At 39.8% G+C, this 144,179-nt stretch overlaps 1 protein-coding gene across 2 annotated transcripts; it reads right to left on the reverse strand.

Annotated features, from left to right (window-relative positions):
• Positions 1–12,076: 12,076 nt before the first annotated feature.
• Positions 12,077–121,500, reverse strand: LOC114657963 (transient receptor potential cation channel subfamily V member 6-like). Of its 2 annotated transcripts, XM_028809954.2 has the most exons (16): positions 121,392–121,498; positions 109,820–109,973; positions 88,921–89,018; positions 88,720–88,842; positions 88,331–88,471; positions 69,844–69,942; positions 62,967–63,142; positions 61,771–61,917; positions 59,624–59,836; positions 36,703–36,789; positions 36,432–36,508; positions 25,441–25,606; positions 23,047–23,113; positions 22,668–22,936; positions 12,856–12,962; positions 12,085–12,759 (listed from the first exon to the last, which is right to left on the reverse strand). In XM_028809954.2, coding segments are annotated over exons 1-16 (2,190 nt in total). In that variant the 5' UTR covers positions 121,393–121,498; the 3' UTR covers positions 12,085–12,494. The 2 variants fall into 2 exon arrangements, with proteins under 2 accessions (XP_051788048.1, XP_028665787.1); XM_051932088.1 differs by lacking the exon at positions 69,844–69,942 and having other exon boundaries at positions 12,077–12,759; positions 121,392–121,500.
• Between the last annotated feature and the right edge of the window lie 22,679 nt (positions 121,501–144,179).

Raw genomic sequence — 144,179 nt, forward strand, 5'->3', positions numbered from 1 at the left:
CTACATTGCTACAGAATGATTACAATCAAGTGAATCATATTTGTAAACGATATGCAATTAATTTTGGGACATTTGATAAAACCCTTATCATAGATATGAGTGTAAAAAAGAAAAGCAGACTACAGAAACAGAACTACTGCTTTGATGCTTATGTGCCGCCAGTTTACAAAACCGAGCAGAAAAATGTGTACGTAAGGGGGGACCCTGTCATGAAAATGTGCATGGCTTTACATCAAGTTTAGCTTTTATACATCTCGAAGTGAGCACGAAATGGGCGTACGCAACATTTTTGTGTGTATACACCATTTATACATGAGGCCCCAGGTGCGAGATAAGACCAGTACAGGAGAAGAGCTCTCTATTTTCTCTTTCCATAGATCTGTACCTGGATTTGTACTTATAAAATATTTTAGATGCAGAACCTATGGCTTAGTTCTTTTATTGCTACTCTTGTATGTGCTTTCACTCACTTGTAGTTTGTAAATTGTTCTGCATTAAAATATTAGCTGCTACAAATAATGAAACATATGCACAGATCTGTCTCTTAAAAAATCTACTTCAGACTACGTTACCCAAAAGAGTTAACTGACAAAATGCATACTCAGCAAATTGTAAATTGCTGGAATGTGCACTTACTGATAGTCTAAAGATTGTGCGTGATTAGTCCTTGTTCACACGCAGAAAAGTTATCCTTGCACTGCACCATTAAGTTGACATTGAGAGTCTCATGTTAGCTATTTTATGCAGACAGTCATGCATAAACAGCATGAGACTGCTTTATGTTGAAATTCATTTTAATTCTCAGGTACAAGTGACTGAACAAGGCATATTGTTATCTTAATTTCAATCAGATCACAGATGTTGCATTTGCCTTGTTTTTGATTTCAGAAAGATGAAAAACCGTTGAACTACAGTACATACTACTGAGAAACATTCTTCAACATAAAAGTAAATAATGATAAAGGCATGAAAGTGGCAGGATATTATTATTATTAGAACTGCAGCAGATTTTAGAAAACGTTATGGTCTAACTTAAACAAAAAATAATTGCTGTCACCACATGAACATTTTTGCTGTTGAAGTAGTTACATAAATATCCAATGTTAGGGAGCATTCAGTGTATCATTTGCCTACCCCAAATAATGCCAAGGATATTTGCTTTTATTTGAACTAATCAACAACATGGAGAGATAAACTCAAGGAGTGTGTAAAGCCCACCTGAAGTGAAACTGGCTTTTAAACTCAACAGTGGGTTTAGTTTCAGACTGAGAAACACTCTCTTGAGGTTTTGGGGTCTTTCCCCAAAAGCTCACTTAGAATGCTCTAAGTTAGTGGTCCTTAAGTTCAGCCCATGGGGGAAGCACTGAGGCTACAGGTTTTCATCCCAACCAAGTTTTTATTCTGTTAATTTTATTCTTACATCAATTAAGAAAGTTATTCCCTTTTTCTGTTTTTTTTTTTCTCTATTAATCAGAAAATTACAAGCTAGATAGGCTTCATTTTGACTTAAAGGGGTAAGAGTTTATGTTTGCAAGAATTAATTCCTGTTGCTTTTTAATACTTTATTCTATTGAATATCCTGATCATCCATGCCATTTTTTACTAATATTTACACAAGTGGGTAACAGTGAAATAGGTGCACTTTAGCGTTCATTATTGTTTATATTGATGCTTGCTCTGCTCATCATTGTCAGTATTCAGATACAATTATGAGTGCAAACTCCACTGAAAAATGCCAACTAAAAAGAAATTGACTATAAAGAGTTTAGGTAAAAAACAGTCAAACTTGAGAAGCCACTGCTGTAGATATTCTTAGAACCATAAGTCTTGGTTCCTAGTTAAATGGCCAGGCACTACTTTTAGCTGTCCGATGGTCTTCCGGCTGTAACATGGAGTGGGAGTTCAAATATTTACCTCTGTACCACCATACTGACTTGGGAGATTTCTTCCATTATTCTGCCAATCCAAATTTTTCATCTTGATTCTTTCTTTAGAGGAAGCAATTGCTTTTAGGATATTCTGCCAACAAATAAGTTATACCACTGGTTGTATCCTTCATCCTGCACCTTCATAACTACTTGTATTGTCAGTTCTAGTGCACAAGTCCCACTGTTTCTTACAGCCCTGCTGGGCCCTGCCCCCTACACTGTACCATCTTGTCATGTTTTTACTTCTTTTCACATGAAAGGTTTAATTGTCTTCTACAACTAGTTAATTTAATAGCTTTCTTTGTGACCAGCGCAAAAGTGATAACTGTGATAAACTAATTCAAATACAGCACATACTTAACATACTGCTTCCCTGTCACACAGCTAAAGACAATAATTGTGCAATGAAAGTGGTGCAGTGGTTAGTTTGAGTGGTGCTAAAAGCCTTATGAATCCAACTTGTATTCCATGCTCTCATTCACTGTGGGAAATTTACCCGAGTGGGATCTGTGATAAACTGGCAGGCAGTCCAGGGCTAGTTTCTGCCTGGCACCCTATGCTGCTGGTCTAGTTTATATCCTTCAATTCTAAATATAATTTAGTAGGTTTGAAAATTGAATTGTGAAGACATAGATGTACTCATCATGTACCTGGTGACTTCTGCACTTCAGCACTAAAGTCAGGAGTTTTTGTTACATAAGTTATGTGCAATTACACAATTCTGCACACTGAAACAGGTCTGTAATGTAAAACGAGTTAAAGCTGTGACCCTGGGCAGTCCTTCAATTTTAGCACATTTGAAGAATTATGCCGTCTTTTCATCATACTTCTATAGTACTATTTATTTGTTTTTTAAATTTTGTTAAATTCTTTACTGTCACAATTCCTGGTTATACTTTTGTCACAACTTTTTTTTTTTGTGTTTATTTCAGTACCAGCTTAGACTCAGGCCAGATTGGTGTGTTTTAACATATATACTGTATATATATTTTTCTTTTTCAAATATATTTTAAAAAGCTTTACAGATCATATGAATTTAATGTTTTTTTCCACTTCATACTCGTCTAATAAGTTTCAAAACATGGTGCATTGAGAGGTAAAAGATATATTTTCCACTAATTACAATTACTTGTTATCGAGTCTTTGTCCATGAGGCGCCAAGTTTGTAATTAAAGTTTCATTTCAATCACATATTTTGACTTCTTTTTTCTGCACTCAATGTTTAATTTTAGAGGGATTTTAATGTATTTCCTTAATTATAGCTTAAGGTTGGATTTTTTTTTTTTACCTTTGTAAATGCCATAAAGAACAATATTTTATTCAGCCGGGAGGCCATAATGGAAGGACAATACAAATGGAGGAATACCCAAGGTAGAATGATGTCTAATTCTAATGCCGATCAGAAACAAAGACTAATGGATGGCTGGGTGAGTTTGTCTATCAAAGACAATTAATCCCCGAGTAGAATAATACCCTCGCAGTAATACCCTGGCATGGTCCCAGATTAGACACCAGCAGGGTTGAGTGACACCTGTAGTTTCGAAGAGTAGCCCTATTGGGGTCCCTGGATGGCGCAAGAGGGTGCTGCTAGCAGAAGATCTCCTGGTCTTTGTGACCCAGAAGTGCTTCCGCTGTGCAATGTTATGACACCAGAAGTACTGCTGGGTCCAATATAAATGAAGCTGCCTCACCTTGATAAGGAAGTCAGAATCAGGAGGCAGTGGGTGACACTTAACAGGAGGAGCAGAAGGTGAGAAAGAGTATTCACCTGTTTTGTAATTGTGATTTTGATGATTGCACACACTTGGTTAGGTATTTCGGTGTAATAAAATCCTTTATTTGAACCCGGGACTGTGCTGGGTGATATTGTATTTGAGGTTTGGGGCTCAGTGGTACCTCCTTGTAGTTATAACTTGTATTTCTTCAAATTGACCTTACCCACTTCCTACCTGTCACCACTGAACAGCACAAAGTCTATTTTTCCTGTCATGTAAAACCCACATGCTGTTTTCAAACTAACTTATAGCCAATTACCGTCTTTTTCTGAAAATAAGACATCCCCCGAAAATAAGCCCTATCGAGATTTTCTGAACTTTTTGTAATATAAGCCCTCCCCCGAAAATAAGCCCTAGTTAAAATAATGTGAAAAAAAGAATTCGTTAAAAAATGCTGTTGATTTATTAAGTATGTTTAGCTTCCCTAATACTCATATTTCAGAGAAATGTTTGAAATAAAATATTCCGAGAAATTCATTGTTTACCTCTACAGTTCGTTTCAAATTAATTCTTGGAATTTATCTTAAAAATACAACACAAGGCAGCATGAATACATAAATATTGTGTCCGCTCTGCTCTGCTGTGTTGTACTGCGTCGCGCGTATCGCAGAGTATGGTCGAATGAGGTGGGGAGGGGGTGGAGGGGGGCATGCATATGCGGAATGCGACGGAACGCGTCGTTGGCGCACACTATAAATAATTGTTCGTTAAGGCAGCAGTCTACATTGAGCGACAGTGCAGATACAACGTTTGTTCATTTCAGTCTTGTAAGTCTGATTATTTCCTCATACGTAATTTTATTTTTTATAAAGTGAATAATTTTTAACCGCAGTTAAAATGAGTACAAAACGAAAGAGCTATTCCGTCGAGTACAAAAAGGGAATTGTGGAAGACTCCAGGGGTGTAAATCTTGATTTATGACGATGTTCCAGAAGAAGATGACATGACTGTAATTGAATAAATTTTAATTTCTGTATTCTGTGTAAAATAAATAAATATTAAATAAAAATATATAAATATACTTTTATTTTTGTCCTCCCCCGAAAATAAGCCCTAGTGCGTATTTTGGACCAAAAAAGAAAGTAAGACAGTGTCTTATTTTCGGAAAAAGACGGTATATGATGTATAGCATGCAAATGACTGTCATTCTTATGACTGTTGCCCAATCTAACATTCTCATGAGCCTATCCTGGCAGTACAGAGCTCAAGGCAGGAAACAGATCTAGACAGTGTGTCACTCCATCACTGGTTACACTCATGCACATACCCACCCTCACAATGATCCAATATGGAATTGTGTCTTTGGATTTGAGGTAGGAAAATCCTTACAGACATAGGAAGAACATGCAGAAACCCCTTGGTTGTGACTGTGTGAGGAGTTCTAACCCAGCACATTGTATCTGTGGGACAACAGTGCTATCCACTTTGCCACCATACCACCCACTATAAAACGATATCTGCTAAAAAATATTTAGTATTGGGAATTAAATTCTGCCCTAGAGATCATTACTATTAAATACACTATAACCATTAACAAAGTGCATTCTTATCAGAATTGTATATTGGAATTAATTTGCGACATTCATCGTACATAGTTGCTATGTTTTTCTCAGTGTTGGCTCTTGGTATCACTTTATCTCCTCAAAGTTTTAAAATGAAACAGAATGTTGACAATTGAATGACCAATGGCTGACACAGCTTCAAACCATCATAAATAACATCAAGTAGTGTAGTATATTTTAGGATGACCAGGAGGGACCTGATCTGCCAGTTAACATTGGTAAGCTAAGTTTTGATATTGAATGTTCTAAAAAAATTGTGATTTCCATGCATTTATTTTTCTGTTAATAAAATATTGGAAGTTCAAAGTTTAATTGTGTCTGGGACTATGACGTTAAACTGCATACAGCCCTGTAAGTTGTCCTCCAATTTGCAGGGAAGTTGGGAGTTGGTGGCAGGATTGGCACTTCAGCCACTGTAAAAAATTCAAACAGCTCCAAAACGGCAGACAGGATTCCTTTCTGCTCTCCGCAGGAGTAGCTCTGCTGCAGCCACCCATAGGAAGACTTCTCACATTATGATGGGGATGGGGGAAAATCCCTTGGGAGCCTCATTCCCTGAAGAGTGAAAACTGCCAGAGAGCCAATGAGGCCAGGCCTGTTGGGGATCTGAACTAGTGTGGTGTTGAGGCGTTACCCACTGCACGGCAGCATTCAGGTCCCAAATTGAGGCAGCCGATCAGGGTAGGGGCTTGGGATGTCATGTCTCTCCTGCATGATGTAGATCTCCTGTAGGTCTAGGACTGGACAGATCTCTGTAGGCGGGTACATCTTTTATTGGTCTGGTTGCTGTGATGGCTGTCATACTCAGGGAATAGTTGTTGCTGTCGTGGACCGGCTCCTTCTGATGGTGTCCCATGTCACTCCTTTCTACTGGAGTATTATGAGACTTAGATCAACATTCTCTCTGAGTGCCTTGTCTGTTGTCTCAGTGTATGCTTTAACTGCGGTGAATGATGTCTTGGTGAGGGATATATTTTATTTGCATCTTCGCTCAGTAGTTGATGGGTGCCCGCGAGGTAGCACTCCTCTGGTCATGGGTGACTTAATGTGACCACTGGCACTAACATTGCTGGCTATAAGGATAGTGTCAGTCCCCATGGGTCTGGCAACCATATTGAAAGTGGCTCAGAGTTCCTTGACTTTGCAAAAGGTCAGGGGCTGCAGATTGCTGGATCCTGGCTCGAGTGCCCTGAGCCTTAACATTGGACTTGATACTTCAATACTGGTGTTGCAGTGGTGGTGCAGTGAAGGTGAATAATCACATCCTCGTGGGTAGATGCTGAAGGCTCCTACAAAACTACAGGGTCTACAGAAGTGCCCCGTTTGTGAATTCTGACCATAGACTTGTTTTTGCTACTCTGGAGATCCAGCTTGGGTCCAGTAGGCTACTGTCTACTAGGAGAATGAGGCTGGACCTGGCCAGACTCCAAGATTAGACTGTTTCTAATGAGTTTGCACACAGTTTGTGTGAGAAACTTGCAGACTTGGGAGCGACTCCCAATCCTAATGTGATGTGGGAGACCTTCCGTGACAAGAACTTGAAGGTTGCCAAGGGTTCTGTTGGTGTTCCCAGAAGGAGGTGTTTCATCTTGCAGGGCACCTTGGGTATCATCGAGAGGAGTCGCAGCACATGGCTTGATGGCAACTCCAGTCTGTACTGGGAATTGAAAAGAACAGCTGTGAGGTCTCTATGGGCAGATAAGGAGGTGTTTGTTAGAGGAATCTGTGAGCAAGTGACATACCATCTATAGTCTAATGACCCACTTCCTGCTTACAGAGGAATCAAAGTGTTACCACATCTGAATCTGTTCCTCTTCGAGTCGCAGTCAGGGTGGGTGATGGAATGGTCCCTACAGATGAAACTGCAGTTGTGACCTGCTGGGCTAGCTAATTTGAGCAGCAGTTTAAAGCCAATCCTCTGGCTAGGACGTTGGACATCTCTGGGTGTACAGATCTTGAGGCTGATGCTCCAATTAGCTGTGAACCACCCAATCTCACTGAGATTGCACAGATTGTGATCCAGCTGAGGGTAGGGAAGGCTGCAGGGATGTGTGATATCTGGGGTGAACTCCTCCAGGCTGGTTGTAAGGCTGTCTTCCTGGCATTGAAGGCATTTTTTGTTTCCATGTGGGAGATGGGCGTCATCCCAACTGACTGCAAAATGGGCGTATCATCCCAGTGTGGAAAGGGAAGGATGATCACCTGGATTGCAGCAACTACCGAGGATAGTACTGCTCTCGGAGCCAGGTAAGGTCTTTTTAGGGACATTCTCAATAGGATCCATGATCACTAGCTCACCTACCAGCGACCAGAGCAGTCTGGTTTTACACATAAGAAGTCTACCATTGACCTCATCCTGGCACTGAGGGTTCTCATCGAGCACAAACATGAATTTCAGCAGTGTCTCTTTGCAGCTTTCGTCAATTTTCATAAAGTGTTAGACTCAGTTGATCGAGCTGCCCTGTGGGACATCCTGAGACTTTGTGGGATCACACAAAGTTGCTGGATGTCATGGTCAACCTGTACACTGGTGTTGTTAGCGCTATGCAGATTGAAGGTAGAACCTCTGTATTTTTCCCATTTCATTCTGGGTGTGTTCCTGTTCCTGTTCTGTTCAATTCTTGCATTGACTTGGTGTTGGGCAGGGTCGTGGGGTCCACCAGTTGTGGGGCATCTGTTGGTGAAAAAAGATTCACTAATCTTGACTTTGCTGACAACACTGTGATCTTCACAGAGTCAATGGAGGCTCTGATCAGGACTCTCGAGATATAGTGCCTTTCATATCTATCTATCTGGTCATTCCACATGTTCTCATGGTCCTCAGTGTCAGTGCACAACTTGATCTATCCAGTACCTGACCCATAGGACAAATCCAGGCTAAAATGTATTACAAACTTTCCACCATGCTGTCCAATCTGATGCCAGATTTCCATTTCTAATGTGATCCAGAACTTCAGTCCATGAAGTCCACATTCCACTTATTCTACTCAAATCTTGCCCTAGAGATATGGAAAGGAAAAGATGCACCTGCCACCCAAATTTCATACTACACCTATCTCTAAATTAGCCAATACACTGGCAGCTTGCCCAGTTCCCCATTTTACCAAAACCACACTATAATGTCCACACCCCGACCTCTGTAATCCTCCAATAACGTGCACGTCTGTCTGTTCTATAACACATCCATAGCATAAATCCAATCCAAATCTTATTCTGCCTCTGCTAATAGAAAGCCTAGTCCAATGCCATTTCCACTGTATTACATAAATCCACATCACACAATCACTAGTCCTCTGATTTTTCTCAAGTCTTACATTCCAGTTTATCATTTACCACACTCACAGCCATTCCCACCCTAATTTTATTCTACACTTGCTGACAGTCTGCCCAGTCTTATGCAAGTTTTCCAGGCTTACCTGACCACGGCACAAATTTACCTTGTAAGATCCATAGACACCCACACATCTTAAAACATAACTCGCTTCCCAACCTGTCTTGTACTACACCCACAGGACAAGTCCAACCTAAATCTTATTCTGCCTTAATGAGCAGGATACCTATATTTTCTTGAACACAAATTTTGCCATCCTTTCCGGGCTGAACATTTCTGTTATTTTCTGATTAAGTCGAATAATTTCACTAAGCCTGCCAAAGCAATTTAGCCTCATGCTATTGTATAGATTGGTGTTTCCCAACCTTTTTAATTTGGTGGCACACTTTTTTTTAACTAAAAACATCCCAAGACACACCACTATTTTACTAACCACAAACACATTATATCTCATACACTTGCTCAACTGTCTGAAGGGTAGGAAATAAGAAAGCAGCTCCAAGATCAGTATTTGCAGACACAACACTTAGTGACCAATTTGCTAGCATCTCCCAGCTTCTTCGTCCCATTGCCCGCCCCTCTCTGTCTCAGAGGCAACTTGTATGCCCACTATCCACTTGTCCTGAGGGACTCGCTGGTGACCACACACCCAGGCAGAAGGACTCTAGTATCATGGAGATGCATCTGCAATATAGCGATTACAGACCTGCTTTTATGCCAGCTTCTCCTGGTAGTCCTGTCCTCCTCATACAGCTGCACTACAGTATTATTTTCATGGTACACCTGGGTAGCTCTGAAGGCGCACCACTGTGCAACAGCACACTGGTTGAAAAATGCTGGTCTATATGAACAATGGCTACTTTAATGCCGCTTGAATTTTTCAGAAAGATGTTTTACATCTCATTCCCCCATCATTGTCCACAACACTTCAGCACTGACACTTTGAATCCAGTTAGCCAACTCAGTTTTTCATAACAAGAGCTGAAAGAAATTCTTGTGTAATTTGTCCTTGCTCACTTGCCTGCTGCTGAATTCTTAAGTCAAGTAAATTAGGTCCAAGCTCCTTTATCTTCTTTTTTCTTCAAGTGAATGATTTATGAAGGTGTTTTTCATTAAACAAATAACAACATTTTATTTGATTTCTGAAGTTCCACTTGATGTTACGATCTCCCTACAGTCGTGCTCACTTATCTGTATGTTATGCTAATGGCGGGTGTGAACTGTGAACCATAAATGTGAACATGAAATAGTTCATCAATGATTGTCCAATCACATTAGATTACAAAACCTAAAACAATTCTAATTTGCTGCCAATAAATGTGGCAGTGACTGAGACTCGCAGAGCTGCTTCCCCAGAAGAATATGAAAACAACCAATTAAAGCCCAGCCTCAGGTCATCTGCTTGCCAAAAGATCAATGACTTACATACATGCTCATTTGGCCAGCATCCTTCACTCTGGAAATATAGGTATTCACACAGAAATTAAACAAATTAAACAAAGTCAGAAAGGTTTTTTAATGAATGTTGACAATGTTGCGCTGACACCAGGCACTTTGTGCAAATAAACACATTTATTTCATGATTATTTCACATTACCTAATTAATTTAAGTTTGTAAAATATTTGGAGGGGGAACAGCACCCCAGTGCCCCACATTACAAACCACCACTGAATATAAGACTATCAAATGTAATTTCCAGATGAATGTTTTTCGGCTTAGTTTTTATTTATTTATTTATTTATTTATTTATTTATTTATTTATGTAAAGAAGACCTGTTAATAATTAATATCTAATCACATCTCTGTGCTCTGTAAAAATAAGATTGTGCAAAGTCCTAATTGATGAGTTTAGAAAAATGAAACAGTTGCCCTGTTTCTGTGACACAATTTGATAAATTCTAAAGTAAACTAACACAAATATAAATAGTATAATTTTCTTTTGGTATATTAAAAGTAAAAATAACAAAATAATTTCAGTTAAAACAGAAGTCTGGGTACAGATGTGAACTAACAATTCCAATGTGAGTGTGCCCTAAAATGGACTGGGTACACCAGGCAGGGTATTCATTTTTTCATTGTGCCCAGTGTTGAACAAACTAATCAGGTTCAATCAGAGATGGTCAAGAATGCTCCCTGATTAATAAATTGGATTGAATTAGCCTCTAAGTAATTGCTTAGAACAAAAAAACAAAAAAAAAAAACAAAAGCTTGGTCTATACTGGACTGAGTTTGTTACTGGCTTTTAGTAGTATTTTGCTGAACAATATTCCTTATTATTGGTCGTATTAATCAACTATTTTTATCTAAATAACAATAAATAAATTTACCTAAATGGGAGACTTAAGTTTTCAAATTGAGAAAGCAATGCATATGTTCAGTTACAGATTTCTGTTCCTGATTAATTCTGCACCTATTCTCATAACTATTAAATGTACAGTATTATTTTCACGGTCACAGCTTTCATTACTGTTTGCAGTTTTAGCATTCAGAATGTAATGATTTCTTGTGTTATAAATTATGCAGAATCCCTTCAATTACTTTTGCTTTGAAAGAAGAATCTTTATTAAAAGACTGTTTTGTAGCGGTCCTGTGCCTCTCGGATTCATACAGTCGGTTGAGGATTGCAGGAACGCACCCAGCCTTAGCCCGACCCACACACACTCAAAACAAAAGTGTGAACTATATTAAGTGGAAAATCAAACATAAACATCGGCGATACACAATAATCAATACTGGCAATAAACACTCATGACAATTTCCTTACCACAGTTCTAAACGGAACGTTCAGAAACGGATGAAATAATATGGAGTAAAGATGATGATTGCGATCCCGGGAACAGCTTCCATAATAAATGAATTAAACAGTCCAACCGGCAGTCATGAGCAGCAAGGGGTGAAATTTGTGGGAGCGCTCTCTCCTAAGACACATAACGACTAATCCACCTTTATTCACATGACAGGTAGGCATGAGACAGTGCATTCAGCCTTGCGAAAGACCATCTAGGGTATAAATGACTTTACAGTGGTTACATTGGATGGGACACATGGAATACACAGAAACACCTAACTCCCTTGCTGCTTCGCCAGCCTCTTTTCAAGTTTCCCACTGGTCCTTCTTGTCCCTAGCATCCTCTGTGCCCGTTTCAGACATTCAATGACGGCAATACCCTTCAGAGCTGCTGGGAAATGGAGTCCTTCCTGTGGTAGCTACTTTTCACGTGTGATTTGTAGTTATTTGTAAACTGATTCACATTAGCATTAATCTCCTTAATTTACATTACAATACATTACAATAATAATAAATCCTGTAGCAGTGATATTATTTATAAATGCCATAACATTCTCTGTTTTAAGACATCATTTATGGTAAGGACAGGAGTAGGTAAATTGCAATCAAATGATGAAATAATTTAATTTAATAATTTAATTACAATCCCAAAATTTAAAGCATGGGTGGACAACAGCTACAGTAAATTGCATGCAGGTTGATGGGTTGAAAAGTAAGTGAAAAAATGTAATTATGAACAAAAAGGTAAGCTTGTGAGGAATTTATTTTTGTGATTTTTAACATAAAGAAAGGTTTAACATACCAATAATTTTCTGCACTGTCTAACACTGTCTAAAAAGAGCAAAATATATTTTATGAAGTACCACTTTGCACAGTTTATGATACAGCCCCGTTCTGAACACTAAAAACAGAGTAGATAAACATAAAATGTCTACATTTTAAAGGACATACAGTATTTAATTTAGAAATATGTTTTCTATGATTAAGTTAATTTCACTACCAACATTGCCAGATTTCATCATTTATACACACATTGTATATATTTTGTCACAATTTCATTTGCATAAAATGCTGAGAGCTCATATATAATTTAAGAGATGATTGTAATTTTATACATCACATTCATTCACCACTTCATTGTTTTCTAAATACACAGGAACTTGGGAGTCTTTGCAGATGATTTTCAAGCTTTTTGAAGAATTCATGCACTGATCCTCAGATTCTGCATTAAATGAACTTCGATTCATAGGCGGCTTTGTCGTTTCCATCTCTTCTATGCAACTCTTGTCTGAGTCAGGTTCAATAATTTCATCATTAAAGGCTTGAACGTGATGGTGCAGTTTCTTTGTTGCATACATTTTTGATTTTTCAACTCTGTATGGAAATCAAAAAGCAGTAAACAATTACAAAGATATCAGTAAGAACACAGATAAGTTAATAACAAAAGCATAAATGTTCTTTTATTCCTACCTTAGATACCACTTGCTCTCTAATCCATATTGTTTTCCACAGATCCCAAACCTTGTCCACATCCATCGAGGCAGCCGCCGTTCCAGCATTAGTATAGTTGCTACTACCTATGAAAAATATTAAAGTTACTTCAGATTGGATCAGCTAACTTCACATCTATTTATTTAAGGGTGACTAACTGGCTAGCAATGCTGTCTGTCAGTTCTAACCTTTTGGGTTCAAATCCTAGAATGTCTGGGTGAAGTTTTGACATTTTTCATGTGTCTATTAAGGTTTTCCACAGCTACTTTGATTTCCTCACAAATCCCAAATTAATGTAGTTAGGCTTATTGGTGATTTTAGATTCGCGCTGTATAGCTAAGTGTACTCTATGACAGCATGGTTGGTTTCTGCCATACCTCTATAATAATTTATTAGAGTAGATGGTTTCAAAAAATAAACCAATTTAATTATTTCCCTAATTCTATTGTAAACATAGAACATTCATAGTATAGTTTTAGTCATTTATACTCCTGGATGATAATAAACCCCAGTTCTTTTATGAAAACTGACAACACTTGTTTGGTAATAATCTTATTGAGCTATGAAATGGTCAAAATAATATGCATTTAACAGAAATATTACAACAAATAGACATGCTAGAATGAAGAATATGTAGTCTAAAGAATAATTCATAGCCACAAATCTGAATATAAATATATTAAGTACGTTTAAAAAGCATTTTCATAAGGAATGAAAAAATATTACCTAATTACTGTAGCTAGAAACATAATAACCACCTCTAATGAAAGTGATATTATAAATAAAACAAAAAAAATTACACAAACCTGGTAACCACATTAATGAACAATAACAGCACTAATAAATTTGATTTCTTTTCCGTTTTGTTTCATTGTGGTTTCTTATGCTTTTTCCAATTTTCTTTTTGATTAACTGACATACCGTAGTTGACCTACTGTAATTAAATATTTCAAAACCATTTTAATGACATAAGTGTTCATTGTGATTCCCAAGGCCTTTTAGTGAATTTTGGGAGACTATCATTGAAAATATATAATTTTTTTTAAATAGAGAAAATATAAATAGTAGATGACCATCTGTTCAGAAATTAAGGGATCAGAATAGATACTATTATACAGACGAAAAATGAGCAAAATGTATTGAATAGTAGCAGATTATATGGTGCCAAATAATGTTACTTTAAAAAGCAACCACTTCATTGTGGTAGAGGGTGGAAATCAAGGACCACTTCTATTTAGTTTGATGTTGCAGGTTTTGAGTTTTGAAGAAATAAATATTAAACATTATGGTTTATTTTTTAGATTTTATACTGTATATCAGTCTTTCTCAAAGTGGGCGATAACGCCCCCTTGTGGGCGCTGGAGGCCTACAGGGGGGCGTTAAAGGGCCCAGAGAAAATTGGGGGTGTTGAAGTAGTTTAGGGGGGCGATGGCTGATTTGTGTTGTTTTTCTAATATTTTAAAATTTAAACTAAAATCAAAACCTACCTACTATACTACATCGATTATTTCGTTCTTATTCCTGTCCTGTTTGATTGTATAAATAATTTATCATGGCTTTCGTAGGTAGCCCATGAGCAATCAAGTTTTAACAAGTTTTTATTAAACAACGCAATTTGTGCAATCCTGTATCAAGCGGCCGGATCATCGATACTTGTTCTAACTGATTCCGGTCGTTAATAAAATATAAAAATAAAAAATAAAAAATATAGAAAATAAAAAATATCGAATTAAAAAATGTCGAAATTTTCGTATAAATAAAAAATTAATCTTAGCCCTAGCCTTAACCCCTAAACCAATTTTTTATTTATACTAAAATTTCAACATTTTTTAATTCGATACTTTTTATTTTCTATATTTTTTATTTTCAATAAAAATGACGGTTACCGTTCTAACTTGCTCAGTACGAATTCCGTCGAATGAGGTAAATGAGTTTGTGCATGTTTGTCTTATTCCTGTCGGTGCGTGCTGTATTTTAATCCTATATAAGAGCGCGTAAAATACTTTTATTTTCATTAGCGTTTTCGCGCGCAATCATTACAAAGTTTGTTAAACTTGATACTTTACTCACATATTTGTAAAGACAAAACCATGTCGGAAGCAAAAAAGAAGAGACAGCAATATAGTGCGGAATATATTAAATACGGATTTGTTGAAAATCCCACAAATCCATCTTCGCCTATGTGCCTTCTTTGTCAAAAAACATTTTTGAATGAAGCGATGAAGCCTTCTAGGCTACAAGATCATTTGAATAAAATGCATCCAGATAAGAAAGAAAAAAATGTGGCCTATTTTCAAGACCTGGAAAAGAAGTACATAGCTCAGCCAACTGTATCAAAACTTTTTTCAGCGGCTTCTAAGCAAGACGATGACGGACTTCAAGCCTCATACAATATCTCTTTGTTAATTGGTCAAACAGGCAAACCACACACTATTGGAGAAGAGTTAATTTTACCGGCAATAAAAGAAGTAATAACTACTGTGCTCTATAAGCCAGTGGCAGATATTATTCGAAAAATTCCTTTGAGCAATAGTTCTGTGCAAAGACGAATTGATGAAATGGCTGAAAATATTGAAGACTCATTGTGCAATCATCTGAAGACTAGTCAATGCTCAGTTCAGTTGGATGAGTCCACTTTACCAACTAATGAAGCACTATTGTTGTCATACGTGAGGTTTATTAAAGATGAGAAAATATGTCAAGAACTATTATTTGGTAGAAATTTAGAGACAGATACAACCGGACAAACCATATTTAATACATTGGAAAAGTTTTGTGATGAGAAAGAAATTCCCTTGAAGAATATTGCATCAGCTGCTACGGATGGCGCTCTGGCTATGACGAGGCGTCACAAAGGCTTCATAGCGTACTTAAAAAATAAAATTCCAGATGTGCTCGCTGTTCATTGCATCATTCATCGACAACATTTGGTTGCAAGAAATTTGAGTGAACGGCTATTTCAATCACTGCAACATGTCATCAAAGCAGTCAATAAAATCCGAAACAGCTCTTTAAATGACAGATTATTTAATCAGTTTTGTGTTGTTGATGATGAAGATTTCAACCGATTGCTGTTTTACACAGAAGTGCGTTGGTTATCAAGAGGTACTTGTCTGAGTCGATTTTATAATCTGTTTGACTCTGTGATAGAGTTCTTGGAAAACAAAGACACAGAATTGTGCAACAACCTCATCACATCAAAGAATGATATTGCGTACTTGACAGACCTGTATAAATTGTTTAATGATATCAATCTCCAACTTCAAGGTGACGACTTGAACTTGATTAAAACAAAAAATATCGTTGCTGCTTTCGTAGCCAAACTGCTCTTACACAAAAAAAACATTGGCAGACGTGAGTTTCACAATTTCCCTAATTTATCAGCAGTACCCTTCATCAACAACGACTTGCTTGTTTACTGCCAACATTTGGAGAACCTCCACAGTGATTTCAAAGAACGGTTCCAGGACATTTTAAAATTGGAAATACCGGAGTTGGTGTTGGATCCTTTTTCAAATGTCAACACAGCAGGATCATCCCAGCTTGAGGAAGAACTTATAGAACTGACAATGAACGAGGAAATGAAAATCAAATTCAAAAATGGCTACCCAGAATTTTGGCTACAAAAGCCAATCCCACAATTGTACCCTGGATTGTGGTTGATTGTTCAACGATTTTTGGTAGCATTCCCATCGTCATATTTGTGTGAAAGTGGATTTAGTGCTGTGGCAATGTTGCTAACTAAAAAGAGGAATCGTTTGCATGTTACCGAACGCGGTGACGTATGGCTGTTTTTGAGTAAATTCGAACCTGATATTAACAAACTTGTTAAAAATCATCAGATTCATCCTTCACATTAGATAAGTTTTAAAATTTTAATTGAAATGTTTGTTTTAATTTGAATAAAAGTCTTTTTAAATATTATAAAGTTGTGTTTTTATTGCTCCCGTTAGTTAGAAAGTCTCATTTAAAATGTAAGTTTGAACTCAGAAACAGGATAAGACACATATGACACGCTATAATTAAAGTAATGATTGCATTTGTGATTTTTAAGATGTGGTAAAGTTAAAAATTTTGGGGGGCGCTAGAAAATAATTGATTCTCAAAGTGGGCGGTAGACAAAATAAGTTTGAAAACCTTTGCTGTATATTGTCACAGATAACTGCGGTCATTACCTGGCCGGGATGCCTGGAGGGACCGGAAAGGGACATTAACAGCTTCCGGGGCACAAGGGGGCACGGGAAAGGGACAAAGAGGATTTGACCTATTGGGAACCGTGGCCACCGCCAGGGGGCGCTTTAAGCCTCAGGAGACCCGGATGTGATTACTTCCGCCACACTTGGCAAGATGGCGGAGGGATCGGCCAGGGACGCCCGGAGTGTTTCCGGTTCAAAGGGCAGCACTTCTGCCACACCAGGAAGTGCTGCTGGATGGACGTCATCAGCCACCTGGAGCACTTCCGGGCAGGAATAAAAGGGGATGCCTCCTTACAGTCAGTGAGCCAGAGTCGGGAGTGGGAGTAGGACAAAGCTCCCTGGAGGAGGATAGAGGCGGCAAAGGACTGAGATATTGGGGGTGATTATTGCTTTGTGCTTTTGTGTAGTGGTGGAAGTGTTTATTAATGGCTAATAAACGTGTGTCTTTTATAAAGAAGTGGTTTCCGACTGGTGGTGTCAGGGAAAGTCTCACAATATGAAGAGGTAGAGGGCGGCACAGTGGCGCAGTGGGTAGCGCTGCTGCCTCGCAGTTGGGAGACCTGGGGACCTGGGTTCACTTCCCGGGTCCTCCCTGCGTGGAGTTTGCATGTTCTCCCTGTGTCTGCGTGGGTTTCCTCCAGGCGCTCCGGTTTCCTCTCACAGTTCAAAGACATGCAGGTTAGGTGGATTGGCGATTCTAAATTGGCCCTAGTGTGTGCTTGGTGTGTGGGTGTGTTTGTGTGTGTCCTGCGGTGGGTTGGCACCCTGCCCGGGATTGGTTCCTGCCTTGTGCCCTGTGTTGGCTGGGATTGGCTCTAGCAGACCCCCGTGACCCTGTGTTCGGATTCAGCGGGTTGGAAAATGGATGGATGGATGAAGAGGTAGAACATCTCTGAACAGCTAAAAGCAATGTTTATAAAATATTAAATGAATTGGTGATTCCGAAGTGAGAGATACTAACATAATCAAAAAGGCCAAGATAAAAAAACACACTGGTGCTGCATAACATTTACCTTGGGTGCTCAAAGAAAGCTAGTGATTTCAAATATAAGTACTTATAATGTGTTTTACAGTAAAGCATATTAAAGAAATAATTATGGATTGGAAGCTAACAAACATTGTCCTGTTACATCAAAGAAGCGAGTTACCAGGCCGACTCTGGTAACTATAGTCCAGATGCCTTAATATAATTGTGGCAAAATTAATAGAAGGAACTATTACAGATAGCATGAACAACAAATAAGAGTTTTTATGAAAAGTCAATATGGATTTAGAAAGAAGAAATCATGTTTATCAAATATATTAGGAAGCAACAAAAGCATTCTGTCATTGTGGTGTCTGTGATATGAAATACTCCGTGTTGGCGTTGAATTTCAATAAGGTACTTACATCTGTAGTGTAGGACATGCTATACAAAATGTATAGATCAGGGTGAAAGGGAGCAGCGAAAAGGACTACATGAAGAGGTGTAAAGTAGATACATAAATTTTCATCATTGACTCCTACCCATAAAAACAGGAAAAACAGAGCTTGCCTTATCTAACTAGCATTATGACAGCTGAACTAAAATTCTGGTAAACAGCTGCAGATGACAATGAGGTTGGACTTTCCAGAACTGCAGAGGTCTTGACAGCTTACTTTGTGATTGGACTTACTGTATCTGAAAACAGAACATCATCACCAATTCTGAGAACCATATGCAGGCATGCACAGCATCAAGCACTAAGAAATTAATCACCAACTGTGACTGTACAACTGCAGAATGATCACATGAGGGATGTAAGTATTCACATTTCATCAAAAATAATAGGCAAGCATCTAGGAACATGAATATCATAGGCAGGAACCCAAGACTCCTTAGGACCATAATCCTTCCAATTCCTCTAATACGTGAATTTGATAATGTCTGTACTTCAAATTCAGATTCCTCATCCACCATAATGGGAGATGAGGAATTCGATTGAGGGATCCAAATACAGGATGCCAATAAATTCAGATTGAACACTTGAAAGGAACAATGTACTTCTGAAGTATGAGACTATAAGTTAATGGACTTGCTAGTCTTATGATTTTGAATGGCCTTCTATATTGTGGGTACCATGTTTGAAATTGTATATCTAATGTCAATTTGTTTGTGCATAGCCACACACCCTGACTTATTGTACAGTGGTGCTACTTGTCACGTCGGTCCACAAAATCCTTGTATTTAGCATTGGCTATGATTAGGCAGGCACAGACCCTGGACCAGATTTGCTTCAAGTAATTACTTGTATTATTAGAGCCTAATACTGGGGAAGACATTGGAGAAACTGACAAAATAGATGGTTTATAACCATATATGCACCAAAAGAGGAAGATTCCACTACAGCTAGACTTTTGAATATTAGTAACTCTGCCCATAGCAAATAATTGTGTCCATTCAACTAAAAGTCAGAAACATGGCAGCAAAGATATATTTGCAATTAACTGTTGATCCTCTAAATAAACTTCAAGTTAATTGTCTTGCATACGTACAGTGGTGCTGTAAGGATTTCAGTATAAAGTTAACCTAAAATGTAAACAGATCTTTAACTAAACCAATAAAAAGGGATAAAGAAAACAATATAAAATAAATAGGACACAAAATGTTATGTTATTTATTGATCAGAGCTATCTAACATTTAATGTGTTTGTTAGAAGAAAATAAGTGAACCAATCAGTTAAGTTAAGTTCAATTAAAGGGATAATTAGAATAACAAATTTCAATTATTGAGATGGGAATCAGCCCTGAGTTTGTATGGACCAACCTTACTAACCAAGCATAAACCTGAGTCTTTACTGCCAGAGCCTGGTCTTGACCACAGAGGTGTTTGATTGCATGCCATGACTTCAGCAAAGAAAGTTTCGGGGAACTCAGAAAAAGAGTTGTTGATACTCATCAGGCTGTAACAGTAACTAAAGAATATTGGCTTCATCAAACTAGAGTCAATCAGATAGTATACAATTGGTGAACACTTAATGTTCTGCTGGCCTCACTTGTCTTGTCTAATGGCAATGTTCCCATCCATGCAAACATTAAACAAGACGAGTGTGCATGGGGGGATAGCATGAAGAAAGCCATTACTCTACAATAGGAACACTGCTGCCCATTTACATTTTGTTACATGCCTCCTGCCCAAGGAGATTACTACAAGAATGTTCTGTTGATGGAGAAGTCAAACATTATTTTTTTTGGCATTTGACAAAAAACGAATACTACATTTCAACATAAAAACCTCATGCCAACAATGTAATACGGTGATGGCAGTATCGTGGTTTTGGCGTGTTTTGCTATGAATGGTTTGGGACAGCTTGACATCACTGATGGAACTATGAATTGTAGATTGTACCAGGAAATTAAATGGGAGGGAGTCAAGGTATCTGTTTACGTACTGGACCTTGATAGAAAGTGGGTCTTGCAGTGAGACAATAACCCTAAAAATGCAAGTTATTCTACCACAGAATAGTGTGATGGATGGCCGGGGCCCATGCTTGGCTGGGACGCCCCTTCACCACATCTGCCAGGGGGACAAGGGTGGGAAGCCCAGTATCTCCCCCTGGACGCTAAATGGCAGCCTCCCTGGGTTGCAGTGGTGCCTCGGACTCCCCCAGGGATTCATGGGGGTTGGAGTTCTGTGCATCTCTGTGGGGTTCTGCAGGTGCCGCCAGGGGGTGCTGCAACAGGAGCTGCTGGCCCCTTTTGGACACTGGTTTTGCCTTACCTGGAAGTGCAGCCGGATGTCGGCAATCAACCACCTGGAGCACTACAGGGTACCCAATAAAAGGGAGCCAGAGACCACCACTCAGCGGCCAGAGTCGGGTGGAGGTGGACAAAGCTTGCTGAGGAGGAGTGGTAGTGGAAGAGAGGAAAGAAAAAGAGTACTGGTGTGATTTAGTGTGCTTGGGACTGTGTATTGCCTGAGGGATACGGGGAAGATGTGCACCCACAGGAGAAGGAAATGAATAATTCATTTTATTTTACCCGTGCCTCCATGTCAATCTGTGTCGGGTCAGGCGCTATATAGCGTTTTCTTACAATAGTTAAAGAAGGAGACAGCATTTTTAAAATGGCTAAATCAAACACAGACCTTAATCCAACAAAAATATTATGGCAGAATCTGAAGTGAGGGGCTCCTGCAAATAAAGCCCACCAGTATCATTGAGGTAAAGCAGTTCAGTAGGGAAGTTAATGGAATGGGCTAAACCTCCTCCAAGCCAATATGTGGGACTGATCAATAGTTGCCGTAAACATTCAATTCAGTCATTGCTGCTCAATTAGGTCTCGCCACTTACTGAAAGCATAGATTAACATACTTTTTCCAGCAAAGACATTTAATGATGCATTACTTTGAACTATAAATTAATGAAAAAGTATAATTTTTGTACTACTTATTGATTTTATAATCAATAAGTAGTACAAAAAGTTGGTTAGGTATGTTAAAATATTGTCTTCACAAAATGAGCCATATATACATGGGATAAGTTACCAAGTATTGGTATTTTGGGGACCCTTAAATATTAATTTGATTATATATTGCAAACATTTGATGCAGAGGGTTTAAAGTTCCAAGGTTTTTTTTAATGATGTTATATGTGTAGTATATCCATTTAAAATTCAGATTAACCTTCCAATTGTTGCTGTCTGTGTGCATCACACATTCCTGGGTCATATACAAAATAATAAGTATTAATAAAAGAATTCTTCACTAAAATTTTCTTCACTAAAATTTTCAAAATGAAAACGACAAAAAAAAATCACAGGATTCAAAAAAGTGGCAAAAATTGCTCAGATCAGGTGTTATGAATAATGGACTGTTGGTTTGGTCACTTTTTACTCTAGATCAGGGGTGTCCAACTCTTGTCCTAGTGGGCCACAGTGGCTGCAGGTTTTCATTCTAACCCTTTTCCCAATCAGCAAGTAGTTTTCACTGCTAATTAACTCCTTTTCCTTTCATTTTAATAGCCCGGTTTTTAATGATTCCGTCCTTTGAAATAATTAGTTACTTTATTAAATGGAAGCCAAACAGAAATGCTATGTGAAACAAGCCAACAGATGAACTGGAACGTCAACCTCCAGCCAATTTCACTCCAACCAGTTTCTTAATGAGAAGCCAATTCTTGCTGTTAATTAAAGCCATTACTGAATATCATGACTTGTTGCTGCTCTCATTCTGCCACAGCAGACTGTTGATTTTCTGTTTTTTCTAAGACCACTGTCAAGATGTTTTGGTGAACTGAGCAGACCAACATGACATTTCTTTATTTTCAGGTTAGCTTGTCATGTGGCGGCTTGTTTTATGTCTCATTATTGTTTGGCTGCTTATTGTGTCATTTTCACTAATGGTACACACTCAGTAATTATTTGAATTTAACAAATTGTCAGCTCACCCAGATACACTTGCAAGTGAAAAATGTGCATCCAGCTAATAATTAACCTTCAAGTAAGTTTAATGAAATATATTTAAAACAAGGTATTATTTCTGTCAAAATATTAGATATTTTTTAACTGCTGGCAAAATGATTGCTAAACTAAAAAGCAATATATTTATTTGTTGTCAGGGAATTTGGATAACTCACTTGGCCTCTCCAAATCTCATCTCTCTCCTCTGCCACCCTTGTCTGGGTGTCCCCTAGCATGGCAATTAGCAGATTCATGATGAGGAGGAAACCGAAGATGGTTAAAGCTGCATGGAGAACCTTCACTATGTTTGGAGTCCACACTGAATAATTTAGTGGAATATCCAGAAGTCCTAGAGACAACTCAAATTGTACAAAGAAAGTTGTAGGAAAGTCACCAAATTGTGGATCAGCAGAGGGATCCTGAGTCATGTAAGCCATCCATAGAGCTAAGGGAAAATAAAGGAAATAAATGTAAATATGAATATAAATGTACACTATAAATCCTTATATGAACAAATAAAAATAAAATAAAGCCAAAATTATTACTCTTACTAACCTGCAGTGAAGCCAATTACAGTAAAGGTCATCAGCCAAATAAATCTCAACATATCACTAAACATAATCTGCCAGAAACAAAAGAACATAAATTAAATAATAAAAGAAAACTTGCAGTTTTTGTACTTAGCAAATGATAATGTTTACTGTTTGACAATGTTGTTTTTAACTGCAGTTTGTAAAACTCAAGGACTGTGTTTCTGATGCAGATGTGAGCAACACCGGAGCATCTCAAGGAACAGTCCTGTCTCCTTTTCACTTAACTCTGTACACCTCTGACTATAAATATAATAGCAGGTAATGTCAATTGCAGAAATTCTCAGATGATTTTTCACTTATGGAGTATATTGATAAAGGGGCATCAGACAGAGTACAGGAGTAAAGTGAAAAACTTTGTGCAAAGAGAATCATTTGCATATTAACATCAGCAAAACCAAGGAACTAGTTATTGACTTTTGACGTGCCAGAGAGTCTCTGTGTTCAGTAACTATTCAGGAAGTAAAGGCAGAGGTGGTGCTCTCCTACAAGTACTTGGAGGTCCACATTAATAACAAGCTGGACTGGTCTCAGAACACAGAGGAACTTTATAAGAAATAAGAGACTGCTTTCCTTTAATGTGGGATAATAATAATAATTCTTTGCATTTATATAGCGCTTTTCTCACTATTCAAAGCGCTCAGCAATTGAAGGTTAAGGGCCTTGTTCAAGGGCCCAAGAGAGCAGAGTCCCTTTTTGGCATTTACGGGATTCGAACCGGCAACCTTCCGATTGTCAGTGCAGATCCCTATCTATCTATCTGTGTGTTTATTTATTTGAAGAGGAACAAAGGGAACTGCTTGCACAGTAGATGGAGTCAGATTATTGATTTGTCAGGAAAATAGTCAGCAGAATTTCAAAATAAAGTATATTGACAGTTTTACAAACCGTTTTTTTTTCCCAATAGCATGCCTGAATGTCCACTCCACACAAATACATTTATAAAGAGTCTATATTTCATCATTGGCTGATCCTTTCTTAGTGTGTGATAGATTTATATATTCCTTGGCCCATTAGGGAAAATTCTTTGCTCTCAATTTTTCTCTTAAGCTGTTTAGAACTATTCTAACACTGGCAGACAATATTTGAAAAGTATAGGTTGACTTGTATAATGAAAGTTTATTAGATTTCACATAAAAAAATCGTAGAAAGTAGGGTAACACAGTAGCATAGTGGTAGTGCCTCTACCTCGGGGCAAAGAGACCAGGGTTTGAGCCCTTGCTTTTCCCTGCATGGAGTTTGCATATTTCTTTGCATAGAGTTTCCCCGTGTCTTTGTGAATTTCCTCTGGGTGCTGTGGTTTCCTCCCACTGTCCAAAGACATGCATGTTATGTGGATTGATGATACTAAATTGGCCCTTGTGTGTGGTTGGGGTGTGTATGTGTGTTTGCCCTGGTATGGACTGGTGCTCTGCCCAGGGTTTGTTCCTGCCTTATACACTATGCTGCCTGGGATAGGCTCCAGCACCCCCTGCGACCTTGTTCAGGACACAGGGAGTTAGAAAATGACAGACTTACTGATTTATAGAAAGTCCTTAAAACTCAGTTTTATTTAGAGTACATTAATGTAGGAAATATGTTTTCTGGTATTTTATACGACCTCACAACCCTGAAATAGATTAAACTGGTTTAACAATTTTATGTTACTTTAAGTGAAGAGTAAATGAATATATGTTGACAAAGATGCAAAAAATGTTACCTTAAAAATGTGCAAACTTTGTTAGAAGTGTTATAAAAATAAATAATGTGAATAATGGTGAACTATGGAAGAGTAGAGGTGAGGAAAATGGAAATTCAGATTATGGTAAAAATTTGAAGAAAGACAACTTGAACAAAGAGAAAAAGGTTGAGTTATAAATATAATGACAGCTTAAACAGTTTGTGCTTGATCAGTATTATAGAATATTTAATATTTTTATTGCATAATGTCATACTTGTCTAGTTTTTCAAGTATTGCACTGTATGTAAGTACAAATTATCGCTTGTCATTTTTGTATTTAATGGGATTATTATATGTTGTAGTCGCTAGTATATCTCCCACACAGATCCTAAGAACCTGATTTCAATATTGGCATGGAATTTGCATTATCTTGCCATACCTACAAAGGTTTTTTCTACCACATGTGTGGTGTGGCGAAAGCACTAAAGTGATCTGTGCGTGCTTGTGTAAGTAAGGACTCCAGTGGACTGATGTTATATCCAGGATTAGTTCCTGACTTACACTCTGTGTTGTGAGGAGAGCCCCAGTTTCCTTGTGATTATGTAATGGACTGAAATTGTTTACAAATTAGATGACTGTTTACATCAATACATCAACTGAGACATGCCTAAATGCAATAATCTGGAGAAATAAACTTACCTTGTGGACCATTACAACATATGGGCCTAGCATTTCAAATCCACGAGCAAAAAAGAGTACGTTACACCAGCCAAGCACCAGTGCATATGCCATAATTTCCATTTCTCCTTTTGAGTTTGTAATCCGCAGCATAAATAGGATCAGTAATAGACAAGAATATGTTATACTGCAGAATAAAAGAGATCAAATGAAGAAATATAAATACAAATAATAAGTGTGGTATGACTTTTTAAAATGTTGCTTAAGAGTTAATACCTGAAATGTTTTGTGATTCTGAATTATCCAGAAATAATTTAACCAACACATTCCCAGATTGAAGCAGGAATTGATTTTGAAATGCAACTAAGTTAATGTCAGAAATCACTTTCTTTTCTTTTTCATCCATCTCATTATTATAAATCAGGCTACTCTTGCTCAACAGATAGACATTCATCCATCCATTTTCTGACCCACTTCTGAAGATCAAACAAAATTTTTACAGCGCTGTGCAATGTACACTGAAGATAACATTTGAAATTTATCCATATAGGTAGTTAAAAAATATTTGATGCAGTGATAATTATTTGCACTACTCAATCTTAATATATTTAATATTAATCACTATGTCAAAACTTTATGAAAATATAAGAAAATGCACAGGCTGAGACAGTAGAGTTACTGCCTTACAGATGCAGTGTCTTGGGTTTGAATGCTGTGTGCATGGTTCATATGGAGTTTGTACGTTATGTCTTGTCTCTGTATACATTTTCTTCTATTCTTCTCTAGTTTTCCTGACAAGAAATGGCAGTCAGATTAACTCTAAATTGCTGCACTGTGTGTGCATGAGTGTCCTGTGATGAAATGATGCCTTGTCCTGACAATTTGTTCATAGCATTGTATGTCAGCTCTCAGTGAAGATCGCTATACAAAAATAAGTTGTGTTGTATTGTATTGTATTGTCCATGGCTACAGCAATTAGCTCCAGTCCCCAGCAGCCCTGAGTTGGGTAAAAAATGTTGCATTAGCGTCATGCTCTTCAGCTAGCACTTCATAATAAAGAGTATTTGCAGTTAGTGTACAGTGTGCACAACTTTTTCATCTTAATAAATACAGTTACTAAATGTTTTGGATAAGAGAACTAAAAGAGAGAAAGTTTTTTTTGCCGTATTCCTCCATTGTCTTCTATAATTTATTGGTTAGTTTGCTAGTTGCAATGCCCTCCAAAAAAAGATGTGAAATTGGTGATAAAACTAAAATTTAAATCAAAAAGCCTCTTAAAAGGAAGACGCGGTATAAATCTAATTAGTCAGTAAATTTTGTAAGTTGGAATGTTGAAGGCCTCAATTATGAACTTAAGATAAAAAAAATTCTCTCCCATCCTTAACACCAGAATCCCTGAATCCTACAAAAATACTTAAATTCCTTCACACTTCTCCATCAGCGTCTTTTGTTTTGCAAATGTGTTGATCAGCATAAGCAGCAAGCAGCCTGCTAGCACATCCCTCCCACCAATGAAACTGAGAGAAAGAGAGAGAGGTTAGGAGCAGATGCTGATACGGTGCATTGCCGCACCCACCACATGATGAATCAACTCAAGTTGAAAAATTCTCAGCGCTCAAGTCTCTTTATCTGGCAGTGAGATACCTGGAGATATGTGGGGTAAATAATATATCTTTATTTGGAATACATACATTTAATGTGTGTTCCGTATCTGCAATGATCTGTGTAAGTGTAGGATGGCAGGAACTGCTGAAACTTGGAAAGTCTTTGCCCTGAGTTGTAACTCAAAACACAGTTCTCAACAAAATGTTGCCAGATGTCTAAAATCGCAGCAAATCTGTCATTTTTCACATGTTTTACAGGGGTGTCTTTGTTGTCAAAGCGCAAATGCTGCATGTAGTCTGATAGCGGTCATGGGGCATCATATCTTTGATTGCCAGTACAACAAATAGTTCTGAGCAGGCATCAGCCACAGCACCAACTTTGGTCATTGCTACGCTTGTGAAAAGAATGAAGATAAATGCCATCAACTCAGAGAGGGAGAGGCAAGTTTGTTGTATCACATGAAAAAACAAGTGCTAACTTTTACAAGTAGCCAAGATTTGCGCTGAGTGTTACAGACTCAAATCAAATGTATGGTTTTATTATATTATAGTAATAATAATAGCTCACTACTCAAAACACGGAGCGCTCGGTTTCAAACCCAGTACCTTTGGTTTATAATGCAGCAGTTCTTACCTCTGCACCATTCAAGAATACATATCAACTTCCTGTCAATTGACATTTGAGCTTGGATTTTTAACTCATTGCCAGCAATATGTAAATCGAATGTTTTTTTTTTTTTTTTGTCTTTGGTTATATTCTTGAATAAAAGCATGTGTTTATTTGATATTTGAACTAAAGTCTTCACACATTATACACTTCACGTCATTATTCGTACAAGATGGAAAAAGTTTCTGCTTTAGATATGTGTTCAGCTGTTCCTATAATCCTACATTTACACAGATCTTTGTAGACATGGAACACACATGAAATTTATGTACTCCAAATACTGATATATTATTTACCCAATACAACTCCAGTCACCTCACTGCCAGATAAAGAGACCTGAGCTCTGAAAATTCTGTGACAGACTCAGCTCTGAGGGCAAGGGAATGGGATAGCAGGCTGCTTGCTGCTTGTGCTGATTGACACATTTGCAAAACAAAAGACGCAGATGGAGAGGTGCAAAGGAATTTAAGGTGGCCTGGGATTATGAGTTTTTTCATAGGCTTCAGGAATTCTAGTGTTAAAGGCTAAGATAGTATTTTTATAGGAGGCCCACTTTAATAAGTCAGGATTTAATTCACAACCCGATTATATTTTAGCACAACAAATATATAAACAGGATGTCAACCCAGGATTAACCATTAAACATAATCTGTACATGCTTAGGGCAACAAGAGAAAGGGGGCATCACAGATTGTTTTTCCCTAGCAATCATGCCCTTATCTCTTTAACTGCCCCACTCTACTTTTTTTTGTAATTGTCCTTATATATCATGTTTTACTTTATCTGCATTGTTAAAAAAATGTCTTCTTTGACAAAGTGAGTGACATTGAAAAGTTTGGTTTGAAGTTGTTGTTAGGTATCAAATTTGTTTCTGTCTTGAGGCGTAACAATTTTGCTATTATCGATTATAAACATAGCTGGTTTAATGTGGCTAGCTTTTATCTCATCATTTAATTTGTTTAATTGACCCTTAAGATCTGCATTATTTTCTTTACTGATTTTTCAAAAAGCAAGGTAAATTTTAATCTCTTACTTAACCTTCAGCAATTACCAAGTCTTAATCTCTTGATAGTTATGCAATGAAAGAGCCAAAGGGACTCCATTGGTGGATTTATCTTAGGGCATTGATTTGCCTTAATCTGTCTTTGAATGTGACTGTAAAGATTAAGAATGCAACTGGAAATAAAATTCAGGACCACAAAGAATTGACTCGCACATTTAAGGAAAGCTATAAATTCTTATATTCCTTACATCGTAAAGAAGGTGACATTTAATCCAAGGACATTTTTGATATAAATAAACTTATACCTTAGCTTGAAAACCTCTGTGTAGAAGAGCTTAATAAACCTCTGAGGCTTCCTGAAATTTAAGATGCCATTATCTCATTGCATAGTGGAAAGGTGCAGGTCCAAATGGGTATCCAGTGGAATTTTATACAAACTTTTTAACACAGTTATTTCAATCATTACTACCAGAATTTATTGAAGCTACAGAAAAATAAATTCCAACAAAAACATTATGCCTGTTTTCTCAAAGTAATTTAAACACTTGCTGATTGTGCATCACAGGGAGCAATTCTACTTATGAATAATGATGTTAAGATTCTGGTGAAATTTTTAACTAGAAGAATTGTAGAAGTGCTTTTCTCAGTAATATGTTAGGATTAGTGATGTACAAAACAGCAGAATTTCTTTGTGTGAAAAGTTGCATAAAATTGCCCCCTAACATTGGTTTCACGTGTGATTTTGCTTTTGCAACTTGTAAAACTCATTAAAAAGGAGATTTTGGGGTTATTTATTTATTTATTTATTTATTTATTTATTTATTTGTGGTGGAAAGTAAGAAAATATTGCTCCATAGGGGTTATTCTTGAACCAAAACTGCTGCCTCTTTGCTTGGTCACCCGACATCATCATCCTGATGACCAATGACTTCTTCCATGGAGGTTTATATGTTCTCATCTATACTGCTAATGTGCATATCATTCAGTTCCACATCACACCACTCACTTATGGTGAAAGGCAACACCAGATGTATTCACTTTACCCAACTTTGTATGCTAGTTCAAATTAAGGTCCTCCCAGAGACTTGCCAGCAGGGATATCCCCAGGCCAATACATTTTAGCAGTGGCAAAATATTTTGCAGTTAAGTTTTCTATAGATATACCCTCTTTCCATGCCCTGCACTGCAATAAACAGTAACAAGCTTTTGCACATGGAGAAAAAGGTTGCAGAAGAGATAAAAATATATGTGCCAATGCTATAAATTTTGCTTGTGAAAAAACACAATTTGCTTTGCACTTTTTGTCTGAAGCAAAACTAATTTTTACTGTGAATTTAATTTTGTGTAGATCATTATGCTCATCACTAATTTAGATCAACCCAGATTTATTAAATAAAGATATTTAGTATCCAATGTTCATCACATGTTTAATATAATATATTCACCTACTGAATCTGAATCTCCAGGGGTTTTACTATCTTTGGATTCAGAAAAAGCCTTTGCTCTGTTTACCATATTGCGCGAATTTGGGTTTGGTCAGGACAGTTTAAATACCAGGGAATAATTGCAATTACAAGGAAGAATGAAGATTTATTTCAACATCACTTTAGTAGTAGTATGGAAAATATGAAACAGTGTGTTAAAAGATGGTTCTCACTTCATATTCCATTAGGTAGGAGAATCACAAATATTACAATGAAGATCCTTCCAAAGTTACTACACCTCTTTCAGATCAGTGTTTTGTATTATATATCAACAAACTGGTCTTTAAGAAATTAAATTCAGTTGTAACATTGTTTATTTGGAACATAAAACAGCTGTGAATTAAACAACAACAGTACAGGGAGGTAAAACAGAAGGCTGCACAACACTATTTAACTTTAGGTTTTATTAATAGGCTGCAAATATTGATACAATAAAATATTGGAAATCAGCAGAAGTTCACAAGTCTAAACCTGCTTGGTCTGCAGCTGAAATTAAATCTTGTTCTAAATCCTCATTGCATGCTCTGCTCTGTGTTCTTGTCAACAATAATTATCATCAATTTACCAGCAACTCAGTTTTTCACAATTTACTAAAGATATGGAACTAATGTAGGACACATTTTAATGAGAGAAAGCACCTATTTGTTGGTTCTATACACCTCACCTATTTCAGTCATCTTTAACCTACATAGAATTCAACACTGGTGTCAATAGGTAGACTTTTATTTTCCCAGAGAAAATTTGTGTGCAGTAACGAAGTACAACACATAGGCCACTGTTAAAAAGATACAAGAAACAACTGAAAACCAATGTTATCACAAGTACCCATGCTGAAGATTAGTACAAAGGAGAAGAATTACCTATAATAGTACATAAAATAATAATATAGAATTCAGCTGAATCCTTACAAAGTAACAGAAATCAAAATGCTTATAGCTCTGGAAATAAAAGAGTTTGCAAATATGTTGCTGTTATCGCAGGTGGCTGGGGGGCGACCTGGCCGGGACGCCCCGGAGGACTGGAAGAGGGCTTACGCCTTCCCCAGAATACGTGGGGGTGACCGCCCTGGCGGTTATGGGGACCACGGGTACAGAGCTTGGAAGCTCATCCCTGTAGGGGCCTGTGTCACCGCCAGGTTGACTCCCCAATGCCTTGGGAGCCCTGGACCTCAGTACTTCCACCACACCCGGAAGTGCTGGGGGGAGGAGGATCAGGGACACCCGGAGTGCTTCCAGGTATGCAGCCGGCACTTCCGCCACACTGGGGAGTGCCAGTGGAAGATTTCCGGGAAGCACCTGGAGCACATCATGGTGATTATAAAATGGGCCACTTCCCTTCATTCAGGACTGGAGTCGGGTGGAAGCAGGACGAGGTCTGGGAGGAGGCAAGTAGGTGAACTGAAGAAGTAAGGCATTGTGTGTTGTTGGCCAGGACTTTTGGGGACTTGGGGACTTGGGGACTTGTGAGCACTAACTGTAAATATGGACTATGTAAATGAACGTGTGTGGGGTGATTTAAACGTGTCTGCCTGTCTGTGTCCGGGTCATGTTCTACACTGTTTACCTTTGAAGTCTAAATCTTCAGTCTGATGGCAGCAGCTGAAATTTCTGATAAAGAGGATGACTATTGTCTGACAGAATTCAAGTCCAGTTTCTTTCTAATCTATTTATGATACAGCTCAGTGATAGAGGTCTATTGCAAACCAATAATTTTACAAATTTTTACTGGGTATATTCTTAATGCTGAGGTTGCCAGACCAACATATAAAGCAAAAGTAACAACAGATTTAATAAAAGATTGATTAAAAAGTGTCATTATGATTTTGACCATTTTAAATTGTGTTTCCTAAGAAAGGAAACCTTCCTACAAATTTGTTCTGTGTTAAGATCATAATTTAGCCTGTTATCAGTGACTGTCCCCAGATATTTTATTGATAATGTTGAGAGGCTGGTAGGAGCGAAGCACCTAAACTCTATAGCCATACCCTTTATCTTAGAGATATTTAGATGTGAAAAGGAAAAATCATATCATTGAACAAACTCATCAACTATAGATCCATGGCTGTCCTCCTTCTCTTGTGGAAGACTCACAATAAAAGAGCATTTACAAATTTCAGAATATGTCTGTCTTTGTGTGAACTCTTGCAGTCATTTGTATATAAGATGAACAAAAGAGGAGATAGAGAGCTACCTTGAGGTGTTCCCATGGATGAGTTAAGGAGCAGAAGGAAAACCATTAACACTCACTCTTTGTTTTGTCTGTTAGTTGCAAAGTCAGAATTCACAATACTAAGTTCGGGTCCAAACAAAACTTATTAGTCTGTCAACTAAAATGTGAGTATTAAAAGCTATCTTGTCTGTTTGTTTGGTCCTTTCAAGTGCTCATACAGTAAATTCAGAAGTAATGTTATGGCATCTTCAACCTGCCCTCTTTGCTCTGTAAGCAGATTGGCAAGGGTCCAGAAAGACCTGGGTTTAGCTAAATTGTTTTATCTAAATTAACTTTTCAAACAATTATATGACATGGAAACTTAAGGTCACCAGTCTGAAGTCATTTCATGTTTTGAGATGTGTAGTGTATTCGATTGGAGTAACATTTACATTTTTTTAGAGTCTGAGAACCTGCTGTAAATTCACTGACATCTTAGATATAGAGTGGAACATTGGAGAGGGTTGCTCTGCAAAAGAGTGAAGCAGACATCCTTATACGTATGCAATCTGGATCCAAGATTTTTTTTCCATTTTACTTTATAGAAAGACCTTTCTGACATTATTCTGGTCAAAGTAGGTGCTCACTTCTACCTCCAATCCTGATTCTATTCTTTTTCTGACTAATTTCTGAAGCAAAATTCTTGGTCTCAAATCTTAATTAATTATTGATTTTTTGAGCCAACTGATAGTCACAATTAACCTCTATCAATTCAACATGATTATTGCATTTAGTGTGAATGTCAGCCATCATTTTCATGCTATTCCACAATAAACCCAAGGTATCAGTCCACAGTTCGTTCTCAATTTTGTGCTTATATTTTAGCTTTGCTTGCTTTATTTCATGTTTCACCTACTGTTCAGTTAATGTGCCATGATAAGAGTGCCATGATAACTGATATCTAGATATCAGTTTTCTAAATCTCTGGTAATCCATCGCTTAGGAAATATTTTGATTGATTTAATGGGTATTATGGTGCCCTCGGAGAATTTTATATAACTGCTTATAATGTCTGTCTGTTCATCAATGTCAGCACAGGATTCTTTAAACATAATCCAGTCTGTGCATTCAAAAGAACCGTACAGGCGCTCAACAGAATCCTTGTCCCTGACAGTTATCTGTTTCATTTCTGACTTTTCTCTTTTAAAGATTTTTTACAGGTAGGAATTATAGGATGAGACCATTATGTTTAGCTGTACCCAAAAGAGGTGTAGCTTAAGATTTGCAAGCATATTTGCAGGAATACTCCACCCAAAAATGGTATTTTTTTAAATGTTATTTACCACTAGTTAATCTCATGTTTTCATGCTGAATTGAAAGAAAAAAGTTTATCACATAACAGAGCTCAATGGTCACCAGTTCTGTTCAACAATAAACAATGTGAAAAACATCCATCCATCCATCCATTATCCAACCTGCTATATCCTAACTACAAGGTCACGGGGGTCTGCTGGAGTCAATCCCAGCAAACACAGGGCACAAAACAGGAAACAAACCCCGGGCAGGGCGCCAGCCCACCACAGGGCATGCACACACACATGCACACACACACCAAACACACACCAGGGACAATTTAGGAATGTGAAAAACATGTGAACAAAAAATCTTATGTTGTGTCACATAATCCACACAAAGCCTTGAAGACCTGTCATTCATTGGTCATGTCTTCAATTCTATAGTCTCTCATTAGTCTTTGGGTTTACTGGTTGTGCATGAGCTAATAATTCAGGAAGTAACTATTTAACAATACATAAGCAAAAAAAGCACCTGTTTTATACATTTTGAACTAGAATCTGGATAAAAGAAGTGTATTATGTGACACAAGTCAAATTAGATTTTTTTTCTATTCTTTTTTTTTTATCGTTTCTCACATTGTTTGCGATTGTAGAGAACTGGCATCAGATTTATTAAACTTGTGTACACACAAAAAGAGGCTTGAAATATGCGTACATAGCTTCCTACACAAATGTCTGGATTTAATAAAGAAAACTTGACTGGGGTAGGTGTGTGTATTTACAGCAACTCTGCTCCATCTGCATGAAATGTTTTGGAGAAACTAGGAAATTATTACATCCTCAGTAAAGCAGGGAAATGCAGCCAGACTTTCTAAATGACAACTCACATGTATGATAAATAATATCACCAAGCCATTATTAGAATGTGCATTGATGTGACAAATATATTACACCTAAAAAGTGATAATTATGATATACAGACTATTTTAGTTCCCTTTTAAGTGGACCAATACAGCACAATTACATTGAAGAACTTTTCTGGGTTTTTGTCAGTTTATATAGTCTATGTTATCACTTCACAGGAACTGACCAACAGGTTAATAATATCTCAGCTAAGCTTCAGACCATCATGTTAACTGTAGTGGAAGCCATTAACTGATGAGTTGCTACATTTAGATTTCATTTGCCTGAAGAAGGGGCCTGAGCTGCCTCGAAAGCTTGCATGTTGTAATCTCTTCAGTTCTCACTGCAGTGCTTCACTTCTCATTGCATCCATAATGGCTAACATGGTTCATCACCTTACTACTACAACTATTTTCGGAAAAAAGAAATTGTATATCTCTTGAGTCTCAGTTAAAATCACTGCTAATATTTTGACAGCAATAATTGGAGTAATACCAAATGGAATGAAAGTGTGGTGTGAAAAGTCAGTTTCAGACAGAATGTTACTTACAAAAAGACTCAACTGGAAGAATCCCAATACACCATCTCTAACTCATTTGTAAAGCACTGTTCCAAATTGGAAAAAATCCATTCAGTAAGAACTGATTAATAATATCCTAAAGTAAATGCGAGGGGCCAGTGCTCGACAATTTTAACATGCTATTCCGTCCTATACAAAGAACAATTTTAGATGGGACTCTCTAGTCATAAATCTCTGCTGTTTGAATGGTGGTTGAATGCTGAGTTTCATAGATTGCTTTTGAAGCAAAGTATTGTATTTTATTTTTTATTAAGTTGTGTTCTGTTATAAAGTATTGTTACCAACTAAAAGGAATTCATCTTATTATTAATCTAATAATAAGAACTGGATGATCACAACAAAGTACATTGAAAAAGCCAGATATACTGTATTAGTTTTTTTCTTATAGTCTTCAAATAAGAAATACATTACTATTCTCTATAGCTTTAGTGGATCCTCGTGAGAAACTTACACTCTCATGCGTTATTAGAAGAAACATGAGGTAGTTCAAACATTTCAGGCACGCTCTAAGCATTTCATTACATATTGTACTGTATGTATAATATGTATGTGTCAAATAAAAGAAATTTTATCTGATTTGGTATTTATAACTTAATACCAGAAATCTGTAAAATGCTTCATGAAAAATACTACTGTTGATGTTATACTGTGTATATTATAAACCAATTGGATGTACTGTATTCACGTTTCGGCATTTCAAAAGATTGTTTTATTTATGACATGCTTTTTTCTAAAGCATCTCTGGAAATAAAAATCATATCTTCCACCTCCGACTGGAGTGTCTTCTATGGTGTTGTGACAGACTGTATTGTCTTCTTGGAAGGAAATCACATTTCTTTTATATATTTCATTTAACATTTTTAAATGGGAGAATTCAACAAAAAAGAAGTGTTCATTACCTTAACCCATAATTCTCAACTTTTTGTCTTTCTATTTGGAGAAATTTTCATGTTCTTGCATGCTTTCAAAGGTTAATTTTTACTGTCCAAAAACATTCAATTAGCTTGTCGAGTCTAAATTATCTTTACAATAGACAGTCTGTCTGGGGTTCCCTATCCCCAGAATCTGGCTTTTTGGGACACTATTAGGAAAATTGCATTCAGAAAATGAATTCATAGATTATTAAATTGAGGGATTTCTGCAATAGTTAGTTTATAAGGCTTCAACATGCAGATCCTTCTTTCTATTTAGGCAAATCATTTTTCCATGTTACTCTTTAGACAGTGATATATGTAGTCTTTACATCTTTACTACACAAGCTTACTGATACAGCCCAGTCAGTACAATATAATAAGTGGAAAAAGGTAAAATAAAATAAATAAACTCACATGATAACATGAAATGGACCTCCCAAAACCGTCTGCCCAAAATATTTTGTAGGTCCAACTCTCAGTATATCTGGGATCTTGAAAATAGAGCAAAAAATTAATTCAGTTACTTGGAAATGAGACACAATTGGTAAACTTTAACTTCAGTACAAATGCCTCTCAATGTTGTTTCTGTGTCTGATGTTAAGATACACTTTAAATTAAAGCTGAGTTTAAAAAAAGCTAAAGAATTCTAAATTACACAAAGTGGCTTGAATAGAGAAACACCTACCTCTAATAGAAGGATAACCACTGCACCAATTAGGCTAATCATTTCACCAACCAGTCTGAGATGATCACTGTAGGTGATGTAACTTTCCTGAAGATAAATGAAACATTGTGTTCAGCATAGTCATAAGTTTAATGGCAAACATCAGTGTCTTATTAATTGAGATTCTTAAGTAGGCTGTCATTTGTTCATGGTTTTCGCATCTCTCAAATGTGAACTAGACAAGCAGGTTAAATGAAAGATGGGTATTTTTCTAAATAAAATAAATCAGTGTGTAGCTGTGGTGTTTAATCTGAATCTATTCAATTCAGTTTAATTTTAATGGCAGTAAAAGTTTAAGTGAGAAAATGAATACTAAAAAGATGGGAAACAATGAAAAAAAATCAGATTCTGCAAAGTAAATAAAAAAAAAAACCAAAGGAGCACACCTTAACAAGGCAGATTACTGTAAACTTCAAAAGACATGACATAATGCATGACTTACCATGAATACTGCCTGTCAAAGTTCTGGTATTACATTAAAATATATGACAATAAACTTAATATGTTTATCCTAGGAAACCATTCCCAGATAAAAAAAATAAAAAAATCAGTGAGTGCAGCCAGGATAATTTTAAAACTTTTGCAGGCCCAGAAGTAGCAACAACAAAGACTTAAATAAATTAATGGTTGATCACATACCAGACTGAAATAGCTAAATTTCAGGTGTGATTTGAACCTTACAAATTAATGGAACCTTAGCAGATAAGTGTCCTAGTATTCAAATGAAAGGGTGGTGGTGTGAGGATATTTGATGAGGCATGGGCAACAAGAGAATGGCACAGGGCAGCACTCATTCTCACATTTCCAAAGGACAGAGAGAGTGAAAAAGACAACCACAATAGCAGCAGGAGAGGTTCTGCACTTGCCATTGTGTTATGTATGTCCTGCATGTGTGTTTAGTGCTTTAGAAGAACAATATGTATAATCACCAGGGGTCAGATTTATAAAATTTGCATATGCACAAAAAGAGGCCTGTAATGTATGTACACAACCTTCCATGCAAAAGTCAGGATTTATAAAAGAAAACTTGACAGGAGAACTCTGACCCATGCGATTCTATTCAATAAGGGCGCGCACAAAAAGGCGACCTTCAAAAGGGCGACCTCAATTGGGCGCGGAGAATAAAAGCGCACATAAATAAAAGCGATCTTCAAAAGGGCGACCTCAGTTGAGCGCCGAATAAAGGCGCGCGTAAATAAAGGCAAGCTTCAAAAGGACGACCTCAATTGAGCGCCGAATAAAGGCGCGCGTAAATAAAGGCGAGCTTCAAAAGGATGACCTTCGGAGCTAATTAAATTAATTGTCCTTGATTATGCTAATAGACCGCATCTCGAATATCTACGTGGCATTGCACATAATCTACAGCTTCAAGTGTAACTTGCTTTCACCTTTTTATACATTCAGTCATTGCCTTAATCTAATTTTCTGTAATTTTGAAAACAACGAAATATAGAGAGCTTTAGAAATAGTTCGTTAGAAGTTCATGCATTAATTAATTGGATGTTTTAATATTCTTGCTTTCACCTTTTTATACGTTCAATCATTGCCTTTATCTAATAAATTTTCTGTAATTTTGTTGTGTTTGCCTTTATTTGCTGCGCCCAATTGACGTCACCCTTTTGAAGCACTCCTTTATTTATGCGCGCAGTTATTCGGCGTTCAATTGATGTCATCCTTTTGAAGCGCTCCTTTATTTGTGCGTGCATTTATTCGGCACTCAATTGAGGTCGTCCTTTTGAAGCTCGCCTTTATTTGCGCGCGCCTTTATTCGGCGCTCAATTGAGGTCGCCCTTTTGAAGATTGCTTTTATTTATGTGCGCTTTTATTCGCCGCGCCCAATTTAGGTCGCCCTTTTGAAGGTCGCCTTTATGTGCGCGCCCTTATTGACGGATACCGACCCATGCATAACCAACATTTCAGAGAAAGTGAGAAATAACTAAATTCTTGATAAAGCAGGGAAATGCAGACAAACCATGATGACTCCAGCGCTATATGATTCACATCAGCGAGTTGTTATTTGAATGTGCGTTGACGTGACAAACATATTACACCTTAAAAATGATAATTATGGTGCACAGACTGTATTTTAGCTTCCTTAGAAGAGGGTCAATGCTGAATATTTGTACTTTAGAACTTTTTGGTTTTTCGTCAGTTTAAATAGGCTACCTGTTTTCACTTCTCAGGGACCTGGCTGAAAAGTCAGGAATATCTCAGCCAAGCTTCAGCTCTGTCATGCCTACTGTGCTGAAAGCCATTAACTGACTGACGAGGCTCTGTTACTGTATGGTGTGGGTGTACATACATAAAACAATATGTTTTTGCCAACATAAAAAGGGAATTTGCAACAGTGTCTGGTTTTCCTAACTTACTGTATATACTCACATTTAAATTTTCTCTCGGATAAATCAGGGCTTGATTTTACAATATTATTTCCGGTATTTTGTAATGTCGGTCGTATAAGTCGAATGTGGAAAACTCACGCTATTGGTCTAAGAGATTATGATATGCTAACGACCACCTGAGAGAGTAACCATGGAACACATTGTCTTTTTTTTCAATGTACTGTGCCTAAGTGACCACACGGTAATACCCAAACTATTCCGAAGCTATGTTTGCACTGTTTTGTGTTTTTTGTATCTTACACCCTCATACACCTTTATCGTAAGAGTATCCCTTATCTATGATGAAGTGTTCAATCAGAAGAAAATATGAAGCCGATTTTAAATTAAAAGTCATTGAAATGACGAAAGAAATTGGTAACTGCACTGCTGCAACAAAATTCTATGTGTCTGAGAAACTGGTACAAGATTGGAGGAGGCAAGAATCTCTCTATTATAAAAAAAATCCTGGAGAGAAACACTAGGGCGTTGAGACGTGATCTTCACATTAAGATCATGGAAGACACTTAAAAGACCTGCGAGACGAAAGGAAATGGCCACAGAGCATCTCGCGGGGACCTTAAATATGAGACATTGTGCCAAGAGATTGACCCAGGACCGTCTTGCAATGATGAAGAACATAAGATTCTTGTAAGACACACTCTACTTACAACCAATATCAAATAAGACAACGGACAGCAAAACATTCAGTCATGTGAAGGATTTGAGCACACACAGATCCAGGGTCTCAGAGCATATAAAGTGTATAAGAACAATACGTTATAAATGAAACGTCAATGACTAAGCGAAGAAGAAAGCAGCCCGGAGAAAAGAGACTCAAAAGCGTTGGAAAGAAAAAAGAGCAAAAAAGAAAAAATAATCTAGGTGCAAATTCAGAAAATAAGGAAAGTAATTATCAGCCTGTAACAAGTGGAGTTGAAACAAAGCACATCGAATCGGGCTCAGAATTAAAAGACAGAGTAAAAGACAAAGTAGAACTTCATAAAGATGTTCATAAACGTTGGCACTATACACATGCACAGTAGGTTAGAGATTATGAAAGCAGTGGAATTCGAAAGGATCAAAAAAAAAAAAAATTGGCGCGATACACATGTGGAGAAAGGTACAGAATATGAAAGTAGGAAAATTAGAAAGTACAGTGATCCCTTGCTATATGGCGCTTCGTCTTTCGCGGCTTCACTCTATTGCGGATTTTATATGTAAGCATATTTAAATATATATCGCAGATTTTTCGCTGCTTCGCGGGTTTCTGCGGACAATGGGTCTTTTAATTTCTGGTACATGCTTCCTCAGTTGGTTTGCCCAGTTGATTTCATACAAGGGATGCTATTAGATAGATAGATAGATAGATAGATAGATAGATAGATAGATAGATAGATAGATAGATAGATAGATAGATAGATAGATAGATAGATAGATAGATAGATAGATAGATAGATAGATAGATAGATAGATAGATAGATAGATAGATACTTTATTAATCCCAATGGGAAATTCACATTCTTCAGCAGCAGCATACTGATACAATAAATAATATTAAATTAAAGAATGATAACAATGCAGGTGAAAAACAGAAAAACAGACAATAACTATGTATAATGTTGAATGTTAACGTTTACCCCTCTGGGTGGAATTAAAGAGTCGCATAGTTTGGGGGAGAAACGATCTCCTCAATCTGTCAGTGGAGCAGGACAGTGACAGCAGTCTGTCGCTGAAGCTGCTCTTCTGTCTGGAGATGATACTATTAAGTGGATGCAGTGGATTCTCCATAATTGATAGGAGCCTGCTGAGCGCCCTTTGCTCTGCCACAGATGTTAAACTGTCCAGCTCCATGCCAACAATAGAGCTTGCCTTCCTCACCAGTTTGTCCAGACGTGAGGCGTCTTTCCTCTTAATGCTGCCTCCCCATCACACCACTGCGTAGAAGAGGGCGCTCGCCACAACTGTCTGATAGAACATCTGCATCATCTTATTGCAGATGTTGAAGGACGCCAGCCTTCTAAGGTAGTATAACCGGCTCTGTCCTTTCTTGCACAGCGCATCAGTATTGGCAGTCCAGTCTAATTTATCATCCAGCTGCACTCCCAGATATTTATAGGTCTGCACCATCTGCTATTGGCAGATGGCTGAGAAGCTACCCAACTTACTTTTCTCTCTCTCTCTCTTGCGCTGACATTCTCTGATCCTGACGTAGGGGGATTGAGCAGGGGGGCTGTTCGCACACCTAGACGATACGGACGCTCGTTTAAAAATGCTGAAAGATTATCTTCATGTTGTTCCCTTTTGTGCAGCTGCTTCGTGAAGCGACATGCTGCACGGTGCTTCGCATACTTAAAAGCTCGAAGGGCACGTATTGATTTTTCATTGTTTGTTTTTCTCTGTCTCTCTCTCTCTGCTCCTGACGGAGGGGATGTGAGCTGCTGCCTTCAACAGCTTTGTGCTGCGGTGCTTCGCATACTTAAAAGCCAAACAGCCCTATTGATTTGTTTGCATTTCTCTCTCTCTCTGACATTCTCTGCTCCTGACACGCACTCCTTTGAAGAGGAAGATATGTTTGCATTCTTTTAATTGTGAGACGGAACTGTCATCTCTATCTTGTCATGGAGCACAGTTTAAACTTTTGAAAAAGAGACAAATGCTTGTTTGCAGTGTTTGAATAAAGTTCCTGTCTCTCTATAACCTCCTGTGTTTCTGTGCAAATCTGTGACCCAAGCATGACACTATAAAAATAACCATATAAACATATGGTTTCTACTTCGCGGATTTTCACCTTTCGTGGGGGGTTCTGGAATGCAACCCCTGCGATGGAGGAGGGATTACTGTATAAAAAAAAGAAAGTAAAGATCGTAGTAGCACAAACAAATGGAAATTATTACTCGAAAAAGGGAAAATAATCACAACAGACCAGGTGTCACTGAAAAAAAAGCAGGACAAAGTGAGGTGAGAAATAAAAAACAGAGTAGAAAACAAAGTAAAATGTCATAAAGAGGTTAAAAAACAAGAAGGCCAAACACATGCAGAACAGGTTAGAGATAATGAAAACTGGAATTCAAAAGACTCAAAAAAAAAACGTAGGCACAAAACACATGCAGAGCAAGATACAAAATATGAAAGCAGAACAAAACGACAGTGTCAAAAAAGAAAGTAAACATCACATTAACACAAAAAAAGGGAAATTATTACTCAGAGAAATAATGAAAAGGCGAATAGAGATCGAATACTGTATATGGACATAGGTGATATTTCAGAAGTATATAAATATTGTAAGGATTTGAAGTTTAAATCAGAGAATTTCAAAAATGGAGTTTACCTCAAATGCATTTATTGGATACTTTGCAAAAAAAATTATTAACTGCTGATGATGTAGATCGCTTTGTCTGTGCTGAAATTCCAAACAGAAAAACCTATCCTGAATTATGGTACAAAGTCATTAAACACATGTCTCACTGACCTCATTTGAAAGATTCAGCATATCGGGACATGAAGATTCCAAATATTGCTTTTACATAGCAACACTTCAAAGAAAAAATAATCTTAAAAGTGTGTATCCAGAAAACCAAACACGGGGGTTGGCGAGTGAAGCCCCCTAGTATGTAAAAAAAAATAATTAAGTGTTGCATTGTTGAACAAGCGTTTAAGTCGGGGTCTGATTTTATGATCAATTTTTTTGGGTTTCAAGACCTGACTTATATGCGAGTATATACTGTAATCAAAGTAATTCATTGCACACATATTGCAATAAGAGAACCTAGTGAGAATGAAGTTTCTTTTATTAACCATAAGCAGTGAAATTCCATTAACGTACAAGTCATCTTTGATGCCAAGAAGAATTTTACAAATGTCATAGCTGGGAGGCATCAATCTATGATTCATTTATTCTGAGGCAAAGTAGCACTGGCCCAGGACTTGTGAATGGTATTATATCCATTGGTATTATAGTAACCATGAGCTAGCAATTTTCATTAATTCCATTATACAAGTTTAGTTTTTGAGCCCTACTGCTTAGGAGCCTGAAGTAACTATTATAAGTTGTCTGTGTAGTATTCTGTTTTGTCAAAATATTTAAAAAGCTGTTTTCTAATTGATTTTCAGGTTTTTAAATGTCATTTCTATCTGAGCTGTGCAATTTAATAAAAAATCCAATAATGTTTACATTTTCTACCACCAGTGTTTTTTCCTATTTAATTTCATTAAGCAGCCTTTGTTTCCAGTATTTTCCTGCTCAAATACATTATTCTTTGAGACACTTTGCTTTCTGCTCCACTTTAATTGATAGGACTTTTTTCAACCATGGAAGAGTATTACATCTTCCCTAAGCTGTGCTATGATTCACTCTAAAATTACATTTCATAACATGTTGTTTACATTGTTTACACTGACTTTAAAGAAATAAGTATTTCATTTACTACTTGTTGCTTTTTGAAATATGATGCTCCTTTCTTGAAATGTATTTACATCGCTACATCAAAAATAATTCCATTCAAAGGATCTCTGCCTGGAACATTTATCAATCCATCTTCCAAACCCTGCTTATCCATAGCAGGGTCACCTGTCCCACCAAGCGTCTGGCTCAAGGCAGGAACTTTCCCTGGACATGGAATTAGTCAATCACAGGATGAACACACACTTATACTGGGGGCCAATGTAGCATTGGCAATAAACCTAACCTGCATTTCTTTGAACTGTGGGAGGAAACTAGAGTACCCAGACAAAACCTATATGGACACAGGCAGAACATGCAGACTCTACTCAAGAAGCCCCTGGGACACAAGCCCCTGGTCCCCTTACTGCTAGTCAGCAGTGCAACCTCTGAGCCATCGTGCCACCCCTGTGTGGAACATATACGTCAAATAAAAGACTTCCATAAGCCTTTTCTTCTTGCTCATTAAATTACCAAAATATCATGAATCATCCATTAAGTAATTTCTAAACCTTTTTTAAACCCACCTTAATACTTTTAATCTATGCAGTTAAAGTGAGAGGACTTCAAATAATTTCCCCTGATCACTTTATCTCCTGCGGCTCTGCCCATGTAGTAGTGAAACAGGGTATACTTTAAAAATAAATTTAAAAGAAAAATATAATTCTGGCGACAGAAGATAGGTATGCTCTAACATCAAATGTTGGCACTGTATCTTATCGTGTTCAGCTCTAACGGGAGAGTGTCCCCTGCGTGGGGAGAAAAGCATGTGGCTATGATATCTATGGCATTCAGCAGCTACCCTCTAAAACACACTTAGCTCTGATCTCTCTCTCAAAAACGTCAAACATTACTTGTTAACAATCTGTAGATGATAATGTCTGTTGAACAAACAGATATCGCTAGCTAAGCGGAGGCAAGGTATGCTGCAACACGTGGTGAGAGGTAGACAGATTCGAACGGAGGCTGGTGCATGAGTGAGGAGGGCCCCACCCCCTTCTACTCGGTTCGCTTCCTCTCTCTCAGATTCTTGCAAATTAATTGGTACCAAAAGTAAACTATGATACATAGCACGATGAGATATATATATATTGTCACAGATGACTGCGGTCATTACCTGGCCGGGATGCTGGAAAGGACCAGAAAGGGACATTAATAGCTTCCGGGGCACAAGGGGGCAGCCGCCCTGGATAAAAAGAGGACCACGGGACAGGGACAAAGAGGATTTATACTATTGGGAACCGTGGCCACTGCCAGGGGGCGGTTTAAGCCTCAGGAGACCCGGATGTGATTACTTCCGCCACACTTGGCAAGATGGCGGAGGGATCGGCCAGGGACGCCCAGAGTGCTTCCGGTTCAAAGGGCAGCACTTCCGCCACACCAGGAAGTGCTGCCGGATGGACAGCATCAGCCACCTGGAGCACATCCGGGTGGGAATAAAAGGGGCCGCCTCCTTGCAGTCAGAGAGCCAGAGTCGGGAGTGGGAGAAGGACGAAGCTCCCTGGAGGAGTAGAGGCGGCAAATATAGTGGTGATTATTGCTGAGTGCATTGTGTGATGGTGGAATTGTGTTTATTAATGGCTAATAAACGTGTGCATTTTATAAAGATGTGGTCTCCGACTGGTGGTGTCCGGGCAACTATCACAATATATATATATACTGTATATATATATGTATACTCATATATATATATATTTTGATATAACCACTAGACTAATCATATACCCCTCTTTTCTTTTTCCTTCCTACTATTCACACATCATCTTTATTCTTCAAATTAAGCATATAGAAATTTACTTTGTCAGCCTAACACACATTAACCTGACTGGATTCAATCAAAATACACTTGCATACCTTCACCTTACAAATTTTATTATCAAGAATTTGACAAATGATACCTTTTTAAAAATGATTTTAAAGAACTTGATATAACTTGTGCTAATCAAAGAACTAGATATGCTGTTTTATATTCTAGAATATTTAACCAATCATTATTGCAATGCTGTTTTCAATACTCTTTAAAGCAAAAAAAAAAAATTGACAAATACTTTCACATAGATTTATCATTAGAATTCCCCCTCTATATTTCTCAATAGAATGGCAAATCATGAAAATATTACACTTTATGAAAAATAAATAAAGATCACTTTTTAATAGAGAGATTATAGTTTGACTTTCTCAACCTGGCTTATTTGCTGGTCAGGAAAAGTGAAAGATTTCTTTGGCCATTGTGTAATCTGTTTTACTGGTAAAAGGGCACAATAAGGCCTACAGGGCAAACCAGTTTACTATTCATTTCATTTTGTAGAGCTAAATATGTAAGTGAGCCGGTGCGACTTTTACAGCTACACAAAACCACTTTTTGTGCTTCAAGAGTGGAAAGGGCACTTAAATTCATGCATTTTTGTTGGCTTCAAGCTAAATGAAACTTAAAAAACTTTACCTGATTGCTGTGTTTAGTGTGCTGCCCTTTCTTGACAGTTAAAGGATCGAGTTCCCATAACTTGTTTTGGATTGCCTGAACTCTGTCACCTAGGAATAGTATTACAAGATTCCTCTTTAAATGTTACAATTTACTTTTCTCAAGGTTGCTTATGGGGAATTCCTTTCTAGGACACCCTGTATACTTTAAGAAAAACCTCCTACCTGCTTTTTGTTGCTGTTTATCCATGCATTTGTGTAAGTCAGGGTCTACTAATGCCAGTGCTTCAGGTTCTTTTAGATATTGTCTTGTACCAGCTTTGTGCCATGTATGTCCTTTGTAATTGCTTGTTTCATCACTAAACCTCTACACTAGTTTAATTTTTTGACATATTTTGGTTATATGCCACAAATTAAACTGTAACACAATGAAAGTTAATAGTTACTCAAGAATATAAATGATAGTTCTGCTACTGTTCACACAAGCAATAGAAGTTAGGGGAATAACAAACAGTTGCAGTTAATCAAGAGATGATAGGGTCAAAGAGGAGTTTTAAACACTGAAATAAAACTCAGTTATTATAAATCATACTCTGGCACAAAGTCATTTAATATCTTTTTCTAACTCATTTGATCCAGGCCAGGGTCGCTGGGTGTGCTGGAGCCTAGCCCAGCTACAATTGGGCAGAACAACAACCCCTAGACAGGGCACCAGTCCATTGCTGGGTGAACACACATGCACACATCCATACAAACACATACTGGGGCCAATTTATTAACAGCAATTTACCAAACCTGAGTCTCTCTGGACTATTGGAAGAAATCAGAGTGAACCTACACAAACATGCAAACTCCATGAAAGAAACATCCAGGTCAGTACCACACTATTGTGCTGCCCTATATAGATATTGAAGTGAAGGTCTGTGATTCAGGTTGCATATTTATATATAGAAATCCACAAAGAGAGAAAATTAATCACTTATCCCTTACTGAGCTTTCATCACATGCCAGGTATCATTATCAGAGGAAAATGATTAGATTTAAAGGAATCAAGACTATATAGAGTAAATGAGGAAGGGGGGTAGGTGGGTGTAAGAGGGGTGGATTAGTATGGAGGGGGAGGTTCAGGGGGTGTGTTCGGATTCAGTGGGTTGGAAAATGGATGGATGGATGGGTTAAGGGGGTGTTAGTCTTGAAGTCTTTTTTATTATTTGGATGTTCTTATTTTTAAATCTGTATATGCTGGGTTCATGTCCAAATGTCTGTTAATGACATTTACATTTGATAGCCACAATTCAGCCAGCTCTCTGCCACTCTTTGTATTTGCCTTAAATCTCACTTGTGCTGTGTCCTAGTTAAATGTGTGCCCTGCAGACTTGGTATATGCATGTATCAGAGACAGTGGGTCCTTTCCTCTGACAATATTGCAATGTTCTTGTTGTGAGTGTTTTGGATATTTGTCCTACGTATACAGCTGGGCACTGCATAATATACTGTATACTGTGTTTCATGTCTCTGCTGCAGATTTCTTGCTCTTGGCATTAAAAAGAACTGTCCGCAGAGTGTTTCACAGTTTATGTGGTACTTTCATGCCTGATCTAGAGAGGATGTGCGCTGCGATTTCTGATATGACACGTTAAAAAGGAAGATTGTACCAGGCAGAATGGGAGATGTCAATTGTTTGTGAGGTCTAGGACATTTCCTGCAAAAGCATTGTTTGATAAATTTTTTGGAGTAGCCATTTGTTGCATTCTTTTTAGTATTCTATGTATTACAGTGTGTATATATCCTTCTGAATCAAATCTTAATGTAACATCATTTATGCTATATGGGGTTATTGCAGCATGTCTTTTCAGGAATCAGCTTTACAAAAGATAGCAACGTGAAGATAATCTTTCAGCATTTTTAGACAAGCGTCCGTATCGTCTAGGTGTGCGAACAGCCCCCCTGCTCAATCCCCATACGTCAGGATCACAGATAGTCAGCACAAGAGTGAGAGAAAAGTAAGCAATCTAGCTTCTCAGCCATCTGCCAATAGTGTCCCTTGTATGAAATCAACTGGGCAAACCAACTGAGGAAGCATGTACCAGAAATTAAAAGACCCATTGTCCGCAGAAATCCGCGAACCAGCAAAAAATCCGCGATATATATTTAAATATGCTTATATATAAAATCACAATTTAAATGACCGCTACACGCGCGTGTTGACTCGGCGATGCCCAGAGCAGAAAGAACGCGCTCTGGCCGCTCCAACCGCGCCATGCGGGGAGTGAGAGAGACGCCAATATCTCACACTCTCTCCCCCCTTAAAGAAATTAAATGGGTGCGAGTGAGACCACTGACCTCCCTCCCTTCTATTAGTTATAGGTTATAGTACGTTCGGCTTATCCATGAGTCCGGCTTATCTATGATACGATTTTATTTTAAAAATTCGTATGATTTTTGGTCTCCAGCTTATACATGAGTCCAGCTTATAGACAAGAACCTAGGGTACATATATATACATATCTACATATACACATATACATATATATATATATATATATATATATATATATATATATATATATATACACACATACATACATACATACATATATATATATATATATATATATATATATATATATATATACATACACACATACATACATACATATATATATATATAGATATATATATATACACATACATACTGTAGCAGATAGAGGCATGATCCACCTCTTGAACCGTCAGGTACCACATCCTGGTACTGACACCACTGTGTGACCCTGAGGAAGTCACTTCACCTGCCTGTGCTGCAAAAAACAAAAGTAATGTAACAAATTGTACCTCAGATGTTGCAAGTTGCTGGAATAAAGGCATAAGTAAAATAGATAAATATGTATTATACACATAGGAACTATTCATTTGTTTTCAGTTAAGTCATCTGCAGCAAACCTTTATAAATGAGGGTTTCTCCTTTTTAGATAGTGCAAACTGTTTCTTCTTCATTGAGGTTTTCTCTTGGAGAGCTTTTTTCATTTCATTGAAAATTAAAGCAGCAGCTGCCAAAATATGTAGCTTTCTTATTAATTTTTCAACATTGTGTAAAATAACTTTATAAAGTTACATAAAAGGTTTAAATACTGGTTATCCTTTTACACTAAAATATTACTAAAGAGATACAAAAAAAGTAAAATGCATATGTTCTTTTTCTTTAAGGATATTAAATATTACTGAAGAAAGAAAAAAAAACTAAAAACAGCCAAATGGGGCTATGCATATGAACTTAAAAGGTTTAAATAAAACAGAAATATATACCTTTATTTTTACTTCTTTAACTTGTGGAGGGTGTATCCTGTAGCAAAGCCCTAACTTTTTTCGTGAAAGCCCGTTTAAAAACAGGTGTAAAGATATTGACAATAAGCTACGCAAACCCACCAAGACATGGAATCGTTTCAATCAAGTATCATTACATCTTCCTTTCTTAAAGAGAAGTAAGGCAGTACTTATAAGCTTACATATATATATATAGACATACACACATGTATATATATCTATATCTATATATATCTATCTATGTATATCTATATATCTATATCTATATATATCTATATCTCTATATACATATATATATCTATATCTATATATATATATAGATCTATATATCTATATATATACATATATATATATACATATAGATCTATATATATATATAATTTTTATTAAGAAGAAAACCTTTTTAAATTGAGGGAAAATATACCAATAACAATTTGTTAAGGATCTGTTTTTTTGTGAAGCAGCCTTAACACAGCTTTTCCGCTGTTTTATAAACGAACGCCATATAAGGTCTTTCTTTTTCATTGCTTCGCCAATGGAAGCAGCCTTTTTATTTAATCCACGGGTTGTCCGCTGTTTTTTTGTTCGTTTATTACGATTGTTATAGTTCTGTTTGTATACCACGTTGTCAGTTCAGCACTCCGGTTGTAATATGACCAAGCCGTGCAAGCACACTCTTGAGAATGCAACGTATAGTTGTACAGGAGAAAAGCAATCTTGCCTGAAATCAATGGCAACCTTTTGTAGGTCTGTGAACTTAATATAAACTTTAGGTTTACACGGTGCTTTCTTTCCGAAGTATATGTATTTGCAGCTGGAGATCCACGAAGGGAGAAAAAAGAATCACGTATCATAAAATAGTTTTTATTCCTGAGCTTTCAACCCCTATCAGGGGTCTTCATCAGAGTATAATGCTTAGACTTACAAGAATCAAAGGCAATATATAGCAACACATTAAGTGGGGGGGGGTGACTAAGTCCGTATGATCGGGGGGGGGGGGGGTTTGTATAGTTTATTTTTTATGTACATGTTCTTCTTAAGTTAGCATTTCCTGGATTTATGTCCAACTGTCTGTTGATGGCGTTTTCATCTGATAGCCAAGACTCGGCCAACTCTCTGGCACTTTTAGTACTGGCCTTAAATTTTACTTTTACATTGTCCCAGTTGAATGTGTGTCCTGTCGATTTAGTATGTGCATAGATCAAAAATAGTGTGTCCTTTCTTCTGACGGCATTGCGATGTTCCTGTACACGTGTTGAGATTCTTTTTGACGTTTGTCCTATGTATACCGCTGAGCAAGAATTGCATAGAATACTATAAACTGCGTTTCGTGTTTCTGCTGTCGATTGCTTGTTTTTAGCATTAAACAGGACCGTGCGCAGATTGTTCGTGGGTTTGTGTGCTATTCTGATGCCCCACTTGGTCAGGATGCGCGCTGTGCCTTCTGACACATTGTGGTGATAAGGGAGTGAGTGCCAGGTGGGGTGGGGGTTCTGATTTAAGTCAATTGTTTGCTGATTCATTTGGCGTCTGCTGTGTAGGCTCCGATTAATGAATGTTTTTGAGTATCCGTTCGAGGTGAAAAGGTGGAAGAGATAGCGTCTCTCATTAATTTTTGTTTCCTTAGTATTACAATGAGTGTGCACTCGTTTGAATAGGGTTTTCACGCAGCTCCGTTTATGAGATACTGGGTGGTTGCTGGAGAAGTGTAGAATCTTGTCTGTGTAGCATTGTTTGCGGTAAACAAACTCTTCCATATATATATAATATATACACACACATAAACATATATATATACATATATATACATATCTACATATACACATATATATATATATATATATACATATACACATCCACATATATATACATATATATATATATATACACATACATACATCCTTTAGCCGCCACCTTATCGTGGTGGAGGGGTTTGCGTGTCCCAATGATCCTAGGAGCTCTGTTGTCCGGGGCTTTATGCCCCTGGTAGGGCCACCCAAGGCAAACTGGTCCTAGGTGAGGGATGAGACAAAGAGCGGTTAAACAAACCTCCTATGATGTAAAACAATTTTGGACGGCGTTTTCCCTTGCCTGGACGCGGGTCACCGGGGCCCCACTCTGGAGCCAGGCCTGGAGGTAGGGCTCGATGGCGAGCGCCTGGTGGCCGGGCCTGCACCCATGGGGCTCGGCCGGGCACAGCCCGAAGAGGCAACGTGGGTCCCCCTTCCCATGGGCTCACCACCTATGGGAGGGGCCAAGGGGGTCGGGTGCAGTGTGAGTTGGGTGGTGGCCGAAGGCGGGGACCTTGGCGGTCCGATCCTCGGCTACAGAAGCTGGCTCTTGGGACGTGGAATGTCACCTCTCTGAAGGGGAAGGAGCCTGAGCTAGTGCGCGAAGTTGAGAGGTTCCGGCTAGATATAGTCGGACTCACCTTGACGCACAGCTTGGACTCTGGAACCAATCTCCTTGAGAGGGGCTGGACTCTGTACCACTCTGGAGTTGCCCCCAGTGAGAGGCGCCGAGCGGGTGTGGGTATACTTATTGCCCCCCGACTTGGAGCCTGTACATTGGGGTTTACCCCAGTGGACGAGAGGGTAGCCTCCCTTCGCCTTCGGGTGGGGGGACGGGTCCTAACTGTTGTTTGTGCGTATGCACCGAACAGCAGTTCGGAGTACCCACCCTTTTTGGAGTCCCTGGAGGGGGTGCTAGAGGGCATACCTTCTGGGGACTCCCTCGTTCTGCTGGGAGACTTCAATGCTCACGTGGGCAATGACAGTGAGACCTGGAAGGGCGTGATTGGGAGGAATGGCCCCCCCGATCTGAACCCGAGCAGTGTTTTGTTATTGGACTTCTGTGCTCGTCACGGATTGTCCATAACGAACACCATGTTCAAGCATAGGGGTGTTCATATGTACACTTGGCACCAGGACACCCTAGGCCTCAGTTCGATGATCGACTTTGTGGTCGTGTCGTCGGACTTGCGGCCACATGTCTTGGACACTCGGGTGAAGAGAGGGGCGGAGCTGTCAACTGATCACCACCTGGTGGTGAGTTGGCTTCGATGGTGGGGGAGGATGCCGGTCAGGCGTGGTAGGCCCAAACGTGTTGTGAGGGTCTGCTGGGAACGTCTGGAAGAGCCCCCTGTCAGAAGTAGCTTCAACTCCCACCTCCGGCAGAACTTCGACCACATCCCGAGGGAGGTGGGGGACATTGAGTCCGAATGGGCCATGTTCCGTGCCTCTATTGTTGAGGCAGCTGACCGGAGCTGTGGCCGTAAGGTGGTCGGTGCCTGTCGTGGCGGCAATCCCCGAACCCGTTGGTGGACACCGGCGGTGAAGGATGCCGTCAAGCTGAAGAAGGAGTCCTACCGGTCCCTTTTGTCCTGTGGGACCCTGGAGGCAGCTGATAGGTACCGGCAGGCCAAGAGGAATGTGGCTTTGGTGGTTGCTGAGGCAAAAACTCGGGCGTGGGAGGAGTTTGGGGTGGCCATGGAGAACGACTTTCGGATGGCTTCGAGGAGATTCTGGTCCACCATCCGGCGTCTCAGGAAGGGGAAGCAGTGCAGTGTCAACACTGTATATGGTGGGGATGGTGCGCTGCTGACCTCGACTTGGGACGTTGTGGGTCGGTGGGGGGAGTACTTCGAAGACCTCCTCAATCCCATTAACATGCCTTCCAATGAGGAAGCAGAGCCTGGGGACTCAGAGGTGGGCTCCCCCATCTCTGGGACTGAGGTCACCAAGGTGGTCAAAAAACTCCTTGGTGGCAGGGCCCCGGGGGTGGATGAGATACGCCCGGAGTTCCTCAAAGCTCTGGATGTTGTAGGACTGTCTTGGTTGACACGCCTCTGCAACATCGCATGGACATCAGGGACAGTGCCTCTGGATTGGCAGACCGGGGTGGTGGTCCCCCTCTTTAAGAAGGGGGATCGAAGGGTGTGTTCCAACTACAGAGGGATCACACTCCTCAGCCTCCCTGGAAAAGTCTATTCAGGGGTCCTGGAGAGGAGGGTCCGTCGGATAGTCGAGCCTCGGATTCAGGAGGAACAGTGTGGTTTTCGTCCTGGTCGTGGAACAGTGGACCAGCGCTACACCCTTAGCAGGGATTTGGAGGGTGCATGGGAGTTTGCCCAACCAGTCTACATGTGTTTTGTGGACTTGGAAAAGGCATTCGACCGTGTCCTTCGGGGAATCCTGTGGGGGGTACTCCGAGAGTATGGGGTACCGGCCCCCTTGATAAGGGCTGTTCGGTCCCTGTACGATCGTTGCCAGAGCCTGGTCCGCATTGCCGGCAGTAAGTCAAACCCATTTCCAGTGAGAGTTGGACTCCACCAGGGCTGCCCTTTGTCATCGATTCTGTTCATAACTTTTATGGACAGAATTTCTAGGCGCAGCCAGGGCGTTGAGGGGGTCTGGTTTGGTGGGCTCAGGATTGGGTCACTGCTTTTTGCAGATGATGTTGTCCTGTTTGCTTCATCAGGCCGTGATCTTCAGCTCTCTCTGGATCGGTTCGCAGCCAAGTGTGAAGCGGCTGGGATGAGAATCAGCACCTCCAAATCCGAGACCATGGTCCTCAGCCAGAAAAGGATGGAGTGCCCTCTCAGGGTTGGTAGCGAGATCCTGCCCCAAGTGGAGGAGTTCAAGTATCTGGGGGTCTTGTTCACGAGTGAGGGAAGAATGGAGCGTGAGATCGACAGGCGGATCGGTGCGGCATCCGTAGTAATGCGGGCCTTGAATCGGTCTGTCGTGGTGAAAAAGGAGCTGAGCCGCAAGGCAAAGCTCTCAGTTTACCAGTCGATCTATGTTCCTACCCTCACCTATGGTCATGAGCTATGGGTAGTGACCGAAAGAACGAGATCGCGAATACAAGCGGCTGAAATGAGTTTCCTCCGCAGGGTGTCTGGGCTTTCCCTTAAAGATAGGGTGAGAAGCTCAGTCATCCGGGAGGGGGTCAGAGTAGAGCCGCTGCTCCTCCGCATCGAGAGGAGTCAGATGAGGTGGCTCGGGCATCTGATCAGGATGCCTCCTGGACACCTCCCTGGTGAGGTGTTCCGGGCACTTCTAACCGGGAGGAGGCCCCGGGGAAGACCCAGGACACGTTGGAGGGACTATGTCTCTCTACTGGCCTGGGAACGCCTTGGGATTCTCCCGGAAGAGCTAGAAGAAGTGGCCGGGGAGAGGGAAGTCTGGGCATCTCTGCTCAAGCTGCTGCCCCCGCGACCCGACCTTGGATAAGCGGGAGACAATGGATGGATGGATGGATACATACATACACATACATATATATATATACACACATACATACATACATACATACATACACACATATATATATACACATATATATTTACATATCTACATATGTATATATATATATATATATATACATATCTACATATCTACATATATATATATAGCTGATTACCCAGTGGATTCGCTCACTGAGTGCAAGAGAAAAAATAAAATGTAGTATGTATAAAATAAGTTTGTTAATTGCCAAATTTATTTTTCCACAAATAAAGAGCACTTACAATAACATAGAAATCAATATAAACAACATTAACATCATTATCATATGAGAATATGAAATAATATATAAATATAAATTATAAATATAAATTATTAAACAGTAAAATCTTCTTCTATAATACGCTACCGTGGCTATTAATTTGTCTGTCCAGGATTTTAAATCACCTGTAGCTCGCAAACCGTTTCACCTATTGACTTGAAATTTGGTACACATATACTACGTCACGTCTACTATTCGCTTTCGGGGTGATGATTTTATTACTCTTTTTATCTTTATTTTATTTTATTGTAGAATCAACTCACTGCTGCGCGCACCAGTGTGGCCGTGGCGGATGCGTACAGGTGCCGTTTTCATTCTCTACCACCTTCACTAATCATTCTTGAGGCAGATTGAAGACTTAAGTGCCAGCTTAACTGAAAAATTAAAGAAAACATACTAAGTTATCGCAACACAAAAACTAAATCAGTTTTAACGGGAAAAGATGCCGACGAAAGAAGAGAAGCAGCGGGACGCTAGGGTGAAGAGCTGCTCAATAAGCAGCAAGCGCATCAACCTCTGAGCAAATGAATGGCAAATGTACAGAGAAAGAGGATAAATAACATGAATGCTCATGTCAAGTGTATTCACTCCACGTTATCGTGCAGTGTGCTGTTACTGGTATTTTGCTAAAAGAATTTGAACAACATATAAGAAGTGTATAAATTTTTAAACAGTAAAACATTAACATTTAAGAAGTAAAGATACATTGAGTACTACTGCAGTGCTTTCGGGTATAGTACATTTTTTGTTTACCCATTACATGCATAAATGTATACATTTTTTGGTGTACCTACCGAGAACACGCGACATGACCCGGCAGTTAAAAGTTTCTCGCTCCAGCAATTTTAACTCTGTTACAAAGTCATCCAGAGTCTCGTTTATACCTCGTGTCTTCTCATTAAACTTGTATCTCGCGAATATGGTATTGCAAACGGCAGCGGGAACGTTTCTATAAACTCAATTTAAACTTACGGTTTACACCGTGGTTTGAAGATGCATAGTACGCGACACGTGTTTCGCCGTAATTGTGGGCTTATCAGGCGTACACACTCACTGCACTCCCTTACGGGAAATGAACCTCGTACGTCAGCGCTAGAGGTGAAGCCGCTAACATTGTGCCACGGCGTGTGGTTCGTTCATTTGACAGCATGTAGATCGGGGTAATTACATTACAGGCATTCGTAGTCTGATTCACAATTTGATTGTATGGGTGGTTACCTACCAGGTAACGCTTGTGGTTGGTCAGCAAGTCGGCTAACTTCTGCCATGGTGCCCTCTTTCAGTTGCAAGAAGCAGATCATAGAATGGTTGAAATAGTTTAATATATATAGCAAAATCCCCGCGATTCACAGGGGCGATTATGGTATTGCAAACGGCAGCGGGAGCGTTTCTTTAAATTTAATTTAAACTTACGGTTTACACCGTGCTTTTTTATACCTCATGTCTTATGAAGATGCTTGTATGCATCACTCATTTGCTTCTTATTGTTTCGCTGCCTTGTCAATTGTGTAATGAATGTTCACAGTCAGTTCACGTGATTACATGGGATGCGTGATGACGCGACACGCAACTCCGTCTCCTACGGCCATCTTGCTGCCTTCCATTACAGTATATGGACAAAAAAGAGGTTCCAGTTATGACCATTATGCGTAGAATTTCGAAATGAAACCTGTCTAACTTTTGTAAGTAAGCTGTAAGGAATGAGCCTGCCAAATTTCAGCCTTCTACCTACACGGGAAGTTGGAGAATTAGTGAGTGAGTGAGTGAGTGAGTGAGTGAGTGAGTGAGTGAGTGAGTGAGTGAGTGAGTGAGTGAGTGAGTCAGTCAGTCAGTCAGTCAGTCAGTCAGTCAGTCAGTCAGTCAGTGAGGGCTTTGCCTTTTATTACTATAGGTGCCAGAAAAATGACAGTCAAAACAGATAATAATATATTTAAAGAAACATACTGCACACAAATATTGCTTTAAATAAATTAAGAAGATAGATAAGAAGATGGAGAGAGGCAGTTTTCTAAGAGAGGGAAAAAAAGCATTATAATCTATATATATAATTCACTAAGCTGCCACCAGAGCAAGCAAGACACCCATGAAAGCACGCAGGATAAGCAAGACACCCATGGAAGCACGCAGGAAGGGGTGTGGATTCACTAAGCCGCCAACAAGTAAGACACCTATGGCGCACGCAGGAAGGAGCCACGCCCACCAACTCTAAGACCATTGGATACGACGACAACTCGCAGAGCCACGCCCACCAACTCAGATGCGACGACTTGGAAAAAACGCCGTCATTTATATTCGTCTGTGCTAGAGTACAAATGGACCTCTGAGCCACGTTGACTTTTCAGTTACGACGCACGACCGTGTGCACCATCGCAAACTGTTTTACACGCTACATACAGCAATTCGCATCCGCGACAAACATGCGTCTTCTTAGATGGTCCTGCAGGAACATGGAAGACATTTCCCCGCCCATGACCAGGCGGTGTGTATGCTTCGAGAACGAGGGTGGACGTGGCAGGACCATCTAAGAAGAGGCTGTGTATCGATATATATAATTCACTAAGCCGCTGTCAGAGCAAGCAAGACACCCATGAAAGCACGCAGCGCTTTGAAAGCAGTCAACTCACAAAGCCCAGCCCACCAACTCACGCCCACCAACTCGAGCACGCATCTACCCACGCTCTCAAGGCATTCACGGTGCCTGCTCATGTGCCCGGACGGAACAACTCACTTTCGTCTCTGCTACAGTACACATGCACCACTGAGCCACGTTGACTTTTCATTATTTTTTTCGGTTTCAGCTGCATTTCCATATATAATCCACCAAGTCATCCGACCGTGGGATACAAACGACAGAGCACCGCCCAAGAACTCGAACTGCTAGAGAGACACGCCCACCAATTCTGAAAACGAATGAGACTCCCTCCTGCTTAATAGTTACGCGATCGCCAAGCGGTAGGCATCCAACTTCTTAGAGGGACAAGTGGCTTTCAGCCACGTGAGATTGAGCATTAACAGGTATGTGATGTCTGGTACTGCACGCGCGCTACACTGAATGGATCAATGTGTGTCTACCCGGCGCGGTCAGGCGTGGGTAAGCCGTTGAACCCCATTCGTAATGGGCACCGGGGCTTGCAATTGTTCCCCACGAACGAGGAATACCCAGTAAGTGCAGGTCATACGCTCCCTCTGAATACGTCCCTGCCCTGTGTACGCACATACTACTACCATGGTCGAGTGACTTGGTGGATTATATATATAAAAGCAGCCGGAACCGCAAAGAACAATGAAAGGACAACGTGGCTCACACGTGCACAGACGACAGCGACTCAGGTGAGGAGTTGGGGGCGGGCACATGAGCAGGCAGTGCGTACTGAACGATGATTGTGTGTTGGTTTGTAGCGTGCATTGTTGCAATATTACTTTTCTTGGTGGTTTATTACATCACGGATTTTGCAAATGTTCAATTTTGTCCCTCTGCTTAAAAAACATTAAAAAAGCGTCGTGATTATGTGCCGAATGCTATGCCGCGGGTTGGTATGCAGCATGTAAAAGTTTGTTTGTCTCGGATAATTTGCCTTTTACTTTTACACGAAGACAATTTCCTGTTAGATTGGCTTTTGCGATGACAATTAATAAGGTACAGGGCCAAACTTTCAACACCATATGCATGTATCTGCCAAAACAAGTTTTCAGTCACGGACAATAATTGTATGTTGCTCTCTCCAGAGTTCCATCTTTTCATTCACTTACTGTTGTATCCTGAAACCCACCCCTTTTAGACTACTATGTCTTTCAGCCATCAATAAATAATTATGGGGCGTATGCCTGCAGGAATACATGCAGCGAGCGAGCGAGGCAGAGAGAGAGCGACACACACCCACACATACAGGCGCACACGACAGAGAGGGAGGGCTGGACGCATATGAATAATAATACTTCATTACATTGATATAGCGGTGTTCTCAGTATTCAAGAGCTATCCACACAGGGAGGAACTGTGAACCGAACCCACAATCTTCCACAGTCTCCTCACTGCAAAGCAGCAGCACTACCACTGCGCCACAAGGCAGTTAAAGAATGCACCAGGCTTGATTTTGTTTTCACTTCTGTTTACAGCGATTGGGTCGTAGATAACATTGTTGCAATGTTACTTTTCTTGGTGGCTTATTACATTATACGGATGTTTCACATGTTCATTTTTTTCCCTGTGCTTAAATGACACTAAAAAAGTGTTTCTCAACTGTGACTCCGGAACATCTCAGTATGCAAGCTATATTAAGCGTCAACAACCAAGACTCGCTACACCTTAATCTACAAGTACTGACACTTATCCCTACCGACGAAGTAACTTTCACCAGCATGCCTTCTTCGTCACAGACGATCCCGCTCTCAGTCACGGACAATTGTATGTTGCTCTCTCCAGAGGTCTATCTTTTCATTCACTCACAGTGGTATCCACAAACCCACGCCATTTGGACAACTCTGTCGTACAAGAAGTGTTCACCCATCAATACACAATTATGCGGCGTTGGCTAGTATATTTAAAAGAAAGATAAATTTAGAACTCAATAGAAAATATAAGATTTTAAAATATACTGCAGGATAGGCCAAGAAATACTACATAAACACAGTCTTGAGACAAAAAGTTATAAATTAAGGGTGTGTAGATAAATGGAAAAGGGAAAAATCGAAAAAAAAAGAAGTTCAGTAGAAAAAGACATTTAATTAGATAGAAAATTAAACAAGCAATTACCTGCACATCTTTTTTTACATATAGCAGGACATCCCTGGGATCCGTTGCATTGTCTGGACGTAATTTAAGTGGTCGAAATATGCAGCATAGAGTAAAGATGATGATGTACAAAATATACGCAAGCATCAGGAAGCGAAAGTAATGTCTTGCATATATCATCCACTTTAACTTAACGAGCTGCTTAACTGGAGCAATTTCCAGAATTGTACGAGCCTATTAAAAGAGAATTGAAAAACCAAGGAGTAGAATATGAATATGCACAGGCTGAAAAAGCAGGTATCATTAAACAGCATTGTCTTCTGTAAATAGATCAAAGATGTATGGTGCCATGTGTTGCCTCTTCATACACTTTTTACAAAAAAGTTTTATAGGGGCAGGAATAGAAAGCAAGTTTCACTAATTTGTTCAATGCCCAGACTACTACTACTCTGAAGTATCACTAGTTGCAGAGCTCAGCATCTGAAAGTTTTCATACTACCAACTTAAAAGATGACATTTTATTGTTTTTAACAAGGAATATAAATTATACAAAAACTTGATTATACGATTACATGGATAACTGATTACATTTTTTGATGTAGGACATTAAAGGTCTTAACACACCTATTTTAGTTAAATGTAATAACTGTGACACATTGTGCTCACATAAAGGGGGACAACTATAAACACTAAATATTTTGCTTAAGAAAACAAAACCAGACAGGGCTGCACTTGTCACCAATACTATTTGTCATTGCTATTGAACCTCTTTCTATCCATATTGGTAAGACATTTAGGAGATCCTAAAGGACAGACTTGAAAAGAAAGTACCTCTATATGCAGAAGATAAGGTACTTATACTACCAGATCATATTTATCATTAATAAGTTAATTATTTATATTGTATCAATTCCGTAAAATGTCCTGGTTCAAGATTAACTTGAATAGGACCTTATTATTCCCAGTCAATATTGATCAGTCTTCTTTTACTGTCTTGATCAAAAAATGAAAAACCTAATTAAACTTAATTTTAGAACCTGATATGTTTAGCAGGATGTTAATAGATGGGCATTAACATCAGCTTACATTAACTATGATAATAATAACAATAATAATATCAAGTACAATTTTAACACAAATGTAACTACATTCATTTGGAATTCAAAAAAGTCATGGATTTAAAGAATCAATGCCACAAAGATAGACATGATAGTGGATATGGCACTACCTAACTTCCAGATGGATTCTCGGATGTTTCACTATTAAAATTGGTGCATTGATAGCTTCAGAGACATATAGAAGTTGAAAATTGTGATAGTGGACAGAATATTGATTTGTTTTGTTTGGAATTAATTTCTTTTACAATGTGTTTAAACTAATCTATTTCTATAGGTATGCATTATTTAATTTGTAAAGCTTTAAATGTACCTTATTTTACTTGTGGCCAAAAGGGACACCACTGAGCCCCAAACCCCGAGACACAACTAAACCACACCACTCAGGGTTCAAATACAGAGTGTTTTTATTTTACAAAATACCTTTGACAGGCCCCAAATCAAACACAGTCCCCGACACAATTCCTTACTCTTGTCACCTCTGCTCTCTACCAGCAAGTGTTGTCCACCACCTCCTGACTCTAACTCCCTTTAGGTCTACCGGGACAAGTTGGAGCTCCACAACACAGGGATCTCCCAAACAGGTCCCAAATAATGCTGTGGATGTAGAAACTGGATCCTGGCACAAGAGCACTGCCACCTACCATAGTGGGGGATTAACTGTCCCTGGTATAAAAACTCTCCCTGTCCATCCATTAGTCCTTTTTCCCAAGTGGAAACTAGTAACCATCCCAAATGGGCTGCACCTCCATTGAGGCTGCTCTTCCATCTTGGCCTCGCGGCTGGGAAACACTTTCCTCTCTGTCCCAGTTGGAATGCTTGTACATCCATTATGGAATCTACACTGTAAACAATTCTGTAAGCCTGCACTTAGTGTAGAACACTACACAAAAATAAATTGAATTGAGCTTAAACTTTAAGCTCTGCATAAGAAACAATGCAAAATTCTATCACAATTTTTTTCCTGGCATTGTTTCTGATTATTACATACTATAACACTTAATTATTCCTTTCCAAAAACAAGACAAAACAAAATACATAAAATTAAGGTACCTCTCTTTTTTTACTACAGATGATCTGTTCCAGGACTGAGTTGTCCTCTGCCCAAGAGTCAATTTCTGAAAGGTCATAGAGACAAGATGACCGTGGTCCCAAAAGACACTGATTTATTCGACGCTTGTTCACTATATACTGAAAGATCTAAAAGATAAGACTGAACTTTAACATCATGTTGTACCCAACTTTTCCAGTAGCTCCTCCATATTTGATTGCCTTTAAAAATAGTTGCACATTTAAGACTTAAAGGGTTATTTTTTATGTTTTTTACAGCAGTGCCTCACTGTATTATGCAAAATATTAGAATGACTTGTTTAGTTGGATGAAAAAAGGATTACCAGCTCTTGGTTCTGAAAAAAAGAAAAAACTTAAAGCAGCAGTTCAAATTTTGTGAATGGAAACTGTAGTAGCTTTGCCCACTTCTTCATCATGGCCATAGCTAAACATACATCTATTCAATTATAATTGATAATTATCACACTGGTTATTTTACTTGCATATAACAGGTATTTTCTCGTTCAGCAAGACATGTATTTTAGCAACACCATTATTAGGTACTTATTTATTTGTGGGTAATTTCCACATAAACGTTTACATAAATATATTTTTCTATTTGGATAATAAAATGGGTTCCTGCCTTGTGCCCTGTGTTGGCTGGGATTGGCTCCAGCAGAACCCCGTGACCCTGTGTTCGGATTCAGCGGGTTGGAAAATGGATGGATGGATGGATGGATAATAAAATGTTCTTTCTCAGTTATGACACTTCTAGATACATTTTATCAGTATAGTAATTCAGTACTTGGAAGTTGGGTGGATTTTAGACTATGGAATGCTATTGTGTTCTACCCATGATTACACATATTTCCACTTTGTTTTCCATCTACCGTATTCATTTAAAATCTTTATCTTTTTATGTTATGTCAAGTAGAGCATTAGCCTATATTGAAAGAGTGGGTACAAAGACAACAATCAGATCTTCTATCTATTCATAGAAGTCATCCTTTGACTAGGAAACATGTTTTCATACTGTGGAAGGAAAGTCATGCCTGCAGGGAGAATAACCAAATTCTGCACAGTAGACTCCAAAGTCTCAGAATCTCATTTCTCTGACAGGTGAAAATATAAACTGTGAACAATTACTGAAACAATGTACTGATATAAACTGACAAAAATCAAATCCAAATCACACCAACCTCCAAGTTACCCTCAGCTGCAGCGAGTTTGAAAGGAGTCAATCCTTTATCGTTCTGGATGAGATCCAATGGAATTCTACTGTTTTCGTTCATGTCATAGGTCATGATTAAGTCATATATATGGCAGGAGCTAATCTTGTTTGTTTGAAAGATCAGAATATGCAGCACTGTATTACCTGACACAGAAGAAGGAAAAATAGTGTTTGTTAAATATAATATGAAGCAGTGACAAGTTAAGCAAATATAACATAGTCTCTAATACCTCAAAACTTGCTCAAAATAAAATGATAAAAATATACATATATGAAGAGTAACAAAACTTTTTTCAGCCTGAACCCAAAAGGAGTATGCTGCGATGCTGATTTTGTAAGTTGGCAAGGATTAACTCCTGTGTACTAAAATACTTTAATTACAAGTTTCAAGCATTTGTGGTTTATAGTGTACTAGCCAACCCGCGGCATAGCATACGCCGCATAATTATTTATTGATGGGTGAATACTTCCTGAACGACACAGTTGTCCAAATGGGGTGGGTTTGAGGATATGACTGTGAGTGAATGAAAGGATGGAACTCTGGAGAGAGCAACATACAATTGTCTGTGACTGAACACTGGCTTTGGCAGATATAGACATATCGTTTTGAAAGTTTGTCCTTGTGCCTTATTAATTGTCATTGCAAAGGACAATCTTAACAGGAAATTGTCTGCGTGTAAAAGTAAAAGGCAAATTTGAATGTGATGGGGTCAGGGATATCTGGGGAATAAGGACAGTTTGTGAGGTAGGAGCTGCGATAGTTTTACACTCCAGCACATTGCGGTGAATGCTGGTAACAGTCAGTCTAGTGCCATCACAGAGACTTCTTGCTGGCATGAGGTTTTTGAGAAGCATGATGACTGAACCTATTTTAATTTTGAGTTTATGCGGAGGCATGCCAGTAGGAGTAAGACTGTTAAGAAATTCTTCGGGGAATGAAACTTGATCTGCAAGATCGTCTGTGACGATGGAGTCAACACTAGTGAAAGTTACTTTGTCGGTAGGGATAAGTTTCAGTACTTGTTCATTAAGGTGTAGCGAGTCTTCGTTGGTAACGCTTAATACTGAGTTGTTCCAGAGTCACAGTTGAGAAGTCGATGTCACCATATAGTTGTTGAACGGGATCAGAAATAAAAGGAAAACAATGTGACGGTAATGGACGTGGGAGGAGGGTTAGAGTTGGCGGGCGGGGCGCTGTCTTGCGTGCGTGCGTATCCCATGGTCGGGCAACTTAGTGGATTATATATAGAAAAGCAGCCAGAACCGAAAAGAACAATGAAAAGTCAACGTGGCTCAGAGGTGCATGTGGACTGTAGCAGAGGTGAAAGCGACTGAGGCGGTGTTTGGTGAGGTGTTGCGTGCCTCGAGAGCGAGGGTGGACTTGGGAGGAGGGTTAGAGTTGGCTTGCGGGGCTCTGTCGTGCGTATCCCATGACACAGGAGGAGGGTTAGAGTTGGTGGGCGGGGCTCTGTCGTGCGTATCCCATGACACAGGAGGAGGGTTAGAGTTGGTGGGCGGGGCTCTGTCGTGCGTATCCCATGGTCTTAGAGTTGGTGGGCGGGGCTCTGTGAGTTGGTGGGCGTGGCTCTGTTGTACGTATCCCATGGTCTCTGTCTTGCGTGCCATGGTCCGCTGCTTAGTGAATTGTTGGTGGGCGTGGCTCTGTCTTGCGTGCGTCTTGCTTGCCATGGACTTAGTGAATTATATCTATAGATGCTCTTGTTCCTAAAGGAAGTCAAAATGGATGTCAAAAATAACAAGACCTAATACTGTATGATCTCTGAATTTCTAATTCTAAAGAAAAGAATGCCTTTAGAGATTCATCTAGGTGAAACTTCATATGGCACAATCAAGATGGGCTTGCTGATTGTTCAGAACAATGACTGACTACATTCGTTGTTCCAAGGAGACTTTCAAACTAATGAATTTACACTGAGAGAAGCTTATGAAACATTTAATTACTGGGGATAAAATTTCCTTCCTCTTTATAACCCAGAGTCCTAACAGCAATCAAAATAATTGAAACATGGTCTGTCTCTAACACCAACATATATTTCAAGACTCAGACACTGCACAGTTTTCTGCGATGTTGAGGATGTATTTCATATTGATTACATGTCTCAAAATGACCTCAAATCAGGTGTTAAGATGCACTTGCTTTGGTGTTTGTGACCGTCACTAATTTAAATCAGCAAGGAAAGATGTTATTCATCCCTTCTGTTTGATGACAATGTCCATGACCATACTGTTGTAAAGGCTGCCCTGTGAATCTCAAGGAGATGTCAAATCCACCCTTTACTTCAGACCAGCCCCTATGCGACTACCATGTTTTCCCGAATTTCAAGGGCTTCCTAAATGGGATTTGTTATGCTAATGATGAAAACATCAACATGGCAACAACAAGAGAATGGCTGCATAAGAAATCGAAATTTTTTATACTGAGTGTCATAGAAAAGTTGTTTTTTTTGTCATTACAACAGTGTGTTAGTGTTCATGGAGATGGTATAAATAAAACTGGTGGTGGATTTTAGGAGACCCAGGCCCCTCATGGACCCCGTGATCATCAGAGATGACTGTGTGCAGAGGGTGCAGACCTATAAATACCTGGGAGTGCAGCTGGACGATAAATTGGACTGGACTGCCAATACTGATTCTCTGTGTAAGAAAGGACAGAGCCGCCTGTACTTCCTTAGAAGACTGGCATCCTTCAACATCTGCAGTAAGATGCTGCAGATGTTCTATCAGATGGTTGTGGCGAGTGCCCTCTTCTACGCAGTGGTGTGCTGGGGAGGCAGCATTAAGAAGAAGGATGCCTCACGCCTGGACAAACTGGTGAGGAAGGCAGGCTATATTGTTGGCATAGAGCTGGACGGTTTGACATCCGTAGCAGAGCAACGGGCACTCAGCAGGCTCCTATCAATTATGGAGAATCCACTACATCCATTAAACAGTGTCATCTCCAGACAGAGGAGTAGTTTCAGCGACAGACTGCTGTCACTGTCCTGCTCCACTGACAGACTGAGAAGATCATTCCTCCCCCAAACTATGCGACTCTTCAATTCCACCAGAGGGGGTAAACGTTGAACATTATTCAAGTTATTGTCTGTTTTTTACCTGCATTTTTTTATTACTCTTTAATTTAATATTTTTTGCTGCTGGAGTATGTGAATTTCCCCCTGGGATTAATAAAGTATCTATCTATCTATCTATCTATCTATCTATCTATCTATCTATCTATCTATCTATCTATCTATCTATCTATCTATCTATCTATCTATCTATCTATCTATCTATCTATCTATCTATCTATCTATCTATCTATCTATCTATCTATCTATCTAAAAGGCTTTACTGTTGTGTTTCATAATAGTTTTATAGGGTCATTATGTGTAGAGAGTATGGTGAAATTCTTACTAACATGTGTTAATCAATGTGAAACATGTTACCATTCTCTGGCACCATGCTTAGAGACTTTAACAAAACTTTTGATCAGTACCTGTGAACAGTTTATCATCATTTCACTCACTTCCTTATCCTGAAAAGGGTTGCAGCAACGTGATTAGTTGTGCTGACTAGGAAATTGTGTCCTCAGCAACATCTTCCAAATCCACCTATAGAATTCCAAAACAATCCCCGCCATATTGAAATACCTAATTTCTCCAGTGTGCACCACTGGATCTTTTCCAAGTGGGCTATGTCTAGTAAACCTACCCTGGGAGGTACCATGGGAACATTCTACTATATGCTCAAACCACCTCAACTGTCTCCTTTCAAACTGGAGAAACAACAGTATAACTCCTATGCCCTTGCATATTACTGAGCTCTTCACTTTGTTGCCCTGGCAGGAATCTCATTATGAGTGCTTGTACTCATGATCTCATTCTTTTGTTTGTGATCACAGGTCAGGATGGTTAAAACTGTTTGGTAAAATGAAAGCTTCATCTACATGGTACAGTATAACATTTGCAAAAGTCTTCCCTCCCTTATGAACATGACATACATCAACTGTTCATCTCTTACCACTTTCAGGGAGAGGCCTATGACATCATATTTGGAGGTGCTGACTTTTATTGCAACCACATCATACTTCTGCAAACATTTACAAAGTAAGCTGGAGCTTATAGTCACATGAAGATAAAAAGGACAAAATCATTTATAACCAGAACAGATACAATTCTCAGATTTCTAGACTGCATATTCTCCAGTCATGAGCTACATCCCGTTTATGAAAATCATGATCAGGAGGGGTGAAAAGATTCACCCTTGGTGGAGTCCAATATACTCACTAAATGAAGTTGACTGAATGCAAAATATGTTAACACAACTCTTGCTCTGCAAATATGGCACAAAGCAGGGGACCTGGAGCCGCATACTCTTGAATAAAATTCTACAAGACGCTACCAGGTATAAACTTTTAAACTTTTCCCATTTCTCCCACACAAAACAAATGCAGAAAGAATTGGTAGATATTCATCATTGTCAAAAACCTGTGCAAAAATAAAGAGCTGGTCCACAGTTCAACAGCACAGATCTGAGATTTAACTATTGGAAGGTTTAGTGTGCCCAGTTTCATCCTGTTTGTGTCTGTCACCTGACTGTTATCTTTAATTTCTAGGTGGTACAGTCATATGAAAAAGTTTGGAACCCCTCTCAGCCTGCATAATAACAAAAAAGATAACAGTGGTATGTCTTTCATTTCCTAGGAACATCTGAGTACTGGGGTGTTTTCTGAACAAAGATTTTTAGTAAAGCAGTATTTAGTTGTATGAAATTAAATCAAAAAACTGGCTGTGCAAAAATCTGGGTACCCTTGTAATTTTGCTGATTTGAATGAATGTAACTGCTCAATACTGATTACTTGAAACACCAAATTGGTTGGATTAGCTTGTTAAGCCTTGAAGTTCATAGACATGTGTGTGTCCAATCAAGAGAAAAGGTATTTAAGGTGGTCAATTGCAAGTTGTGCTTCCCTTTGACTCTCCTGTGAGTGACAGTATGGGATCCTCAAAGCAACTCTCAAAAGATCTCAAAACAAGATTTTTCAGTATCATGGTTTAGGGGAAGGCTACAAAAAGCTATCTCAGAGGTTTAAACTGCCAGTTTCAACTGTAAGGAATGTAATCAGGAAATGGAAGGCCACAGGCACAGTTGCTGTTAAACCCAGCAGGTCTGGCAGGCCAAGAAAAATACAGGAGCAGCATATGCGCAGGATTATGAGAATGGTTACAGACAACCCACAGATCACCTCCAAAGACCTGCAAGAACATCTTGCTGCAGATGGTGTATATGTACATCGTTCTACAATTCAGCCTAAATTTGCACAAAGAACATCTGTATGGCAGGGTGATGAGAAAGAAGCCCTTTCTGCACTCACGCCACAAACAGTCGCTTGTTGTATGCAAATGCTCATTTAGACAAGCCAGATTCATTTTGGAACAAAGTGCTTTGGACTGATGAGACAAAAATTTTGTTATTTGGTCGTAACAAAAAGCGCTTTGCATGGCGGAAGAAGAACACCACATTCCAAGATAAACACCTGCTAACTACTGTCAAATTTGGTTGAGGTTCCATCATGCTGTGGGGCTCGTTCAGGGACTGGGAGCCTTGTTAAAGTCGAGGGTCGGATGAATTCAACCCAATATCAACAAATTCTTCAGGATAATGTTCAAGCATCAGTCACAAAGTTATGCAAGGGATGGATATTCCAACAAGACAATGACCTAAAATAAAGTCTGAAATCTACAAAGGCATTCATGCAGAGGGAGAAGCACAAAGTTCTGGAATGGCCGTCACAGTCCCCTGACTTGAATATCATCAAAAATCTGTGGGATGATTTGAGGCAGGCTGTCCATGCTCGGCAGCCATCAAATTTAACAGAACTGGAGAGATTTTGTATGGAAGAATGGTCAAAAATACCTCCATCCAGAATCCAGACACTCATCAAAGGCTATAGGAGCCGTCTAAAAGCTGTTATATTTGCAAAAGGAGGCTCAACTAAGTATTGATGTAATATCTCTGTTAGGGTGCCCAAATTTATGCACCTGTCTAATTTTGTTATGATGCATATTGCATATTTTCTGTTAATCAAATAAACTTAATGTCACTACTGAAATACTACTGTTTGCATAAGGCATGTCATATATTAAAAGGAAGTTGCTACTTTGAAAGCTCAGCCAATGAAAAACAAAAATCCAATGAATTAAGAGGGGTTCCCAAACTTTTTCATATGATTGTAAGTACACATTGTGGGTTAATGTGATTTTTCAAACTGAAATGTATCAAATTACGTGATCACCTAATTACCAGCTGCTTTCAAGGCAACACTACTCTGTGGTAAAGTGAAATTTGCAGTCTGTGGCAGTGTCCAGGTTTTAACAAAAAAACAGTGCTCAGGCTTTGTGTTTGGGGTAAGTATAGGTGCACAGTAGCATAGCCAAGCAGTTCTGGAGTGTTGATGACAAAATTGGCTAGACATGCATTCATAGTTCAGCCAGTGGCTACAGTTCAGCCAGTTTCCTCATTAATGGCATGGGGTTTGTAATTAGGCACCTTTACCCAGTGAAGTATAAAAGGAATCTCACATGGCAAGGCTGTCCTTGATTTAACAGAAATAATAATGAGGGTCAAGCCCTTCACCACACCCAGGTCACAATCCTAGGAGATGGTATAAGTGTTCTAAACACATCATTGTTTTTGTGTGATACAAATTTGAAAATCACAAAAAAAAAAATAATGTATGCAAAGTAATTTGTTTTTAATATAAAGTAATTGAAAAAAATTATCTATTCCATAGATGGAAAGAATCAGAGTCAAACAGGAAATGTGAGTATAACTCTATAACCCACCATGTCGGTCTTGAGCCCTTATGTCTGCCCCATTCTCAATCAGTAAACGAACAATTTCTTCATTTCCTGTGCAGGCCGCAAATGACAAAATGTGTTCACCTGGAATTTGACAAAGGTAAAAAAAACCAAAAACATAACTAAGAAAGTGACAACTATGATGAAAATAAAATACAAGTCCCAAAGGTCTAATTAAGTTCTGACCTTAATTTAAAAATGCCAAATAAATTTTACTTTATAGTTTTTCAGGACTAGCTAAAATTATCACTTGGTCTAATGAACAATCAGAATTTCATGTTAATTTTGAAGAATAAATACTCTGAATAACAGTGTGTGTTATTTGGATAAACAATAGTAAACAGTTTAAAAGTTTTCATAATGAATGATTTGATACATCTACAGTATATAATTTCATTTTTTTATATTAGGTTATTTTCAAAAATGCATAGGAGCATAGTAATCGATAATCCTGACCCACATCTCCAGTAGACTGGATTTGAAGTTTTGTTTTTTTATTTTTTATTTTTTGACATACTCCAGTTTCTTGCCCACATCCCAAGGTCTTGCATATTAGTATAACTTGTGACTCTAAACTGATTATTGATATGATTGTGGGTGTGTGACTGTAATATGTGATGAATGAGTACCCTACCCAGAGTTGATTCCTGCCCTACATCTCTAAGGACAAGATTCTACAGCACTTCAGGTGAATTAAGAGGATTCAGAATATTAAGAGGTGGTTTATTTCCCTTATTTATTGAAGTGTATGTATGTTACAAAATTCATATACGAAATCCAGGCATTTGTTACGTGAACTTGTTTATTGCGATTAAGGTTCAAAGAGCAGATTTTAAATTGAAATTAATTAAGTTATAATTTTTGTCTCAACATTAGTCCATTGTATTTTCAACAGACAATGCATCAAATAATTTATTTTTAGGTGGTAAACTAAATTTACAGGCATTTTTTAACTTGCTTAAAAAATAGACTGAAATTTACAATCATTTTAGCTGCTAAAGTATGACTGCAAGTGTTCCAGAAAAGCTACTTATGTTCTAAAACTTTCAGATGTGTTTGTTATGTGCTGTGTTTCATGTTTTCATTTAATTTAGAATTTGCATCCTCCTATAGTCTGAGATCTTTGAATGGTTCCACATAAACTGTTGTATTTAAGCATTTAATGCAGCCGGGGTAAAACCTGCCAATATAATAATTTTTGACTTAATTGAGTGATTATGGTGATTAACAGGACAGTTTATGTTATGTAGTTAAATTGGAAACCTGGATATTTATTAAAAAAATAAGAATCTCAGTGATATTAGGAGAACTTAGCTGTTAGTAACAAAAAAAGGTTGATAGACTGATATATATATATATATATATATATATATATATATATATATATATATATATATATATATATATATATATATACTAGCAAAATACAGCGGAGAAGTAGTGTGTTAAAGAGGTTATGTAAACATATATATACATATACATATATATACATATCTACATATATACATATATATACATATCCACATATACACATATCTACATATACATACTGTATATATACATATATATATACATATACACATCCACATATATATACATATATATATACACATATCAACATATATATACACATACATATACACACATACATACATATACAGTACATATATACATATACACATACATACATAGTGCGTTGTAACACGGGCTGTGATTGTTACATGGGAGGGAGACGACAAATCACAGCTTCCCACTTTCTAATCGGGCCTGTGATTGGTGCTTTGACTGATGCCCAGATCCCACAGTATCTCCCCTTAGGAGAGGCGTTAGGCAAGTGTAATTGAATAGCGGTGCTGCAAGTTTAGCTTTACACCTGTTTTTAAGGCTTATTGACTGAAAGGGGCTTTCATAAAAAAAGTTAGGGCTTTGCTACAGGATACACCCTCCGCAAGTTAAGGAAGTAAAAATAAAGGTATATATTTCTGTTTTATTTAAACCTTTTAAGTTTGTATGCGGGCGGTATGGTGGTGCAGTGAAAGGTGCCAGTTAGGAGACCCGGGTTCGCTTCCCTGCATGGAGTTTGAATGTTCTCCCCGTGTCTGTGTGGGTTTCCTCCGGGTACTCCGGTTTCCTCCCACAGTCCAAAGACATGCAGGTTAGGTGCATTGGCGATTCTAAATTGTCCCTGGTGTGTGGGTGTGTGTGGGTGTGTGCGCCCTGCGGTGGGATATATTTGGGATGTATTTAGGATATAGCGGGTTGGATAATGGATGGATGGACATTTGTATGCATAGCCCCATTTGCCCGTTTTCATTTTTTTTCTTTCTTCAGTAATATTTCAGCAAACCTGGAGCTTGTCAGTTCAAATCCTGGTACTGACACCACTGTGTGACCCTGAGGAAGTCACTTCACCTGCCTGTGCTGCAAAAAACAAAAGTAATGTAACAAATTGTACCTCAGATGTTGCAAGTTGCTGGAATAAAGGCATAAGTCAAATAGATAAATATGTATTATATACATAAGAACTATTCATTTGTTTTCAGTTAAGTCATCTGCAGCAATCCTTTATAAATGAGGGTTTCTCCTTTTTAGATAGTGCAAACTGTTTCTTCTTCATTGAGGTTTTCTCTTGGAGAGCTTTTTTCATTTCATTGAAAATTAAAGCAGCAGCTGCCAAAATATGTAGCTTTCTTATAAATATTTCAACATTGTGTAAAATAACTTTATAAAAAATAATATAAAAGGTTTAAATACTGGTTATCCTTTTACACTAAAATATTACTAAAGAGATACAAAAAAAGTAAAATGCATATGTTGTTTTTCTTTAAGGAGATTAAATATTACTGAAGAAAGAAAAAAAAAAACTAAAACAGCCAAATGGGGCTATGCATACGAACTTAAAAGGTTTAAATAAAACAGAAATATATACCTTTATTTTTACTTCCTTAACTTGTGGAGGGTGTATCCTGTAGCAAAGCCCTAACTCTTTTCGTGAAAGCCTGTTTCAGTCAATAAGTCTTAAAAACAGGTGTAAAGATATTGACAATAAGCTACGCAAACCCACCAAGACATGGAATCGTTTAAAGGAAGGCGCGAGTCGAAAAACACCATCCCATACTATTAGTTAGTGTTGTTAAATGTCAGTTCTGAGTGTGTCTCGTTTCATTGTCCCGTTTGCTGTTTGTATGTGTATCAGATGATGGAAGGAGACCACAGCCGCAAACCTGGAAAACACCTGTTCACAATCAATTACTGCCATCGCAGGACTATTTAAGCCAGCAGGAGGAGAAAGAGAGAAGAGAGGAGAAAAGGAGATTTTTCACATTCATGACCACGAGCCATCTGTACCTGTTATATTCCACATCGCGCATTTCCGTCCAGTTTGTTTTTCTATCTGCCTGACTTGCTTCAAGAACCTCATCACGAGAGACCCCGGGGTCGGAATTAATCATCCACCACGCACCAAGGATTCACGGTGAGGCTGCTCCATTTTGTCCGGGGAAAATCAAACGACTCATTTTTCGCTAGTTCAGTCAACCACATTCAGGACAGTTTTTTATAACCGGCCTCAAGTTCACATTCATTTCCGTATCTCATACAATTTTTGTTATTCGTGTTGTGTGTTTATATGTTACAGGGGCAAGGGAGGGTTTTTGTTGTATTTATATTTGGTGGTGTCTTGTTGTTGCTGGGGTGGAGGGATATTTATATTTATATCTGTTTTCTATTTTTTGCATGTCTTGTTTCATTTAATACATTTAATCGGTTTAATTTTACATCCTGCTTTTGTGTACTTATATTTACACCATCAATTGTGGGGAAAAGTTTAATTGGTTAGAAGTACGGCTTGATAGTTAGATTCTTTCTCAGTAAATTATACAGGCCACAGGTCTTGGAGGTGTAGTTGCCGGCTGGGTAAAGGGGTCGGGCGTTACATAAGTGGTGCCCTCTCTGAGGAATCTTAATAATAAATACTATCGCTGTCTACCTTTAAACATTTCCCAATTAATATGTCTATAGTGCGTGCCGAGCAGGACAACACCATTGCTTTGCCACGGTGTGATTATGGAGTAGCCGGGGTGCGGCATGTCACGGTCAGAGCGTGTTCAGCGGTGCGGGAGGTGAAGGATTCTTTGCAGTCGCTGTACCTCGAAGATCACCATGGACCTGAGGAGGAATGCCTGGAGGATGTCTCGCCTCTGGAAGATCTGGCGCAACAACTGACCTGGCTGGATGAGAAAGTCCGCGAGGTTGCTGAAAGTGCGCTCGGGTGCGAAGATGCCTTGCGGACTCGCATCAGCAGCTCCCAGGAGGAAATAAAAGAATACATCAATGAGCAAGTTCAACTCCTGGGGCGGGAAATCGTGTTGTGCCTCCAGAGGCGAGATCAATGCTGGCAAGAAACTCTTCAGGGGGAGGTCCGAAGGAGTCTCCAGAAGTTACGTCCGTCACTCCGTCATTCAACGCCGTACGGGTCTCGTGGGCAGGTGTGAATACATCAATCGGCCCTCTGTTCCTGGGGTGCGCCTTTCCTTTCCCAAGTTGGGGGCTCCTTATAACATCGATGATGTCCTCAACTTTGTGGAGGATGGGGAAGCGTATCTGTCTGTTAACCCTTTAACCCCAGAAGAGCTTATGGGTGTGATGGGCATCCCTCTCGGGGCCGGTGCGGAGCTGGTGGCTGACGGCCAAGAAGAATATTAAAGACTGGGGATCCTTTCGTCAATCATTCCTCGTGGCTTTTCATCCGGAAGATTATGAATCTGAACTGGAGGACAAGCTGCGATCCATGGTGGAACTGCCTTCGCAATCCATCAGGGACTTCGCATACGAATATCGGGCTTTGTTTTTGAGGTGGCGGCCGGCTATGTCTGAAGAAGAGGTGGTCCGCCACATCCTTAATGCCTGTAACCCGCAGTTCGCTGGAGGTTTCAGGGGGGTTGTGGGGTCGGTGGAAGACCTGGTGAAGGTGGGCTCACAAGTGGAACGGGACTGGGGAAACTCAAAAACGTACTGGAACAAGGTACAAGCCAGTACACGAGAAACCCAGCCCCTAAAACCCCAGCGAGCCAAACCTTGCCGGTCGGAAGCCAATCTCGCCATCATGCAAGCGAGTACGTCCCTCCTGATCATCCCAGTGAAGCTGCGGGGGTGGCAGGTGGATGCAGTGGTGGATACAGGGAGCCATCACACCTTAATCCGCTCAAGTATGTGGAAGAAGATTAGCCGACCGACCGACAACTTAACATCTGCCCCGTCTGTCTGATTTGTATTGGCAGATGGGAGTGAACACAGGGTCCTGGGCAAAGTCCCCTTGAGGTACAGTGTACTCTCCACCACCTGGGAAATGGATACATATGTCCTGGATGACCGGCACTGGTCAGTCCCGTTACTCCTTGGGCTGGATTCTTTAACCACCATGAGGATGACCATCCATCTCAGTCCCAGGGTGTACACGGTGCCGGGGGAAGGGGTATGCAAATTCATTCATAAATCCAAAGAAGATCTGGGCTCAGAATTCATTGGCTTCTACGCAGCCGTGAGGAGTGACGCAAACACCTCGCCGGCAGCCCCTGTGGAGGAACAGCCCGAAGAGGTGAGGCCGGTGCTGAAGAAGTGGGCCGAGGTGTGGACTGAGAAATTAGGAGTCGCCCGTGGAGTTACTCACGTGATCCACACCTCGGACGAAGTTCCAATAAGGCACCGAGCCTACCGCGTTTCTCCACTAAAGAAGGGCCTAATTAAAGAACATCTTGATCGAATGCTCGCCGAGGGAATAATCGAACCATCTTCCTCCTCCTGGGCGTCCCCTGTGGTCCTCGTGAAGAAGTCGGAAGACACTTAACGCTTTTGTGTGGACTACACAGGGGTTAACGGAAAGACGAGGCTGGATGCATATCCCATGCCCCTGGTTCATGAGATTCTGGAGTCACTGCATGGAGCTGCAGTTTTCAGCACACTAGACCTCCGCAGTGGCTATTGGCAGGTGCCGATGGACAAGGGGAGTAAGAGGAAGACGGCAGTCATCACCCCCGAAGGCTTGTTCCAGTTCAAAGTCATGCCTTTTGGGCTTAAAAATGCTGCGGCCACCTTCCAGCGGCTCATGGAACAAGTACTGAGGGGGTTGATAGGTAAGATCTGCTTTGTTTACATCGACGACGTCATTGTTTACTCCCCTTCTATTAAACAACATCTCCAGGACTTGGACACCATCTTCCAACGATTTCATCAAGTGCACCTTACGCTGAACATGAAGAAATGTACCTTCATTCAACCCCACATACGCTTCCTCGGGCACATTCTTTCATCTGAGGGGGTCGCTGTAGACCTTAGCCATCCGAGACTACCCCACGCCCACGGATCTGAAATCTTTACAACGTTTCCATGGGTTAGTGGGGTGGTATCATAAGTTCATTCCCAGGATGGCTGATATAGCGGCTCCCTTGAACAACCTAAGAAAAAAAGATGTCCCGTGGGAGTGAACAACAGAGTGCCAGGACGCGGTCGAGCGACTAAAGAGCCACCTTCAAGAGCCGCCTGTTCTGGCCCAGCCAGATCCGCAGCTCACTTTCCAGGTACAAACAGATGCCAGCAACCTGGGGCTTGGCGCCATGCTCACTCAGAAAATCCACCAGGCTGAACATGTCATCGCTTATGCCTCTCGAGCCTTGCACGGCGCTGAGCTGAATTATTCGACAGCTGAAAAAGTGTTTGGCTGTCGTGTGGGCTGTGGAAAAATGGAGACACTATCTGGAGGGGGTTGAATTTGAAGTGTACACAGACCATCACGCTCTGACCTGGGTATTTAATCACCCGAAGACCTCCTCCCGTCTAACCAGGTGGGTACTCCGCCTCCAGAACTTTACTTTCAAGGTGACCTATCAGAAGGGCTGTGGCAATATCGTGCCTGATGCTCTGTCCAGGGTGTCAGAGCCACTGGGGATGGTGTGTTTGGCAGAGGCAAAGAAGATGATCCTCCCTCTGCCAAGAAGCCTTGAAGACCTGGCTCAAACACAAGCCAGCAGTCCATTCTGCCAGAGCATCAGGGAGGGACTGGAGCAGCAGCGTACTGACCGGGTACACTTTGTGGACTTCCAGGGGGTTCTGTACAGGACCACTCCATCCTCCCTTGGGGGTCTGCAACACCAACTAGTGGTCCCGGAAGAGCTCATCCCCAACTTTTTAAGTTACTATCATGACAGTCCTTTAGGTGGTCACCTTGGAAGGACAAAAACTTTATTAAAGATCCTGGGGGTTGCGTGGTGGCCGTCTGTCCGGAAAGACGTTTGCCACCACGTGAAGAAGTGCATCACCTGCCACCAGCTCAAAAACCCACCTGGTAAACCGGCAGGATTTTTACAATCCACAATCGCGGATGGACCGGGGGAGACTTTGGGAGTCGACCTGATGGGGCCATTTCCTGTTACCAGCTCGAGGAAGACCGTCCTGATGGTGGTGATTGATTATTTTTCAAAGTGGGTGGAGCTGTTTGCATTAACGGATGCTAAAACTAACAAGATATGCTCCACCCTGAAGAACAAAATCTTCACCCGCTGGGGCGTGCCGAAGAACATCGTCTCAGACCAGGGTCCGCAGTTCACGAGCTCTGTATTAGATGAACTTTATACAGCCTGGGGGTGAAGAAAAACCTGATAACAGCTTACCATCCCCAGGCCATCATGACAGAGCGAGTGAACCGGACCCTGAAGAACATGATCGCCTCCTATGTGGGTGAACGCCATCAGGATTGGGATAAATGGCTCCCCAAGCTCCGGTTTGCCCTGAACACTGCTGTGCATGAAGCCACAGGTGAGACGCCTGCTTTGGTTGCACTGGGCAGGCAGCTAAAGGGCCCGCTTGATCGACTCCTTCCCAGAGCCCCTAGTCCAGAAACCACCAGCTACAATAATTTATTTAAAATGGAGGAATTACGGCAGAGAATCGAACAGAGGTTGGTGAATTCGACATCCAGACATGCCAAGTTGTATAATGCCCGGCGTAAGGAAGTGCACTTTCAGTCGGGTGATTTGGTCTGGATTAGAGCTCACCATCTCTCGGATGCCAGCAAAAGGTTCTCCGCCAAGCTAGCGCCTAAATGGTTAGGTCCAGCCAAGATCATCTCGCAAACAGGTCCAGTTAATTTCCAGTTTCAAAGGGGTACCGGCACTGACTCCAAGCTAGACACAATCCATGTGGCCAATCTCAAGCCGTACTTCGGCCCTCCCTTGTCCAAGGTTTGGGTTAGGGGGGGGAATGTAGCGGGGCCACATAGTGTTGTTAAATGTCAGTTCTGAGTGCGTCTCGTTTCATTGTCCCGTTTGCTGTTTGTATGTGTATCAGTTAATGCCGTCCCCATATAGGGGGATGGATGATGGAAGGAGACCACAGCCGCAAACCTAGAAAACACCTGTTCACAATTAATCAATTACTGCCGTCACAGGACTATTTAAGCCAGCAGGAGGAGAAGGAGAGAAGAGAGGAGAGAAGGAGATTTTTCACATTCACGACCACGAGCCATCTGTACCTGTTATATTCCACATCGCGCATTTCCGTCCAGTTTGTTTTTCTATCTGCCTGACTTGCTTCAAGAACCTCATCACGAGAGATCCCGGGGTCGGAATTAATCATCCACCACGCACCAAGGATTCACGGTGAGGCTGCTCCATTTTGTCCGGGGAAAATCAAACGACTCATTTTTCGCTAGTTCAGTCAACCACATTCAGGACAGTTTTTTATAACCGGCCTCAAGTTCACATTCATTTCCGTATCTCATACAATTTTTGTTATTCGTGTTGTGTGTTTATATGTTACAGGGGCAAGGGAGGGTTTTTGTTGTATTTATATTTGGTGGTGTCTTGTTGTTGCTGGGGTGGAGGGATATTTATATTTATATCTGTTTTCTATTTTTTGCATGTCTTGTTTCATTTAATACATTTAATCGGTTTAATTTTACATCCTGCTTTTGTGTACTTATATTTACACTGTCGATTGTGGGGAAAAGTTTAATTGGTTAGAAGTACGGCTTGATAGTTAGATTCTTTCTCAGTAAATTATCCAGGCTACAGGTCTTGGAGGTGTAGCTGCCGGCTTGGTAAAGGGGTCGGCCGTTACATAGGCATTCGTAGTCTGAATCACAATCTGATTGTATGGGTGGTTACCTACCAGGTAACGCTTATGGTTGGCCAGCAAGTCAGCTAACATCAGCCACGGTGCCTTCAGTTGTGAGAAGCAGATCATAGAATGGTTGAAAATAGTTTACCGTCAAATAATGCAAAGAGTACGTGACACGTGTTTCGCCCTAATTCTTGGCTCATCAGGTGTACACACTCACTGCACTCCCTTATGGGAATCGAACCTCGGACGTCAGCACTAGAGGGGCTTTGCAGCAGTGAAGTATTTCTTTTAAATTTTAATTAAGAAGAAAAGAAAACCTTTTTAAATTGAGGGAAAATATACCAATAACAATTTAAGGATCTGTTTTTTTGTGAAGCTGCCTTTACACAGCCTGTCCGCTGTTTTATAAACGAACACCATATAAGGCAATCCTTTCTCCTTCACAGTTAGTTCACGTGATTACGTGTGAGGCGTGATGACGCGATACACAACCCCCGCAACCCCGCCTCCCACGGCCAGCGAGCTGCAGTCCATTACTGTATATGGACAAAAAAGAGGTTCCAGTTATGACCGTTATGCTTTGAATTTCGAAATGAAACCTGCCTAACTTTTGTAAGTAAGCTGTAAGGAATGGGCTTGCCAAATTTCAGCCTTCCAATTACATGGGAAATTGGAGAATTAGTGATGAGTGAGTGAGTGAGTGAGTGAGTGAGTGAGTGAGTGAGTGAGTGAGTGAGTGAGTGAGTGAGTGAGTGAGTGAGTGAGTGAGTGAGTGAGTGAGTGAGTGAGTGAGTGAGTGAGTGAGTGAGTGAGTGAGTCAGTGAGGGCTTTGCCTTTTATTAGTATAGATATATATATAAATTGTGGCAGATGACTGTGGACCTTCCCCGACCAGGACGTCCCTGTGACAGAAGTACCGGGGGAGAGGACATATTTACGACAATACCTCCCCCGGGACATGAGAGGGCGACCCCCCTGGGTTACGTCGGGGCCACTTTTTTTGGCACTTGCATACACCTCACTTCTCAATCAACCCAAGTAGACAAACTCAGATTTGTGGTACCTGCATGTTGTACGTTCACACAACGAGCTACCATATGTTTGCCTGAGACAGGTTCCAGCCTATCCCGCTGAATTTGTGTCCTCGACTACATGTCTGTCTTCAACAAGATACAACCTGTCTGAACCTACTTACCCAATGCCTCTGTAAGTTCACCAATATAGTAAAAGTGTTTACAAATTGTCACGAGGCTGCCCAGGTGCTGTCTGTGTCTAAAAAGAAAGTTAATTTTGGTTGGTATGTGTGGGTGTATTCTATTCACTGACTCATACCATTTTTGTTTTTCTCACTTTTGAAAATGATCTGGCATTAGTACATTAGTAAATAATGACTGTGAATAAGCTCTTCTTTTGAAAGGTGTGTTTTATGGCATATAGCACTACTTATTTTGCATTACTATGTTTACTTTGTATTACTTTTCACAATTTTATTTCATCCCATCAAAAAACCAATAAGTCACAATACAATGAAAGCATTGTTATTCAGTTATTTATTACTTTTTTTTATTAGTTGACTTCAGGGGGCACCACGGTGATGCAGTGGTAGCACTGCTGCCTCGCAGTAAGGAGACCCGGGTTCGCTTCCCGGGTCCTCCCTGCGTTGAGTTTGCACGTGGGTTTCCTTTGGGTGCTCCGGTTTCCTCCCACAGTCCAAAGACATGCAGGTTAGGTTGATTGGCGATTTTAGATTGGCCCTGGTGTGGGGGTGTGTATGTATGTGTCCTGTAGTGGGTTGGCGCCCTGCCCAGGATTGGTTCCTGCCTTGCGCCCTGTGTTGGCTGGGATTGGCTCCAGCAGACCCCTGTGACCCTGTGTTTGGATTCAGTGGGTTAGAAAATGGATGGATGGATGGATGACTTCAGGGTCTGAGGCAACAAAGCAGTACTTTATACTCACTCTAAAAGTGGATGTTTAAGAGCTATTTTGATAAGGAAGAAGGAGCTCATGTATCTCTTGTAAAAGTGCTTTTTAATCTCTATGATTCATCGTTTTTTAGGAAACTTGCTGCAGAACGTTAACTCAGTTAAATTCTATCATTAAGTAACTGTTTTAGTGAGGCAAAACAATGGATAAGAGAAATGAGTTGTCTTTAAATTCAGAAAAAAGAAAACTGTTTTAGTATGTTTTAATTTTGAAAGCAGAAAATCAACACTAAAGGCACTTAAGTCAATAGGCTCCATCCTTTAATGCTACCTGAAGTATAGATGTTACTTCTAACCCAGATTTAGGTTTTAGTCACATTAACACACTCATAAAAAATGGATTCTCCAGCTTCTAAATATTTGGAAATTCTGTCATTTTTTTATTAAAATAATTTTCTAATAACAGAAAATAAAAATGCTCCAATGTTTGTTTTCCCATGTTCCTAAACTAATAAAATATAGAGGATTAGACACTTATCACCCCATGCTGGCCTCAGGATTAACTTGGTGAAGAAGCAGCAATTTGTTATGAGCCTGATTCAGTCTTCTTTTCTTTCAGCCAATGTTCAGGAAGTAAAATTTCTTCATGGTCACCACATTTTCACCACAAGGAGGTGATAGCGATGGAGACCTAAAAATACACTTATTGGACGCTTCTAAATTGTTAAAGGAGTGTCTTGAAACAAAGATTTGAAACATGAAACACTGATTACAGCGTCAATTCATGAAGAAGATAGCCAAGAGGCTGTAACCCTTCCAGTTCCACACAAGGAGGCTCGTCTGTCCATATATAATGGTGATACTGTCACTGAGAAGTGCAGCATTAAACACTCCTGCTTCACCACAGTAAGTGCAGTACTTCAAGTCATTGCTTCATCTCCTGAATGCACAAAACACTCACCTATTTTGAATAATTTGCATCTCTGCTGGGGGTTCTTTGTGTAAGCTTTTGCCTTTATTGTTTTTTTGTTTGTTTTTTTAAACTCATCCAATCCATTGGTTCATTAATCAGTCTAAATACTTCTGGTTTTGATTTTGATTTTTGAATCAGGATGTTTTATCATGGTCATTTTGTCCTTTCTGACAAGGACTGTCTCAGAGCAGGCATATCCTCAAAGGTCGTGGCACTGTCAATCACGACTCAACTGAATAAAAGGTCATTGAAGATAATACTTTATCAGCCAACTTCATAGATTCCAAAAACCTTTTAAACAGTTATAATTCTTTTCTTTGTTTTCTCTCTGGTTTTTGAACTCTTTGCAGTCCCTCTTAATTTGAACTTTGTCTTGTGATTCTTTGCTTTGCTTACTGTATTGTTGTTCTTCAGGTGTTGACTATGCCCTTATCTTCCAGTTGCCTGCAGAAATCTTGTACTCTTTAGGCTGAATATCCTACTGCTGTACCCTTTTCATGACCATAGTAAAAGAAAAGAGCATGCTGCCATTTCTAAGAGTTTGTGTGCTTTTGCAAGGACAGCTGACATCTCCAAGGGAGGCCTGTGGTGGCAATGAATCTTGCTTTAGCCACAGATGATATAAACGCTAAGTTAACGGAGTAACTTTAGTGCCAGTTGCAGGAATCCTATAAAAAAAGTGCGAGTCCACCACAGTCATATGATAACCATTCTAGTGTGGCTATAGTGAGCAGTCCTTCTAAGGATAGTGAGCTGCCTAAGGGAGCTACCCAAAAAGAACAATGACATGAGCAAAAATTGAGTCCGTGCCATGCTGTCCAATAGTATTAAGGAGCATTAATTTTAATACAGGAATTTTCAATTTTTTTGACTAAGTATTTATCTTTCTAGGTTTTGTCATTCTTGTATGTCTTACTTTCATTTTCTTCCCATCGAGTCAAGTAAAGTATTGAATTTTAAAATCCATTCACTGAATGCAGGAAATAGGAGTTCATAATACTGGACAGGCAATCAAAGCATGTGTCAGAAGACTAATTCAAGTACTGATCATAAATTATGATCAAAAGGATAAGGGTGTCATCCCTGGAACCACTGCATTGTTCTGTTGCCTCTGAATCTTTCTTTCATTGAGGTGATATTACAAAGGTATGTGACAGCATCGATAGTGGTCACAGAGTTGCTGCTGCTATTGTGTCCCCTCATAGTTACATCACTATACCAGCTGAGCAGTTGGATATTTGCTCAGCTTTTACACTAAATCTGGAATCACAGGAGGTGCTGGTGCTAGAAGTCATATATTCCCATTTGATTCACAAAAAATTATGTTTACATCAACAGACATAGGCACACTTCAGTTTATTGTCAAATTATGTGTAATTATACTTAAAGATTTTTCAATGTGGTAGCAAGATGGCTTCTCGGTATACATCATGTCTGAACTTTTAAAAAGTAGACATCTGAATAAAATTTTGCAGAAAATGGTTTGTTTGGTGGCCACGGGAATGGAGCATGGAAGCTCAACCCTATAGGGGCCCGTGGCCACCACCAGGAGATGCCCGGACAAGTAAGGAGCCCTGGACGTCAGCACTTCCACCTCACCTGGAGGTGCTGGCGGAAGAAATACCAGGGTCACCCGGAGTACTTCCAGGTGCTCATGCGGCACTTCCGCCACACCCGGAAGTGTCAATGTCAATTTATTTATATAGCACATTTAAAACAACATAGGAATGCTGTGGCCAAAGTGCTTTACAATAATAGAATAAAAGAAAAAACAAACAAATAACATAAACAGAAATAAAAAAATATATGAACATAAATAAAAATAAAATAAATAATAAATAGAACGGGCGGCACGGTGGCGCAGTGGGTAGCACTGCTGCCTCGCAGTTGGGAGACCTGGGGACCTAGGTTCGCTTCCCAGCTCCTCCCTGTGTGGAGTTTGCATGTTCTCCCCGTGTCTGCGTGGGTTTCCTCCGTGCGCTCCGGTTTCCTCCCACAGTCCAAAGACATGCAGGTTAGGTGGATTGGCGATTCTAAACAATTGGCCCTAGTGTGTGCTTGGTGTGTGGGTGTGTTTGTGTGTGTCCTGCGGTGGGTTGGCACCCTGCCCGGGATTGGTTCCCTGCCTTGTGCCCTGTGTTGGCTGGGATTGGCTCCAGCAGACCCCCGTGACCCTGTGTTCGGATTCAGCGGGTTGGAAAATGGATGGATGGATGGATAAATAGAACTGATGTTATATAATCATAATGAGGAAACCATCAGTATTACTGAAGGTCACGAAATGCAAGTGAACAGAAATGAGTCTTTAATCTTGTTTTAATTCAATTGTAGACGACTCCTTTATGTAATGAGGTAAAAAGTTCCACAGGCGAGGAGCAACAGCTGTAAAAGCCCTGTCCCCCTTGGTTTTGCACTTGGTACGAGGGACAACAAGAGACAACTGACCAGAAGATCTAAGCACTCTGGATGGCTGGTGTAAAAAACACAATTCGGATAAATAGGCAGGAGCCGTTTCGACACCATGAAAATGCCTAAAGTCAGATTGGTAGATCTCAAATAAATTATTGGAGTTCAGGTGATCAACCAATTGATTATAAATAATTCTTTCTAGAATTTTAGCCAGAAATGGCAGTTGGGAAATTGGGCGAAAATTAGCTAAAACTCCAGGATCTATTCTGCCTTTTTTAGACAGGGACGGACCGTAGCATGTTTAAAAAATGAGGGTACAACCCCCGCACTTATAGAATCATTGATAATGGCTAGTAAAGATGGGCCCAAAACATCAAGAGCTTCCACTAAGAGGCATGGTGGTACTATATCGAGAGGGCTGGGAGCTGGTTTAAGGGTGTCAATAGTTCTTTTTAACTGTGAAAGTGAGACTAGATCAGGCATGTCAAACTCACTAACATTGGTAGGGCACTTCGACTGCCATACGTGCGTCAGCGGGCTGCACTGTAACAAATACTATTATACAAAGTTACTGTAGCTTTCTTTCCAATACTGAAAACTTTAAAAAATGTAACACTTAAAGTTCAAAGTTTAAAGAACAGCAATTTATTTCCATACAATCTCCGTACAACAGCATACAATTAGAGTCTTTGCCTCTTAGCTAGGTCCTTATATTATTATATTATATTCATTGCTTATATAGGAGTCTTACAGTGTGAGATCTATTTCTTTTGTCCCGACACTTAGCATCTCTTGTTAGTAACCAGTTTGTCAATATCAGGCTTAAAATCTTGTGCAGCTGCAACTTTTATGAGGAATGAAAGGTGCTCGACGGTAAGACTTGAGCGATGTGGGGTTTTGGTAGCTTTCATTAACGAAAACAATTGCTCATAAAGGTAAGTGCTTCCAAACATAGACCGTATTCTCGATGCCAACTTACGGATCTGTACATACGAGGGTGGCATTTAAGCATACAAGCCTGGCACACCAACTTCGTTGTATTTTGCCTTCAGAATTGAATCTGATTGCAGTTCAATCAATTCCGTTTGGATATTCTCAGGCGCATTCTCAACATTGTAAGAGTATGGTGAATTAAACAGCGCAAAGTCCTGTTCGTGTGAACTGAAATCACGAAAACGCTAACTGAATTCATTGCTCAGTAATTCAAGTTGGTAAACAAATCCTCCAAAAATTAAATTTTACTTTATTAAGTTTACTTCAGGCGCTCCGGTTTCCTCCCACAGTCCAAAGACATGCTGGTTAGGTGGATTGGCAATTCTAAATTGGCCCTAGTGTGTGCTTGGTGTGTGGGTGTGTTTGTGTGTGTCCTGCAGTGGGTTGGCACCCTGCCCAGGATTGGTTCCTGCCTTGTGCCCTGTGTTTGCTGGGATTGGCTCCAGCAGACCCCCGTGACCCTGTGTTCGGATTCAGCGGGTTGGAAAATGGATGGATGGATGGAAGTTTACTTCAAAGTTTATATTGTAAAATAAGCCAATATGCAAAAAGCCCCCTTACCTACACTAATTTTACAAACTCAAAATCTTTTGTTAATTTGTTAATAAACAACTCACCAACCTCTCATGTCCACTTCAGATCTTCAGCTGTAGTCTGCACTAACTGTTCATTACAATACTAGCACAAAATTACATAAAACTAGAGCAAAAAAACATGAAAATATGCGAGCTATTACTACTCGTGATGGTCAGTTCTGCCCAGTGGAAGTCTCAGCAGCCCAGCCAGTGGTGTACACCTGCCAGGGGCAGCTTTAGGCTCGTGGCCGCCCTGGGCAGAGAAAGATTCGGTGGCCCCTTCGCCCGCCAATGTCAATATGGTATCTTATGCGCAGTGGATGGCCACGTCCGTTGCGGACACTGCATAGCCGCCTCGTCCTCATGACACGCTTCTATATGTGCGTGTCCATAACTTGAAAACCAAGTGGCGGCCCATGATATTCTCATTATGGCAGAATGTTATAATACTACATATAGCTTACTGCTCCAACTCGAGCGACATTAGTAAATACAGCGTACTAATTAACAAGAAACACAATGTTTTTCGGCCACATTGCCGTCAGCTGTGTCGTTATTTTCTCTCTCTGCTTTATATTCAATATATATTGGCATGGCGGCCCTGTGCAGGTGCACAGTTTGCACATGCCTAAGGCCGCCTCTGCTGCCAGGCTGCTGCAGCCTAGCACTTCAGTTGTGACGTTGCAGCTCATTAACTTTGGACAAGGCTCAAGGCTATACTAGCAGATGACGTTTCAGGTACCGTAATGCCATGAGAAAACACGCTTTTGTCAGAACGCAGAAGTAAGAAAAGTCAATAAGTAACGCTGAAGATGCAGAATGATTCAATCACAATGATAGTAATCATTTTGTACAAGTTTAGTGCTAACTAGGATCTGCCATGAGGGCCGCACAGATTTCTGTTGCGGGCCGCGTGTTTGACATGCCTGGCTTAAACTATAGGATGTGCAGGTTTCAGTTAGTCTGCTACTTTGATCAACTTTAGAGTGCAGAAGTTATTCAACTTAAAATTATATACCGAGCGCATCTGTCTCATTTAAAATTGTTCAAAATGTTTCCAGGTCAAGATCCAACCTGTGAACGTTAAAATCAAGTTCAGCCTCAATGGTCACATATTTTGGGCGTGCACCAAATTAACATCATTTTGGACCAAAATCTTTAAATGCCAGCCTTGGTGTCACAATCCCTCCTAACCCATTAACAGCTGTGTTTGGTGTACTTCCAGATGGGCTGAAAGTGGAGAAGGACAAACAAACTGTAATTGTCTTTACTTCACTATTGGCACACAGACTTATCTTGCTCAACTGGAAGAATCCTAACTCACCTCTTTTAAGTCAGAGGGTAACTGATGTCATATATTATCTGAAATTGGAAAAAAATTGAATTCTCACTTAGAGGATCTATACAAAACTTTTTCAAAACTTGTCAGGATCTAACCAATAACATTTTAGAATAAGCATTTAAATTGAAGAAGCAGATTCTCTCCCCTCTTTTTTTATTCTACTTATTTCTTTCATTCATTCATTTATTTATTTATATATTTTTAATATTATTAGTTTTATTCTGCTGGCCTAGCTCTCTTTCTCATGGGTGAGGGTTCATTTGTTTCAAACCTAGATTTGTTAAACTTGATTTGCTTGTATGGAATGTTATTTGATTTTTAAAAAATCATTAAAATATTAAAAAAAAACTTTACATTGCAAAAGCTTTGCTTCATTTTTTCACAGTTAGGAGCAGGTTTAATTAGACTAAACTGTAGACTAAGATTAGTGGCAAAGTTCACAGAAATTGAGTTGAAGATGGCACACAGGCTTAGCTCATAGTTGCAGAATAACCGTGGGATAAACTCCTGTTAAGATGCCCTTTTCAGTTTGTTTCAATGGAACCTCTATAATCAGCACTGAAGCAAGACACACTAATATTGCTGATTCCTGACCTATTGATTTTATTGCATACTCCATCCTTAAATGAGTATGGGTCACGCAGTGTAGTTAGTACTGGCGATTGAGACTACAGCGGTAGCAGCTTAACAATACTGTTCTAAATAACGTTACTGGATAGACCGTATGAAGTTTAATTCATTTAGATGTTTCAATAATTTTCTTAAACTACATATTGCAGCACAAGGATGTGGAGGAATAGAGCCTGTCTTAGCAATACTTGACCAAAACTGGATGACATGGATATCAGAAACAATTTAGAATTGTCCGATCAACCAGAAATGCACATCTATGGGATGTAGAAGAAAACTAGAAATGATTTCAAACAGTCAGAGCCCATACTTGTGATTTGAACTCCGAACTCTACAGCTGCAAGAAAGTGATGCTACACAAAGCACCAGCATGAGTCTCTTCCCTTATACAGTAGATCATGAAAAGTCACTGTCATATTTGGTTGTTGGATAACTTTTTTTGTGTCTCTGCTCCATCCTTCACCTTTACGTAGTTTCAGACAGAGCTTATTTTTCAAGATATAAAAGTTCTTACCAAAATACACAAGATTTCTCCTCTTCTTGCGAAGGCATTCACCTGTTGCCCGAGTGGAGAACACATCAGCTCCTCTGTGAATCAGCTCTTGGACAAGCCTCATATTCTCATTCAGCACAGCTATATGGAGTGCTGTCTCCCCTGAAATGCAACATCTTGATATAATAGACAAGCCAATCTCCCTGCATTATGACATGGTAAATAATCATCTTTTGACACATACAACAAATTAATCAAAAGATTGAATAATATTTAGTGATGGAAAGCAAAGTAAAATTTAAAGCACTTAAAATTATGCCTTAAATCTGCCACTCCCAATTCTAAAACTGCACATCTGATTGGTCACTGATATAGTGTTTATACAGAGCTAAAAATGTGTTTGTATTTACCTTTGTAGAAGTCGGAGACAATTGGTTCATTAATTAGGTCAGGTGCTGCCTCAATCAAAGCAACAGCTGCTTCTACATTGTTGAACAAAGCAGCAATATGAAGTGCAGTTTCCCCAAGTGCCCCTGCATAAAAAGCAAATTAACTAATAGATTACTTCTTTTCTACCAACTATACAGTATTTTTTGCTTTGCAGACCATACCTTTCTCAAAAATATCTGTTGTGGGGCATATCATTAATTTCTTTATGGATGCCACATCATTTTCTTTGGCAGCAAGAAAAAAAGGATTCTGATGAATGCTGTGAAAAAGAAAATGAAAGAATTTACTCACTCCATCATTTGTATTTGGTCCCGCCAACTATAAAAGTTTTATACTAATGTTTAACTTAACACTAGCAAGATATCAATGATTGGTAGTATACCTTTTGTAAGCTTTTACAGTTTTTAAAGATTAGAATGTTCTTAAACATCCCCATCTGTTAATATGTATTTAATGTTTGTGTGTATATTGATGACATACATATATAATATGCAGATATCCATTCACTCAGTTTCTTTTGTCTAAACATTGAACTTCTCAGCAAGGTAAGATCTATACTGGATTTATCATGAGTTAATCGTATTTTACAGGAAGTGATATACTTACTGCAAGACCATTTGCTGTGCCCAGTCAAACAAACAGAAAAATAATATTCTATTCTGGCTCTTTTACATTTTAATATTTCAGTGCTTTGGCTGGATATTTTTCAGAATCCAGAATTTAGCAAGGGCATCTTTCTGGAAACTAGTGATGAGAGAAAACATTTGCATGCTACTGAATAGGTTGAAAAAATTAGTTTTTGTTTTGCAAAAAAAAAAAAATCATTGAACAAATGGTGTTTTGCTACCAATGGTACAGAAAATCTGCACTATTAGCATATATATATTCATCTCATCTGCAATGTTTTTCTCCGTGTACAACACATTGCAGAATTTAGTTTGGTTGAAAAGCTCATTGTGCATATAAAACAGACCAAACTTGGTCATTTTCAATTTGCCATTATCCCTTTGTTATATGCTTTATAAAGATATTGGGTTAAACATTGTAAATGCAACATTGCCTCTATGCATAACACTTTACAATGCAATCAGCTTGTTAGTATCTTATTTTAGTTTTTGTGGAAATATGTTGAAATTGTATTAAATTTGTATTTACTATCTGTTTATATCATTCAATTTGCAGCCTTATACATTTCCTTTGAGTAAGTGAGCTAAATGAAACAGCCAACTAATTTCAAGAGGCATATTTGAAAGAGTGTTTAAGTGACTGGTAAAATGAGCTTGAATTCAGCAAGGCCAATACATAGTCTCATTAACAGAAATCAATACAAAGATGAAAAGAACATATATACCACACCAACAACACACACTAGGCTTGAATTAAATAAAAAACTAAGGCTTGATGAATCAGAAAGATTAAAATGTGGCTAGAAAAGCTGAAATATAATATAGACTCTTGGCCATGGTGTAAACATGCTGTTAAATTTAAAGAACAAACCTCAGGAGGGACTCAGCATTCTTCTTTCTAATTTATACTGCTATGGACACAACTGAAATCAAGAATATTCATATATGAACAAAATGCTTAGGTTGAAAAAATATTTTAATGGGGAATGGAATAAACTAACTTGTTAAGATATTGACTATTGTGATACCCTGGTCTGTTTCTCTGTCAATCTGCAAGAAACAAGTTGTCCCCCTTTTGACCAGTTTTGTGGAAATACAGCACATTTATTCTTCAAGGAAACTTGCCAAGACAGTTTGATTTTTGTTGAGATATCTTGAACAGATCATGCTGTACATTTAAATTCTCCAATTGAAAAGCATTGGCGAACTTGCAAGCCTATCTGTCTTAAAGCAGAGAAACATTCATTGTAACATTTTTCTGTGTTTGCAGAAGTATGTTAAACAAAACATTACTCCAGTTGACAACAAACTGGAAGAAGGTTTTGGATTTTTATGTTATTACTAGCTGTGCTACCTGTTTAAGTAATCAACATCAACCTGAGTGTTAACGTTTGCAGTGCACCATCTATTGGAATGTACAGTATTTGGTAATGAATGCAGTAATAAAATGCATTGCATTTTTCATTCAAATAGATAGCACATCACATACATTTGCAGTAAAATGCATTACTACAAATGTTTGTGATGTGCCATCTTTTGCAATGACAAATATAATGCACATGTCTATGTTATATACCATTTGGTATGGGATTAATCAGGTGTTCACAATTCATACTTGACAGAATGCATGCAGAACTGATGTTGCAGCTCGAAATTTTTTCCATTTCAGGTAGTTGCTATAGGGGAAAAGTGTAGTAATTTTATTTAGTGGGATCCTTAAAAAAAATCCAAGAACTATTACCTGACAGTGGTGTAGCTAGTACATTAGGGGGCCCATGGGAAAATATTGAGGGAGCCCAATATAATATTAAGGAAAATTAAATATAAATACTTCAAGAAAAAAAGTTTAATAAAATGTAGATATATGTAATTAAATATGTAGTTTCTTTAAAATAGGTTTTTGTTTGTCAAATTTTTAAATTTTATGTAAGAGGATAAAACAGTAAATACATTATTTCAAAACATGAATAGGCCATTTCAAATTAAAATATGGGGAAAATTATGTGTTGTTTATTTATTTAATTGAAGGAACATTTGTTGAGAATTAATTTTAAACTACTGCTACATGTATATCTAATTAAGCGGGCATTAGTGTTGATCAGCAAAATTTTCCAAAACGTACCTTGCAGCTAATATAAAGCTAATGGCGGAGTGGTGGCTCTGAGGCTAAGGATCTGCGCTGGTATTCCAAAGGTTGCCGGTTCAAATCCCCGTCACTGCCAAAAGAGATCCTGCTCTGCTGGGCCCTTGAGCAAGACCCTTAACCTGTAATTGCTCCAGGGGCGCTGTACAATGGCTGATCCTGCGCTCTGATCCCAAGGGGTATGCGAAAACTACCAAATTCCTAATACAAGAAATTGTATAAGGCGAAACAAAGAACAAAAAATAAATAAATAAATAACTGGACACACTGATGGATGAGGCAATGACAATGCGGTCAGTGTATTTTACAGAGGGAACTAGCTTTGTAATCTATCCAATTTACTGTTGCATGTGTTTATTACAGTTTCTTCCAGTAAAGGCTTCCTTAAATCCTGCAAGTCTGGAAACAGAATGGGAATCCCTGCTTCCCCTCAGCTTGTCTCTTCATTTCAGCCGGGTGGGGTTATCAGATGCATGTGACCACACTGGCTTATGCTTAACATTATTAGGAGAGCCAGCCTTTCTCTCGTGGATCTCATTCTTGATCTGAGATGTGGTGATAGTCTGGATATCTCTATGGGACAGAGAGGGACCCCACACTGCCTGCAAACTCTTTTGTTTTGCATGAGACCATCACCAGTTTGGTGTGAGACTGGACGGCCTCGACGCTGGCACTAATAAGTTGCTCCATCTCTTCCAGCCCTCAGTTTTTCTCCCCTGGGCGATTGGTCATCACATCCTTGTTGCTTTTCAGAACCAACCTACTCGTCTCCCTTCAGAACCATCTGTTCCATCACCATCACCTTCAGTTCCTCCATTATATACAGTACTGGTGCCACTTACCTGTACTGCCAAATCTACCTTAATAGGGAGTCTGAGGCCAAGTCACCACAGGTATTTTTCCAACTGTTTCAGGGGTGCCTCGGCCATAGTCTCCAGTCTCTCAATCATCATGTTTATGCTCCTGATGACCTGTAATAAAGAATGGACGGGCTGAAACACCCTCTCCAGCTCCCAAACATCAAAATCATCATTAATGATTGTTTCGGCCAGAGGTAGGTTTGAATACGGACCCATCCCGTCCACTGGCCATAAGCCGTAGAGCACAGGCCTGTCCATGCTTAGTCAGTTGTCGCATTATCTTACGAGAGTTGGAGTTTTGGAGGTTGGCAATTTATCAACTGGGGTCCACCTTTATCAATTCATCAGAAAACCACTCAGTCACCCCCCGAACCTCCATAACTTTGGTGAAGGTATGTCGACCACTCTTCTTCCCCTTCTCCTTCTGTGAGCTCACATCCATTACATCCATCTGGCAGGGTTCCCGAAAGCACAAGGGCCACCATCCATATGCACGTTCCCATGATCCCTCAGGGCAGGTCACATCAATCTTCAGGAAGTTAAAGGGTGAGGTCCACACTGCTCAATTCATCTGAACACACGCCATTGTTGCCAGTCCCAGGAGCATTCAGTGGCCAGAGACAGGCTTCTGAGCATTCACCATCTATGAGTTACATACACGGAGACACTTAAACCTATCACAGGGCATTGAATCCCTGTGTCCAGTATGTACCACGGATTAGATCACATCATCCAGTACTTCCCTCTTTCAGATGGCCTTTTCACTTCTCTTGTCAGCTCCACTGGTGATGATGATGCCATTCACTGGGCCCCTCGCTGCCTTTCTGGCCGATCTGACTTTCCTCCTCCCCACTTTGGACAGGTAAGGGGTTCGGTGAGCTCACTTGTGCTGTAGTGCTGTTGTGTCAGGGTTTGTCCACAAGAAAACAGGTTTCTGAAAGTTGGCAACCAGAAATTCTGCCAACTATGCCACTAGATAACAGTCAGGGGCACCACCAAGCCTCCCAAACCCCAGACATACAGAGCCCAATACAACTCTAGTTGAAAATGTAAGGATTTTTAATCCAGGCAGCTCAGTGCAATTACAGATGCAGCTAATATACAGTCTTTCTAGCGACTAAGAGCATAGCCCACTGCCTCCTGACTCTGACGCGATAATGTGTTGCAACAGGCTTCTGTTTATGCTGGATCTGGGAGCACTTGCAGTGTTTAACAAGGCCAGTTGGAAGCACTTCTGGGTCATAAGAAAGCCAGGGAAATCCTTCCTCTTCAAAACCCTCTAACTTCCACAAGGGACCCCTACAGGACTGCACTTCTAGATTTCAACTCCCATGCAGCCCTGCAGATGTCCAAACTGGGACTCTATATGAGGGACACTGCCACCAATTATAGTGGGGGATGAATTGGTCCCTTCCATTCTCTTTTTCTGATTCTTGTAGCCTTTGGGCATCCCACACAGGATGGGAATCATAAGGCATCCAACCTGAAAGGGATCCATTACTGAACTGGTTGGGACGCCCATCCATCCTCTGGGGCATACTTTGAATACATCCGTTCAGATATATACATTGATTGAGATATACTGTACATACATTGGTTTGTATAGGTCTGTTCAGATATATGTACATTGTTTGAGATATGTTGGTTTGGATATATATAATAGTTGATATAGATTAGTTTAGATATATGTATATATCGGTTTAAATAGATTGGTTTTGATATGTACATTGGTTTAGATACATCTTAATGTTAACACATCATTCCGATAAATATCAGATTTTTTTTTTCATTTTAGATAATGCCTTCACTTATCGGCTTGGCGGAGTCCTCTTCTTAAGTGGACTAGCCGCATTAGTGGTCAGTTGACGGGCAGTTTTAATTCTGCGCACACGTGGATGTGTACTCCCTTTATGCTGCTAAAAGCACCTGATTTCACAACAGTCAGGAAGAATGAAATGAGAAAGGGGAAAAGCAATCGCAATACGGGTATTGTAATACAGGGTAGTTTACTTCATTTGTTCATGTATTTCATTTCTTTTTGTTGTTTGAGAATTTAAATGCAATTCCTGGGGATGTGTGAGATGTATGTAAGATGATATATACTGTATGTAGGAATAAAGTAAGGATAAGGCAGTGTTCCTCCTCCTCTATCTGAATGGTATAAGCCAATTGGCTTTAAGCGACAAGGGTAGAAAATACTTAAAAGGGCTCAGTGCCAATAGTAAAGGTTCATTTCCCCCTACCCTCCATGCTCACGGTTGTCTTAAAGGTATTTTTCCAATCTTTGTAAGCCAATAAGCCTCCTAGATTTTTGGGAGAGCTTCAGCACTTGGGGAGAGTTAGGTTTTGGCTGCTACAGAGCCATTGGAACAGTTATTCTACCCTTTTCTTTCTACCATTGTATTTTCTGGCAGCTTTGGACTATGTACATGTGACTATTTTGTTCTGCTGGATTGTTACTTTCTTTTTTTTTGTTGTGGATTGAGAGCTGTCCAGCTATGAACTACTAGTGAACACTGACCGAAGAGAGTGTTTAGTAACAATATATATATATATATTGTGATGGATGGCCAGGGCCAATGCCTGGCTAGGATGCCCCTTAATCACATCTGCCAGGGGGACAAGGGTGGGAAGCCAAGTATCTCTCCCTGGACGCTAGATGGTAGCCTCCCTGGGTTGCAGCGGTGCCTCGGACTCCCCCAGGGCTTCATGGGGGTTGGAGTTCTGTGCAACTCTGTGGGGTTCCACAGGTGCCATCAGGGGGTGCTGCAACAGGAGCTGCACTGGGCACTGGTTTCACCTTACCTGGAAGTGCAGCTGGATGTTGGCAATCAAACACCTGAAGCACTTCCGGGTACCCAATAAAAGGGAGCCAGCGACCACCACTGTGCGGCCAGAGTCAGGTGGAAGGAGGACAAAGCTTGCTGAGGAAGAGTGTTTGGTGTTGTTACTGTACTTGGGACTGTGTTGTGTCTGTGGGTATGAGGAAGGCATAGCCCACAGTTGAAGAAAAATATTTATTTTATTTTACACGTATCTCCCGTGTCCAATCTGTGTGTGTGTGTGTGATTTTTGAGTCCTTGTCTTGCACCCCAAAACACGGGGCACTACTTTATCAAAAACAACTTTATTCAGCTTGAAACAGGAACAACATGGTTATTTATTGTAGCAGGATATACCACAGCACAGCAATCAAGCAGGGTTGTGGCCAAGTAATACTGTTCCCTACATTTATATTGTTCCTTGCATCACCCATTGACAACAGACACTTATTTACAGCGAACCACTGCAGCACTGGGATCGCACGGTTGCCCCGGCAATGGATATGCTGTCTTCCACAGACACAGTGATCGCACTTCAGGACACTCTTCGGCATCTCGTCCCATTTGGGGTGGGGGGGAGAGTCACAAAAGAGTTTAGAAACCTTACAATATTGTATTGTGACAAGAATACACAGGAGACGTCAAAGGTTTTGGGCAGCCACCATAATATGGCCTGGCTGCAAATGGGTATCTTTTGCTGAGTTGTGCTTGGTACAAAGTCCAAAACAGAACAGATTTAGATGTGTAAAGATGGTGTCTTTAAAGGCATAGTCCAGAAGTGACATAATCGTGACCGGAAGTGATGTCATTGTTGCTGTTGGAACCAGAAGTGACATCATTGTTGCTGCCAGAACTGGAAGTGACGTTTTCATGGGCGCCAGAAACATGTAGGATTTCCTGTGAATGGTCTGCAGAGGATCAAGAGAGAAAGTAAGTGCACCTCGCCACCCCCTGGTCTGACGAGGAACTACCATTATTCAGGCCCTTTAGCTGCTCCCCATGCACACGTGTGTGATAATATACAGTATATATACACACACACACACATTATATATAATATACTAGCTGTCCCCGGTGGCTCCGCCTGCCTATTAGTGAAACAGGACAATTCCATAAACAAACAGGTATCACTAGCTAAGTGGAGGCAAGGTAAGCTCCAACATATCCAAACCAACACAATCTGTTCCAACTCTGCTTTATTCCTGAATGGCCCCTCATAGAGTTTCGGCTGCCTGTTCTCTTACAGGTCTAGTCACTGCACTATGTTTATCCACAAAAAGAACAGATGGTACTTTATCTGCAAAGAACAAGTTGCATTGTTGTTAGTTTATTGCTTATGCTAAACAATGGTAATCGTTTTGTAATTATTGTATAAATTAACTGGCATAGCGCCTGCCTGTCAGACTTGTCATGAGATTTTCCTGAATGTAATCTCTACTGGTGTGTGTGTGTGCGTGTGTGTGTTTATGCAAGTTGTACTTTTTTATAGTATTTCTCAAGTCTTGCAACAGTGTGATCACATTGCAGTTGAATGTTTCTAAAAGTGATAATTGTCTTGTTAGTGTTAAGGATAAAAAGTCACACTGTAGACAGTTTAAACATTTGTAAAGCATTTTGCTTGATGCCTTTTCACACTTAGTATGTGTAAAGTGAACCAAATTAACTTTGCTTTAAATAAATGGCAAAGTGAAAAAATAAGATAAGATAAATAAGTCTCTTTTTCTTTCAATGTACGAAAGAAATGGGACATCATTAAAAATATATTTAGCTTCTTTTTCTGATCTGCTTATGTAGCCTTTAAACTTTTCATTTTGCATGTGGTTTAAAAAAAATATTAAATGTGATTTCAAGCCTGTGAGAATTTCATCAAGAACTGTAAAAAGATGCATTGGTTTCTATTGATGGCAACCCTGCCCAACAGCTTGTGATTCTATAATGTACTCATATATTTACTGGACTACAACAAAATTACACAAATATAGAATAAAGTTTTTATACAGAAAAAAAGTTTTTTCAAAACCTAAAAAACATTAGTCTGAAAATTCAGTGAAATTTCAGTGTTAAGGACCTGTTTAAGTAGCTGTACACTGAGGGTGGGGACTGCAAATACACAGGTATAAGCAAACAAGAAAGAATTTTGTGATAAAAGTTCATCTTATAAACACCACTTTTTCAAATAAGGGTGTTAAGAAATTTTCCTATAGGTAATGGATTGAGAGATACTCTCAGCTCACTGCTATTTGAGCATAGGAACTGGCATAACCTACAACATAAAGAGATTCATAAATTGGTGGATATGAATATTGCATACTGAAGAATGAAAGTATGACAGCTGTTAATGGTATATTTGGTTGTCATAGCTCTTTTAATTATACTTCACCATACATATCATGTATAGGTGCCTGTATTATGTGGTATATCCCTCTACTTACCCTTTACCTAGGGGTAAGTGTACTCATCAGATTCGTTACCGGGTTGGTCTACTGTCACACCTTAAGATTATCACACACATGCATAGATATACACATACACACAGACCCTAATTACAACAGTGCCCCATGAATGACACATACACAGCTGGTTAACCTCTAGCACTTCAAACCACACAAGTGCCTTAGGAATAACACAGTCTGTCACTCTTTTTCAGCACTTCTAGAGACTTTCTTATTATTGGCATGAACAACATACAAGGATTTAAATATATCTCAGACCTAAATATTACTTTTGGTCTCCAGGAATATATTTGAAACATACAAAGGCTCAGAATCTCTGACTATAGGCCATTTATCAGCCAAGAATGCCTTACTTTATGTACTGTTACCCACTATTGGGTGGAGCTCTCACCCGCAGCCTTAATAAACCTCTCAGCACTAGGTGCTCAAAGAAATCTACCTTATCACTTCAATCACTCTAGACATTAAGACAAAACATAGAAAGTTAAAAGCAGCATGGTATTTATTACAGGAATAATAATAATAGTAGAACAAAGAGTAATACGAAACAGGACTGATAGTAAAGTCTGGACATATATAGCCTTTAGAAAAAGCTTAAAAAAAGTTAAAGATGATAAGGATGAATGTCGCAGGCGGCTTGTGATCTAGCACTCGTAGTTGTTCATTAGATGCTTTTCTGACGATCAGATGGAAACGGTTGCATATTGACGTCGCTCTGTTCTCTTTTGACGTCGCTCTCTTGTCTTCTTCTGAAGTTGTCCTTCAGCCAAGGTATATTTATTATAAAATATGTGATTTTTAGATTTTCCAATTGGCTGTCTGTCAATATGATGAATGAATTCACTCATCCGTTTTCCCAAACAACAAAAGTTTTAATGTTGCTTAGTACTATTGGCATGTTTTCCTTTCCCAGGCTGTAAACCAATTTTGCAACTTGTTGTCCCAGATCTCAAACAAATGGTACTGTGATTTCAGAATAAAGATTGCCTTTGATCTTAGCTGTCCATGCAAGTATTAAATTCTTTGTTTTGTCTTGAACAAAATATAATGAAAATATAGTCCAAAATTTACAGATATTGCACCCCACAACAGTGCCTTTTCTGTTGACTTTTTCACATTTATATTTAAGTTACTTTTTCTCACCATACAGGCAATTCTACATTTATTTAATGTGTTCTAATAGATGGATGTCCTCCATGGTTTAATATATAGTATTGTAATGTGAACTGGACAGGCTTGATTGTTTTAGCTGTAAGGACTGTGCATTACTCATGTGCTTCAAAAAAGAATGAAACAGCCTTGTTTTTCAAGCTAAATTTTACAGTGGTGTATGTTAGGAAAGCTTAACATAGTTTAGCCTAAGATACACACTCATAAATGCATATTTTGGGTCAAAAATGGTTAGTTGTATTATATAGTGTTACTAGCAAAATACCTGCGCTTCGCAGCAGAGAAGTAGTGTGTTAAAGAGGTTATGTAAACATATATATACATTCTACATATACATATATATACATACATATACACATCCACATATACATATATATACATATACAAATGTACACATCTACATATATATACACATATGTACATATATATATATACATATAAATATATACATATCTACATATATATATATATACACATATATATATAGATATGCACATATATATATAAATATAGACATAAATATATACATACATACATACATTCACATATACATACTGTATATATAGCAAAATACCCAGGCTTCGCAGCAGAGAAGTAGTGTGTTAAAGAGGTTATGTAAACATATATATACATATACATATATACACATATCTACATATACATATATATACATATATATATATATATATATATATACATATACACATCCACATATATATACACATACATATACACACATACATAAACATACATATACATCCATCCATCCATCCATCCTCTTCATATATACATACATACATAGTGCGTTGTAACACGGGTTGTGATTGTTACATGGGAGGGAGATGACAAATCACAGCTTCCCACTTTCTAATCGGGCCTGTGATTGGTGCTTTGACTGATGCCTAGATCCCACAGTATGTCCCCTTAGGAGAGGCGTTAGGCAAGTGTAATTGAATAGTGGTGCTGCAAGTTTAGCTTTACACCTGTTTTTAAGGCTTATTGACTGAAAGGGGCTTTCATGAAAAAACTTAGGGCGTTGCTACAGGATACACCCTCCACAAGTTAAGGAAGTAAAAATAAAGGTATATATTTCTGCTTTATTTAAACCTTTTAAGTTTGTATGCGGGCGGCATGGTGGCGCAGTGAAAGGTGCCAGTTAGGAGACCCGGGTTCGCTTCCTGGCGTGGAATTTGAATGTTCTCCCCGTGTCTGTCTGGGTTTCCTCCGGGTACTCCAGTTTCCTCCCACAATCCAAAGACATGCAGGTTAGGTGCATTGGCGATTCTAAATTGTCCCTGGTGTGTGGGTGTGTGTAGGTGTGTGCGCCCTGCGGTGGACTGGCACCTTGCCCGGGGTTTGTTTCCTGCCTTGTGCCCTGTGTTGGCAGGGATTGTCTCCTGTATTTAGGATATAGCGGGTTGGATAATGGATGGATGGACATTTGTATGCATAGCCCTATTTGCCCACTTTTCATTTTTTTTCTTTCTTCAGTAATATTTCAGCAAACCCGGAGCTTGTCAGTTCAAATCCTGGTACTGACACCACTGTGTGACCCTGAGGAAGTCACTTCACCTGCCTGTGCTGCAAAAAACAAAAGTAATGTAACAAATTGTACCTCAGATGTTGCAAGTTGCTGGAATAAAGGCATAAGTAAAATAGATAAATATGTATTATACACATAGGAACTATTCATTTATTTTCAGTTAAGTCATCTGCAGCAAACCTTTATAAATGAGGGTTTCTCCTTTTTAGTTTCTTCTTCATTGAGGTTTTCTCTTGGAGAGCTTTTTTCATTTCATTGAAAATTAAAGCAGCAGCTGCCAAAATATGTAGCTTTCTTATTAATTTTTCAACATTGTGTAAAATAACTTTATAAAAAATAATATAAAAGGTTTAAATACCTAAAAGGTTATCCTTTTACACTAAAATATTACTAAAGAGATACAAAAAAAGTAAAATGCATATGTTCTTTTTCTTTAAGGAGATTAAATATTACTGAAAAAAAAAAAAAAACTAAAACAGCCAAATGGGGCTAATATTCGAACTTAAAAGGTTTAAATATAACAGAAATATATACTTTTATTTTTACTTCCTTAACTTGTGGAGGGTGTATCCTGTAGCAAAGCCCTAACTTTTTTCGTGAAAGCCCGTTTCAGTCAATAAGTCTTAAAAACAGGTGTAAAGATATTGACAAGAAGCTACGCAAACCCACCAAGACATGGAATCGTTTAAATCAAGTATCATTACATCTTCCTTTCTTAAAGAGAAGTATGGCAGTACTTATAAGCTTACATATATATATATATAGACATACATACATATATATATATATATATATATATATATATATATATATATATATATATATATACCTATCTATATCTATATCTATATATGTATATCTATATATCTATATCTCTATATACATCTATATATATATATATATATATATATATATATATATATATATATATATATATATATATATATATATATATCTAAATCCCCGCGAAGTACTGCTTTTAAATTTTTATTAAGAAGAAAACCTTTTTAAATTGAGGGAAAATATACCAATAACAATTTGTTAAGGATCTGTTTTTTTGTGAAGCTGACTTCACAAAGCCTCTCCACTGTTTTATAAACGAACGCCATATAAGGTTTTCCTTTTTCCTTGCTTCGCCAAGGAAGGAGCCTTTTTATTAAATCCAAGGGTTCTTCGCTTTTTTTTTTTGCTTTTTTTACGATTGTTATAGTTCTGTTTGTATACCACGTTGTCAGTTCAGCACTCCAGTTGTAATATGACTAAGCCGTGCAAGCTTACTGTTAAGAATGCAACGTATAGTTGTACAGGAGAAAAGCAATCTTGCCTCAAATCAATGGCAACCTTTTGTAGGTCTATGAACTTAATTTAAACTTTAGGTTTACACGGTGCTTTCTTTCCGAAGTACTTGCACTCATGAATATGTCTGTATGCGTCAGTCGCTCAAATCCATGCGCTTCGCACCGGCGAAGTACTGCTTTTAAATTTTTATTAAGAAGAAAAGAAAACCTTTTTAAATTGAGGGAAAATATACCAATAACAATTTGTTAAGGATCTGTTTTTTTGTGAAGCTGACTTCACACAGCCTCTCTGCTGTTTTATAAACGAACGCCATATAAGGTCTTCCTTTTTCGTTGCTTCACCAACGGAAGCAGCCTTTTTATTTAATCCACGGGTTGTCCGCTGTTTTTTTCTTTCTTTTTTTACGATTGTTATAGTTCTGTTTGTATACCACGTTGTCAGTTCAGCACTCCGGTTGTAATATGACCAAGCTGTGTAAGTACACTCTTGAGAATGCAACGTATAGTTGTACAGGAGAAAAGCAATCTTTCCTGAAATCAATGGCAACCTTTTGTAGGTCTATGAACTTAATTTAAACTTTAGGTTTACACGGTGCTTTCTTTCTGAAGTACCTGCACTCATGAATATGTCTGTATGCGTCAGTCGCTCAAATCCCCGCGCTTCGCACCGGCGAAGTACAGCATTTTGCGCACTATAAGGCGCACTTAAAAGCCTTTCATTTTCTCAAAAATCCACGGTGCGCCTTTAAATTCAGTGCGCCTTATGTGTGCACTGAGTTCCAAAATCTGTAAAAATGTTGTTGTGCATTTTAGTAAGCGCTCCACTTGATTGACTGTCAGACCATTTCCTGCCGACATAGGGACATAGTAATACGTACACTACGAACGCTGGCGGCGATAAACAAATTGCTGAACATTACGTAAAGCCACATACAGACGTACACTTACCTCCGCCACGCCTACGGCAGGTAGGTATATTGTACTAATGGTGCACTGCGAAACAACTTTTGTTTGGCTAAGGACCCTGAAAATGGCATCAGAGAAGAGACATGCTTACGATGCACAATTCAAACTACAGGCTATCAGTTACGTGGTTGTAAATGGGAATAGAGCAGCAGCGAGAGAATTTAAAATCAATGAATCTATGGTTCGGAAGTGGAGGAAGCAGGAGAATGAATTGCGCCAAGTTAAAAAGACAAAAAAGAGTTTCCGCGGGAACAAGGCGAGGTGGCCAGAGTTGGAAGACCAACTTGAACAATGGATTCCTGAACAAAGAGCAGCCGAGAGAATCGTCTCTACAGTCACCATTCGACTGAAGGCAATAACGATAGCACAAGACATGAAGCTCAAACACTTTCAAGGAGGTCCGTCTTGGTGCTTTCGTTTTATGAAAAGGCGCCATCTCGCCATCCACGCACAAACTACCGTGGCGCAGCAACTGCCAGCGGATTACAGAAAAGCTGACCATCTTCCGCACCTACTGCAGCAACAAGATTACTGACAAAAAAATCCAGCCCAACCACATCACCAACATGGACGAGGTCCCTCTCGCTTTTGACATCCCCGTGAACCATACTGTGGAGAAAAAGGGGACCAGCATGGTATCTATACGCACCACGGGGCATGAGAAGTTGGCTTTCACTGTTGTTCTTGGTTGCCACGGTAATGGACAGAAACTACCACCCTTGTCATTTTTAAGAGGAAGACGCTGCCAAAAGAAAAGTTTCCAGTCGGAGTCATCATTAAGGCCAATCCAAAGGGCTGGATGGACGAGGAGAAAATGAGAGAGTGGCTGAGAGAGGTGTATGTGAAGAGACCGGGCGGGTTTTTCCATGCATCACCGTCTTTGTTGATCTGCGACTCCATGCGTGCCCATATCAAAGTATCTATCTATCTATCTATCTATCTATCTATCTATCTATCTATCTATCTATCTATCTATCTATCTATCTATCTATCTATCACCGCTACTGTGAAAAAACAAGTGAAGCAAATGAATACGGAGCTTGCCATCATTCCGGGAGGATTAACAAAAGAACTCCAACCGCTGGACATCAGTGTAAACAGGGCGTTCAAAGTGAAGTTGCGAGCATCATGGGAGCAATGGATGAGAGACGGCGAACACACCTTTACTAAGACTGGGAGGCAGCGCCGGGTGAGTTACGCCACAATATGTGAATGGATTGTGGATGCCTGGGCTAAGGTGTCTGCTTCGACTGTTTTCTGAGCTTACGCGAAAGCTGGAATCATTGCTGAACAGCCACCCCGCAACGAGACTGACTCCGACAATGACGAGAGGGAACCCAGCATGTTTGATGGCGAACTTGCCCATCTGTTCAATTCAGATACAGAAGGTGAGGACTTCGATGGATTTGTGACAACAGACTGATCAAAAAACAATGTGAGTGTATTTTTAAATACGTAGTAGAATAAGGTTTAACTAAACTCATTGTTTTGCTTCTGTTACCTTGTTTTTGCATGCGCCGAATAATACGGTGCGCCTTATGTATGGCTTAAGTACAGAAATAAGCCCCGCAATTGAGAGTGCGCCTTTCAATCCAGTGCGCCTTATGGTGCGCAAAATACTGTACTGCTTTTAAATTTTTATTAAGAAGAAAAGAAAACCTTTTTAAATTGAGGGAAAATATACCAATAACAATTTGTTAAGGATCTGTTTTTTTGTGAAGCTGCCTTCACTCGAGTGATCACTTCGAGCTGACTTGCTGGCTAACCATAAGCGTTACCTGGTAGGTAACCACCCATACAATCAGATTGTGAATCAGACTACAAATGCCGTGAATGTAATTACCCTGATCTACATGCTGTCAAATAAACGAACCACACGCCGTGGCACAATTTTAGGGGCTTCGCCTCTAGCGCTGACGTCCGAGGTTCGATTCCCATAAGGGAGTGAAGTGAGCGCTTTGCACCGGCGAAGTACTGCTTTTAAATTTTTATTAAGAAGAAAAGAAAACCTTTTTAAATTAAGTCTTAAAAAGAGGTGTAAAGATATTGACAATAAGCTACGCAAACCCACCAAGACATGCAATCGTTTAAATCAAGGCGCGAGTCGAAAAACACCATCCCATAATATTAGTTAACGATTAACACATTTCTATATGTATTGTAAGCATACAATACAACTGATAATATGTTGCGCTTATTTATCTGGTGTACCAACATTTTTGTGCGTTTAACGGCTGAAATCTAACGTGGTTTGTGCCCTTCAGAATGAAAACAGTTTGCATTTACCTTTTTAATAAAAGGCAAGCTTTTAAGCCTGAGAAATCACCCCGTAAATGCACACGTTTAATTGCACATGTGTTAATATGTATGCTTACACAGTATTAAAAGACACTCAACAATTAACGTCATTTACCTTCGTTCCCGCGTTTGACTCGTGCTGTAAATCTCTTCCTTGTTTTCAGTTCACGTGATTACGTAGGAGGCGTGATGATGCAATACATGACTCCGCCTCCTCCATTAGAGTATATGGACAAAAAACAGGTTCCAGTTATGACCATTACACATAGAATTTCGAAATGAAACCTGCCTAACTTTTGTAAGTAAGCTGTAAGGAATGAGCCTGCCAAATTTCAGCCTTCTACCTACACGGGAAGTTGGAGAATTAGTGATGAGTGAGTGAGTGAGTCAGTCAGTCAGTCAGTCAGTCAGTCAGTCAGTCAGTCAGTCAGTCAGTCAGTCAGTCAGTGAGGGCTTTGCCTTTTATTAGTATAAATGAATGCTTATACAAATGGTGATCAGAAAAAAAATATTTTATCTTGTCTTTTACTGACTGAATATGACAGAGATGAGCAACATCTAACTTCAGGGTGAAAACATTCAAAGATTTGTCTTTCAGACATGCAGGAATTTGGCACACAGAAAGACTGAACTATTTTTTGACTGAATCAAAAATCACAGAGAAAAACTAAAGATAAGTTATGACCAGAAAATTCACCAAATGATTACTTTTAATTGTTCCTTTTTAAAAGCTAAAATTTTCACTGTTTGATAAGGTGCTTCCTTCTTTGGAAGCCTACTGACATCATCAAGACCACATACTGTAAGTAGCAGTAGTGGTGACTATAGACAGTAGCAAACAAAATAGCATTACTATGATGTCACCAATAAAACAGTTAAATAATAATAAAAATAAAAATGAATGTATCAAATACAAATAATTAAATATAAAATGTTAGAGTTTCTAATGTGTTCCTAATGTATAGACAGGCTGTTTCCTAATTAAAAAAGATCTAGTACAATGAAAACAGTCTAATTGAATTTCTATGTTTTACTAGTGAAACTTAAAAGAATACAATCTTTTGCTTATTTCTTTTGTATTGCGCTTCAACGTGCATGCCTTATTAATCCCCTGGGCTTACTACTATGTAGTAACTTTGGGTTAGCACTAAGCAGGGTATTCTGAACTACATATCAATATCAATCAATCAATGCATCCATCCATTTTATAGCTCAGTTGTCCATTTCAGGTTCATGGGTAGCTAGTGCATATCAAAGTACAACTGGAAAAAGGCAGGAACCACTCTTAACCGATTAAAAGCCACACTCACTCATTTACTCAAACTACAAATATATGAAAAATTTTGGGAACCCTTCTTTATTCTTTGGATTTTTGTTTATCATTGGCTGAGCTTTCGAAGCAGCAACTTCCTTTTAATATATGACATATATATACCTTATGGAAACAGTAGTATTCCAGCAGTGACATTTAGTTTATTGGATTAATAGAAAATATGCAATATGCATCATAACAAAATTAGACAGGAGCATAAATTAGGGCACCCCAACAGAGATATTGTATCAATACTTAATTGAGCCTCCTTTTGCAAATATAACAGCCTTTAGACGCCTCCTATAGCCTTTGATGAGTGTCTGTATTCTGGATGGAGGTATTTTTGACCATTCTTCCATACACAATCTCTCCAGTTCAGTTAAATTTGATGGCTGCCAGCATGAACAGCCCGCTTCAAATCATCCCATAGATTTTCTATGAAATTGGGACTGTGACGGCCATTCCAGAACATTGTACTTCTCCCTCTGTATGAATGCCATTGTAGATTTCGAACTGTGTTTTGGGTCATTGTCTTGTTGGAATATCCAACCCCTGCGTAACTTCAACTTTGTGACTGATGCTTGAACATTATCCTGAAGAATTTGTTGATATTGGGTTGAATTCATTCGACCCTCGACTTTAACAAGGGCCCCAGTCCCTGAACTAGCCACACAGCCCCACAGCATGATGGAACCTCCACCAAATTTGATAGTAGGTAGCAGGTGTTTTTCTTGGAATGCAGTGTTCTTCTTCTGCCATGCAAAGCCCTTTTTGTTATGACCAAATAACTCAATGTTTGCCTCATCAGTCCAAAGCACTTTGTTCCAAAATGAATCTGGCTTATCAAAATGAGCATTTCCATATAACAAGCGACCCTGTTTGTGGCGTGAGTGCAGAAAGGGCTTCTTTCTTATCACCCTGCCATACAGATGTTCTTTGTGAAAATTGCACTGAATTGTAGAACAATGTACAGATACACCACCTGCAGCAAGATGTTCTTGCAGGTCTTTGGAGGTGATTGTAGGTTGTCTGTAACCATTCTCACAATCCTGTGCATATGCCGATCTTGTATTTTTCTTGGCCTGCCAGACCTGCTGGGTTTAACAGCAACTATACCTGTGGCCTTCCATTTCCTGATTACATTCCTTACAGTTGAAACTAACAGTTTAAACCTCTGAGATAGCTTTTTGTAGCCTTCCCCTAAACCATGATACTGAACATTCTTTGTTTTCAGATCTTTTGAGAGTTAATTTGAGGATCCCATGCTGTCACTCTTCAGAGGAGAGTCAATGGGAAGCACAACTTGCATTTGACCACCTTAAATATCTTTTCTCATGATTGGACACACCTGTCTATGAAGTTCAAGGCTTAACGAGCTAATCCAACCAATTTGGTGTTGCAAGTAATCAGTATTGAGCAGTTACATGCATTCAAATCAGCAAAATTACAAGGATACCCACATTTTTGCACAGCCAGTATTTCACGTTTAATTTAATTTCATACAACTAAATACTGCTTCACTAAAAATCTTTGTTCGGAAAACACCCCAGTACTCAGATGTTCCTATGAAATGAAAGACATACCACTGTTATCTTTTTTGTTGAAAGTAAATTATTATGCAGGCCGAGAGGGGTTCCCAAACTTGTTCATAGGACTGTAACTCTGACTGGGCCAGTTTAAAGTTTTCAGTTAACTTAACTTTCATAGCTTTCAGATGTCAGAGGTTCCTGATGAAAGACCCACATAGACACAGAGATAACATTCAAACGGCATACGAATACTGACGTTGTCAGTGTTCTAACATGAAATTAAAAATGCTTATAGAAAAAAGGCTAATTGCCAAAAAACAATAATAAGCCAAGTTCCCCTGGGGACAAATAAAGGTCTATCTGTCTGTCTGTCAACCCATTGCCTAATTAATGTTATTCTTGAGCTGGTGTAATGGAAAACAGGATTGCAGAGTTACTTAGTTTGAAGGGTTAACAAAAAAAGAGAGAGAGAGAATCAAACATGTGGAAATTATACAGAACAGAAGTTACATTTTCAGCAAAAAAAATATATATCATATATGCCTTGTACTACATATGTGCAAACTGCAAATTTTATACAAGTAAAATTATACTTCAACATTATTATTATTATTATTATATCATCTACATATGCATACGTTTTATACCTTTCTATAAGTCATTTCCTTATTGGACAGGGGAAACAAAAATAAAGCTGTGACGATGCGGGTTTGCTCCATGCTCTCATCTTGCTTTTGGGAGCCCTTGAACCCGACACCGTTGGTAATGTCACCGATGAGCTTGGCAGGGAGGCAAAACAATGAAACAAGGGGATGGTGTAAAAGTGCCAAGTGCCTTTATTTTTAAATCAACAAAACAGTGTCCAAATAAATAGTGTTGTGCATCAATTCCTTAAATAAATAATCCAGATGTGAACAGTGGAGGTTAAAATCCAATAGAAAAACTCTTTAAAAAACAACTAGGTTAAAACAATGGCCGGAAGCAGTCTCTTTAAAAACACAAAGCCCAGTGCCTTCTTTTACTGGTGACTCCCCCATTTCTCCCATCCAGGCTATGCACCAGGGGAGTCACCTTACATGCAGCTGACCTTCTTTGCTCTACTGGTCTGGTGGCCTTCCAATCCCTGGCTCAGGTTCTGCTCACCTAGACCGCGACCAGGACGCTCACACTGGGGCTTCTATTCCAAATCTCCGACTCCTGCTGCCTTCGCTGTGGTGAGCCAACCTTCTCCCGGTCACTCCTGCACCAAACAAGTGCTCAGCAGGAGTGACCACTACCATCAGCCCTCGGGTGCTGGCCAAACACCTCACTCGAGCTCGTCTCTCCCAGCTGCTTGTTATCGGCACAAGCCTGCGCTCATTCATTCTCCTTCTCTCCTGTACCTGCTTTCTCTCCCCTGCTTCCTGCCGTCTTCTCCTCCTTAACCTCCATCTGTCTTTTCTTTCTTTATCTTCCCTACTAGCCACCTCGCGCTTCTATATATCACGGGGATGTGGATCAGCTGTGGCAATCAGCAGCTCCCGGGAACAATTATGGATGCAAATGACTCCTCACCTGTGCACTTAAGTGAGAACCGCCCGTGTAACGAATTCCCCGGGAACCGCTCGGCCACACACCACCACGCCCCCTCGCTAAGCCGCAAGTGCTGTGATTATTTATTTTAAAAGTGGCCTTTTTGACATGAGCTGTGGACCCGCTACACCACAAAAACATGCCATAATTAAAGGAGGTTATTTCAATATAATAACAACAACAATGAATAAACTTATAAGGGCTGAATGGTCTCAGTATAAGCTTCTAATGTTCCTACTTAATTGCTCTAATTTATGCTTCTCCTGATCACTACTAATGTTAAATTCATTCAAATGAGCTTGGTTATAGAGAAAGATATTCTGAATCAAAGTCAGATATCTTCATTTTTTTGTAATAACTTCATAGTTCTTACTCACTATTGCCCAAATTAGGAACTTGCAAAATTGATTCACACTACTATAGTATAAATTAAGACAAGCAGAATAACCTTGTTTAGTCCTTACTTACCTCTGGAACTGCTGTAGGTGAGCTTCATCTATTACTTCTTGCCAGTCTTTCTTGTGGCTATGTCTATATACAAGTTCACTCCACCATTCGCTCATTAATTGTTTAGCACGTAAAACTAGAGGAGGTTTTGTGGTGTTAAACTCTGCACTGGACACTGTTAAAACAAAATATATTTTTAATGTATATTATTAAAATGACATTATGCACTTGAAAAATGCTATCTGAAAGCGCACAATTGATATAAGTGCTGTTATATAAAGGAAATTTTCAGAATTAAACACATTGTGATACTCCAATTCTTATAAGAGTTTCAGTAATTGCTCTTGAATTATATGAAGTTTAACAAAGTTTAAACCTCTCCTAGTGATGTGAATTAGAGTTAGATATACAATTTCAACATAATACAGTATATCATTCTGAAATCTACTTACAACAACAATGTTTATTTATATAGCACACTTCCATACAGCCAATATAGCTGAAAGTGCTTTACTAGATGTTAATGATGAAGTTACAAGAAAAGAAAAATAGTAACATTAGGCAATAATATTAAAGAATAAATAACAAAGAAAGATACAAAATAAATGAATCTAAATGATCTTAAAAGCAGATAAATATCAAGTAGAAGAGTAGTGTCCTTATACAGTATACTGTACAGTACAGTGTCATGACATAAGTCTCTAAGGATGAATCCAGTGATAAGGTCAGATGGCCAGGAGGACAGAAATAAACAACAATAACAGAAAATAAAACTCCAGTTAGGGTGGAGAAAAAAAAAACAAAATCAACAGGGGTTCCAATTAATTCTTAATTAATTTCAGAGTACCATGGAGCTGGAGCCTAGTCCAGATTCAATTTACAGTAGTTCAGTTTTTCTAATATATTTTCACAGAGTCTTATCCCGCTAATACAGTGTTAGAACATTGCACATCTTTACACATATACTCTGATATGATCCTGTCACTCAAAAAGGCACAAAAAGGGATGGAGGCCTCAAAAAATCATAAATCACACCAGCTTTTCACCCAGGTCTGGTGCCTCTGAGTAAATCTCCCGACAGGGAATTTAACCTCAACTCAAAACACAGACTTCAGACCAACCTAGGCTTTTAAATAATGAAAAAAAAAGTTCACAAAATAAAGAAATGAAAACTGTAAACCCTCTGGAATATAAAACAAAACAAAGTTTATTTATATTTAATGATTTATTGAAAAAGAATTTAAAAATAGGACAAGACAAGCAAGGAAGGAAAAAAGGAACAGCATATTTAAACAACCAAATCCAACAAAACACAAGCCAGAAAAAGAACCTTTATAAAATAGCAGTGGTCAAAGGCCAGGATATCCAAATATGAAAAAGAATTGTAAATTGAAAAAAACAGGAATCAAAATCATTGTTTGAAGATGCTTTGAGAACATACAGGAGGCACGAAAGATGAAAATAACCCGGAAAATGAATACATACAATATGAATTTAAACATAATACAAAATGACACAACAATAAGCAACACAATATCAATAAAATCATATCACATAAAGTAAATATAGCCATAAAAACATTCAAAACATATCCAAAATATATTTGAGAATCATCCCAAAAATTAGGATGCAGGTTTTAAATCTGCAATAGGTCGTCAATCTTTGTGAGATGTATGGGTGTGTGAAGAGTTGAACAACTGCCTACCATCCGCTGGAAAATAGGACTTGTAAGAGATTTAATAAGACCTTATTGGGGTTTTTGGCCACCATAGACGAGGATCAGCAGGATAGGTGGAAACAGTTTTTGCCAACACTGGTTCATGTCTATAACAATACAATACTACAATGCTAGTACTAGTTTCACTCCGTTTTATGTAATGTTTGGGCAACATGCAAGGCTTCCCATAGATTTGGTGCTGGGAACTTTTCCAGCACCAAGGAATGAGGGAATGAGGGCTGAGCATAGATAGAAGTTGCTTAGAGCCAACGGGAATGTAATGAAGTTTGTGGGACAGAATAGAGAAATAGATCAGAAATGCTACAATCAACATGTAAAGGGAAATCCTTTGTTACCATGCACCCAGGTGATAGATAAGAAGATAAGTTGGCTCCTTTTTGGTATAAGCAGCCTTGAATTGTGATTGGCCTTTGCAACCAGTTTATAGGATATGACCAGAAGGAACATAGGACAATAATTCAAGGTAATACATGTACTTAGGAAGTGCAGTGGTACCAAGTGAAAATGAGATTCTTGGTGGCAAGGCCTTTGGAACAACAAGTAGTAGTACCAATTGTACCTTGCCCTATATTTTCAGTAGCCTCCATAGACCCTACACAGGAGCATGGCAATCAAACTCTGTCCAGGGAGGAATGTGAGTTAAGGAGATCACATAGACAAAATAAAGGAATACCCCCATGAGATATCATAAAAAATACCCAAGCAATTAACAATACAATTATAACGCAAATAAAATCAAATAACCAAGTGCTCAATCAAAGAAAAGGAAGAACAACACACCACAATGTGCATATCTACCTAGTCAAACAATAAAACATACTTTAGAAATAAAAAAGATTCCTCCATGCATTATAATGTCATGACACACTTTCTTACTGTTTTTAACAAGCTACAAAACATATGCATAGAGTAACATTCCAATGTATTCAGGGACTCAGTCATCTGATGTGAATGTTGGAGCATTTTCTGTTATAAAAACAAGCAGATATTACATTTTTTGTTATTGAAATATTTTGTTGCAAGAGTTGTAGTGACATGTAATAGAAAGGTGCTGTTTGTATAGAATGCCAGTACAGATATAAACTATTTTCCTGCTGATTATTTATGATCTTTTTTTGCCAACAGGAGCGGCTACTAAATATGTAAAATTAGCACTCTAAAGCTAAGTCTGAAACAGTAAACTAATCTCTAAGTGAAAATGTACAGAATTTCTTAAGGATAGGCAATGTGTAAGAAAGGAGATGCTTAGGAAATAATGGATTATAGTAGTTGTTGATCCATTCATTTTCTAAATTCACATTCCAGAGCAGGGTGACAAGGCAACTAGAAGCTATCCGGACAAGTGGTGGTTGCAAGAATCCTTGCCTGCCCATTATAGTAAGAAGGCGGTATCGTGGCAGCAGAGTGGGCACTAAGCTAAAAATGACCAAAAGTAAGAGTCCTACCTGTAACCACACGATCTTTCAGGAAGTGGACCCCGGAGGCTGAGAATACTCTGAGAGAATGTTTTGGAACTACAGACTGGGATATCCTGCAGGGATCTCATAGTGAGAACATTGAGGAAGTTGTTGACTGCACTACTGACTACATCAACTTCTGTATGGACATTGTAGTTCCAGTAAGAACTGTACGCTGCTATGCTTACAACAAGCCACAGATTACAAGTGACATCAAGGGCCTTTTGAACCAGAAGAAAAGGGCTTTTAAAGATGGTGATCAGCATGAGCTCAAGCGCGTGCAGAAGGAACTCCGAGTCCAGCTCAGGGCGGCGAAGGAGCAGTACAGGAGAAAGCTGGAGCAGAAGTTGCAGAATAACAGCATGAAAGAAGTGTGGGATGGGATGAAGATCATCACTGGCTGCAGCTCGAAGCGGGGTACCACCATCGAGAGAGACGTGAAGAGAGCAAACCAAATGAACAACTTCTTTAACAGGTTTGACCACCCTAACCCACTCTCACTCTCACCTCGGAGTACTGCACCCTCCACACATCCTTCTGCTGATACCAGCATAGGAGAGACATCCCCACCCATAATTACAACAGCACAAGTGAGCAGAGAGCTGAGGAGACTTCATGCCAGCAAAGCAGCGGGTCCAGAAGGAGTATCGCCACGACTGCTGAAGGTCTGTGCATTGGAGCTGGGGGGTCCTCTACAGCGCATCTTCAACCTGAGCCTGGAACAGGGGAGAGTCCTGAGGCTTTGGAAAACATCTTGCATCACCTGAGTCCCAAAGGTATCACATCCTAGTAAGCTGAATGACTTTCGGCCTGTTGCTCTGACATCACATGTGATGAAGACCATGGAGAGGCTGCTGCTTCACCACCTTAGGTCACAGGTTCAACATGCCCTTGACCCTCTGCAGTTTGCATTTCAGGAGAAGGTGGGAGCGGAGGATGCCATCATCTATATGCTACACCGATCCCTCTCTCACTTGGACAGAGGCAGTGGTGCTGTAAGAATTATGTTTCTAGACTTCTCTAGCGCCTTCAACACAATCCAACCTCTGCTCCTTAGGGACAAGCTGACAGAGATGGGATTAGATTCATACTTAGTGGCATGGATCGTGGACTATCTTAAAGACAGACCTCAGTATGTGCATCTTGGGAACTGCACATCTGACATTGTGGTCAGCAACACAGGAGCGCCACAAGGGACTGTACTTTATCCGGTCCTATTCAGCCTATATACATCGGACTTCCAATACAACTCGGAGTCCTGCCATGTGCAAAAGTTCGCTGATGACACTGCTATCGTGGGCTGCATCAGGAATGGGCTGGAGGAGGAGTATAGGGACCTAATCAATGACTTTGTTAAATGGTGCAACTCAAACCACCTACAACTGAACACCAGCAAAACCAAAGAGCTGGTGGTGGATTTTAGGAGGCCCAGACCCCTCATAGACCCCGTGATCATCAAAGGTGACTGTGTGCAGATGGTGCAGACTTATAAATATCTTGGAGTGCAGCTGGATGATAAATTAGACTGGACTGCCAATACTGATGTGCTATGCAAGAAAGGACAGAGCCGACTATACTTCCTTAGAAGACTGGCGTCCTTCAACATCTGCAATAAGATGCTGCAGATGTTCTATCAGACAGTTGTGGCAAGCGCCCTCTTCTACGCAGTGGTGTGCTGGGGAGGCAGCATTAAGAGGAAAGACGCCTCACGCCTGGACAAACTGGTAAGGAAGGCAGGCTCTATTGTTGGCATGGAGCTGGACAGTTTAACATCTGTGGCAGAGCGAAGGGCGCTCAGCAGGCTCCTATCAATTATGGAGAATCCACTGCATCCACTAAATAGTATCATCTCCAGACAGAAGAGCAGCTTCAGCGACAGACTGTCACTGTCCTGCTCAACAGACAGATTGAGGAGATTGTTCCTTCCCCAAACTATGCGACTCTTCAATTCCATCCGGGGGGGTGAACGTTAACATTTAACATTATACAAAGTTATTGTCTGTTTTTCACCTGCATTATTATCTTTCTTTAATTTAATATTATTTATTGTATCAGTATGCTGCTGCTGGAGAATGTGAATTTCCCATTGGGATTAATAAAGTATCTATCTATCTATCTATCTATCTATCTATCTATCTATCTATCTATCTATCTATCTATCTATCTATCTATCTATCTATCTGTCTGTCTGTCTGTCTGTCTGTCTGTCTGTCTGTCTGTCTGTCTGTCTGTCTGTCTGTCTGTCTATAGGGTGAATATACACACAGACACACACTAGGGCCAATTTAGAATCCCCACTAACCTGCATGTCTTTAGACTATGAGAGGAAACTGGAGCAAACCCACGTAGACCCACATGCAAACTCCACACAGGGAGAACCTAGGACACAACTATCGGATTGCAAGGCAACAGCACTAAAATTGCATCACCATGGCATGTAGTTTTCAGATTATTAATATCTTTACATTAGTTATGGCCTCAAAAAATATTGAGGAAAAAATACCCCTTTTTTCAGCATTATTGTATTAACATAGTGTATCTGTTGGTTGGGGCCAGGCCCTCACTAGCCACCTTTAAATACCACCCATGTGTGCGTGGCATTTTAATTGAATTTCTCATGGTAGCACAGTACTTAGCATTGCTTCCTCCTGGATCATGTTTTCTAGATTCAAATACTACAGCCAGTCACTGTGTTTGTGGGTTTTTCTATGGGCACTATAGCTTTCTTCTTTCCCAAAAACATGAATTTTATCCATCCATCCATCCATCCATCCCGCTACTTTATATTCTAACTACAGGGTCACAGGGTTCTGCTGGAGCCAATCCCAGCCAACATAGGGCGCAAGGCAGGAAACAAACCCCGGGCAGGGTGCCAGCCAGCTGCAGAACATAAATTTTAATTTAATGTAATTGAAAACTGGCCTTGTATGAGTGTGTTGTGTGCAGAAGTGAGCATTCTGATGGACTGGCACTTTGTGCAGGGCTTGTTCCTGCCTTGCCTTAATTTGATAGGCTCTAGTCCCCAACAACTTTGAATCAGATTAAGCAAGACTGAGAATAATATTTTATCTTATATTCAGAAATGTGCACTCCAAGGCTGTAAATGAACAGTGCACTATACTAAAGAACAAATTAACTTGTTGAAACTTTGATCTCTGTTCACAATAACTTTATAGAAAACCCAGATACGTGAGCTGCAATCTATTAAATTTATTCCAGGATTATAGGGTATGAGCTATGTTGAAAGACTAAAGAAGGTAAATTTTTGCAGTTTAAGGGGCATGAACTTAACTGGTGACATCACAGAGTATTTAAAAAATAAATAAATAAAATGGTATGGTAAGCAATTAAACTTCAACAAGCATCTAAGAGGCTAAGAAGGAAGTTGTTTAAGAAAATAATTCACACAAATGTTAGAAAATACTTTCTACCCAGAACTGCACACGCTTTAAATACCTAGCACTGTAGTGGAAAGAAGCGCCTTGTGAATCTTCAGATTTGACACAGCACTAATTTGGTAAATGCCATAGGAAAAGAAGTTACTGGGTTACTTGAGTTTATATAATTTTATTAGGCAAGCATGTTCATACATTTAAAAATCTCACTTGATGGTTGCTTACACATTGACATTTTAAATACATGTAACACAACCTTTATAAGAAATATTAAAAGAATAAAGAATGTAATTTTAGTACTAAATGCCAACAGTTCCTGGAAGTACATAATCCAGTGACAACTGAAACATGATATAATTTTTAGATAAAAATCAGTGGTTAGTAATATTAATGGTTTGGGTAAAAAAAAAGTTTTTTCTATGCCATGTTGTTTTAACCTTAAGTGCCCTCTCACTTTTCCCAGAAAGAAAGAGACTGAATGATGTAATGGCTACTATGGGAAGGATGAGAAATAAACTTGATATTTAGATAAATGCTGCAGTCAAAATTAGCTTTTTACAGTGTAGGATCATGACCTAAATTCAGATTATACTGAACATTTAGACTAAAACTACATAGTCAAGAAAAATTACCTTTGAAATATTTTTGGAGAGTTCCTGAGCCCTGAGTCTGTTTTGATACAGGCTATTTTTTTTTGTAAAAATTGAGTTTCTCCCAGGATAGGTCCCTGTTGTCAATGAAGCAGATGTTTCATCTCTCATAGAAGGTTATCATCCATCCATACCGTCCACTCCTTCAGGTCCTAAATATGAGACGTGAAGTCGAATGTCGTTGATGCAAGCACGTATTACAGTTGTCCCAATAGTCTTGAACTTTTGCTTCCCAAGGACTGTTGGGGCCGTTCTTTCTACATCTTTATCGCATGATTCACCAGGAAAACATGACATGAAAATTTTACAGTCAGGTAACCGAAAGTTTAGGTGGGTGGCGCATGATCAATTCTCTTATAACCATCACGTCACCACTGTCTACAGGCATGGCGAGAGAGCAGAGAAGGTTGAAACAGTTGTCAGTGGTGATACTAGATTGAGGAAGTGGAGATGACCTGGGTTTGGGCTCCTGCTTCTATTGTTGATGTTTCTAGGTTCCATCATCGTCAGGAGCTGAAGTAAAGCTGACTCAGCCCGGAATGCAAGTGGCACAATGCGGGGTAGAGGTAGCTGAATTGAACCTGGACGTCGATGAAGTCTGTAAGAGGCAAGCTTTCTGATACCTGAGATGCTTTCATCCGGCATGGAGCTGTTGAATGTGCATCTCTAGGGATTCCAGTTCTTCATCAACATGTTGAGGCTCACAGTCAGCTACCTTGAAAGTGATGTCACACCCAAACATATACAGTGGTGACAAAATACAGCCTTGATGGAGTCTGACACCGACAATGAACAAATTTGACTTAACGGTAAGTATTCTGACACAGCTCTCACTTCATTAATGTAGGTAACAAACAGCATGCAAGTGCTGCCCTGTTACTCCATATTCCTGCAGCACCTCCCACAAAACATGAAATGGACATGATCATATACTTTTTCCAGATCTACAAAACACATGTATACTGGGTTATCATACTCCTATGCATCCTCCAGAAACTGCCAGGAGGAACAGCTAGTTTACTATTCTGGATGGAATCCACATTGTTTCTCTTGTATCTTTGGCTCAGCTATCAGATGGATTCATACCTCCAGGACCCTTGCATATGCCTAACCTATGAAGCTAAGGAGTGTATAGTTGAAGCACATCCTCCGGTCCCCATTCTTAAATACATGGACCAACACATTAGTCTGCTATTCCAAAGGTGTTTTATCTGCCTTCCATGCAACATTGAATAGATGCATTTGCCACACTATCCCGACAATGTCCAGCACTTTCAACATCTCCAATAAGATTTCATCCTCTCCAACAGCCTTACCCCTCATGGAGTCTTCAGATGATTATGTCCTCCCCACTGGACATGTTCAATGCTGCCATCTGGTAAGAGAGCATGTACACATGCTTAAGGAGTTTCTCAAAGTGTTCCTTCTACCACTCAAAAATTTCCTGAGAAGAGGTCAGCACCTCTCCATCCCTCCTTAACACAGCCTGAGCACGGCCACACCTTCCTCTTCTGAGGCATTCAACAGTTTGCCAAAAGAAACTCAAGGCCATACACTAGTCTTTTTCCATGACTTCTGCAAACTCTTCTCATACTTGAGCTTTTGCTTGCACAACCACTTTTGGAGGAGTCCTCTGAGCCTCTTGGTACCACTCAACCGAGTTAAGAATTCCCAAAGAAATTATTTCCCTGAAGGCCACCTTCTTCAGTCTGACAGTTTCTCTCACCTCTGGTGTCCACCATTGGGTCCTAGGGTTGCCATCATGAGATGCCCTAACCATTATAAGACCACAGTTTTTAGCAAATGCTTTCACAATTGAGATCTTTAACAGGATCCATTTGGACTCAATGTCCCCAACCTCACTCTGCATATGGGAAAAGTTTTTTGGAAGGTAGTAGTTGAACTCATCACAAATGGAAGCCTAAACCAGACACTTCTGGGCCGCTCCACACAATGATGTCCCTCCAGGTATCTCTGTCATTGCTTAGCCCGCAGCTGGAGGCTTATGATGTATCCTCTCACTTGACTGAGGTCTTTCACACATGGTAACTCTAGAGTAGGAGAGGGACCACCCCCAATCTAGAAGTTGGTTCAAAAACACATACTGTGGGGGTGATATCAACTATATGTAGCTAGTACTTATCCACCTCCAACACCAGATTCCTTTCCCCTAGAGAGCTAATGTTCCAAGTACCCAAAACCAGTCTTAATTTCCAAGGTCTTGTCCATCTGGGTCCTTCCTGCCATTGTCCACCATTAAACTGGCATCACACCCGACCCTCCCCTTTATCTTGCAGGTGGTGAGCAAACACGGCGACTCCATATAGCAATAATGCATGTAAATTATATTAACTTCAGTTATTTATTTATTGCAATGAAATTATTCTTTGAATTCAACACTAATATTTTATATTTGTCTTATTAAAAACATTATTTTACCATGTGAGTGTCTTAAAAACCATTTGCAGTAATTCCAAATAATTTGATGCTGTTTAAGTTTTACATGTAGCACAGTGTAAGACAAAAGTACAAGAATATTAAAATTCTGTACTTTGAAAACAATCATGTTTTAATAAGTCAGCTAGTCAGTCCTTTTCTAACCTTCTTAGTCTTGAACAGGGTCACAAGGGTCTGCTGAAGCCTATCCTAGCTAGCATACGATACAAAGCAGAAGCAAATCCTGTACAGGGTGCCAGTCCATCACAGTGTTTCAATAAGCTGAATGACAATAAAAAGATCTTTAATATATTTCTTTTTTTATTTTACCCATGTTGAAAAAGTTTGTATTGAAACGTTTTGGCACCTAATTTCAAATAAAATAAAATATAAAAATACTGAAAATATTATTGGGCTGTAAGCCTGATCAGTGACACAATGCTGAAATGAACAGGAGTTGTCACTCTGGATTCTGCATATTCTCTCCATTATCTTTACCTATTTACTCTACTTTTTCCCATTTCCTTCTACAACCCAAAGGTGTTGTAGATTGAATGACTGTTAAATTTACATTGACATTGTAGGAGTGTGTGCACTGTTAGGTTCTAGCATATAGTCCTGGTTTGATTCTTACTTTGAATCTTGCTCCTTTCTTAGACTCTAATGTTAAGAAAAGTTTTTTTTAAAAAGCCATAGGTTTGCATGTGTTTTTTATAGAAGTGGCTCCAGACTCACTGTGTAAATCGCTTTGAGTAGCAAAAAAGGATATGTAAAAATTTTTTATTATTATTATAGACTACAGTTTGCAATTAAAAATTAAAGGATTTTATTACAGAATCAGTTTATTTTAAGTAGCATTTTCATTTAAAAAGCTGCATGTTTAAGAGCAGAAAAATACAATACATTCTTTAATAACTGTCAATTTTCTTTTATTTACTTTTCTTTCTTTTTTTCTTTACTATGTCAGAAAAACAGTAAATCCCTCATTCATCGTACTAAATAAGAAGACACAAAAGGCTGTTTTATATGAACCCAATATTGTGAATTATTCTGACATTTAATGTATTGTGCAAAATGTTATTGTATATATCTTCAATACATTTTGAGGAGTGAAACCTAAGGAATTTTCCACACTGACGTTTATGGCTACAAATTATCTAAAATTGCAGTTTACTGGAGAAAATAACAATTACAGATAACTTTAATGTGTTTTAACTAAACACATCAAAATACAGTTATATATCGATACTAAAATTTTAAGTATAATATATAATTGTAGATATTGCATCTGAAATGTAATTTTTACCAATTAAAAATGCAATTTTGACTAAACACACGCATATCTTAAATATAAATTCCTTTAAGCAGCCCACGTGAAAAGTCCCTTAGCTGAATATATTAGAAAGCAGGAATTTAAGCACCTTCAAATCTTGACGTGATGTTATTTTGGAGAATCTATCTTAGGCTGAATGCCCTATTCTCGTCAAAATTGCGCTAATATCTGTTATTACCGAAATATTTCTTATTCATATTCTCTCTAGTTAATATTACAATTTGAATTTTTAGCATTCAAAATATGTCGCAAATTTAAAATCTAGTGATTATTGAGACTCATGGGAATGTAATTTTTATTCTTCAGAACGCAGTTATGACTTGCCAGATTAAAACATAAAATATTAAAATGGTTTGCTATACATCTGAACTCGTAATCATTCACGTATGATTCACTCGTATGTCTATTGTCTACTATATAGAGAGAACACACACAACACACAAATATAAACCGAGTCTGATTGTTACTGCTTTTTTTTTCGGATTGCAGCGTCTGGTTATTACAATTAAACAATGGCAAATATTCAAACGAACAGATAAAATCCTTTATTTACAAAGCGGAGAACAATTGAAATGTTAACTTACTTGTCTAGTCAGTGAAGCAGTCCAAAGATTTCAAACGGCAGGTTAACTTACTGCGTGTAAAGTCTTACACCTTTTCATCTGTCTCTGCTTTTGATTATTTAATAACGCCCTCTTTCTTGCAGATTGTATCTCTTTTTGTAGAAACTGAAGAGTCCACTCACAGCAATTTACTTTAAGTCTTATGACCAAGATGTGCCGCACATATGTAAAATTCAATTTGTCAGCAAGATCTCTATCGGTAGGGTTGATAGTGCTGATGCTGCACTCCATGCAGGCTAAAGGCACATTATACTGGTATTTTTATACACGATTTTATCTAACTTTTCTTCTCTGTCTGGGTCAAATTTTGCGATTTTTAAAACACTTTTACCGAATCGATTTCCTTAAAACGTGTCATCTCTGGCGACAACGTTGTATTTCATCAGTTTTGACTCGGGATCAGTACGTTAATTACGTCTAATTTTTAATTCTCATTTACTTATGCTTTTAGCGATCGAACATATATAGAACATTTAGACACAACACATATATGTATGTAACGTTAGCGGTGTTGGTAGAGTGGTTAGTGTGTTGGACTTTCGGTCAAACAGTCGAAGATTCAAGACCAATGTAGATAAATTGATTAAAAAACATTTTTAATTAATTGATACTTGAGGTTTTGTCAAATTACTTCAATATAACAGTTAAGTAGCATTGGTTAAATGATTAGTGTCTTGGACATTCAATTAAATGGTCAAAGACCAATGTACACAAACTTTTTTAATTTTACAAATTTTACATCATTTATACAGAAATATGGTGAAATACTATTTTCAGTGATTTGGCGATATTGGCTCAGTGGATGAAGTTAAATGATTAATAAAAAAACAATTTGAAAATGTCTCCAGTTATAACCATTATACTACATTCTTTGAACAACTTTTATATGATGTGTGATTCTTTTTCCATAGTTAACCTGGATAGAAATTTCACTTTAACGAATGCATTTTAATTGAATTAAATTATTTCTTTTATAAGCGCCCCACGATTTTATATTTAGTCACATATGACCAAGAAAAACTTAGTACAAGAAAAAAAATTATTCCTAAGCTTTCGACAACCTGCCAGGAAAATGATTAGATAATACAGATATTAAAGATAATATATAGCTGGTGAAGGGTGGGTATGGAGGGGGAGGTTGTAAGGAGGGGATTAATAAAGTGGGGTTCGGAAGGTGTTGACTTGATGAGCACACTAATGACAGCAACAACTCCTCTTGGGAGGAAGACACCCCACACACTCAAAGAGTGGCTCTGATGCTGTCAAAAACAACACAGAAAGCACTTATTGGATGGTCCAAGAATCATCACAGCATCCTTCCAATCCAAGATGATCAAGTTGAACATGATCCACTGATAAGCACTAACCTAACTAATGACAGTAAAGAAGAAGTCAAGGATCAGCTCTGCAATAGACTGTGGACTGTTTTGGACACTTGTCCAGAGAAAGATGTCATGATGGGAGACTTCAACACCAAGATTAGAAAGGACAACATTGGGTATGTGGAAATAATGAGCCAAAAAAGACTCAACAACATAAATGAGAGTGGAAAGAAATTGACAGGCTTCTGTGCTCTTAATAGCCTGGTCATTGGTGACAGCTTATTTGCCCAATGGAGGATTCACAAGGTCACTTGGGCATTACACAATTACTCCACTGAGAACCAGATAGACTGCATTAACCAGATGTTTAGAGGATCTCTATAGGATGTGAACTTGGGAAGAGGAGCATATGTAGCTTCAGATCATCATCTGGTAGTGGCATAACTGAAGCTTAAATTAAAGAAGGACTGCACCGGAACATTGTCTCGTCATCAGAAGCATGACGTTGAACATCTGAAGGATGCACACAAGTTATAAGAATTTAGAGTGGCAGTAAGCAACACATTTAAAGTACTTCAAGAAGTTATGGAAAAAGACAACAACAGTCAGTAGGTGGACCAGGTTTAGACAGACATTTGCTTTATCATGCTAGGAAGTATTTAGCCCCAAAAAGCACCTGTATAAATTGTGGATTTCAGTGGAGACAACAAACATATGAGAGAAGAGGGAGAAGAAATAAGTGGTGAATAATAGTTGAATGAGAGTAGAGAAAGCAGGGCACAGACAGAGTACATGGTAATAAAAAAAATTGTGCACAGAATAGCACTAGAGCAGACAAAGGCACTGAATGTAAATGGACTGGCATTAGAGGCAGAAGGCACAGTGAGACTAGGAAACATAAAGAAATTGTTACAGAAAGCTGTCAGGAAATTACAGCAAGTCAGAAAAACATGTCAATGATAAGGACGGAAAATCACTGTTAGAAGAGGGACAAGCAAAGCATAAGATGGGTGGAACATTTTGTAGAACTACTGAACAGATCTGAGCCTTCGAACCCATCAAATGTACAGCCAGCAGCAGAGGACGTAGACAAAGACTATTGTATTCCAACTAAAGATATAATTAAGAAAGCTATTAGACAGCTGAGGAATGGAAAGTCAGAACAGTCTTCACAAACACTTCAAGCAAATGTAGATACTACATCTGAGATGCTCTTCTTCCTCTTCAGGAATGTCTTGGTAGAGGAACAAGTACCATCAGAAAAAGATCCCTCATTAATGTGACCGGAGCACTTGTGTTAACAGGATTATCCTGGACTGAGAATGAGACAAAAACAATGCTCAATTAAGAGATCAGCGATCTGGTTTTCACAGGACTGTATTGTGTATGAACCAGATTGCCACATTATCGATCATCATTGGCTTTGAAAAGGTGTTTGACAGTGTGGACATGGAATTCCACTGGAAGTAACTAACACACTATGGTGTTCCTTGAAAACACATCAACATTATTCAAAATTCAAATGAAAGGTTGACATGCAAAGTCATCCATGATGGACAACTCACTGAGGCCTAGAGAGAGCCAGAGTTAGGCAAGGATCTCTACTTCCATTGCTTCTGTTCCTGCTCATGATCAACTTCATTATGAAGTTATCAACAACTCAGATTTGTAATGGAATCCAGTGGACTTCTTTGAAGCAGCTCGATGATCTTGACTTTGTCAATGACCTGGTACTTCTGTCATGCATGCATCAGTAGGTGCAAGATAAGACCAATATCTTGGTAGCCACCTATTCCCAAGTTGTGTTTTATATTGATACTGTAAAGGAACGGCTAAAGTCATCAAGACCCAACATGATGCGGATGCTGGAGAGAGGCCAACAAAGAAGTTAAGTGAAACACATTCTTTAAATGTCAGATAACAAAGGGCTTCGGGGAACACTTGCAAAAATACCCTTGTGCTTTACTTGTGCTTTTCATTATGTTGTTCTTTATTTACTAACATCAATTGTTTATGGAAAATGCATCCCTTAGTGATAACTTGGCCCAGTAATATAGGCTAAATATGAGCACAATTACCCACACCACAGTGGAGGTAGCAACAGTACAGAAAAGGAGTCTGCTTACCCCATTTATCTGAGGCATATTTCTTGTTTTCTTAAATACATTTTTGATTCATGATTTATTTTCTTTTTCTATATAGTTTTTGTTTTGGGTGATAGGTGTGCAGGGCACTACTCAGTCCACTGGTTCAAATCAGCACCAACTATGTGTAACTCCTGAGTGTTTGGGAGATATTGTAGTTAAAAAGAGGCACAAATAAAACAATTAGTTAATTATTACTTACTTTATATGGCACCTTTCACAAAGCACAGCTTCACAAGGTGCTTTACAAAGCAATCCGGAGTTTGGTTCAAAGTAACAATGTAACATTCAGGATAATCCAGTTCAATTCAGTTCAGCTCAATTTAGTGAAATTTATAATATGTTAGCATACTTACAACCAACACTAACCAATAATTATACCTGTCATATGGCTAAAGGACGAAAAATGCAACATAAACACAATACTGAGGAAAATAAATCAAATAAACAGAAACACTATTCTAAATTGGATATACCGTAGTTGTGAGAATGCTCTGTGATGGACTTGCGCCATATTTAGGGTCAGTGTGTGAGTGTATATGTGTGAATGAAATGTGAATACTTTGGTACATGTACATTAGATTTTGTGTGGTATGGATTGAATTATGGACTCATTTAGTGTGTTTGGAAAAATCACAATATTTCTGTAAGTTTGTCTTCAGAGATGTTATGATTACTTCAGCAGGGGATTTTTGTGTGTTATGGTAGATTTTTAAAGTTTCGCAACAGGTATTCTTTTGTTTATATTTATTAGCAGCAATGAAGTTTAATGAATATTTAAAATGTCACTATGATTTTTGTATTTGGTACACTTTTCACTCATATAAATAGTCATCTTATGATATATTATTCTTCCTATTGTAGCTTACGGCTGGGACCCTTGCCCCGTCAGGACACCTTCACACTGGGAGTACCAGGGGAGCAAGTGTGGCCAGAGCATTACCTACCCTATGCCACTAGATGGCAGCCCCCCAGGGTTGCAGCGGTGCCTCTGACACTCACAGAGCTCCATGGGAGTTGGAGTTTCGTGCAGCCCTGTTGGGATCTGCGGACAGTGCCAGGGGGTGCTGCAGCAGGATCTGCTGAGCCCTTTTGGGCAGTTCTTCTGCCACACCCGGAAGTGCTGTCAGAAACTAGGTATTCAAGCACCTGGAGCACTTCTGGGTGCAGCAAAAAAGGAGCCAGCAGCCACTACTCAAAAAGCCACAGTCGGGAGGAGGAGGAAGACAAAGCTTGACCGGAAGAGTGTAGGAGAAGGTAAATAAAAGGAAGAGTTGTGTATTGTGATTGTGAGACTGTACTGAGACTTGTTGGAAACAGGGATGGCGTTTCCCATGAGGAAAAAATAAAAAAGTAAATTGTGTGTGCAGCGAACTTGTGTCCCATGCTTGTCTGTTTCGGGTTGAGTCCAGCCTGGTGGGTCCACACTATGCAATATACCAGCGTATTTCCTTATTTTCTTTTTAACTAAACCAAGATGACAAAACATGCAGACACTGCAGCTGCTCCAAGTCCGAAAAATTTGGTACAAAATGTATGTTAAATGTCTCTCATATGAATTGTGCTGCCTATATCATCTGAAAAACATACCATTACCGTACATTGCTTTATATCAGATAACACTGCTTAATGTACAACATATTCCCAGCATTAAGGGAGCAGTTGAGCAGCCGTGGCATTCTATGGAGATCAATCTGCTAGACCACAGCATACATGAACTGACAATCTGAAGAAAGATCCACCACTTCCATAATCATTGTAAATGATTGCAGAAGCAAGGTTAATGAAATGATGTCCACAATGCTAGAGGAAAATCAGATAAATTCCTTTCTATCCTGCTTTTATATATTCGCTCAATGGGCAACAACCTGGATCACTTCAGACTTCAATAGATAACCAAGACAGAGGTAATGAACTGTTCCATTTTTATCTTTACCAAAATGTTACTGCATAATAACATTCCTGTTGCAGCCATTCATTTAGATGGACTAGTCACTTTCAGAGCTGTTTCAGCAACCAGTAAGGTATGTGGAGGTAATCTGTGTGTTTATGTGAATGACAATTGGTGCAGAAATGCTACAGTAAAGTCATGCTACTGCTTTCCAGGACTGATACATCTAACTATAAAGTGCCATCCTTTTTACTTGCCACAAGAGTTTGCTGTTATCATTATTCTGCCTGTTTAAGTCCTTCTGGGAGCTTATCTTAAAGAAGCACCAAGTATGCTTTATAGAACTGTGACAGAGCTGTAAACTGTGCATCCTGGTGGTTTTATTATTGTGGCTGGAGGATTTTAGTCATGTGACCTTAAAGACCATTCTCCCTAACATCTATCAACACATGAACTCTCTAACCTGGGGATAGAACAAACTAGATCTTTTTTGTACAAACTCTGGTGATCCTTACAAGGCCATACCCTTCCCACAGCTCAGTTTTTCTGATCATGTTTCTGTTATGCTACTGCCTGCATACAGAACACTACTTAAAAATTCCAAACCAATTCTTAAACAGATCAGGCTGAGGTCATAGGAAACTGTTTCAGCTCTGCAGGAATTTTTTGATCACATGGACTCGGTCATGTTTAAAGTAGCTGCCACCAATGGCCAGCAGATCAACTTAGAGGAGTATACAACATTAGTCACTGGCTACATTAACAAGTGAATAGATGACTTGACTGTCTCAAAGACTCAGTACAGGTGCTAATCAGAAACCACGGGTGACATTGGAGGTACTGTACATGCACTGCTAAAAACCTGTAATGCTGTGTTTAGATCAGGTGACGAGGTAGCACTCAGGACATCTAGGGCAAACCTATACTGGGACATCAAAGCAGCTAAGCAAGAGTATGGCAAGAAAATTCATAGCTTCTTACAGGACATCAGAGACACATAACACAAGCTATCACAGACTATAAGACCATGCCACCTGTCTGCAGTGGTGATGCCATCAAAGCTCCAAATTCCTTGATGTATACTCAGCAGCTGACCTTACTTGGTCAATTAACACCACCTTCATAGCCAAAAAGGTGCACCAGTGTCTCCACTTTCTTTAGAGCCTGAGGATGGTAAGGCTACCTTCCCCCATTTTTGACACATTGTACAAGAGTACCATCAAGAGCGCTCTGACCAGCTGCATCACGGTGTGGTTTGGGAGCTGAGGTTTCTCTGGCCGCAAGGTTCTATATTGGATAGTTCACAAAGCAGAAAAGATCATTGAGACCACTATACCCCCCATTAAAGACATCTTTATTAAGTGTTACGCCTGCAAAGTCTACAGCATTGTGGATGGCCACTCCCACTCTTCCCATAGTCTTCGCCCCACTTACATCTGGAAGAATTTACTTTAGTATCCAAAAAGGTTCTACCAGGGTCTGCAACAGCTTCTACCCCTTCTCTGTCCAGACTCTAAACTCTAGTCTGCCCCCCAACCCAAATGCCCCTAGTATTTTTTTATATTCAATATATTTATTGCAACTGTTATTTTTATTATTAGTTGTTATTTATGTATTACTGTTATTAGCTATGTATTTCAATGTATTGCCTATTTTTTTATTTACCTATTATTATTGTCTGTATTGTCATTTCACATATCCAGTATAACAAAATTTACTGTGCAACTCCTAAAAAAGGGTGCTATAAAAAAGTATAGTATAGTATAGTATAGTATAGTATAGTATAGTATAGTATAGTATAGTATTTTACTTGTCTTGCACTTCTTGTTGCACCGTGATCCTGGGAAAGGTTATTTCATACCACTGTATGAATACTGTGTATGGATGGTATTACAATAAAGTCACTTGAATTCACTAGACGTATTATTTTTATATTACATTTATTTGTTTTTCCTTTTCATTATACATTCTTGATTTTCTCTTTTTTACTATGTGTATGTCTGTAAGAAAGGATTTCTTAGGCTGTGCAGGAGAAATGGGGAGAATTCTTCTAGTTAAACACTGACTGGTTTATTCTACTAAAACAATATTATCTCAGAGTTTAAAAAGGAATTCCAGCAATCTGGCAATTGAAAAGCCCCACCACCACTAGATCCCATATATGCCGGAGCACCACAAGTGTGACCTGCTTAACAACAGAACATTTAAATTGTAGCCCTAAATAATCTTCTACCTCCCATACTTGTGCATATTCTGACAGCACCTGGAAAAGAGAACAGCTGCAGCACCAAAAGCACCTTAGCTAACAGCTGCATTCATCTCTGGCATATTTCCATTCTCTTTGTATTATATGAGTAACCTGCCTGCAAATATGCCATAGCATCATACAACAGTAAACTTTGAACAAACTTTCTCCCATATCACTTTGCATGTCACAGTGGCATGCATGCTGAAGACACTTCCTGCTGTGCACACTCATGCCTACAAGCAGCACATCACACTCTTAAAGGGGTAACACATTGTTTACTAATGCCCAAAGTAACCACAACTGCTTGGTTACAGTATAGTAATTTATCAGAATGGAAACCACATAATTACCGTTACTTTAAATATAAAAACACTTTTAACTGTTTCTTGGCCTCCAACAATAACCCCAACTAAAATTCATGAAAACTGTTAGGATTAGTTTAATTATACCATTAGTCAATGGATAATGGATTTTTGTTGGTTTGTTTAATTTCAGTATAATTTTGCTTTCTCTTTTTTGCATTCATTTTTTAAAATGTTATAAGTATGTTTTTGTTTTGGAACTTTTTGATAGGGAGGCATGGTGGTGCAGTGGGTAGCGCTGCTGCCTCGCAGTAAGGAGACCCGGGTTTGCTTCCAGGGTCCTCCCTGCGTGGAGTTTGCATGTTCTCCCATGTCTGTGGGTTTCCATCCAAAGACATCCAGGTTAGGTGAATTGGCAATCCTAAATTGTCCTTGGTGTGTGGGTGTGTGTGTGCGTGCCCTGTGGTGGGCTGGCGCCCTGCCCGGGGTTTTTTTCCTGCCTTGTGCCCTGTATTGGCTGGGATTGGCTCCAGCAGACCCCCATGACCCTGTAGTTAGGATATAGCGGGTTGGATAATAGATGGAACTTTTTGATATTTTGGAATTTTTGCTTGTTTTTATTTATTTGTTTTCTTGATTTGATTTTGTTTTCATTTTGAGACCAGGATTTTGTGACAGTTTCATTTTACATTTTGAGCATAACATAGAGTTCAGGATACAGGAATTTAGTTTAATTCATTCTAACATTTTCTCTGCTCACAGATGGGAACCTAGGATGTGGGCATATGCTAATTTGTAAACCTGCTGCTGATACGTTTGCAGAACTAACAACAGTGATTTCACTTCATCCTCATGTTTGACTACACTATACAATACTGCATTATTGACAAATTTTAAGGAATCATCATTCCATCGTTCTTCTTTTACAAGAGGCTAGTTTGCCAAAATTGAAAATGCAAATCCAAGAGGACGACCCCAGTTGGTGGAGTGACAATCCATGATGCCTCATTTTCCATTTCTGTGGAGGCTTCTATGCGAGCCGGCATTACAACGGTCATGGCATACTGGGTAACCATGTGATTCAGCTCTGCAGCTGGGTAAAAGCGCAGAGTTGAGAACCACTTGAGACGGGCTTTCACCATCTATAATAAGGCCCAGTGCTTTACTCTGGGTGGTTCGTGCTTCTCTGCTTCTGTTTTGTCACCATTCTCACCCCACTATCACTGAATAAGGTAGGCTGCATATGACAGACATCCTGAATTTATGGGTTGTCCCTTGGTAAGTTATTATACAACAGGTGCACTTGTACCAGTGAGTTTCCCCATTAATACATGTTAGACTGGTCAATCCCGAGTCCCTTTGTAGTTGAAGAGCATAATGGTGTGCAATAATACAGTAGAAATGTTGCTGCTGGAATTTACAAGTGCTAACACCTTGTACTCATTGACCACAACCATTGTCTCATGGAAGCAGGGACAGTTTGGAATTGTATGGTCCAACTCCCCACACTTGTAACAGTGCGAAAGGGATGCATGTTTTCTTTGGTTTTACCAATGGTTCTGTCTCATGGTGGATAGGTTACGGAGTGGTGACATGTCCTGTCTGTGTCTTAGGGCTCGTTTATTCTCCACGCTCAAAACGCAGGCGCGCACGCATCTTGCCTGCCACGAATTCCCAGTGTTCATTTGACGCGTCCTCAGAAATTAACGCAACACATGCGACAGTTGCAGTACTAGCAAAAAGTCAGGGGGCGCAGTGTGATAAAAGTTGTAATGTGACGTCAGAGTGCTCCCATCCGACTGCTGGGAGCTCTTGAACCTGACACCATCGGTAATGTCACCGAAGAGCTTGGCAGTGAGGCACAACAAAGCAAGTGGATGGTGCAAACAAAACAAGGTGTTCAAAATAAAGTGCAGTGCATCAAATGTCCATAAATAAATAATCCATTAAAATTTAAACATGAAGGTTAAAAAAAACAATAAATAAATCCTTTAAAACAAGGTTAAAAACGGTTGGAAGCAGTCTCTTTAAAAACAAAGCCTTGTGCCTTCTTTTTACCTGGCAGCTCCCCTGCTTCTCTACCTGCAGCTCTACCTGCAGCTGACCTTCTCTCTCCGTTCTGATCTGGAGGCTTCCTGATCCCTGGTTTCAGTTTAGCACTCTCCAGACTGAGACTTAGGTTCCCCCAATGGCCAGGACACTCACATTGGGGAATCCATCTCCCAAGCCTCCCAACTCCCGCTGTCATTCCGCAACAAGTCATCCTTCATCTGGTCACTCCCGCTCCTCACAGAATGCTCAGCAGGAGTGACCACAATCGACTTACCTAGGTGTCAGCCAAACACCCCACTAGGGTTCAACTATCCAGCTGCCTGTGAGCTTGCGCTCGCTCACTCTCTCTCGCACCGGCTCTCCTCTCTCTGCTTCCTGCCTTCTTCCTCACTCCTGCAACCTCCGTATCTTTCTTTTTCTTTTCTTCCTCTTCCCCTGTTAGCCGCCTCTCGCTAGTCTCTCGGATCAGCTGTGGCAATCAGCAGCGCCCAGGAAAAATTACGGATGCGGACGACTCCTCACCTGTGCACTTAAGTGAGAACTGCCCGCATCACGAACTCCCCGGGAACCTTTTAGAAGAGGCTAGAGTTTGCCAACTCACCGGGAACCGCACGGCCACACACACACCACGCCCCCTCGCTAAGCTGAGAGTGCGGCAATTATTTATTTTAAAAAGTGGCCTTTTGACATGAGCTGTGGACCCGCTATACCACAATGTGGCAGAAAGCCTCTATGCGGATCCTACGGGATCAATGTGCGCTCTTCGATGTTTGATGAATGGTTCGATGTGGTGAAGCAAAATGCCAACATACAGATGAATTCTTGGTGCTTTTATATTCAAGCCTCGCATATCCCCGATCGTAATGATACGATACATTTTAAAAGTCTCACATACCATCTTTTGTGCCGTCTTTTTTTTCTGGGGCTTCCTCCTGACCCGACAGCCACACCAAACAGCAATAGATCACCACACAGAACACATTAAATGTATGACATTATAACTCTCTGCACATTTAGAATCCTTAGATTTATACTTGATATCACTTTCATGATGAAATGGATTAAAGTATGTATGTTACGTTTTACAGGTAAATCATTAATTTAGTTTAAATAATGAATACTGTTAATAATTACACACATGGGGGTGACACGGTGGCGGAGCAGTAGCACTGCTGCCTCACAGGGAGTCACATCGCTGGTATTCCCTGCCTGGAGTTTACATGTTTTCCTGCTGGGTTTCCACATTGTGCTCCGGTTTCCTTCCAAAGAATGCAGATTTGGGGATTTGGTGCCACAAAAAATGACTCCAGTGTATGTGTGTGCTTGTATTCAACTTGCGATGAGCTGATGCCCCGTCCAGGGATTGTTTCTGCCTCGTGCCCAGTGCTTGCTGGAATGGACACATCCCTGGATTGATGGATTTAATCATTAAACATCCTTTTCAGAGATACTGCGGTAAGGTATCATCGGAATTTAATGGGTGTTCCATGTAATTCACTACACAGCAAAGTCGAACCTGTTCTCACCATGATAATATCTTGCACTGCCACCTGGTGGATTCTTCCAGATTTACATAAAGTACACGCACAAGTATAAAAAGAACAAAGCTTGCATAGCAGGAGTATAAACCTGGCCTTAAGTTGATAAGCAGACCATTCTAAACGCTTGACTTGAGAGGCCACCAGGTCTTGCTCAAGGGCTGAAAAGGAGGGCATCCAAAGTCTTATCCTCTTGTCACCAGACCGGACAGGTGAGAAAGTTGGGTATGGCTTTTACCAAAACATTGCAGATGACCAGTTTGACCCCCTTCTTAGAGCTGCTGGGGTCTGATTTGAGTAAATGCCTGACTCTGTCCCAAAGTTCATAAGCTTATGAGCACACTGGCAGCTCTGGGTCAAAATTCCACTCCCAACAGGCCCTAACGTGCTAGTCCAGACTGATACCATACCTCAGCAGAACCTTGGGTTTGAGTTAGTTGTAATCTTCAGCAACCTGCTCATCAAGGTCATAAAAAGCTCACTGAGCCATTCCCCTGAAGAACACTGCCGGTATGTGTGCCCACTGCATGCACTCCCAGTGATGACGGATAGTAGTATGCTCAATTACTAGTAAAATATGACTCAATATTATCATCTGGATGTAATGGCAGCGAATCATCAGCCATTAGTCTCTCCTTTTTGAGGGCGACACGTGCCTGATTATATACCTATGCCCTGGCAAGCTGAGTCTGTTGTTCCCCAACCTGGAATCTGAGTCCCTGGATTTCTGCTGCCATGGCGTGGATAATTATTGCTACATTTTGTTGCTTTGTCTTCTTTGCAACATGAGTAATCCTCCCAACTATACTACTATAATAAAAAACACAAAAGGTAATAAATAGTTGGGGCACCAAAGTATAGAACCTGTATAAGTGTAATGAGTTTAGAACAATTGTGATAACATCTTTTCAGATAAAAGTCCAATCCTGAAGATGGTCTTCTGGTTACGAGTCCTTCCAGCAGGAAGAAGCAGGTCCAGGTGGGCGGTACACCAGAAATAATGTCACTGATGGTATAGCCATTAGTCCTTCAGTGTGCAGAGGGAGAAAGAGAAAAGGCATTAGCACACAGCACCAACCCCTGGAGCGAGGGGTAATTACTATCACCAGAGCCCTTAAGCTTTTCCCTATGCACACACAGTCGACAGTATAAATTCCAAAGTCAAGATTATGAAACAGAACATTAAAAAAATCACAGAATATTTAGAAAAGAGCAGAAAGGAAGGTGAGGGAACAATGGCTTTAACTTCTTAATGCTGTGTAGAATGGCAAATAGCAAATCAGTATATAAAAGCAGACTTTTCAGATAACTGTGACCCTAATGACTGCAGTGCCTGAGAGTGGTTATTTAGTCAGAGCTTCAATCCGTGCAACCAGAGAAAACAAGAAAGAGAGCAAAAATGGACAACACTTAAAAACAAAAAAATAAAATGCAAATTAAAATGGTAAGACAGCAGAAAAAAAATGATAATCACCAAGATAAATTTAAATGAGGTGAGTCACTGTTGTGAATGTAACAGATGTTAGAACACACCCTAATTCAGATAAAATGAAAATGAGGCGGTGAGTAAACACACAATGAAAGACACAACAGTAATTTCAGAAAAAAAGTAACAGTAAGTTCTATTACACAAGACATTATAAAGTACATAAAAAAGATAAATGAACATAACAAAATCTAAACATATCAGGAATGAATTTCCTTTTTTTAAAAGGAAAACACACAGTCCACACTCCAAAAGTCCATTAAAAACAAGAATTGGAGGATACAACCTTTACTGGTGCAGAGTCCAGTTTGCGCACTGTGTTACCCCTACACTTAATTGTTCAACTGTTCACGGATGCACTCTGTTCACCGGACACTCGTTTCCCAACAGAAGTTGTGTCAAATCGTTGAATCCCTGTCAGCGTCGTGCCAGCCAGGTACCCTCGTCTGCCTACGAGCCCCTGTGCTCTGTCGGAGTGTCTTGGCAGGGTTCTCAGTGGACCGTTCCTTCTCCTTGCCTTCTCCTGCCCAGAAGTTGAAATCTCCTTCAGTCCCTGCCATTATCAGTTCTGGACAATCGGATTAAACAATGGCACATCTAAATTTCCTGGGTTTAACAATTAATTAAAACACAAGTTAACAAAAATGTATTGTTACCGACCATTAATGAGTACAGATCTGCTGATTAGAAACCAATATTTCCAAGTCAGGTAAATACAGACATCTTCCAAGAAAGGAGCAGTTCTGTTATCACAACTTGGTATTGTTTGTAATCTCAACCAGCCATAAACTTCAAAGTGGTGACTCCTTTGCAATACAGCAAATACCTACATCCTGCAGACAGCCTTTTAACTTATCACCCCCAATCCCAACAATGGGTGCCTAATGGAACCACCCAGTGTACAAAAAAAATATCCCCCTCTGACACTTTAGTGGATACTATGGGGATTACGTCCCACAAAATCTGCCTCTTCCTTACGAGCTGGAGCCTGTTCTGAAGTTCCCAGACCCCTGGGCGTTCAACTTACTCAGAAATGAGGAGGAATGCGGGTGGAGAGAGAGGGGAGGGTTGTATGCACTTACAAACCCCCTGACGATATCACATACAGGAGTAGTGATTGTTAATGGATTTAAAGTTGAAGCACTCCTTGATTCCAGCGGCAACATTTCCATTTTTGATCGCCGATATGTACTACCACAACAGTGGATTAAAGTAAAGACCAGTATAACATATATACAAGGAGAAATCTGAAAATATAAAACCACCCTATGTTTCATCAGTCATGGAGGATCGCTAAAAAAATTCCCCGTAGTGATCCTCTCCAATCCACCTTTTTCGGTTATTCTAGGGCGGGACTGGTCTAACAATAGTACTAACTACTCTCGATCATAATTTAGGCCTAGTTATAGATGGGAATGTCTCACGCCGTGTAATCAGCCAGCGGAGAGAGATACGGAAGTCCAAGAGGCGGATGAGAGATTCCTGGACTGTTGCAGGCAGAATGTCATCACCCCATGCCTTGACGAGCCGAGAGGATTCCCTGCCCCTTGAGGTCAGACCGGACCCTCTCTCCGAGATGCAATTTCATTTTAGAGAGACACTGGCTTCTTTCAAAAGGGAAGCAGTGGAACAATAACTCCCTGAAACTTGTGAGAAATGCAGTGGTACTAGTCAATGGTCAACACACTCATCAGCCCATGCCACAGGGTCCTCACTTTGTGATAGAAAATGATCTATTATATCAGGTTGCGGAGCATGAGGAGGAGGTGCGAAAGCTGTTGTTAATCCCACGAACCTACCGGCAGCAGGTCTGTGAATTTGCTCATGCCCACCTCCTAGGAGGCCATTTAGGCACCAAAAAAACACTATAGCGTATTAAGCTCTGATTATATTAGCTGGGAATTAATGAGGAAGTTCGCCATTTTTGTATCTCTTGTCCAGAGTGTCAATTGTGGCAAATTCCTAGGAGTGACCAAGCTCGTCTCATTCCCCTTGCTTGATGTCCCCTTTGAAAGGATTGTGGTAGATATAGTAGGACCCCTAGAGCCCTCAGCCCAAGGACATAAATATATATTAGTTCTCGTGGATTATGCGACCCGATATCTAGAAGCTGTTCCTTTGTGCTCAGCCATGTCTATGGCTATCGCACTGGAACTAATAGAAGTCTTTGCACAAGCCGGCATCCCTAAGGAAGTCCTTACAGATCAAGGGACGCCTTTTACCTCGGAGACGTTCTTCGAGATGACCAAGTTACTTAAAAAAAGCACTTAAGGACCGCAGTGTATCATTCTCAAACCGACGATTTAATCAAAGTCTCAAGCAAATGTTTCGCAAGGTGGTCAGCGGGGACGGGAGGAACTGGGATCAGCTCCTTCCCCTCGTTCTCTTTGCCTATCAGGAAGTTCCACAAGCATCTATGGGGTTCTCACCTTTTGAATTATTGTATGGATGATGACCGCGGGGTATATTGGATATTTTTAAGGATGGATGGGACAGAGAGGCTCTTCCCTCTACAAATATATTAAAATATATCACGCAGTTCCGCGATAGATTTGGAAAAATTTAACCCATATTAAAAACTCACATGGAAGAGGTGCAAGCAGCACAGGCCACTGTTGCGACCATGGAATGACTTCCCGAGAATTCCATCCGGGGGTTCGTGTCATGGTTTTAGTTCCTACCTCCCATTCTCAAGTGCTAGCCCGTTGGCAAGGCCCCAATGAAGTTAAGGAGAGGAAAGGTCTCGTTGATTATTTGGTGAAGCAACCCAATCATCTGCCGAGTGAGCAGGTATACCATGTAAACTTCCTGAAGCCGTGGAAGGAAAGGGATCATGACCCCTTCTCTGCTCAGCCCCTCTCATTCTTTGCTCAGAAAAATATCCTTAACTTTGTTACTGAATTAAACACTAGACAGAGACAGGAGCTTAAAGCAGCTATCCTATCCATCCCGGAGGTAGTGAGTGACAAACCAGGAAGGACCTCTCTGATTGCACAAAACATTGTAACAGAGCCCAGGATTATTGTTCAAGAGCACCCCTATCGTCTTCCAGAGGCAAAGAAGGCAGAAGTGGAGCTTGAAATCAAGCGCATGCTGAAACTAGGAGTTATAGAGGAAAGTCATAGTCCCTGGTCCAGCCCAAAAGTTTTGGTTAGTAAGCCTGACAGGAGTTGGAGGTTTTGCAATGAATTCCATCGACTTAATCAAGTCTCCCAATTCGATGCTTATCCAATGCATTTAACCTGTGATCATCTCACAACAATTTACCCATTTTGCAGCCATTTTGCCCCAAACATTTTTGTGACAATACATATATATATAATCTATTTTTCTTAAAATCAAAAACAAATTAACAGGAAATGTTGTATGGCAATTAACAAACATGATAGAAAGAGCCCAATTCAACCTATCCCACCCTATTCCAGCCTGAGACAACAGGAGTAAATATTTTGAGGTAACCCAAAATCCAAAGAAGAGGAGGATAAAATGAACACAATCAAACCACAGTAGCAAAGTGAATATATTCATGAGTTAACAGAGAGGGTGAGGCTCATCAGATGAAACTTATTGTGAAAATGATATAGTCAGTACAGCATTTTGAATTGGGGATATTGATAGTTGGGATTTCTGGAACAACACCTAACACAAGAGAATATAGTGTCTTACATATGTGTGAAAAGCAGAATGTGGTAAATAAATATTTCATTTTGTTAACCATGTAAGCAGTTTTCCATTTGAAGGGTACAGTATATGATGAACTCTTACTAATGTTATTATTGGAAAATCTGATTACCTTTATTTGTAATTGTATAAATAAACATCTTATAGAAGAGGGAGGGTGGCACGGTGGTGCAGTGGGTAGCGCTGCTGCCTCGCAGTTGGGAGATCTGAGGACCTGGGTTCGCTTCCCGGGTCTTCCCTGCATGGAGTTTGCATGTTCTCCCCGTGTCTGCGTGGGTTTCCTCCGGGCGCTCCGGTTTCCTCCCACAGTCCAAAGACATGCAGGTTAGGTGGATTGGCGATTCTAAATTGGCCCTAGTGTGTGCTTGGTGTGTGGGTGTGTTTGTGTGTGTCCTGCGGTGGGTTGGCACCCTGCCTGGGATTGGTTCCTGCCTTATGCCCTGTGTTGGCTGGGATTGGCTCCAGCAGACCCCCATGACCCTGTGTTTGGATTCAGTGGGTTGGAAAATGGATGGATAGATAGAAGAGGGAGAATTACTTTTAAATATTTGTTTCCTTTTTACTAAGGTACTGTTTTCCAATGGGTTATACAGTGGCCTTAAAGGGCAAAAAAAGATTCCAAAAAATAAAAATCATTGCATAAAAAAGTAACAAAATAACAAAAAAACTGCATAAAATAAAAATAGTGCATAAAATACAAACAGAAAAAATAAAGCCATTATTTATCAAAAAATGAATACACGAAATAAAGATCAAAAAATGAGTGTGTGAACTAACTATTAAAAAGTAGATGCGTGACGTAAATAATTAACAAGTCTGTGACATTCATATCAAAAAGTGGGTGCACGAAATCAAAATTAAAAAAGTGTGTGACTTTCTGTAGTTGACAAGCAAGAACCTTAGCTAGCAATTTAATTGCATTGTTTATGAGTGAGAAAGGAAGGAAAGTTTGACATAAAGTAGGCCCCTTACCTTGTTTTAAGAGCAGAGTAAGTTCCATGTTTATTCTTGTATTTAATTCACCAGATAAGGTGATTTCTGAAATCAGATTTAAAAGACGTTTGATAGTCATTTCCAATGGCTGAAAATTAGTTTAAATGGGAGTCCATCGGTCCTATCAGTCCTTTACCTGTGTCCACTATCTCTTTCGATTCATTTATAGGAGCATGGAAAAGAGAGGCTTCCTACTCAGTATGACATGTAAAAAGTACTTTGTTTAAAAATTTCTCAGTTTCAGAGAAGGGGCCGATATATTGTTCTGAAAGTAGTTTGCAATAACATTTAGAAAATTCTTTCTTTTATCCTGGGGTCATTAGAGAAGTGGGATAAATTACTTTAATACTTTAATAGAGGGAATAAATGTAGGAGAATGTTATTTCTTGATTCTTAGAGCTAGTCATTTTCTAGGTTTGACACCAAGTACATAATAGTGTATTTAATATTCTGCCCTTTGGAGTAATGATGAATTTAGTTCAGCTCTGTTATTGGAAGTGGATTATTCTTGTTCTGTGTCAAACATGAGAGGTTCATTGATTCTAGCACAGAGACCTTACATTTAAGGTCAGTGATCACTTAGGCCTTAAATTGGGCTTGATGGGAAGAGAATAAAATTTATTAATAAAGTCCTTAATTGCTTCCTGTAATATACAATGATCTGCGGTGGGTTGGCACCCTGCCCGGGATTGGTTCCTACCTTGTGCCCTGTGTTGGCTGGGATTGGCTCCAGCAAACCCCTGTGAACCTGTGTTCAGATTCAGCAGGTTGGAAAATGGATGGATGGATATACAATGATTGTCAACTGAATTTAAGTGATAGTGAACTGTTCACAAAAATATTTGTTATTATAAAATACTAAATTATCCATCCATCCATCCATTGTCTCCCGCTTATCCAAGGTCGGGTCGCGGGGGCAGCAGCTTGAGCAGAGATGCCCAGACTTCCCTCTCCCCGGCCACTTCTTCTAGCTCTTCCGGGAGAATCCCAAGGCGTTCCCAGGCCAGTCGTGAGACATAGTCCCTCCAGCGTGTCCTGGGTCTTCCCCGGGGCCTCCTCCCGGTTGGACGTGCCTGGAACACCTCACCAGGGAGGCGTCCAGGAGGCATCCTGATCAGATGCCCGAGCCACCTCATCTGACTCCTCTCGATGCGGAGGAGCAGCGGCTCTACTCTGAGCCCCTCCCGGATGACTGAGCTTCTCACCCTATCTTTAAGGGAAAGCCCAGACACCCTGCGGAGGAAACTCATTTCAGCCGCTTGTATTCGCGATCTCGTTCTTTCGGTCACTACCCATAGCTCATGACCATAGGTGAGGGTAGGAACATAGATCGACTGGTAAATTGAGAGCTTCGCCTTGCGGCTCAGCTCCTTTTTCACCACGACAGACCGATGCAACGCCCGCATTACTGCGGATGCCGCACCGATCCGCCTGTCGATCTCACGCTCCATTCTTCCCTCACTCGTGAACAAGACCCCGAGATACTTGAACTCCTCCACTTGGGGCAGGATCTTGCTACCAACCCTGAGAGGGCACTCCACCCTTTTCCGGTTGAGGACCATGGTCTCGGATTTGGAGGTGCTGATTCTCATCCCAGCCGCTTCACACTCAGCTGCGAACCGATCCAGAGAGAGCTGAAGATCACGGCCTGATGAAGCAAACAGGACAACATCATCTGCAAAAAGCAGTGACCCAATCCTGAGCCCACCAAACCGGACCCCCTCAACACCCTGGCTGCACCTAGAAATTCTGTCCATAAAAGTTATGAACAGAATCGGTGACAAAGGGCAGCCCTGGCGGAGTCCAACTCTCACTGGAAACGGGTTCGACTTACTGCCGGCAATGCGGACCAAGCTCTGGCACTGATCGTACAGGGACTGAACAGCCCTTATCAGGGGGGCCGGTACCCCATACTCTCGGAGTACCCCCCACAGGATTCCCCGAGGGACACGGTCGAATGCCTTTTCTAAGTCCACAAAACACATGTAGACTGGTTGGGCAAACTCCCATGCACCCTCCAGGACCCTGCTAAGGGTATAGAGCTGGTCCACTGTTCCGCGACCAGGACGAAAACCACACTGTTCCTCCTGAATCCGAGGCTCGACTATCCGACGGACCCTCCTCTCCAGGACCCCTGAATAGACTTTTCCAGGGAGGCTGAGGAGTGTGATCCCTCTGTAGTTGGAACACACCCTCCGATCCCCCTTCTTAAAGAGGGGGACCACCACCCCGGTCTGCCAATCCAGAGGCACTGTCCCTGATGTCCATGAGATGTTGCAGAGGCGTGTCAGCCAAGACAGTCCTACAACATCCAGAGCCTTGAGGAACTCCGGGCGTATCTCATCCACCCCCGGGGCCCTGCCACCAAGGAGTTTTTTGACCACCTCGGTGACCTCAGTCCCAGAGATGGGGGAGCCCACCTCTGAGTCCCCAGGCTCTGCTTCCTCATTGGAAGGCATGTTAATGGGATTGAGGAGGTCTTCGAAGTATTCCCCCCACCGACCCACAACGTCCCGAGTCGAGGTCAGCAGCGCACCATCCCCACCATATACAGTGTTGACACTGCACTGCTTCCCCTTCCTGAGACGCTGGATGGTGGACCAGAATCTCCTCGAAGCCGTCCGAAAGTCATTCTCCATGGCCTCCCCAAACTCCTCCCAAGCCCGAGTTTTTGCCTCAGCAACCACCAAAGCCGCATTCCGCTTGGCCTGCCGGTACCTATCAGCTGCCTCCGGGGTCCCACAGGACAAAAGGGTCCTGTAGGACTCCTTCTTCAGCTTGACGGCATCCTTCACCGCCGGTGTCCACCAGCGGGTTCGGGGATTGCCGCCACGACAGGCACCGACCACCTTACGGCCACAGCTCCGGTCAGCTGCCTCAACAATAGAGGCACGGAACATGGCCCATTCGGACTCAATGTCCCCCACCTCCCTCGGGATGTGGTCGAAGTTCTGCCGGAGGTGGGAGTTGAAGCTACTTCTGACAGGGGGCTCTGCCAGACGTTCCCAGCAGACCCTCACAACACGTTTGGGCCTACCACGCCTGACCGGCATCCTCCCCCACCATCGAAGCCAACTCACCACCAGGTGGTGATCAGTTGACAGCTCCGCCCCTCTCTTCACCCGAGTGTCCAAGACATGTGGCCGCAAGTCCGACGACACGACCACAAGGTCGATCATCGAACTGAGGCCTAGGGTGTCCTGGTGCCAAGTGCACATATGAACACCCCTATGCTTGAACATGGTGTTCGTTATGGACAATCCGTGACGAGCACAGAAGTCCAATAACAAAACACCGCTCGGGTTCAGATCAGGGGGGCCATTCCTCCCAATCACGCCCTTCCAGGTCTCACTGTCATTGCCCACGTGAGCATTGAAGTCTCCCAGCAGAACGAGGGAGTCCCCAGAAGGTATGTCCTCTAGCACCCCCTCCAGGGACTCCAAAAAGGGTGGGTACTCCGAACTGCTGTTCGGTGCATACGCACAAACAACAGTTAGGACCCGTCCCCCCACCCGAAGGCGAAGGGAGGCTACCCTCTCGTCCACCGGGGTAAACCCCAATGTACAGGCTCCAAGTTGGGGGGCAATAAGTATACCCACACCTGCTCGGCGCCTCTCACTGGGGGCAACTCCAGAGTGGTAGAGAGTCCAGCCCCTCTCAAGGAGATTGGTTCCAGAGTCCAAGCTGTGCGTCGAGGTGAGCCCGACTATATCTAGCCAGAACCTCTCAACTTCGCGCACTTGCTCAGGCTCCTTCCCCTTCAGAGAGGTGACATTCCACGTCCCAAGAGCCAGTTTCTGTAGCCGAGGATCGGACCGCCAAGGTCCCCGCCTTCGGCCACCACCCAACTCACACTGCACCCGACCTCCTTGGCCCCTCCCATAGGTGGTGACCCATGGGAAGGGGGACCCACGTTGCCTCTTCGGGCTGTGCCCGGCCGAGCCCCATGGGTGCAGGCCCGGCCACCAGGCGCTCGCCATCGAGCCCCACCTCCAGGCCTGGCTCCAGAGTGGGGCCCTGGTGACCCGCGTCCGGGCAAGGGAAAACGCCGTCCAAAATGGTTTTTCTTCATAGGAGGTTTGTTTAACCGCTCTTTGTCTCATCCCTCACCTAGGACCAGTTTGCCTTGGGTGGCCCTACCAGGGGCATAAAGCCCCGGACAACAGAGCTCCTAGGATCATTGGGACACGCAAACCCCTCCACCACGATAAGGTGACGGTTAAAGGAGGGGATACTAAATTATAAAATACTAAATATCAATTGTGGGGCATGACCAAGGATATGTTTTAATTAAAAAATGAGATGCTTCTGATCGGAAATGGGTGAGGAGGCAAAATTGGAGAAAAAGACCATTTTTCATAGAATATGTGAAGAAGGCAGAAAGATTTTGATAGATTAAGGTAATTGCAGAATTTATCTATAGTTAAGATAGATATTGGGGTGCAATGTAGTAAGGAACAGAGTTCACCACCACATTTGTATCAATATCAAATACTAGTTTGTAATCAAAAAATTTAAGAAGCCAGCTAGTATAGTCCAGGAAGTTAAAAGTACAACATGGGTTTTAAACATAAATTAATTATAGTAATTACTGCTAATTTGCCATCCCCAAAAAAACATAAACAAATAGAATCTGTCAATTCAGTCAGTCTGCAATCAACAAGTTTTTAAATCAATTTTTATTGATGTCAAAAAACAAATAGGCAACAATAAAGGATAAAGACTTTTTCATAAAATTTTTTATAAATTTTCATTTATAGATTATGAAGAAAACCCACCCCACCCATGAGTTATTTAAGAAAGTATATTAAGTGGGGTGCCCTGCTAAAGATGCACAGGGTTGTAAATGTTAAAAGCAAAGCCATTTTCCAAAGATTTTTTCCACAGTGCAAAATATACAGATGTACATGAAGTAAGTACTCCTGAAGTTATGGTGTTGTAAGTAGAAAACAACAACATTAATATATCAGACGAGATCATGTGCATTGTTTCTGTTACTAATGTATCAGATAAAGAAGAAATTCCAGTTACCCTGATGCTTGATACAGATTCAGCAGTTTCTGTTTATTCTAATTTTTTCACAAAAGAATTA

This window comes from Erpetoichthys calabaricus, chromosome 9 (genome assembly GCF_900747795.2).
Source record: "Erpetoichthys calabaricus chromosome 9, fErpCal1.3, whole genome shotgun sequence".
Lineage (NCBI taxonomy): Eukaryota > Metazoa > Chordata > Cladistia > Polypteriformes > Polypteridae > Erpetoichthys > Erpetoichthys calabaricus.

Excerpts from the sequence above, each read along its gene's own strand:
- LOC114657963 (XM_028809954.2), bottom strand. Across the intron at positions 63,143-69,843 it reads AAGGGCTCAAGACCGACATG|GTAATACAGTGCTGCATATT; the intron begins GTGGGTTATAGA and ends CTTCTGTGTCAG. Across the intron at positions 36,790-59,623 it reads ATGTAAAAAAAGATGTGCAG|GAAAGTTACATCACCTACAG; the intron begins GTAATTGCTTGT and ends ATTTATCTTCAG.